The following is a 144,179-nucleotide window of genomic DNA, read 5'->3' on the forward strand; positions in this document are numbered from 1 at the left end:
GAAGCAAGCTTAAACTGGACACGGGCACGGACAGGAAGCCAATGTAAGGACTTGAGGAGGGGAGTGATGTGGTGAGATTTTGGAAGTTTGAACACCAGGCGCGCCGCCTGGTTCTGGATCTGCTGCAGACGCCTTAAACTATATGCAGGTATACCTGCATATAAGGCGTTGCCGTAGTCCAGGCGGGAGATGACCATAGCCAGGGTGATCAATTTCAGGGCGTCAAAAGAAAAGAAACGGGACACCTTGCGTATAGTGCGCAGTGAAAGAAAGGAAGAAGAAACCACAACTAACCTGGGAGTGAAGGGTAAGTTGAGAATTGAGTTTAATGCCCAATGTTTTTACTGCGGTAGAGGGGACAGGTGGAGGGCCTAGGGAAGGGGGCCAAAATAAAGACGACCAGGGGCTGGATGAACCACCCATCAACACCAGCTCAGTCTTGTCTGGGTTGAGTTTCAGATGGTTGTGGTTCATCCAGTCCCGGATATGGATCATGACAGATTGAAAGTTAAGAACAGAAGTAGGGGAAGAAGACAGATTAAAGACAAGCTGGAGGTCATCCGCATAATTAAATACGGCGACCTCCATTTGTTGTAGTGAGAAAATAAGAGGGGCAATATAAAGATTAAACAAAAGGGGTGAAAGGGAGAGCCTTGGGGGACCCCGCACTGAACTTTCCGAAAGTCCGCAGTGAAATCACCCAGGCGGACTGCCTGGGTGCGGTCGCTCAGGAAGGAAGATAACCAAACCAGCGCGGTGCCCCCGATCCCCGCCGCCCTGACACGGGAAAGCAAGATGGTATGGTCAACCGGGTCAAAAGCGGCTGAGAGATGGAGGAGAACCAAGGCCTGGGTCTGGTTAGTGTCCATTCCCTCCCTGAGGTTGTCTAGGACCGAAAGGACTACGGACTCCGTAGAGTGTGCGGGGCGGAACCCGGCCTGGCGGGGGGCAAGGGCCCCGTTCTTCTCCACAAAAGAGCTCAGAGCGCAGGTGACATGGTGCTCGAGCACTTTCTACCAGGAAAGGCAGGAGAGAGATGGGGCGAAAATTGGCGGGGACTGAGGGGTCTGCGCCCGGCTTTTTCAAGATGGGGACAATGACTGCTGTTTTGAGTGGTTTAGGTACCACGCCCTGGGAGAGAGAGCTATTGAGGAGGTGAAGGGGGGGGTCTGGACAAGTAGTAAAGATGTGACGGAGGATGTGGGCAGGGCAGGGATCTAACGGGGAGCCGGATTTGACGAGTGGAATTATGGAGGTCAGGGATTCCTTGGTCAGAGAAGGGAGGGAAGTGAGTTGCCCCTTGGGGGGGGACACACTGGGGATCCGTAAAAGTAGGAGAGGGGGGGGATATTGGCTTTGATGGTGGCTATTTTCTGAATGAAGAAATTGTTGTGCACAATCGAGAAGATTTCCTTCGATTGGTTCTCAGCTGCGAGGATTTTCGAGGAAAAGTAAGTTGTTTTAGCCGCCAGGATGTCCTTCTTATATTGAGTCAGAATGTTGATAAACTCCAGTCGCAGTGAGGGGCAGTAGTTTCTCCTCCAGGCCCGCTCCGCTCGACGTACCGCTAGTTTAGTGGCCTTAAGATCCTCATTAAACCATAGGTTGGCGTCCTTCTCCCGCTTAGAGGTGATCCGTTTCAGAGGGGCAATAGAGTCGCAGCCTGAGGAGAGCCACTGTTCAATGGCCGTGACCTGGGAAACACTGTATGTTGTAACTATCCCGGATGTTGTCTCTGGGAATATCTTGGGTCTCACCTGGTCAGTTTGAACCTCTGTCTTTTGTTCAGGAATCTATCTTGACAGTTATTTGTGTCTGTGGGCCAGATCAACCATTTTTTCCAATCAGGATTTGTTCTGTTTTGGTCAAAAATATGGGATATGTCTATTTCCACATCCGTAGTACTATTACTATCAGGTATGGGCTTCGGAATAGACGGTTTATTTAAGTCTTTTATCTTAGCTAAACCAAGACAAGTAGTTTGTTGAATGGTATCATTTAGGAATATTCTGGGATCATGTAGGCTCTAAATAATGATTCTAAACCTTGTACCTGCCAGTCTTTTGTTCCCCAGATGATTTTTGTTTCAATGGTACTTATCCAAAATTCAAAACCAAATGAAGACATTCTGTCATAAAACTTTTCAGAATAAATTAATTTAGTATTTGTCAACATTGTTTTCATTCCTGTCTTATTTAACATTTTAAAATAAAACATTTCTGGATCACTGTTGTTAAACCCTGAGAAGTATGGAAATTTCTCAAAAAATGTCTTCGATCTTCCTTTTGGTGGAGTTGGACAATGTTCCCATTGATTATAAGTAAAAACATTTCTAGGTTGCGCAGATTTATGCAAATAGTGATGACCGTAGTGATTGTAACAGTATAATTCTTCATAATTTGAGGAACCTTGTAAATAATCATGTTCTATAAATTTAGCTAACATTACTAAATCTGACATCATATTATTAATATTTTCAAAGTCCCAATCATCAGAAAAAGAACTTGGTATCACAAAATCACTTAAGGAAACCTAAAACTGGTGTGGATACTTCAAGAGCTCAATCGGGCCATAAATTTCATATTCAGTTCTGTCCCATGCTATACCCCCAGGTATTGGATTGGCTGTGATGTTCACTGATGATAGTTCTCTTTTCTCGATGTGAGAGGATCTGTGAGTCTTTAGGACCAAATTGATGTTCTGACTTGCTGTGTCCATTGTACTATATTTTCCATCAATGAATTTACCCAAGTATAAAACCATGATAAGCCAAAGCAGGAGGAAAAGTACACCTAACACAGTCCAAAATTCAATCCATGGTGAACTCAGATATGTTTCTTTTAGTTGGTGAAAAAGCTCGGTTATTTTTTCTTTGAAAGTTTTTGTTGCTGGCTTGTCTCCATGTTCACTTGGATCATCAGAAAAGTCATCAAAGTTGATAAAATAGCCAGATGCAGTTCTGTCAATTGGTGGGGTTGCTTCCGGATTTCCATTGATCTTTGCATTTTCTTTTTTTACATTTGTACAGTCTGAGGCTACATCGTTGTAGGTTGGTGTATCATCAGGAATTGTTGCAATTTGGGTTCCAAGAGGCACCAGTTCCATGGCTTTGTTGCATAGTCCTTTTTCTATTTACTGCAGGTTTATCGAATGTGATTAGTCTCTCAGTTTGAACCTCTTGGATTGTAGCAAAGTTTGGTCTTCTGCTATTTCTTGGTAATCCACTGGGCCTGCTATTTATTATAGGCCACATGTTTGTGGTTTCACCAGCTTGATGGAAACAATTCTGTTTTCCTTTTTACCAGCAAGTGGAGGTAGTACTACTGATCCTGTTCCGCTGATAGCTAAGACAGGTACTGCTTTTCTTTAAGAAGGCCCAAATTCCTTCTTCACCGCAATCTTTTCTCTGACCAGATCCCCAATATTTGGAATCCCGTCAGGTCTTGCTGGGACAGGTCATTCTTCAGTGGTTGTTGGCTTAAACTTTATGTTACTTAGACTTTTTCCTGTTTCATTCAAGTCCTGCAAAACAGCCAAACGATCTTTGATATCAAAAGTTTTTTCTTCTACCACTGAAGTTTGATGATCCAGATCCTGGATAATCATTCTAGTACCAAACAAAAGTTTGTACGGACTGATACCTCCTGGAGAATTTCTTGGCATGTTATTAAGACTACGTTGGACACTTATTAGATACTTGACCCACCCATCACCCAAACCTAATACCCTCGCTGTTATAGATTGCTTTATGTCACTTTTTTTTCTTTCCACTACCGCATTTCCCTCAGGATGGAAGGGGGAAGAGTACTGCAATGCAATGCCCATGCTGGTCATGGCCTCTTCGTAAGCTCGAGACCTAAACGCCGGACCCTGGTCAGAATATAGCATGCCAATTGCGTATGTGCCGATAAAGACTCGCAAATCTTTTATAACAGTTCTGGCGTCAGCCGCGCGCTGGGTCCATATTTTTAAGTGAATTCAGTCTTAATAATTATGGGGACGCATTTCTCCAGCTGGATTTCTGCGTATAGATCGCCTGATGCTTTCTAATAAAGGTGTCCTGGCAATAATCTGGTCTGGTTCACAACTGCGATCTCTGTTGCAGTCCGGACAATCCATTGCAAATGTGTAAATCTGCAAGCTCATCCCCAGCCACCAGTATTCTGATTGTAATTCTTTTAGATATTTCAAGATCTCTTGGTGCCTCGGACCCAGTTCCATGTGTGCGTCTTCAATCAAGTAAACTCTCCGGTTCGTGTTTGGAATTACTCTATCCCCCACTCCAGGGATTTGAGCAAAAGGAACGGAGTTTGCATCAATTATGTATGTATTACTGAGTGGATAGTTGAGAGGTAATGCTGCATAATCGCCTTTTAATGACGCTTTTACCGCCAGCAGGGTTTCTCCATCTATTTTTTTTTTTTAACGCTTTTTTGTGGCTACGGAAGCCGGTTGAACCGCTGCCGCTGTGGCTCTGTTATCCAATGATTTCCCTGCAACGTGAACGCCATCACGTTGATGACTCAGTGTATGTATCACGTGAGTCTTTTGTAGTTCTTTCTGCAAAAGAACTACTTGTTCCCAAAGCGTTTTATGCTTTATTGTGGCACCTGTGTCATCTTTGTAACCGTTTTTCCTCCATGTCTGCATGTCACTGTTGTATGACTTGACGCAGTAATGCGAATCGCACACTATTAGTGTGGGGAATTCGCGATCGGCATTTTAAAGCGCCATATTTAAAGATCTTATTTCAGCTCGCTGAGCTGAACAGTTTCTGAGTGATTCAGTTTTGGTAATCATCGGTTTGAATTTACCAGAGCGCCAGCGACCTTTAACAATTGCGCACGCTGCATTGTAGGATTTTTTCTCGACATCGTAATGGTGTGCAAATCTGTCCATATAGATTACACAGGTATATTGTTCGAGAGGCAGAATTTCGATTGGCAGAGGATATTCTTGTTCGTATTCTAGATCATCTAGTTTTTTCATTTTCAGGTCAAAATAGTATTTCACGTCTTCTGTAGCAAGAGAATTTTCCCATTGTATCCATTTTGGATCTAATGCCACTGCATTCAGATTGCGTGGACTTGTGATATCCAAAATAACAAATCTAAAAGAGCAATTAAAATAATAAAACGTACTATGGCTAAAACAGGTAGCCCAATTAGATTACAAGGAAAGACCCATCATACAATCTTTGCATCAAAAATGTATCAATATACAGGGTTAACAAGGACATAAAATTATTGATTTGGAAAATAGACTAAAGGATTGAGAAAATGATGTAGCAGTGCGCGCCATTGGTCTTAGATGCATATCTTCTAATAATCCACATTTTGCCAAGAAATTTGGTAGCTACGCAGGTGACTGAGAGCCAACTTTCGGATTTCAAGATGCACAGTTTTTCTTGGTGTCATCGGGTTCCCAACAGTCTGCCAACAGGGGCTAGCCATTTGTTTCTTGGGAAAGTATAGAGAGGGCAGACCGAGAAAATCTGACTAATTGTCTCAACAATTATTTGACAAAATATCGAAATACAGAAAATCGACTTACAAAAATATCGACACAGAAATATCAATGTCAAAAGTATCGAAATCCTATCTACATAAAGGTAAGTACAAAAATATCGTTGTAAAAAATATTTGTTAAAAATATCGTTTTTTAAATGTTTTAATAATAATGTAAAAATAAGTCAAAAATACATATAATTTACACAATTATGGATACAAACATTGAAACATATTTAAGAATTAATAACTAATACATATCCTTTTAAAATTAATGAAACTTCTACACATAAAGTAATATATATACTTACTCCACATATTGCAACAGTAGGGAAAGCGTGGGATAGTGTACAGGTAAAAATAACTATTCCCACTCCAGAGAGTGCAGAAGTAGGGAAAGCGCTGAATAGCGTAGGGGTAAAAACTACTATTACCACACCAGAGAGTGCAACAGTAGGGAAAGCGCTGGATAGCGTAGGGGTAATAATAACTATTCCCACTTCAGTGAGTGCAAAAGTAGGGAAAGCATTGGGTAGCGTAGGGGTTAAAATTACTATTCCCACTCCTGAGAGTGCAACAGTAGGGAAAGCGCTGGATAGCGTAGGGGTAAAAATTACTGTTCCCACTCCAGTGAACGCAACAGTAGGGAAAGCATTGGATAGTGTAGGGGTAAAAATTACTATTCCCTCTCCAGACAGTGCAGAAGTAGGGAAAGTGCTGGATAGCTTATAAGTAAAAATTACTATTCCCACTCCAGAGAATGCAACAGCATGGAAAGCGCTGTATATGGTAGGGGTAAAAATAACTGTTCCCACTCCAGTGGAGTGCAACCGTAGGGAAAGTGTTGGATAGCATGGGGGTAAAAATTACTATTCCAACAACAGAGAGTGCAACAGTAGGGAAAACGCTGGATAGCGTAGGCCTTAAATTAACATACTTATCAATTACATAATTTTTTATAAAAAAAAATAACATAATAATTAATTTACCAAAAAAGTATCAATAAATACCAAAACATAAAAATTTATATTTTCTTAATTAACATTAAACTACATCCCACACTGGTCCCCCTTAAACACACAATTAATCTATTATTAACAAATAATAATACATTAATATAATTATAAATTAACTAATCAATAAATATTAATTACCAATTAATAATTAATCACCAATTACTAATTGATTACCAATACATTAATTAACAATAAATGAAACTATCAATACAATATTATAATTAATATAGTTAACTAATTAATACAAATGTATTAACAATTAATAATTAACAATGAATTAATAATAAATACCAAAACATAAAAACAATCTCATTAATTATTTTAATTTAATTATTTACCACCCTATTCACCTATAACTCCACAACCCACTTCACATAAAAAATCACCTAATAATGTAATTATCAATTAATCACTTAATACAAGTTAATCACCAATTAGTTAGCAATAAATTAATTAACAATGACAATAAATAAAAATTATTAATACATTCATTCTAATTAATATGATTAACAAATTAATCAAAATTATCAATGAATAACTAACAATTAATCATCAATACCAACTAATAAAAAAAAATCAATAATTAATTAATTAATTATAATTACATTACTTCCCATCCTATTCCCCTATAAACCCACAACCCGCTCTGATACTAAAACGCAAAATTTACTTTAACAAAATTACTAATTTCTAAACATTTATTTTAAAATATATAAAAATACATGTGCAATACATACTAAAATACATAACACAAAAAAAAATAATTATATTATTAACAACTATATTTTTGCTGACAATATTACTTACTTCGATATTACTCAATTTGATATTTAAAAAAAACAATATTACTTACCTTGGGGTCGATATTCTGGTCAACAATATTCTTGACTTCAATATTCTGTCCCTACGATATTAAAAACGCAATATTAATGTAGGTAGATATTTAAAATTCGATATTTTGACTGCCCACCGTCACAACCGCTAGAGGACAGCCTGGGCAGTACTATAATGTGGAGGAGGACCAATGTCAAGCTGCTGTTAAAGAGTTCACAGGAAGGGAGCCAAATCTAAATTGGATATAGAGCTTCCTATCCTGTAGAATCGTTATGTTCTCCATATATTGTTTGAAGGCACTTTGTAGTTTTTGTTCCATGAATTCTAGTGTACAACAGCTCACAGACTGTTGAGTAAAGGAGGTCTGCACTACCCAGTTCCAGTATTTAGTTTTAACCAACCTTTTACTGCGCAATAAGCTGAGATCCTTAGCATTCCACAAGCTTTCCAAGACTATTGCTGTTAGCAATAATTTGGCTGTAGTGAACCGCACAATTTTCTAATAACTGTCAAGCATACAAATGTCGTCAAATGTAGTGGCATAGTGGGAGAACTCCGAAGTTAGCTTCAAGCGCAGCCAAAAGAGCAGGGGGTGAAGCCTTGCTTTATCCACGATTATCGATTTGTCCATATCTATTGTTAATGGTTGAAGTAGAGTGCTCTTGGAAAGGGAACAAAGGGACCTAAAAAATGTATTCTCATGGCCAAGAGACCTTCCAAATTACCAAATCTCCAGAGTTCAGCCCGATCCAAGGCAGAACCCACTATTTTATGATCACAAATCTGGAGTGGGGCAGCTATTGGTTTAATCTGGGAGGTCCTGTGCTCCTTAATAAAAGCCGCAGAGCTCTGCTGGAGGGTTCATTTCATATTATGATGTTTCCATGCAGTTTTCTCTGAAAGGGTTAAACCCAGATAATCAAAAGTGACGGAGGATTCCCCCCAACAGCATTTTACCATTGAACATTTTGTGGAGATCCATCAGCAAAAGCTTGGTTATGGAGGTGCTAACCTTCAAGCCTCTTATGCCAGAAAAGGTCTAAAAGAGGTCCAGGAACAATTGCAGAACAATAGGGGTTTTAAAAACATTTAGTGTGTCATACGCAAACAATAGTTGTTACTTTGACACCCATCAAAGCGGGGTCATCAGCAGGAACTTCCACTATGTGTTGGATGACTCAGTTGATGAATAGAGAAAACAGTGTGGGGGCCAACACACAGCCCTGGCAAAGCCCCCTATCAAACTAATCTAGTCTGTCAGCTGCCTCTGGTACCCCAGCGAAGCATTACATAGTTGTATTTGTGAAGACGGCAACCGAAGCAAGGATCTCAGAAGGACAGATCAAAGCTTATGAACAGGAATAAGGTTGAAAGCTGATTTCAAGTTAATAAATGCTATATAGAGGCTTCCTCGTTCAATGGTCACAGTTTTCCAGGCCAGTAGAGTAAAACAAAATAACTGATTGATGGTGCTGATTTTCTGTCCAAACCCTGCTTGGAAAGAGGATAGGATAATGTTCTCCTCCATCCAGATCGTAATCAGGAGGTGAAAAGGAGAGCACGGCAAAAGACCTTTCGAGCACCATCAATCAGGTTGATAGACCTGTAGTTCAAGAGAAGTGAGCGATCGTCCTTCTTAAAAACTGTGATAAGCTCAGCGCCCCTGCTATGAGGGCAGTGTAGGTGCCCCTACAGCAATTCCATTGCCCTAGGCCCAGATGTATATAGACCAGTTGCCGATCCAGTTGCCGATGTCATTTAAGAAGGCATCGCCAGGGATTCTGTCAGGTCCCTGGCTTTATTCCTAACAACTGAGTTTATGCTTAGTATGACTCAAACGTGTGAGAACAGCCTGCGAGTCTTGGCACTAGTATGGTTAATGAAAGGAGCTTCAGTAGCTGGATCCCTTGATCCGGTATATACTGTTGTGAAGTGTTCGTGCCGGGTGGAGATGACAATATTGTTAGTATGTGGCCTTGGTCTTTACGCATCTCCCCTCGCAACTGGAAGCCAGAGCTGTTGCGAGTCTTTCCTCTGCCAAGCATCGCTAATCTGAAGCCATCTGTTCTTTCCCAGTCCCTTTTGGCTTTGACCATGGCTCCCTATAAGTTATCTTTGCTTCTCTCAATTCCACCTGATTATGTGCTCTAATGGCAATAGCAAGTTTTGATCCTAATATTTCACTCTTGATTGAACCAGGAGTGTGGTCTGGCGGATTTAGGCTTGCCCTGAAGCTGTTGGGGCATACCACAATAGGATGCTAATTGATTAAATAAATGTCTCTGGCTAGCCGTGAACTTTTAGAGCACATCTTGCTGCTCGCGTAGGCTGTATAACTCATGAGTACTATTTTGGAGGTTGGACTTCATATCCTCAAGTTTTGATTTATCGGTAGCTACTCTGGCCCATTTGAGTCGCCTATTATAATGAGATGGACAAACTTCCCTTGTTATAAGGGGCTTACTTGAAAAACTAGGATTTTTGGACCAAAGTGATGTTGTGGTAAACTCAAGGGGGTTATGGTTGATATTGATGGTCGTTCCGACTACCATGTCCATCACTCCATGCCACAGTCTGGCATCTATTAGAATATCTTCGATACAGCTTATATTTAGAGACCTATTTTATGTATTAACCCCCATATTATCTGACTTGGTTCGACCATTTGCTGCCCTAAGCACATGCCTTAGAACCTTGGGCCTAGACATTAAAACGATCTAGCCCTATGCCGTTCCTACCCCTAATGTAAATGGTTAAGATATCTAAGCTGTTGGTCTTAAGCTCTTGTGTGGTACAGTGAAGCTCAATTTTAGTAATCAGCGTTCAATCGGGAAGCCTTTGGCTATTACGCTTTGAAGTTGATAAAAATTGAACCCTAGCTTTGTTTTCTGGGTGTTCAGCCCTACTTAGATTTAAAGGTATCGTATTGGGTGGGCACGATTTGCGTGTCAGTCAATTGTTGTTAGCCAAAGGGGAATGTGGACCCAATGAGGTACTGTGTTGATTGATAGTTTGTAACTGAGATGTGGCAAAGGGTCTGTATTTTAGTTGAATGAGCATGATCTTGCATCTAGTGCTATAAGGTTATGGGCTAGATCCCCCATCTCTTAGATGTAATTTGATACAGTCAGTTGGGAAGGTATGATTAGTTAACATTTGTGGCCAATAAAATGTCTTCCCTGATAACTGATCTACACCCCCTAACTTTACGGATCCAATGAATAGATTTGTAATCAGGGAGTCTTTATTTCACTTGTGAAGGAATTTTGGGCACATTCGGCATAGTAAAACTCCTACGGGGACCCGGTACCTGATCTCGCCTTTAGTTAGTGTATTGTCTACTTGCAGCTAATGTTCTGTCACAGCTTTGCATTAGTTCCATAACATTCTTGCTATGGGTGTTAGCAGGAGGCTGGGTGGAACAGACAATCAAGGGGACTTTGCTAAGTTCTTGCGGGCGCCCAGTTTTCGGCTTGCGTTGTTGTTCCATAGAGGGACCTCTCTCTAGCGGAAATTTGACCTGATCTGTAAGAGCTATGATTAGTAACTTGAGTGAAGTGACTTCAGACCTTAGATTTGAAACAATAGTAGATATATCCTATCCCATCATAACTGCCTCTACTGGGATGCCCTCAGTACAAGGATGAGCCTCATAGGAGAGCGGGCCCCCACTAGCTCAGACGCTTCTCCCTGCTTATCACAGGCCAGATTCTGTAGGGAGAAATCTGTTAGAGTAAACAATGTTAGTGTCAATGTTGGTACCAGTACCCCGCTATGGTTTTGTCCGTAGCAACAATAGAAATTGTGGAAACCCCTGACTCACATATATCAGTTGTGGCTTTATGTTCAATTGCATTATGGTGGCTTGGTGGGGGGGGATATTTAGTACAAACTGTGTTTCGTTTGGTAAAAATCGCGGAAATACGTTTCACAGGATTGGCATTAGGAATAAAATTTGGGTTAAAAGGGTGCGATAGATCAACATAGAGGGTGCAAGATGTCAAGTGAGGCTGGAGGAGGGGGGGGGGGCTAAGATTTCTTCACATACCACTATTAGATTGCCAATGCAATTCAAAACACAGTTGATGGCTGCTGATTTATGAACCAATTTTCTTCTACTGGATTAAGAGTGGGGCACCTCAGTCTCACCCCACTCACAGGTTGCAAGTTTTCTCTTCCCTATAGAGTTAGATGGAGTATAATACAAGTCAAATAACATATACATTTATTAGGGTACAAATCCATACAGTATTGTGACTCTTAGCAAAGGGATATCTGGTTGGCTGGGGTATGTGCCTAAGCCAGACAGAAACCACCACTCTTGTCAGGGCAAGGGAGTTACACATCAAAGATAGTCCCAGCTCAACCCTTGGGAGCTTGGCAGAGCAGTTAGGCTTATTCCATGGGGCAATGTGTAAAGCGTTTGCACAACACACTCACACAGCAGCGACACACAGGGCACACCACAAAAGAAACAATTTCACAAGGTTATGTAAAAATAGCCCTTTGTATTATTCATAAAAGACATTAGAACTCAATTATATGTATATATACATTGTGCCACCAGGCACTAGGTACTACTTTACAGGGATTATATGCACTACAGGGCCATTCAGGCGACTATCATCCTAACAGAACTCACAAGTAGTGAAAATAACCAGTAACTACTGGTAACATTGCACTTAGCACTAATGCATTAGGAATGAACATCATAGAATGACCTAGTGTAGCATATTATGCAAAACATAATCCGGAGTAGTGCAGTGTATCAGACCCATTGCTCATCATGCCCCTCTTAGGCATAAACATCACTGCACAGTATGCCACATATTTTAGCCACACAAGCCTAGCAAATTATGTATTTATCTCCTCGGTACCATGCACTACAGTAATCCAGGCACCACACATGTGCATCAGGCAACTGCCAGTGCTTACAGGCACTTCTGAGCTGACTTGTGACAGCCAGGCCGCCTTTCCCACATAGATGGTTGGAAGTGGCAGGTCCAACCACTGGGGGCCTCCGCCGAGGCCTCACCCCATTCTGACCCCAACCAAGAATGCCTGAACAGGCAACTGCCCGTAATTGTGCGGCCTGTCTGCTAAACCAAAACCAGTGTTTCCCTTAAGGCCACATGGGAATATGGTGCTGCCACAAGAACTGGTTCCTCCCGGTCAGACCAGCCTGCCTAAACCGTTCTGGTGCACTTGTGCTCATCGGTGCACAGGGGCAGCTGGCTTGTACCTGAATCTGCTCTGCTGTCGCTTCCTTACTGTGATGCACAACCCTCCCGTGGCTGGTGCCTCAACTCAGCTGCCTCAGTAGGTTGGAAACCAAAAGAGAAATGATGGCAGCACCACACAGAGCGGAGTCTCCGTTGACTGCACACCCTACGGACCTCCAGTGGCCCCCAGCTGGTGGCAGGCTCTGCCTCCTCAGTCTCGTCTTCTCCCGGCAGTGGGCCCTGCCCACAATCAGGCTCGGCCTCAGCCTTGTGTCCGGTTTCCGTTTTTCCACTGGTGACCTGCCTCTCCTTCTACCCAGCGAAGGGGTAGGCGGGAAGTGGCAGAATAGAGCCCACAATGCTCTGGCTCAAGCTTACCACCGGCCCTGCCCACAGCTCAGTGCAGAAAGCATGCGGGGATCTTCCTCTCCATATGGCTGTCCGGTCCAAAGTCAGGCTAGCTTTGCCTGACTTCCAATTCTAGCGGCAACGAGTCATGACTTTCAACACAGTGCGGGGTATGGTTCCCGCCCTAATGTTTTATCCGCTCCATCTTCTGCCGCCCACTAAACTGGTGAGCCTGCGCCTCGGACTCGCCAATTCAGCATCCACCACATGTCTGCTCAAAGAGGAGAACCAGCAAGTGCTCTTCTTTCCAGGGCCAGTAAAAGTACCCACCACACAAGTCTCAAAGAGAAGAGCCAGAAAAACGCTCTTCTCTCTAGGGCCAGGGAAATCACTCATCACACGCTATATCTCTCCATTCCAGGGGAGGGAGGAAGCAAGGCACAAGCAGGCCAGCACACTGGGTCCCTCAGCAGAGGGGAAGTCCTTTGAAGTACCTCTCAAGCAGACAGGAGGTTGGACCCCAGCTGGGGTTCCTCCTTGCAATCCAGTAGCCTGCCGGCTGCAAGTTCCCATTAATCACCAACAGCCAGTTCCGGTGGGCAACTACACATTTCCTTACATGTGTTCAACAACCTCCTTTGTCAGTGAAGTTCCTGGCCACAGAAATACCACAGGGGTTCAAAGCCAGCTTTGTGTAAGGCAGGCACAGTCCTATTCAGGTCCAGGCGTAACTCCTCCCACTACTCTAAATGCAGATTAGCCTATTCAGCTAGCGCTGACTCACCCAGCCCCTCTGGAGCCACTGCACCTACCCAGCCCCTGTCACTCCAGAGCCAGACATGCAATGTACAACAGGCAAGCATAAAGTCACATAGCACACAGAAATGCCCAATTCTAACAGTGGCATTTCTAAAATAGCGATAATAAATCTGCAAACACCATTACGCAGCAGGTATTACCACTATTCCAAATATACTAAACTTGGCCATGCTGCTCCGCTCATGTCAGGAATTACCACTGAAACATATATCAGACAATTCCCTAATGCATTCATATGAGAGGGTAGCCTCACAGTAGAGAGAAACCAAAATGGCTGCTTGTCACTATAAGTACATGCCACACAGTTAAAGCACATGCCCTATCTTTTACCTACAGCGCACCCTGACCATAGGACCAGCTAGGGCCTACCTTAGGGGTGACTGATATGTAGTTAAACGGGAGTCACAGATGTGGCACCTACCTTTTGTGCCACATCACAGCAGCAGTAAACAGACTGGGCTGAAAGGCTACTTTGGTGGGTGGCGCAAGCAGCGCTGCAAGCCCATCAGTAGCATTTTATTTAGTGGATCCAGGTATATGAGATACCACTTCAGGGACTGATAGGTAAATTAAATATGCCAAACAGGTGTAGACCAAGCTTACCACATTTACCAAAGAGAGCACATGCACTTTACACTGAGCAGCAGTGATAATGTGCCTATTGTCCTAAAAACACCAACACCAGGTCAGAAAAAATATCAGGAGGAAGGCAAATAGTTCTATGATGACCCTGCAAAAAGGGCCAAGTCCCACAATGACACTGTCCACGTGGCACTGCGAGTGTCTTGTGTCTGCTGTGATAATACATTAAAGAAAAGCTAGGTACCCAGGTCAACTATTCAGGCTTCGCAGGATGGATTTAATAGACAGTGTTTAAAAATGTGAACAACTCATGGATGTCACCACAGTCCACAAAGCCAAGGAAAGTTGCCCTGCCCTCCCTCTTCCTGGCAATGACAGGCAAAAAAGGCCACACCCTTGGCCCTGGCTTTGCTAGGCCGTGCCCCATGCAGCAGGGCCTCGTGGATGAAGATAAGCACCTCCGGGTGCCGGAAGCGGAGTCTGGTGGGGCAACGGCTCTTGTGGGCTGTAGTTCTGTGCCCCAACACAGCAGTTCAAGGGTCCCACGCAGCACGGCCTCCCGACTAAAGATAAGTGCCTCCAGGTGCAGGAAGCAGCATCAGGTGGAGCAAGGGCTCTTGGGGGCTGTAGTTCTGTGCCCCAGCAGAGCGATTAATTTTCTCTATCACACTACATGCCCCAGATCAAAGTTCCATTTTCATGTTGAGTAACAATTGCCAATCCTCTACCTGTGATTTGAATGTGAATTATAACTGGCTCATGTACTTTACCTTGTTTGTGTTTCAATCTTAGATGCATTGTATATTGTACTACATAGCTATGTTCATATATGTACAAAATCATCACTTGTTGTATTTGTGTGTACTTAATTTCAACATGCAGTCAGAGTGAATCCTTCTATTGAGGCAGAGGTCCATGCCCCTGCAGGCGATCGGTGTCAAGGGCCAGATCAACCACCACCACCTGCACAAACTTGTATGCAAATATGCTAAAAGGAAGTGTGTTCCAGCTTGTACTCTAATTTTACACAATCATTAGATATGTTGCTTGGTCTTTACATGTAAACTTAGCTAGTATATGTTGTCTTGAAATGCTAAATATTTAATTTCATTATAAATGCACCCATGTTCTTAAAGGCCCAGTGATGTTGGCTGGAATCCCGTCCCAGCCAAGCAGGAATTCTACTCCTGGTACTGATCTCACAACTGGTCAAGCACCACACAGCCTGCAGATGGTAGACATTGGTAATGTCACTTACATGTAACCTCACAGAAGACCTAAGGCCACATGTACAAAGCTATTTTCCTTTTGCTGCAAATTGGGCAGTTTGCGAAAGGAAAAAATGCTTTTTAGGATGTACAAAGCCCAAATTGAGACTCAGGAACTTGTTACGAATCACAATTTGGGTTTTGCCAGACAGTATTAGGAGGGGGCGTGTTAAGGGCATCCCTCCCTAATACCGAAATATAAGGGTATGAATAAAAGTTGTGCAATTGGAATGAGGTTGCAAAACATTTTCTTTTAAACACCATTTTCACTTTGGTACTAACACATTCAAAAACAGGTTCAGTGACTAAATATCGAGGGGCATAATAAAGAATGCCCCAAATATCGACTCCAAAATATTGAAGTACAGAATATAGAATCCCTATCTACAAATAAGTAAGATCTAAAATATTGAGTACAAAATATTGATAGTTAAAATATAGTTAACTAAAATATTGAATTTTTTAAATGTATTAAAAATAATATTAAAGTAATAACATATTAAACACAAGTAAATAAAACATACTTAAAATAATGTAAAAAAGCTTAAAATGTAAAAACAATAAATGTAATGTTTATAAACCTCTATATTTACTTAATAATAATATAAAATAATTACTAATCTTAATTATACATTTTTTAAACAATTATTAAAAATATATTTACGTTTATATATATATATATATATATATATATATATATATATATATATATATATATATATATATAAACCTATTATATAAATTTAAAAATAAATAATACATAATAATTACAATAAATAAAGTCATACTTTTTATATTAGGTAATAATTTAGACAACATTAAATATAACAAGATTAAAAACATTACAAAGCTAAAGAAATAAAATTAGTATTCACACTCCAACAAATGCAAAAATATAGAAATTGTTGGATAGTGAGTGGGTAAAAATTACTATTCCCACTCCAGTGTGTGCAACAGTAGGGAAAGCGTTGGATAGCGTAGGGGTAAAAATGACTATTCCCACTCCAAAGAGTGCAACAGTAGGGAGAGCATTGGATAGCGTGGGGGTAAACATTATTATTCCCACTCCAGAGGGTGCAACAGTAGGGAAAGCGTTCTATAGCGGGTGGGGAAAAAAAAAAGATTCCCACTCCAGTGAGTGCAACAGTAGGGAAAGCGTTGGATAGCGCAGGGGTAAAAATTACCATTCCCACTCCAGAGAGTGGAACAGTAGGAAAAGCATTCTATAGCAGGTGGGTAAAAATTACCATTCCCACTCCAGTGTAGGGGTGGGCGGAAGTCGCGGAAGGGACTATCGCGGAGAGGCATGGAGATTGAAGCAATTTCCGTTCCTCTCCGCGATATTTCCGTTTTGCGAGCTGCCGCCCACCTGCCAGCTACCCGCCCACCGCCCGCTTCCCCCCCTCCTTCTTAAATTAAATGTAAAGGCTAAATACACAACTTAAATCAAACTTACCTTATTGCGCCGCAATCTTCCCCATCGCGGCTTCAACTTTGGAAACTGCGTATGCACTGGAGCCTGCGCAGGTGATTTTAGGTTGGGCAGGCTCATCTAGAGTGAACCTAATTAAATGGTGATCCAACCATATAAGCTGAGTTATGGAGAGATAGAACATGGTGAAATAGATGGACAAAATCTGGACGAGGGTGTGGCCTTTACTGTGAGCCATATCAAATATTTATTGGGTATGGTTAAGATTGAGTAGCATGCTTGTCCGATCCCAGGAGTGTTGCAACCCTTCTCCTTATTTGCCCTATAATTCGGGTCTCAGAGAGGCAGGATTTTTGCATGGTCAATAATCAGTGAGGATATGTTGTTAGCCAGGCATTGAGAAATTCCAGCATGTGATCTGGCAGTCTACATAAGGACACACGCCATTGAGGAGGTAAAAGAGTCTAGTTTAATTATAACGTTATCAACTGACACATTTCATAATAGGGTACGTTTAGTGAACATCAGATAACTTTTGATTACTGCAACGACTCCTCCCCCTTATTCTCCAATGGTCTATTTGTATTTAAAACAGTAGTTTTCTGGCAAAGCTGCTAATATGTCTGGTATTGCTTTGCCCGCTAACCGTGTCTCAGGCATTAGCAGAATATACTGTGATTCTGTGCTTAATAGATGGAATATCTCTAACTGATGTTTGGGCACGTATCACGTGTTAAGATATATAATGGTGAGACTGTTTGTTAAATGTATGATGGTAGTGGAGGCTATGCTATTGGTTGTGGCTGTAATATTGTCTGGGTTCTGATTTGTTATGGTCATGTTCAAGGATGCATTATAAAGACCTAACAATTTAAGTCTATGCTCCACTTAGGATTCCAATGACTTATTTCGTGAAGGGAGGAGTTTTAATTCATGAGATGTATAAACCAGGTTCTGACATAGTAACAGGCCCCTGGCCCCGGACGCCCGCTTCTCGTCCACACTGCCATCAGTGTTTTAAAGGCTCCAGAGCTCTTGCTAGCTCTGCCCTTCTGTGTTCCGCTAATCCAATCAGAATAAGACTCAGCGCATCCTAATGTGATGAGCATTCAGCATGAAATTTGATTCAAGTTCACAGTACTTTAGTTTTAAAAAGACAGGTTTTTAAAGGTCAAATTCAAAGTCACAGTGCTTCAGTTTACAAACAAACCATTTTAGTAGGCAGAGATGTATATTCAAATGTTTATTCATGTTTCTAGAGAAAGGGTCCTCATATTTCTAAATAAACACAACAATTTCAAAGACAGCATTTTTAATATGTTTATAAGTGATCATATTTTAGAGTCAGTTCACTTTGATTAGGCAATTGTCTTTTTGTAAATTAATCATACAAATCACGCTTTTTTGAAGATGACGGTTAAGATATCTCCTTATCTCTGAGAGACACTAATTTTGGTTGGATGTTTGTTTTCATGTTTATGCCATTGACATCAAGATTCATATATGTTTCAGAGGACTTAATCAGTGCCACACAGCCTGAAAAAGACAAAAATACATTAATTAACAATGATAGGGCTCTTTAAATATGTTGCCCCAATCACCAATAGTATAGTGTTACACCTCTCCCTGTATTCGATTTGTGCACCCTTGTCCTTTATGAGTATACCTCAGCGCAAATTCAAATCTATTGAAACATGAAGGGTGAAAGTCATCAATCACTGAGATTTGGTGTGTGCATTATGCCTCAATCCTGCAGCCAAGGGGTTGCATTCAATGTTTGCGGAGAAGAAAATGTCATGTTGTCCCCATAGCTGCGACTAAGCATTCATTGAAGAAGTTGCAAGTATTTCTGAGTGTTTGAGGGGATGCGGAAAAGGAATTTCCAATGTCTTTTGAAATAATTAGCTCTATTAGTCACACGTTTCTGAATACAGTCATATTTGCTATTGTTGGCCTAAATATCAAGGAGCTTATTTATGAGAGGATTACAGCACCAGGGTGTGAGTTTGTTTAAGGCTCCAATGGCACAAACCTCTCAATCATATCTATGAGGTGATGCAAAGACCCTCTGTGAGGCTTTGCATGGCCTTATTGATATGGAGTAAGACAAAGCAGCACAGGTTGCCACCTTGCCTTACTCAAGTAGACATTCCATAGGTGTTGCAGTGTATTTGCCTATGCAGCACCAATGAACTTTGACGCTGCCCCGGATTTACTTTGATACGTAAACCTGGGGCCCGGGACAGCACAAAATCGTACACCACCCGAGAGCAGACATTACATATTTGTCCTCAGTTTTTCCAATTTCCATGTGGGCTGCATTTTGAAGCACACATCGAACGAGGTAAATGCCTCTCTGGTTTGTTTTTGGTGCGTAATCCTTCCTGCATTGGAGGCACCTTTGCACCACTAGACCTAGCGCCAACATATGCAGCTTTGCATCTTGGTTCAAGGGTGCCTCAGTTGCCGGCAGGATTGTTTTTGTGTAGTAAGGGGCACAAAAACTATCCTGAGAGGCATTCCCCTCTTTCCAGCAGAAAGCAGCACGCATGGAAAGAAAAAAAAAAAAAAAAAATTCTCCTCATAATGTCTGCTCTGGGGAGGCGTTATGTTTTGGTGATGTCCAGGTTTCCCTAATGACGTAAATCGAGGGTAGCGTCAAAATCCTTGGGTACTGCATGGGAAAACCCACTGCAACACTCATAGATTACCTCCTGGACGCAGAGTAAGGCAAGGCAGTGACTTGCGCTGCTTTGTCTTACTCCATATCTATGAGGCCATGCAAAGCCACGCAGAATGGATTTGGGTCAACTCATTGATATGATTGCGAGGCTTGCACTATCAGAATGTAAAAAAAAAGTGATGCTCCAGTGGTGCCCCCAATATGCCCCCAAATGTTGGACAATATTTGGTAAATATGTTTTTCTGTTTTGGTAAGTTGAGTTTATACTATGTAGCGGTGGACCAACATAAACCACCCCAAATATATTTAGCCATATTGAGACAAACTGAAAAATCTGTTTAATGGCCATCTGAAGTGCGCTTGTTGATCTTGTTAGTGTTTATGAGCTCCTAATTATTTCCTTTCTGATGTAGGCAATGTGACTATTGGAGACAATTGGAGATGGATTTGAATATCTACTGGCAACTAATCGAAAATCTCCAGCATTTCAGAGAGGTTCTGGAAGCACTTATGTTCGCAAAGGGACAATAAAAGTTGGCATCCTGCCCGTTGTGTCTAAGGCGTAGCCATCCCAGCAAATTGTTCACAGGACTTGGATGGTGGCATTCCTTATATTGTTTTGGGGTTCAGTATGTGCACACTGGGAGGATGCCTGCAACTTCAAGTAACCCTGACAAATAGATTAACTTAATATGTATGATGTTTTTTAAACAATGTGAATGCTCCTGAGTTAAATGTGCATCGGTTTTTAAAATAGCAGCCGTGGAATTTCTGCATCCATAGGGCAGTTATTGATCCCTTTTAGTGCAACTATCTTTAGGGCTCTCTCAGGTGATTATAAATGTCTTTAGTTGAAAACCAATTAGTGCAAGACAAAGGATGACTGCTGACCTTTGAGAGAGTGCAATGACAGCCCAGTGCCTCACTTCTACCTTCTATCAAGGTCTAGTTTGAGGCAAATACGCACCATTTCCTACAAGACCCCAGGGCCTACATAGGCAGTTGCAGGCTTGGGCAGAATTTTGATTATACCGGAGTAATTAGAGTAATTTCTATTTTGGTATTACTCTCTGTTGTCGAATTACCAATAATTATGTGATTACTCCTGCTTGCATAGCTAAGACTAATTTAGCAGAAACACATCCTACTGCAAGAGCACGTTTAGAGAGTAGCCGCCTGTGCTCACTATTTGTGTTTCTTTGGGCAAAATATATACATATCTTATCCCTATGAGATGTTTGATTGGAGATATTGCCATTTGTAGTGTAAATCATCATGATCACTGTTAGGAAAGATTTGTCAAGAGGAATGTGTCACTTTATAAACTTTTTGTGAACCACGTTTGATGGCATGTTATAAAATCAGGAGAAAGGAATAACAAGTTAGGGTATGCTAGATATAAAGATGTGATTGTGAGTGAAAGTTGTAGAAAAGATTTATATGGTGGACACAAAGAAAAGCTGTTCGCTTTTCAAGAAACAGGAAAGAATAACTGTGTGTAAAATCAGGGAAAAAAACATAAATTTGATAACTTATTATGTTCTTATTGCCAACCTTGTCCTGTGCAGGTGAACTTGTCCTGAATGTAAAAATGATCTTCTTGCATAAGCAGCAGAAATAGAGCCAAATTCAGGGGTCGAATATGATGGCGGACGGACCTGCGTTCGTCCGCCACCCCTGAGGTGGAGGGACCGTCTGCAGGGGCAGCGGCGTTCCCTCCATTGCAATTAGGATGTGACCGCCACCCTGGCGGTCACATCCTGTATATTTAACATTGTGGTGGGTGCTGCTTGATGCAGAGTTAAAAGTGCATGCTGTGCATTTGCCTGCACAAAGCGGCGGGCAGCGCAAGGGGGGCGGGCACCGCAAGGGGCCGCCAGATGCAAAGGTCCACATGCTTCTCCACGGCGGGAAAGCCGCCGCGGAAAAGCATGTTTCTGCACCCATCGTAATGTGGCTGGCGTTGTCTTGCAGACACCGCCACCACATTGCGGTCCACACCCCGCGGATCAGCGGCGGACGGACCTGCTGTCCGCCGCTGATCCCACCGCCATCATAATCTGGCGGTGGGTGTTTTCTTTGCCACGGCGGTGTATCCGCATCCTCGGGCCGGCGGTGGCTTCCACCGGCCCGGAGGATGCTGATTCCCTGCCATCGTAATCGACCCCTCAGTGTTGTAGGTTTAGTGAGTTGTTCAGCAGGAAGTACTTAAGGAGGCACAGTGTATCCAGGTTAAAAATATTTGGATGCACACAAAGAGTTCTCCAGTTCAATGGCTCCAGCTTTCTCAGTCCAAGCTATCCTTGGGGAACTCCTTTTAAAAAACTGTAAGCATGAAAAATGTTGCTAAGACTTCACCACCTCACCTCATATTTAAAAAAATGCAATACCATAGATTATTTGGCAGGCGGAGGTGGTTGAGGTGCTGCAACTAGACCAAGCTGCTGATGAAGACAGCACACAGTATTGAAGTGGATTGTTTTGTTAGTTTTACTATTGTTTAAATGTTTATTTACAGAGTTGTTGGAGTTTTGTTATGTCATTCAATTATGTTGGTGTGATAAAAAAGTTTTAAAGTTACTACTGAGGGGGCGTGGCCAAGATGGCGGGGTGAGCGGACGCTTCCTCCCGTAGCTCCTCCTGCCCAGCTCCGCCTGAGCCCTGATTTTTGCGCTTCTCTCCCCCCGCGGCTGCTTCGCGGGTGAGAGGACTGTGCCGGAGTTCGTGGGGCACATTTCGGTGCCACTTTGACTTCTGTGGCCCCGGGGGAAGTTCCCGAGAAGTTTATTCTGAGATCGCTCCGAGGAGTAGAGCCCGGGTCGCCCCGAGAAGAAGAGCCTGGAGGCGGAGCGTAGTGCGGCGCTGTCCGCGCGCCTCGGCTGGCCCGAGTGCTGAACAGCGGAAAGCCTGTGATCCCGAGGGAGCGGACTAGACGGACTCCGCGGAGTGAGGTGGCTTCCTGGCCGGGGCCCTGGTGGCGGGCACCATTGCTGGACGACGGACCTTAGCCCTGCACCAGCGGTCTCCCCCCTACCCGGGGTCTCGAAGGGTGACGACTTGCGAACTCCGCGCCTGGAGGCGCTGGATGGCGGAGTTCGAGCAGTGCCCGAGCCGGGCAAATCAACTGGTGGTGGAGGGAGGCATTGGTTTCATGCTCTCCGGACCCGTTACCATTTGAGAGTCGTCCACGGACTTGCCGGCCCGGGCTGCCTTCTTGGGTCCCACCCTCCCGCCATCTTGTCTTTGTGTGGCTGAGCCCAGTGATCCCTGCCCGCGCCCTTCTCACACGGGAGCCTCGGCTGGTCCTGGCACCGACTCATCTGCTGCCCTCCCTGGGAGCACGAAGCAGGAGGCCTACACTTCGGACGTTGCTGCCTGCCTTACTGGCCCAGGGGCCGTCTTGCCCAGGCCCGGCCATTTTGTCGCCTGTGACGCACTACCCTTGTCTTCGGCGAGGGCCTCACATCTGGTGCCCGCGAGCGGCGGCGCTCGCCTACAGCAACTGACCCTGGGCTTTGCCGGGCCCCAAGATGACTGGAAGACGTGGCGCGGCGCGAGGAGACCGCACTTTGCCGGAAATGCTCGCCAGGTCCCAGCAACTACGCGACAGGACGCAGCCGTCCCCAGGGGCCTCCCGGGCATCAACGGACGCAACTGTGGGCGAGCCGCCGGTCACGCGGTCCTTCATGGAGGACTTAGTCAGCTCCCTCAAGGAGGAATTTCAGACTCTTAAGACCGAAGTGGCTGGAGAGGTCCGGGAGGTGCGCAGGGAAGTCGAGGGCCTGGGCGAGCGGGTCGATACTGTGGAGACGGCGGCTCAACGCCGCGATGAGGAGATAACCCATCTCGAGCAGGACGTCCTCCGCCTCCGGGAGCAATGTGTTGAGCTCCAGGCCCACTCGGAGGACCTCGAGAACAGGTCCAGGCGGAACAACATCCGGGTGCGGGGTGTTCCATCCGCGGATGAAGGTGCGGACCTAGTGGCTTATCTGCAGGACCTGTTCCGCGACATCTTGGAGGAAGGAGCGGATTTCCCAATCCGCATTGACAGAGCACATAGGGTGGGCCGCCAACGCCAGTCATCGGCACCCCCGCCTGATATCCTGGCATTCTTGCCGGATTTCCCCCTAAAGGAGCGCATCATGACGGAGGCCCGCAGGAAGCAGCCACTGACCTTCCGAGATAGACCTGTGGCGCTCTATCAGGACCTGTCCGCCATCACACTGCAGAAGCGCAGGTCCTTCCGCATCGCTACGGACTTTCTGCGAGAGCACAAGACAGCCTATTCCTGGGGTCACCCCTTCCGTCTTATCTTTCGATGGAATGGGGTGCTGCATCAGCTGCGCTCCTTACAGGATGTCTGCGGAGTGCTGGGTCTTACTGCTACGGAGGAGGAAGGGGCTACACCCGCATGGCGGCGCCCCGAGCGGCGGGGCCGACGGAGGTCGAGAAGGCGCCCATCGTCAGCGCCAGCGAGTCGTCCAGACTCGCCCACCATCAGAGCTGACATGGCGGAGGCCCTGAGGACTGCGGCCAGGAACTTGCCTGCATCTACTGGTGTGGCCTTAACGGCCTAACTTTTCTCCGGGGGGAGAGGCTCTTAGCTTTAACGATGCTGGGCTAGGGGCTGGGGGGGCGAGGGGGGTGGTGTGTGGCTGGACGTCCACTTGACTGTTTTCTGCAGACTCGCCCATTTGGGCTAGACTGAGACTATGGGGTGTTGTTTTCTGCTTTCTGTTTTGGCAGGTTGCCATAAGGGGGTTTTGGGGGGGTTTCACTGTTGGTTTGTTGTGGGGGGGGTCCCGTTCGAAATTGTCCGAACGTGTACGATGCCGCTTTTGGCCTTCCCTGCACCCCTACCCCGCGCGCCCCCTCCGCTGATCCCCCGCCTGCTGCATAGCGCGTTGTTTCCCTGGAGGCGATGCCACCCCTGAAAGTTGTGACCCTTAATGTTAAGGGTCTGAATAACCCCGTGAAGCGTAGGGCGATCCTTTCCCTGTTGGAGGGGTCGCAGGCGGATATCTGCCTCCTGCAGGAGACCCATTTACTTTCCGGGGATTGCCATAGGTTGCGCTCTGCTAAGTTCCCCACGCAACTCTTTTCCTCTGCTGCGACTAAGACCGCTGGGGTGGCCATTCTTCTAGCCAGCTCCTTTAGGGGGGAGGTGTTGTATAAACATGCTGAGCAGAAGGGGAGGCTTTTAGTGTATCGCATGCGCTTGGGAGGTGTTGCCTTTACGGTTGGTTCGGTTTACAGCCCAAACGACCACCAGGATCGTTTCCTGGAATCAGTGTTGGTGGACGTTACTGCCTCGCCCGATCGCCATATCATCTTGGGGGGAGACCTGAATATGGTCTTCGACTCCACTCTAGATAGGTCTGCCCAGCGCTTTCCGCAGACAGGGGAGCTTTCTAAGGCGGTACAGGACCAGATTGCGGAGATGGACCTGCATGACCTCTGGCGCACCATGCACCCCACCGATAGGGACTACTCATATTTCTCCCACGCACACCGCACTTATTCGCGGTTGGATTATCTTTTGGTGAGCGGCCCGCTTCGCTCGGCCGCCATGGCGGCGGACATGGGGGTCTTGTCCCTGTCCGATCATGCGCCGGTTTCCGGAGTCTTTGCGTGGCCGGCGGCCCCCCCCTCTAGAGGGATGTGGCGGCTCCGGGACACGCTTCTCCATAAGAAATCGGTGGTGAAGCGGGTGGGGGAGGTCATCCAGGACTACCTGACCCACAATAACAACTCTGACACGTCCCTGGCTACGCAGTGGGCGGCTTTGAAAACAGTCGTCAGGGGAGAGTTTATTTCCATTTCCTCGGCGGAAAACAAGGAACGCCAGAGGGAGGAACTGACAGCGCAGGTTAGGGAGCTTGAGCAGGTCCACCGCCGAACGGGGGCTCCTCGTGTTTGGAAGCAACTGAAGGCGGCACGGAAACTCCTCTCTGCGTTGGATCTAGATCGGGCGGAGTACGCAGCGCTGCGCCTGAAACATGCCTTTTACACCGGCGGGGACAGGTGCGGTAAGCTCCTGGCCCATAGGCTCAGGGCTGCGCAGCAACGCAATGTGGTGAAGGAGCTGGTGGGAGTGGGTGGGATCCCGGTTTCCGGTGACGCGGAGGTGGCAGATACCTTTCGTTCCTTTTACGAGGCACTGTACGCTTCAGAACCTTCCCCACCGGGAGAGGCTGAGGCCTATTTGGATTCTGTGACCCTCCCGGCCTTGGACCCCTCCCAGGCGGAACACCTAGAGAGGGACATTTACGTGGAGGAGGTCATCTCCGCGATCGCACGGCTGAAGCATGGTAAAGCCCCGGGCCCGGACGGCTACACGGCCTTGTTCTACAAGACCTTCTGTCCCACTGTTGCTCCTCTCCTGGCTCGCTTGTTCAATTCCTTCTCCGAGCCGGGTGCCATCCCACCGGACCTCCTCTCGGCGACTGTGTCGGTTATCCCCAAGCCGGAGAAGGACCGGACCTTGTGCGGCTCGTACTGGCCCATTTCGCTCCTAAATGTGGACCTCAAGCTTTATACCGGAATCTTGGCGGCCAGATTGGGTCTACACCTACCAGGTTTGGTGGAGGCGGATCAGGCCGGTTTTGTACCCGGTAGACAGACGGTCGACAACACGAAGAGGGTGACGCACGTGCTGGAAAAGGCCTCACGCGTCCCGGGGGAGCGGATGCTACTATCGGTCGACGCGGAGAAGGCCTTTGATAGGGTTCATTGGCCATATCTTGAGCTGGTTCTTGGGAAACTGGGGATCGGCGAGAAGTTCCGCACTATGGTCTTTAACTGCTATAGGCGACCGTCGGCGTCAGTGCGTGTCAATGGACACAGCTCCAGCAGCTTCGCCATTGAGCGCGGCACGAGACAGGGTTGCCCCCTCTCGCCGCTCCTCTTTGCCCTTTATATGGAGCCGTTTGTGCAGAGGATCCGCGACAACCCGGACGCTATTGGGGTGAAGATGGGGCAATACACACATACTGTCAGCTTATACGCGGACGATGTCTTGCTGACCCTAGATGACCCCAGGCGGTCACTCCCTGCCTGCGTCCAGGAGCTGAACGCTTTTGGCCGCGTCGCGGGCTTTAAAGTGAACATGGCCAAATCGGCTGCGCTGTATGTGTCGCTCTCTGCCGACTCCAGGCGGGACCTTCAAAGTCTCTTCCCTATGCAGTGGTCCTCCTCCACGGTGTCTTACCTGGGCATTTTGCTTGCTCCCTCCCTGCCTGCTATGGTCGCGGCTAACTATTCCTCTCTGGGCAAAAAGATCAAAGAGGAACTCGGCCGATGGAACAAGGGCCTACTCTCGTGGCTGGGCCGTATTGCGGCGGTGAAGATGACAATACTGCCCCAGATCCTGTATCTTTTTCGCGCTCTGCCGCTTCAGCCCCCCGTGGGTTGGATACGGCAGACGCAGGCAGACATCTCCCGCTTTGTGTGGCAGGGCCGTAAGCCTCGGATGAAGCGGGTCCTCTCCATGCTTGCCCCGGAGGCGGGAGGTCTCGGAGTCCCGGACCTCCGGAAGTACTTTCAGGCGGCGCAGCTCCGGTACTTGGTGGAGTGGAGCCGGTGGGAATCGGACAAACACTGGCTCTTTCAAGACCAGGCAGTTGCAGGCCGTACCCTCCAGGAGGTCCCGTTCCTGCGGCGCATTCATCGCCCACCTAATCTCTACGCCTCCTTTATCACCCGGGTCCCGCTAAGAGTATGGGACGCGGTGTGTGAGCTTCGGGAGCTCACCACTTTTCCATCGCCGTTCACTCCCATTGCTGGCAACCCGGACTTCACTCCGGGTCTGGAGCCGGGGGCCTTTTCCCACTGGGTGAGTGCGGGATGCAGGGCGCTTTTCCAGATCTACGGGCCGGAGGGCGTGCTCCCCTTCCAGCAGCTCCGACAGGAGTTTGGTCTGACGGAGGGGGACAGACTGCGTTACATGCAAGTCCGCCACTGGGCTCTTCAACCCCCAGTGCGTGACGTCGCCGCCCGTTCGATTACGCCCTTTGAGCGGTGGTTGGTAACCCGGGCCTCGGATGCCAAACTCATCACTGATTTGTATAAGTTTCTCCAACCCCCGCCGTTTCATTACCATAACCCAGGGAGGGAGCGCTGGCACAGGGAACTGGGCAGGACCCTGAGCCACAAGGAGTGGGACAAGATTGCATATCGGGCGAGGCACTCTGCGTACCACACTGGACTGACGGAAACCTTCACTAAAGTGTCCACCTATTGGTACTACACCCCGGAGCGGCTCTACGAGATGCGCAAAATAGGCGATAAGGGTTGCTGGCGCGGATGCGGACAGGAGGGCACCCTCACGCACATTCTCTGGGAGTGCCCGGTGCTGTCGGCCTACTGGAAGGAAGTCTTAGATGAGGTGGATAGGCATTTTGAGATCGAGCTTCCGCGCTTCCCCGCGTATGTCTTGCTTGGCCTCCCCAATGACTTGATGTACCCGCTGAAATCCCGCAGGGGCAGGCAGATTGCGATTGCGCTAGGCTCTGCCGTCCAGAACATACTTGTACTTTGGCGCACCCCCACTGCCCCCTCTATCACTGGTTGGTTGCATAGGCTCTGGCAGGTACTGGGCATGGAGAAGATATCGCTAACGGTGGCTGGGAATGTTGACCAGTTTGAGGAGCTCTGGCATCCCTTTTTGGCACTGCTGTCCACGGAATTTCGCAAGCTTACGTGTCCACGGTACTTGCGCCTCCTTAGGCTGACGCCGCCGGCGCCAGCGGCGGAGTGAATGTGCGGATTGGGGGCCGAGGGTCGGGGGTGGGAAGTGGAGTTATATGCTTCTAATGCTGACTTTCGGACGGGGATGTTGGGGTATTGTTTTCTTTTCTTTCCTTCTTTGCTTTTCTTTCTCCTTCCTTTCTGGGGTCGAGGGGCTGGTGGAACGGTATACTTCTCTTTTACTGTGTCGCGGAGTGTTATTTTGGCTTGCCCTTGCCTAGGGAGTGGGGGCCTACAGGGGGGTCGTACACAATGCCTTATTGCCTTATGTCTTTGCCTTGTTACCCTCTGGGGCATCCTGCCTCCCTCTTTTCCTTCTGACTCGCTGCAACATTTAGCTTCTTGTATTGTATGTTTACCTGACTTCCTGCTCCCCTCCCCGTGGTTTTTTATGCCTTAATAAAATACTTTAAACCTAAAGTTACTACTGATTTGTTTACTTAATAGTTGTCATTGAATTAATATTATTACAGTATTGCAATGTTGCTCTAAACTACCAGTTCCATCTTCAGATCCTCCTGCATGTATACATCTCTACTGTACTATGCACAGCATTTATGCCACGGAGAGATGGTAATGGAGAAGTCCTTTTTTTGAATATCCTTGTATGTTGTCTTACATCAGTGAATCTCACTATAGAGAACAGTTTGTGTCTGTACTGTCATAAAGAGACCCCTCATACAAGAGAGGGCTTGGCACAAAGGCTTCAACACAGTGCTATACGCTATTTCAGATGTGATAGTGGAGTTCCTCTGCAGTGTGACAATATGTGCTTGTGTGGGTTGCAACATTGGAGAGAGGTTTTAGCGGAAAGGTATATCTCTGGCTACGCCATACTATAAATTCCTGTCCTCATGGGGAGATGTTGGGGGAGAGCTGAGTGTGCAACTCATTCAAACATGCACACCAGTTATCCAAGAGACAGTTCTCAGTAGAGAGGCAACTAGATTTTTATTCTCTACTATGGACATTCATCACCAAGAAAGGCATGAGCAGAGAGAGCAGTATCTAACCACAGTCAGCTTTGCACAGGTTTAAGTCTGAGGAGATATCTGACTTAACAGGGCAGTATGTGTCCATACCCCAGTGTTTTTTAAATTCAAAAAGTTAATGTTGTCATTGAATGTTTGTCCTAACTATTAATGGATACATCCATGACTGTAGCACACAGCAAAAAGTTTCAAATTAATTTATAATATTTTAAATACTGTATGAATAATGGAGTCTTACCGATTACTGAGGCAATATTTACAGACGTAACGGAGAAAATTTCCTGTCAGACCGTAATCATTCCACTTAATGTGTCCTATAGCAGAGAGAAAATAGTGTTGTCTTATTTTTTCTGTTATATTTTCATCATCATCCTTAACTAAAGTACTGTCTTTAAACATTTTCCATATTTATTTCCACTATATATGAAGAGCCTTCAACAGATAGAGATACACAATAAGGATTTAATGGATGAGATCAGTCAAATATGGTATAGTTTTTTGGATTGTGTAGGTTGGGGAGGTATCAGTCTTCTACACTATAAGGTTAGTGAGAAAATCATCTTTTTCTCCTTGTACTATTCCGAAGCTTTCAGGAGATATTACAAAGTTCAGCAATCTTCCCATTGGTGCATCATAATATTATACTGAACACATGCCTATATTTTTATTTAATACTATTTGTTTACAGCATGAAAAGGTCACTATAACATGCAATTATAGCAATATGATAAGAAACATATACATATTATATTGTTTGGTAATTAAATATCAATGAAAAAAATGTTTTCATGTTCGGCAATTGCTAAAATACGACATTTTGTTTTCACTTGTTTGGGGCATAACCCTCCCATAGGTTATATTTTTGGGGATTCCCCATTATCTTTAATAAGCTGTAATTTCTAATTAGGTAAAGATATTTAATGATACACCCTCTTTAATGGTAAAGTTGGATTGTTCTTTACAATTATGAAAACCTATCAAGGGTTTGGCCTGTAATCAATAGGGCAGAACAAATGCCAATACTAATAATCTTTCAATCAATCGTTCATCTTAAAGAGCACACACTCAAAGAACTATTATCCTTTAAATGTATTCAGACAATATTTTACAATTTTCAAGTTGTTTTGTGAAACAATATTTTCATCAATACTCATCTACTTTTACACATTTCATCAAAAATCAATGACCTTAAAATACACAGAGATAGACTCACTTACAAAACATGCAACACTGAACAAATCACAATTTCAATAAACATTGCAATAAGAACGAAAAACCAATCATGTCTTTGTTTGTCTCTTTGGTTCCCTACAGTTAAAGATTTAGGGGCCTATTATGATTGCGGTTTTTCTGCATCCTCCGGGCCGGCGGAAGCCACCGCCGGCCCGGAGGATGCGGAAAAACCGCAGCGGACCCACCAAAGACCCACCACCACATTAGGATGGCTGGTGCGTTCTCTTTTCTGTCCGCAACTTTTCCGCAACGGTTGGCTTACAACTGCGGCGGAAAAGCTCTAATATGGTGGCGGTGTCTCTCAGACACCGCCAGCCATATTAGGATGGGCTTTAAAAAATGTTTTTCCGCGGCGGGTTTTCCGCCGTGAAAAAGCATGTGGAACTTCACTGCGGGGGCCCGTTGCGGGCCCCCTGGGTGAAGGGGGGTGCACATGGGGGTTACCTATGGTACCCCCCTGCATTTGTATGCAGAAATCGACAGGCACCGCACAATGCCTGCCGCTTTCTGCATACAAATGCAATGTATGCATTTTTACCATTGCGGCGGGTGCAGCTTGAAGCCGCACCCGCCGCAATGGTAAAAATAGAGGATGTGACCGCCAGGGTGGCGGTCACATCCTAATTGGACAGAAGGGAACCCCACAGGCCATGCGGAGGTTCCTCATCCTCTATGGTCACAGAAGGACTCAAGTCCGTCCGCGATCATAATGGGCCCCTATGAGTAAACAATGCAGGAATAATATGTGTAAACCTTGTAAAGTGGCATCCACAAAAAATATTAGACTTTTTCTTTCTTGTACATGGACATACCATCAAGCAGTGATGCTACCGAGCTCAAAATGGATTAATTCATATACTGTGGTGGTATATTTTGCACAAAACACTTGTTTGGCAAACAAAAACTGTCAACACATTTTGAACCCGTCCAGGTGTCCTTAAGGGTTCTCCTCAGGACACAGAACAAAAAGAGCTGCAAAAATAGTAAAATCACATTCTTTGTTAACACACTTGCTGTTCTTCACATTCATTCCATCTACTTTCATTCACACTAAACCTTAGTATCTCTTTTTTCCTTTTTTTCTCCAACGGTATTAACAGTCTCCTACTTCACACAAACACTTCACTCCTGTGTTAAGTTGACATAAGCTTATTACAAGTTTAAACACCATTTTTCCTTTCTGTTACCTTTTGCACACAGCACACTTGAATAAATGTTTAGAGTCTAGCAGAATGTTTTGCTTCACACGAGAATAATATGTTTTTCTATATTAGCTGCCTTGCTTGGTAAGCTTTGTCTGAACAGTGAGTGCCGAGGCCTTCAAGGTTATTTCAACACAGTGGTGGTTGTTCAGACTGATCAGTGCACGTTCTAGACATAACATATGTGCAGCTGTGGCCACCTCTGATTTTGGCGCGTTTAATAATGCACTGTGTAGGCATGATCACACACTTGGAGAACATTCGGATGCTGAGAGCTGGTGCAGAATCTGATGTGATCCATTTCTGCTAAGTACCAGAGGTATGGGGCCGCCCTTGTGATCCCAAGAGACCTTCTGTAGATATAAAATAACCTACTAGCAAGGGAGGGTGAAATATAGGTATATTTTAAACCTGATTCCATTTAGCATTATGACATGCTTTCTGCCTTTGTATTTTATGGAATAGTAACTATGCTGATAATCTTGTTGCTTATAATATGTCTGTTTGTATTAGCTAAGATACTGTGCATGAGAACACAGCATTAGAAATAAATATTTCAAACTTGCAAGTGTCTCCTTTTACTCCCTGTTTTGGACTGGTATGAGAGTATAACGAAAGAGTGTTCATGTGTTCCAAATTGCCTGAGGTAATCTAAGTTCCATGTTCTGGGTTGTCTAATCATTGGTGTTATGGAAGAGCCAATGAGATACTGATGCTAGTCTGGTAGGGGATATTGGGTACTAAGGTGAGTTTTGGTACACCCTAATTCACTGAAGTTCCAAGTCTCTAGGCCCAGTTCTGTGTAGGATCAGAATCCCTGCTACACTACAGGATTATTTCTAATACGATTCACAAAAGGTTTATTACCCAGAACAAACTAAAGAAGGGAAGATGGACAAACTTGCATGGTTTTGCTTTGTTCGCCCTAAGTTGGCAGGGTATGCCCAGACATGGGTCCCCTGCTCACTTTGCCATTGGATTTAAGTTAGCCTGGCTGATGATGGCTGATTAGCCAGAAACCGGTCCCAGGGTGCTTCTTTCCGGTCCAGGAAAGACATGGCTTGGCAGTTCGGGCTGTACTGTTCCCATGAGGCACAGGGTCAGAATGAAGGATGATGGATTAAACCCAGATCAGTTGACTGGTTTTATTTCACACTTGCATGGTGCCAGGTTGCTATGAGGAAAATGAACCAACATTATAATACAAGCTTTAGGATTAGTGTGAAGAACATATACAATGTTAATGAATTTAGGTCTGAATCGGCAGCACTTCAATGTCAAGTGATAGGAGTTATATGGCGGTTAAGTGTTTAAACAAAAGTGCTTTCAGTATAACTTTTGAGCAAGCATTGTCTGAAGACAACTGCCCTTAGTATAGCCCATATAGCATATATGACACTTTAAATTGGGAATTTCTTGTTTGTCTTGTGTTAATGGAGAGAGGTGTGTGGCTTTCCTTCTTGCTGCTGCAAACAGTCGAATTATGTCAAGAGATTTATGACTGGGCACTGTTGTGTACAATCCATTTTCTAAGCAGATTTTTAACATCTGTCATATGGAAAACTGCAAGTGTAAATTGGTCTTTCATCCTACCAATCTTTCACTGAGTTACTAAACTATTGTGCAAAAATACGCCATAGAACTTTCTAAAGCATTGTTGCAGAAGAGTAGTCTTTGTATCATACCACCTTTTGACCTATGTTATACAGCTGATTTTATCTACATTTATTAGTAGCTCCATGGGAAGAACTCTTCACCCTTTTGACCAATATTGCTGGCACAATATGTTCTAAAAGTATCATATGCAATTAAGGTTCTCTTTATGAGTAGCAAGGAACAGGTTGCACTATGTATTGCACCCAATGAAATCCACCACTACAGAGCTTGGGATCCATCTGGTGCAGTCAACATCCTCTTATAATAGATTTTGGGAAATTCACTGCAGATGTAAGTGTTTATTGTATCAAAATACGTACCTTCTATTAACTAATGTTTCTTTGCTCACATTATATTCCAGCTGATTTGAAATACCAAAGTTTCATAGGGTATGAAAACTTTATTGGGGGGGTTGCTATATTCATATCAATAGCAATTCTGATCCTTAACAAACAGGGATTTTACAAGGGTCATCTTAAATATCTAAAACGTTTGAAGTGGTAAAGTTCCCCAAACCCTCTTTTCCAATCATATTTAAATGCCAAATTTTTGTACCAATGTTACTGGCCAAATGTACTGCAAAATACACTAATATATCAAAGATGTTAGAGGGAAAGGACTAGTTACCTTCCAGCATAATTGTTAAATCTTTCCAGCATTGATTGGGTTTTCCTTGTACAACTGTTTTCCTGGAAAAATCAATATCTTTGTAAATCGGTCTTTTGATACAAGCAATTTGTAGTCATGATGACTGGATATTATTTTTGTGGTGCCGCTCGCAGGCTTGGACACAGGGCGTGAATCAATTTCTTCCACCACGGACCAGAGGAAGCAGTGAAAGGAGCATTGAGAGCTAGAGGGGCAGAGCGCCTTAGAGACAAACAGCCGGGTCGGGACTGCGAGGTGTAGAAGGCCTTGCGGAAACATAATTGGCCGCATGCGAGGGCCTCTTCTCGTACTCTCCCCCTACAGCACTTAAAGCCTCGCGCCCCCGCTCCGCGGGAGCCCCTCGCAGGCTTGGACACAGGGCGTTAATCGGATTTCTTCCACCACGGACCAGAGGAAGCAGTGAAAGGAGCATTGAGCACTAGAGGGGCAGAGCGCCTTAGAGACAAACAGCCGGGTCGGGACTGCGAGGTCCAGCGGGCCTTGCGGAAACCTCATTGGCCGCAGCTGGGGCCTCTTCCCGTACCCTCCCCTATTGCACTTAATGCCTCGCGGACCCCGCTCCGCGGGAGCTGCTCGCAGGCTTGGACACAGGGAGTGAATCGGATTTCTTCCACCACAGACCAGAGGAACAGTGAAAGGAGCATTGAGCGCTAGAGGGGCAGGGCGCCTTAGAGACAAACAGCCGGGTCGGGACTGCGAGGTCCAGCGGGCCATCGGAAACATCATTGGCCGCAGCTGGGGCCTCTTCCTGCATCCCTCCCATTAGCTATTTCAGGCACGCCCACCTACGCGCTAGCGGGACGTGGGCAAGACGAGCCCGGGCGAAGCCCGGGCCCGTTCTAGCCCGTTCCAGACCGTGCAGGACCGGACCGGGCCAACCCTCTTGGCCCTGATTTCTACGATTTGTACGAGGGACTTACTTTCAATTCGCCATTGACGACTGCTGTGTTTATAAACCTTGGCGGGCCGAGAGACAAGGAGTAAGGCCATTGCTTCAAGTTCTTTGATTGCAGGTACATTGGAAAGTTTTTTGTCTAGAGCAAACTCGGTTCTTTCCAAAGAGATTGCCATGGTTGAGAGTCGTCTTTCACAAGGCATTGACAGTCTCAGGAGATCTTCTAAAATGCCTGAAAGGGGGGAGAGATCTCCCACACCCCTATTGGACAGCATAGACCAGACTATTACGTCTGTCCTACATGATCTTGGTAATAGTCCAGGAGCTGCTGGGGCACCTTTACCAATCACTCCTGAAGTGAAAATATTATCATCATCTGTGGCTTTTACTAACATGGGGATATAAGATGGTGGGCTGTCACCCACATGTAGTCAATCACAGGGAGTGAGGGAAGGGGCTGTCCCAAAGAGGAAACGCTGCGCCTAGGTGAGGGGTGGGACAAAGGCGAAACTCGACAAGGGTTCCGAAGTAATTCATACCATGGCCCAAGCTGAAAGCAGGGAAGTCCCACCCTTAACCATTATTGACACCAATGTATCCCCCCAGGACCCGGTGCCAACCCAGCACACTACATTTATATTTGGGGATAAGACGCAGGCAGGGACAGACAATCTGATCCCTGCACTGTGCTCTACCCTGAAATCCTTGCTTAATCCTCTAGTGGACAGATTAAATTCCACTGAGTGTAGACTTTTAAATATTGAACTGGCCACTGGGGAGATAATGAACCACCTTAAATCAGTTCCAACCATACAGCAGGGTCAGGAGGCTAGTGGGGGGGGGTAGCTCTAGCTGTTGTGCCTGCTCCCACCTTAAACGCGGCCCCATCAACAAATTCTGTGATAGCCCAGGCCCCACTAGGCGTGTCTAGCGCTAATCCCCCCAGATCTACCGGCTCGGGCCGAGCGGAGGCTGAGCGCCCCATAGCAGTCGGGGGCCATGTAAGGTGGAGCAAGGTAGTTAACCTGCCCCCGGAAGCGGCCCCCCTGGTAGTTGTATTAACTGGTGTCCCTGAGCTCAGTGGCCCTCTGCCCGAAACTTTTTCATCCCTAAAAAACAAGGTGGTCAGCTGGCTGAATACTCACAGACCGGCCCCACCACTTCATGCAACTGAAATTGTTATGGTTAGAAGGGTCCCATGGGTGGGCCCATTAAACAAACATATAAAGGGGGGTTGCGTCCTGGCATAGTCTCATACATCTGCTACTGGGTGGGCGACACAGCTGGTTCCATAATACAGACCCGCCCACTGTCCTTCTTTTATTCACCCCCAAGTAATCCAGTTCCAAGTTGGGGGGAAGAAGGGTGGACTAGGGTGAGTGCTAGGAGCTTCACTGGAGGGCATAGGTCTAATCACTCTTCTACACTCATGTACCCCAACTATTTCCATGCCAACAGGTTCAGCTCTCTGGACCAGGTGGACTGACTTAGTATGGGAATAAGTTTGGGAAGACGAGCTGGCCCAGTAAGCCATAAAAATTTTCAGCCCACTCGGGGAAACAGGAATGGGTCAAATAGTGTCCAGGGGGAACAGCAGGTGGAATTGGAGAGGCTGGTTTCTGTATCCCCAGAAAGGGGGGACGGTACCAACAACTCAGTGCTCTCGCCAAATTGGAAGAGAGACCCCACTATGTCATTCTCTAAAGCTATTGCTGGTAAAAAATCTCTTAAAATCTTGTCATGGAACATTGCAGGGGTTCATAACAAATTGGCTTGCCCAGAGGGGGGCACTTTTATAGACTTAAGTGATGTTTGTTTCTTTCAAGAAACTTGGGCAAGAGGGGAGCAACTCGGGAGTGGTTTTGCTTCCTTCTATATACCCGCAAAGTGGGGGGGAATGGGAAGGCCCTCGGGGGGGGCTGACAATCTGGGTGAAGACTCAACTGGGGTGCAGCGCGAGGATCCTAGAGACAACCTCGGAGGATGTACAAAGCATCCTACTGACATGGCCTGATGCCTCCAAACTGGTTCTGGTGAATGTTTACTCCAGACCTGTCAACCCCACAGCAGAGTCTAAAACCATCAATGAACTTTCCACGTTTCTAACTAGGATCCCCCAGGGGGCCACTCTGGTGATAGGGGGTGACCTTAACTCCCACTTTGAGCCATTGAGTGACATCATGGATGGCGTTATTTCCTCCGCCCAAGTCATGGGCACCTCTGGCAGTCCAAATTCTAGCCTTAACATTAAACCACTCAATTAGGGCTTGCAATGGTCATGCTGGCTCGGACATACCAGCAAAACACACCTTTAACAAATCGGGCCAAGAGGCTCGATTGGAATATATATTCGTTGAAACCTGTGCTTGGCACAAAGTCATTGATTTTAAGGTGGTATCCAGGGCCGAAAGTGATCATAATCCTCTGATTCTGTATTTTCTTTGCCCTGGCCGCTCCAAAGACAGCCCCAAGGGACGGAGAACACCCAATTATCGGGCACTCCTCTCCAGTAATAGACGAAGAATCAGATGGGATAGGGCAGTAACTCGTCCTGAGTTAGTGGCTGATATATACGTAGAAGTAGCTACAGCACTGGAAACTGTGATTGCCTTGACCCCGGAGTTCATTTCTGATCCAGCATTTGCCAAACTTGGTGTTGTTCATCAGGTTCTGACTAAAAGCATAGCCGAGATCCTAAACCCTGTGGGAAATGTGAAAAAAACAGTCAAAAACCATACATGGTTCAACCCAGCATGTAGAAGGGCGAAATCCGAGCTCATCAAAGCATTGAAATTAAGCCTTAATAGTGCTCTGATCAAGGAAAAAAGAGCTGCCTACAGGAATTTAATTCGCCATGCTAAAGCAGAATGGGAGGTGGATCACTGGGCCAACCTAACATCGAGTCTTGCCGGAAGAAATGCCCGGCAATTCTGGCAAATTGGTAACACCGGGTCAATAGAACAAGATGAGGCTGTGGCCCCTAATCTAGCCGCCGAGGTATGGGAAGAGCACTTTAGAACTCTCTACTGGGCGGACGTCCATGCGGGCGCACCAAACTCATTGAGGCAAGATCCTAATATCCAGAGTGGAACATCTGACTACGAGTTTACTGTGGGGGAGGTGGAGACTGCTATTCTCAACCGTCCCTCAAGTAAAGCTCCGGGCCTGGATAAATGACCAGGCGACCTTCTCAAACATGAACCGGTGGTATGGGCTCCCTATCTGATGGCTATTTTCAATGCTATTTTGGGGGGCATGGAAGTTCAAAAAGGGCTCACCTCTGCTCCCTGCCAACTACAGGCCAATCAGCCTCATTGATGTGCCCTAAAAACTTTTTGCACGCCTGATCCTAAATCGTCTTTTAGACTGGATCGAGGAGTATTCCATTTTAAGCCCCTTCCAGGCTAGGTTCCGGAAGAATGTTTCCACTACGGACCAGATCTTCCGTTTATATATACTCCATTTAAAAACTGTCAAGATCGGGGGTGGGTCACTATACACCATCTTTGAAGACCTACGCGCGGCATTCGACCTGGTCCCGCGCCAGACGCTGTGGACTGTACTCCGGGAGCTTGGTATTCCACCTCCACTCCTGAATATGTTAATACAACTCGACCCAGAACTATGCGCAGGTCAGGTGTGGTAGCAGCGGTTCACTGACAGCACGATTCCCCATTGACAGGGGGGTAAGGCAGGGGTGTGTCTTGGCACCTACCCTGTTTTGCCTCTTTGTCAACGGGGTAATCGCACATCCGAACGCAGTACAAGACAGTGACGCCCCAAAGTTTGCAGGGTCCAGGATTGCAGCGATCATGTTCGCGGATGACACGTTACTTCTCTCTAAAACCCCTATGGGTATCCAAGGTGTCCTGGACGGGTTTGTCTCTTTTTGTAAAGAGCGCGGTTTGGAAATGAACACCTTAAAAACCAAATACATGATTTTTAATCCCCCCGCAAAAACACGTCCAAACCCTATGATAGATGGTCTTAGATTAGAAAGGTTTATTAGGGAGAACAATGGTCCTCAGGAGTTGCAATAGACAAATGAATAAAGCTATAGACCACAATAAGTACTATAGTTCAGCTTCCATGCCCAGCCGGGCAAGGAATATTTTATTTAGGAATAACAAGAATTTGGTTGACCTAAGAAGGGTCATATAAAAACATTTAGATAGGGCACAATCCTGTACCTATCCCAAAAAATGGAAAAAGCATAAATAAAGAAAAGAAAGTAAGTCAGAGAAGAAGTTTAACAGGCAAGAAAAGATTTTTGGAGCCAATTATCGCTTGCAAATTAATATTCAATCAAAGCAAGTCTCGACATACAGTGTATACAGAATAATGTGTAAAATGAATTTCATGCAACACTGTTTTTTAAGCGTCAACGTTTCGATCCCTAGGCTCCAAATGAACCGGGATCATCATCAGGACCATTATAAAAACACTGCCTGTTTACAATACGAACGCCTGTAAATATAAAAAGGGGGAGAAATGAAAGAACAACATAAGGCATCCGCCTAAAATAGTAGATTAAACAACATTTAATTGTGTCAGCATGCGGTTCAATCTTGGAACCCTTAGGGGCATTTGTTGACTTCTTTATAAAAGAATTTGTCCCTCCCACAGCTTGCTATGTACGAGACTCCATGTTCATGATCAATCTGATCGAGCACCACCCATTCAACCCTACAACCGATATGTCCTAGGGCAGTAGTTATTGACTTTTATTAATTTCAATAAAGTCTGCATGATGATTAAAAATTGATTTTAACAGTATCACATAGCAATTGAATGGCAAAGGTAGGGGTATAAGGAAATTCTCATTTAAGTGACAGTTAGTGACAGTTAGGGTACATCTTGCTGGCTGGCTTGCTGCTTCAGCAAACAAATGATGAATGGAATGCTGGCAATGCAAACATTTGCCCCCAGTCAAAAGATCTGGGTTAAACCCATTGTTTTTTTGCCTTCTACGCCACCCCAGTTTGGACCCAGCCATATGCAAATCAGTCTTAACCCTGGGCCCCATGGGAGCAGTCCAGACCCAACTGCCAACCCAGGTCCTCCCTGGACCTGAAACAAGCATCCTGGGACCGGTTGCAGGGTATGTCACCCTTCTTGAACCAGGCTAGCTTGAATACAATTGCACAGTGAGCAAGGGACCCACGTCTGGGCATACCCATCCCACTTGGGGTGAAAAGTGTTACAACAAACAAATGATGGACAGAATGCTGACAATGCAAACAGTCTCTACCAAGTCAAAAGATCTGGTTCCAATCCATTGTTCTTTTGCACACTACGCCACCCCAGTTTGGACCCAACCATATGCAATTTAGTCTTGACCCTGTGCCCCATGGGAACAGTCCAGACCGAACTGCCAGGCCAGGCCCTCCCTGCACTGGAAACAAGCATCCTGGGGCCGGTGTCAGGGCATGTCACTCTTCTTCAGCCAGGCTAGCATGAATCAAGTGGCACAGTAAACAAAGGACCCATTTCTGGGCAAACCCATCCCACTTAGGGTGAATAGTGTTACAACAAACAAATGATGGACAGAATGCTGACAAATGATGGATGGAATGCTGACAATGCAAACATTCTCCCCAGTCAAAAGATCTGGGTTAAATTCATTGTTCTTTTGCCCACTATGCCACCCCAGTTTGGACCCAGCCATATGCAAATCAGTCTTGACCCTGTGCTTCACTCCACAGCGCCACTCAGCTGAACTCAATCAGATTGTATCAGGAGTATCACAAAGAGAGTCAGCCCTTGTTTCTCAAATCCAGTTATACAATAAAGTACATTCAGTTGCTGCGCAAATTCAAAACTTGAACAAGAGAAGCACAACAAAGAATGAAGGTAAAAGAGGTATTGAAAATAAAAGAAGAAGGAAATAAGGACTAGTGAGTGCATTTGTCGGTCTGTTGCAATATTAAGGGGTCGATTAGGATCGCGGACGGACTTGAGTCCGTCCGCGACCCCAGAGTATGAGGGAACGTCCGCATGGGCTGCGGCGTTCCCTCATGTGCGATTAGGATGTGACCGCCACCCTGGCGGTCACATCCTGGATATTTAACATTGCGGCGGGTGCTGCTTGAAGCAGCACCCGCCGCAATGTTAAAAGTGCATGTGTAACATTTACATGCACAAAGCGGCAGGCACCGCGCGGTGCCTGCCGCATTGTGCATGTAAATGCTGGGGGGTACCATAGGTACCCCCCATGTGCACCCCCCACCCACCAACACCCTGGGGGCCCGCAACGGGCCCCCAAAATCAAAAGTACACATGCTTTTCCACGGCGGAAAAACCGCCGCGGAAAAGCATGTTTTCAAATGCTTCCTAATTTGGCCGGCGGTGTCTGATAGACACTGCCAGCCAAATGAGAGCTTTTCCGCCGCGGTTGTAATCCGACCGCGGCGGAAAAGCAGCGGACAGAAACCAAGACCCACCAGCCATCGTAATGTGGCGGTGGGTCTTTGGTGAGCCCGCAATGGATTTTCCGCCTCCGGAGGAGGCGGAAAATCCTCCATCCTAATCGGCCCCTAAGTGTGGTATTTAGAATCATGAGGGTGCAATGGGCCTTGTAATGAAATGAAATTAAATATAATTTATAAAGTGCATGGTTACCCAAGGGCATCCCAGCGCTTGGGCAAAAAAACGCACTAAGCTGTGGGAATCAGATAGGGAAAAGCCAGGTTTTGAGCCTCTTGTGGAAGATGGTGTGGTCTGGCTCTTTCCGTAGCTGAAGTGGCAAGGAGTTCCAGAGTTTAGCAGCGTTGTGAAAGAAGAGCCTGCTGCCACTTCTGGACCTCTTGATTCTTGGAACAGAGGCTAGGTGGAGATCATTTGAACGTAAACGTTGGTTGGCTTGATAGGGCTGGACAAAGGAAGAAATGAAAGCCGGTCCCACACCCCCTAGCATCTTATGGGTGGTGCAGAAGGCTTTAAAGTGGACTCTTTCCTGAATAGGAAGCCAATGTAAAGACCCAAGGGCAGATTCAGCTGACTGGCGGCAAGAATCCTTGCAGCACAATTTTGAATGGTTTGAAGTTTCTTGAAGACCGCACAGGGCACAACGAGATAAAGAGCATTGCCATAGTCCAGGCGGGAAAAAACAAGTGCCTGGACCATGAATTTTCTTGCTTGAGGGGGTAGCTGAGGCAACACTATACGCAGCATTCTTAGAATGCTGAAGCAAGAGGCTACAACTTTCCTTGCTTGGGTTTTAAAGCTAAGCTCAGAATCAAGCCAGAAACCCAAACTCTTCATTTCTGATTTGGGGACAGGCACAGGGCCCATACATGTTGGCCAGATAGAGGAAACCTTGAGGTGGGATGGATTACCGAGCAACATAAGCTTGGTCTTGTCACCATTCAGTTTTAGTTGGGAATGGCACATCCACCTTATCACCTCCTCGAGGCATGGGCCAAGGCAAGTAGGGGAACTACTTTTATAGTTAAATGCCACCACTAATTGAGTGTCATCGGCATATGTAATTATATGCACCCCAATGGGTAGGATGATGTCCGCAAGAGGGGCCATATAAACATTAAAGAGAGGGGGGCTCCGGGACAACCCCATAGGCACTCCACAATAAAGGGGCCTAGGGCTTGAAATGACCTTTCCTTCGAAGACCTGGAAAGATCTACCCTCCAGGAAAGAGCATAACCAATTGAGGGTTGTACCTGTCACACCCAGATCTTTGAGACGATGAATTAGGATACAGAGATTAACAGTATCAAATGCAGAACTGAGATCCAACAATATCATGGCTAGAGAACCACCTGCCTCAAGGATCCTCCTAGAGTCTTCCACGACTGCCAGCAAGGCTGTTTCGGTCCCTTGAGAGGGGCAAAACCCAGTTTGGGGTGGATGCAGAAGTCTTCCAGGTTCAGGGTGCCAAGAGAGAGCCATATTAGCATGTTTCCATGTGATTTTGCCTACCCAGGGCAAGTGCGAAATTTGTCGGTAATTTGCAAGGCAGTCGGAATCTAGGCCAGGCTTCTTCAACAAAGCCTTTACCAGCGCAGACCATCCCAGAAGACAATGAAGAATTAATCACATCTGTAAGGAAAGGACCCACAGAGCCAGCTACTGATTTCAAAATTTTATGGCTGACAGGATCTCTAGGATATCCACTCTCAACAAGGGTGGAGATGGTTAGGAATGCCTCTTTGCCAAGAGGAGGAAATGCTGCCAGCAAATATACCTCACTCCTGACAATTGCTTCTTCAATAGAAAACCTTGTCAGGTTCGGAAAACAAAATTTGAATAGGTTGGATTTTGTTGTGAAAGTATTCTGCAAGTTTGTTGCAGCGCCCATCTGTTGGCTCGAGGACATCAGGGGCCGATGTAGCTTGCAAGAGTTTTTCAACAATACAGAAAGTTTCACGAGGTGAATTAGCTGCACAGGAGATTTTTTCATTATAGTGGCATGCTTCGGCCCTTTTTATTTCAGTTTTGCAAGTTATGATAGTATCCATATATTCCTTTTTTCTTAGAGGGGGAGAAATGTTTCCTCAGGGCACTCTCTGATTTTTTTACAAATCTGCTCTAGTTTACGGAGTAAGGGAGTATACAATACTGATTTTTTTGGGCCCTAAATTCACTTGGTGGGTCTTTTTTGGAAAAATTCAATCTAAGGTCTCTTCCATCCACCTATTAAATTGGTTGTTGGGTACTCCAGGATCTGGATTTATAGAAGATATGCTACCTTCTAAGGAGAGGGCCCATCCATCTAACAGATGTTTTCACCAGCAGCGAGCTGTTTTTGGTCGAACGGAAGGGATGACCACCTTAGGGGGCCAGTAAAGAGAGATCAAATGATGGTCTGACCAGGGGATGGGTGTAGGCTCCAAGCAGCGCAGCTCCTGAAGATTTGAAAAAACAGGGTCAAGAAGGTGCCCTTTCACATGAGTAGGCTGGGCTACCTTCTGCAAAAGTTGGAGGGCTGCGAGATCATAGTCTATAATTACGCCGACGACTTGCAACTCATCCTTTCACTTAACTCACCACATGCCATCAATACGTTCCACGCAGTCATGATTCATATCCAACTCTGGATGAACCAGAATCAATTCAAGCTGAACCCCGGTAAAACCGAGCTCCTTCTCCCTGGACTCAGTCACGCCCACTGGGGCCCGCAGTTATGGCCTCCGGAGCTCGGCTCTCCCCCTATCCCAGCAAAAACAGTAAAAAGCTTGGGCGTAATCATTGACCCCGAACTCTCCCTCAAAGCCCAAGTTGGAGTGGTAGTCTCATCTTGCATGCACCAACGTTGGAGGATCCGCAAAGTCCGTCACCTTCTCCCCCCCGCGGCACTCCCTCAAACTGTCATCTCACTTGTGCTCTCCTGCTTGGACTTTTCTAACTCCATTTATCACGGTCTTCCACAATTTCTGTTACACCGCCTCCAAGTCGTCCAGAACCAAGCGGCCCGCTTGATCCATGGAACCCCCAGATGGCAATCAGCCAAGCTTCTGCTCCATAGCCTCCATTGGCTTCCAATAGACCAATGGGCTTCCTTCAAGGTGGCATGTCTCACCTTTAAAGCCCTTCACTGCTCTGGCCCTGGGTTCCTTAAATCCCTCATCCATCCTCACTGTCCAATACCCAACCTCCGATTAGCTCACCGTGACTTGTTAGTCACTCCTAAAAACAAAACTAAGAAATTTGGCGGTCTCCGTTCCTCCTACCTTGCTCCTGTGCTCTGGAACCTCATTCCTCTCTCAATTAAATCTTCTTCCTCCCTCCTTAACTTCAGAAAAGTATTAAAAACCCACCTTCCCCCCCCTTAGCTAGGTTTCGCTTCCTGCGCTTCCTCCTCACTCACTCTGTCTATCAGCGCCAGGAAGCTTCAGCGTCAGTGCGCTCTACAAATGGCACCTAAGATAAGATAAGATAAGAGATCAGAGGAGAGTTCTAAAGCACTTTTTGATGCAGTCATTAAAGTGAATGTTTAGATCCCCTAGGATAATAAAGTTGGAAGCAGTACTAGCTAATTTTGTGATTGCTTCCGGTAGGGAGGATAGAAACTAAAGGTCCAGGAGGACGATATATAAGAATACCTGAAAGGGAGAGCAGGGGTGTAAGACCTATGGAGAAATGAATGTTCTCACATTCAGAGGACTTCCAAAGGTTCAACAGCTCTGATGGCTTTTATAAATAATAGTCAACCCCCTCTTACTCCAGTCGACCTATCCAGCCTTTGTAACAGATAATCAGACTAGAGGGTTTGGACAATATCAGGTTCAGACTTCGAGTTAGCCCATGTTTAAGTAAGAAACAGAATATCTATCTGGGTTATCGTCGGTCAATAATATGTGCCACTCAGTGGAATGTTTAGGTAGAGATCTACAATTAAGTGAAAGAATTTTAAATGTTTTAACAGGCAATTCCGCAAAGGATAGAGGAGGGAGGAGTGTCCGTAACCTAAAAGGACAGTGCTGGCAGATTGAAGCAGAGTTATAGGGATCGAGGCAATGAAGACATTTCAACTCAGGAGTGAGGTTTAGATGTAATAGCTGAGCCGAACTGTAACAGTACCTTACTGGAGAGGAAGTACCAGAGGTCCTGGCCCCTGGTCCTGGGGGGTACGGATGGGCGTAGACAAGCTTGCCCTAGGCGCGCTTTTGGCACGCCGGCGGCGCGCCTGCTGCGCGGTCGCATCATCGGGCTTTAAATCACTTGAGCAGGGTCCAGCGTCTAGAGCGCTGACCCAAAATGGCCGCCAATGCGGGTCCAACTATAAAACAAAAATCCCCCCCACAAGCATTAAACACAGCTTGCTGTTGCAGAGGTGAGTGCAGTATGATTGTGTGACAATGATGAATTCAATTTTAAACAGTTATACACACATTCAATTTTAAAAGGGCGAAGGCAGGAGCCAACTAACAATTCAATTTTAAAATATGAAGCACACACTCGATTATTAAATGAGGTGGGAGCAGGAGTCAAGTGAATTCATACACCAGCAAGCTTTTAGCGGTATTGTATAGGTATGTGTATCACGGGTGAGGAGGGTGCAGGTGTGACCGGGAAAGGCGAAAAGGAGAAAAAGCCATGGGCTACAGCAGGAGCAAACAAATTTGTTAACGTATCAGCAGAGAGTTTAAAAAAAATGTTTTCTCAAGCTATGGAATTTACCACTACACCTCTCTGGTTGAATTAATTATATTACTATGATTATACTTCCTAAACTTTTTTTTTCTATTTCGGCAGTTGCCAATTTATGTTCTACATTCCTTAAAACGGAGGCCAAAATTTGTAATTTAAACTGGCAGAATAACATTACCAGAATTTTCTGGGAAGTAATTATATAATGACAGAAGACGTCAACTTAGACACCTGAACCAGGCAATAATCATGGGCTGTGTTCAGGATTTAGCACATTTTGTGGGACTTTAAGAAGCATTTAAACAGTCTAAAATACACATTGTATTGCACTTTGGAATAAAAGGGATTTCTCTTTCCTATAAGGCTTGTAAGATCAAAGAACCTATATATAAGAGTTGTAGATACTTTCAGGAGGGTAAATCCGCTTGGACATTTAATTACTTTCAATAAGGTGTTTTACATTTTTTATGAGATAAATACAACTTCGCCTTTGCATGAAAAGTCAAACTTGCCAGACCATTTTTAGAAAAAGCAATATGCAGCTCTGAATATCACTTTCATACCATATTGCAAATCTACCAAAAACTACAGACCAAGACTGATATTTGTTTCAAAGGAGCTATGAAAGCATTGGGTTTCTGAGATTACTGCTACAGATCATCAACTTTGGACCACTGCTACCGCAGATGGCGTGCAGTTTTATTCCTGTTGAATATTATTATTTCAGTCATGAATAGCAGAATATTTAGCCTCCACTGTAGGCGAAGAGATACATTTTGATCTCAGTTTAATGATGTTCAGGATAGGCACAAAATATATTCCTTACCAACATTTTTTTAAATATGGCAAAGCCTGCATCTGAAAATACAATACCCAGCAGAAACAAAATTCTGTGGAAACGACCAAAAGAGAGAAGTAAGTTCAATTTAAACAGATGGCAAAGAAATATGAGTTGTTGAGGCCCATCTTCCTTCAAGCAAAAAAAAATATGATACATCTTAAATCAGTAGCTCAGCTTACATTTTCGCTACTATTTAAACAAGCAGGCAAACATTTCAATACAATGTGCAACCCCATCACACTTACCAATTGGTTATTTGTTTTTGAGGTACCTAATTCTTCCTTGTCTGTGTATTTGGTGGGGTTCTTACCTCGTTTCACTACCTGGTATCATAATGAAATACTAGGAGTGCATCCAGAGGGGTGCTAAGCTGAGGTCTCATGATCAGCAAAGGAGCTTTTTTTGTTTGGTGTCTTTGCTTCAAATCAGATCCACCACTATTTCCACTTTTCTTTTCTCAAAGAAATGAAAAAAATGGACATAGCGCTTGACAGCTTGGCACTTTGAGAGATACAACCACAATTCTTGAGAATTAACAAAAGCGCTTTATTCAGGCTTGGCGCTACACAGTAGAAACCATTTCAGAGCAAGGCAGATAAATTAAAGTGAAACACAACCATAAACCATATTTCTATAGTATATTTTTAAGGAATTATTATAAATACTACTGTTCAAAGTAGAATAGATTACAGAGAAAACAATTATCAGCATTTAACCGATATGCAAACAAAAGAAAAGGAGGAATCCTTGATGAATGATTTTTTGCAGATGACGCTGTTTTAATGACACGTACAGGAATTGGTTTACAATGGCTTTTGGACAGTTTTAATACTTTTATGCTTGACTTGGGTCTAAATATTAATTTTTCCAAGACATTCATAATGAGATGTGGCACAGGGACTTGCAGGGATATGGGCAGGGATATCTGCCTGGATGGTAGCAAGCCAGTATCTACGAGTACTTTTTCATATCTCAGTGTCCTGTTCACTCAGAACGATACATGGTCCCGGGCAATTGTGCAGAAAAAATTGGGCTTCAGTAGATCTACTAGCGCCCTGGCCGTTTTTGCAAAGAAACAGAGCAGGAAGCCACCAGGCGAACTTCTGCAAATATATAAGGCCCAGTGTACCTCAGCAGCGACATATGCGGCAGGAGTGTGGGGCATTGCCAATTCCCTCCCTTTACAAACCGTAGAAAATGCCTTCCTAGGATACATCCGTTCTGTCCCCCCTTGCACGTCTTCCTTTGTGTGCCATGAGGAGCTAGGTCTCCTGTACTTAGCAGACCTAATCAAACTTGAGCCAATACACCTCTGCCTCAGGATATGGGTTAGCGATCAGACTCATCTACATAGAGATATCCTGCTCGACAGCACTAGGCTGGATGGGGCAATGAAGATTCCCTGGCTCAGGTTAGTTTGTAGGTTAATGAATGATCTGGGACACCCTGATATTTATTTAAACCCCAGCTCGATGGCTCGAGTCTCGAGGGAAACCCTGAAAAAAGAGGGCCTTGGAATAGCAGATAAAGCCTCTAAACCCAGTTTTTCAACATCAGTTAAGGCTTACTTCTTTTGGTATGGAGCCCTATTTATATTTTGTCCCAAGTGGCTACAACAGAATTCTCTTGACGGGGTTCAGTACATAGACTAGGGTCAAGATTGTTACCCTTGTGTCTTTGTGACTCCCACTCAGAGCAGTCCACCATTCACCTATTTTTCTTTTGCAAGTTGTTCTCAGAACTAAGAAAAATGTGGCTACTTCCCATCCTAAGACAGCAGGGCCTTAGGCACTGCCATCCAGTGCTCGTACGTTTACAACTCTTAGAGAATGAACATGTGGCCTGGAGGGTATCCAAATACTTGAAAAAGGTCCTGTGGCAGAGGAAAAGTACGTCTTTCAAGCCTTGGGAGGCCGCTCCTGAGGAGATGTAACAGGATTTCATATGTTCTTGGATTTTAAATGATCAACATTTTTAATGTTATGTGTTTTTGGTATTTTACCTCTCCTTTTAACAAGTATTTTTTAACCAATAACTTTCATTCTAATATTTATTGAATGCGTACTGTGCTTTCATGACTGTTACTTTCATGGTCGAATAAAGCTAACTATTGATTGATTAAATGATTTTTCTATTATAAAGCCGTCAAATTATCCAACATTAGGAAGCAAATAAACACATACACAGATAATGTTCAGTATATATTCATATAGATAGGTCAGCAGCAACAAAGTATTTGGAGTTTAGAAGGGAAATGTATAACTTGAGGTTGTTTGGTCTCTGATAGTCCCACTTTAAGCAAATGTAGTGGTCTTTCTGTAGCTGTGAAGGCAAAAATAAACGAATGAACGGTTATTTTCATGAAAATCTACTCACCATTGTTGAAGCGCCAAGTACCAACGTAGTGTTCAATGTTTTTATAGTTGTCAGGCTGGCCAGCATCAAACATGTTATCCTTAATTTTAGATCCATCCGTAAATATGAAATTCCCTTCCTTTACATAAAAATAGCAAATGAATGTGATGCATAAACAACACGTCATCGATTAACATAGTATCAATGCATGAGCTTGCAATGAAAGAAAATGCCACTGGAACCAGCAAACCGGCCTGGATACTGATAAGTGTTAAATCGGTAAAGGGTTGCATGTGTTGCCGTTCAGGGAGGACCTTGTCTGATAGTAGGGGCTGGACCTTTCCCATTAGAGGAGGGTCAAGACTGATTTGATTATGGGTGGGCCAAGCTGAGGTGACATACTGGGAGAAAAACGCTGGATTGGGGTGCGGCCTGAGAGATTACCAGTGGCTGAGATTAATTCAAGCATTCCATCCATTACCTTATTTTTGATGAGCTTATGGAGGTAGCGTACATCGTGTGACAGATGGTGGCACAGTATGAGTTGTCAGGTGCATGTGAATCAGAGAATCCACAAAAATTCCTCTGCAGTATTTGACCCTGGTCTGCATTTGGCATGCACATTTCAACAGGATTTTGTGTCGAAATATACTCAGCAAAGAAAATAGCAGAGCAATTCACACACATCATGTCAAGTCCAACTTTATTCACAATGTTCCCATCTCATAAAAGTCACACAGTAACATTTATAAAAACATAACACATTAAGCTAAAACAGTACATCTACTGTTTCAAACACATACCAGGACAAGTTCAAAGTTAAACGCGCTTCATCATATCTAGCACATAAGTACCAACAATTTCAAAGTGCTAATTAATGTACCCACTAGCAGCAAAATCAATAAACATGTACACAATCATCACGAATATTAACAGGGCAAAGGGATCACATAAAAAGATAATATACCATAGGAATAATGATGGAGTACATTAATATTTCCTAATTTAGTTAACTCATACCTGATTACATAGACTAATTGAATCCACACATTTCCCTCATCAAGCCAATAAAGTTATTTCCTACGTAGCGAGGCTACCCAAAGAACTGAGGCCTTCATGTAATACACTGGGTTTATCAAGCCTTTGTAAAAGTGCAGTTCACCCCTACAGCATAAGACAGGAACTAAAATACGGTGGGCCCGATTCACAGAATGAATTTAAGACTCAATCTAAACTTACTACTGTTTTGGTATTCACAGAATGCACTTACTACTTTTGGCATTCACAGAATGAACCTACTAATTTTGGTATTCACAGAAGTTAGGATTTTGTCCTAAGTCTGTCTTAAGTCTGTCTTAAGTTTGTCTTAAGACAAACTTAAGACAAAATCCTAACTTCTGTGAATACCAAAAGTAGTAAGTTCATTCTGTGAATGCCAAAAGTAGTTAGTGCATTCTGTGAATACCAAAATAGTAGTAAGTTTAGGATTAAGTCTTAAGTTCATTCTGTGAATCGGGCCCGGTGTCTCTGCTGCTTATAAAAATGTAAAAAAACTGAATATGGTTGGTAGATTGATTGGAGACTCCAACACATGGACAACGTGAAAGAATATTATAAGAATAGGAATTCGCTGGAAAACCCATCATCAAAGAATTGAGGTTAAACGCATAATTTGTAATATGTGGACATTTTTATATGCATCCGAATTGCATTTCAGCCTGTAATCAGGGCACAAGTGTAAATTGTGTCAGAAAGTAGAGATGGAAAATATGTCAGAAATGCATACTGCTTGACCCACCTGGAATGTGTCATGTGCGCCGATCCAGTAAAGTGCTTCAGAAGTCAGGTTGCCTGGTTTACCCATCAAAGTATATACAAAATCATTTTCCTCACAGGAATGGATAGAGGCCAGGTGAGAATTGCTGGCAAGGCATGCTGTCTTAAATTGAAAATAAACAAAGTTGTAATTATATATTAACTGGTTTCTTTTCAGTTTAATTGAGTATGAGCCAGGCCCCAGATAATGTAACAATGATTTACAAAGATTAGTGAAATGACAATACAAATATATTTAATTATCTATCTATCTATCTATCTATCTATCTATCTATCTATCTATCTATCTATCTATCTATCTATCTATCTGTCTCTGTCATTCTATCTATCTTGAGATTTATTTTTATTGTAAGATAGATAGATAGATAGATAGATAGATAGATAGATAGATAGATAGATAGAGAGATAAATAGATAGATAGATAGATAGATAGATAGATAGATAGATAGATAGATAGATAGATAGATAGATAGATAGATAGATAGATAGATAGATAGATAGATAGATAGATAGATAGATAGATAGATAGATAGATAGATAGAGTTACTTAACTGGACCTAAACACAATTGTACTATGCAGGTTAAAGTTGAGTGCACTGACCCTAATTTGAGCCAATGATATGTTAAATAGCATATTTATTGACGTCATTGATGATATGATGACACCAATAGCTTTTTAATTTCTTCCTAAAATAGTTGCTTTAAAGAACAACATTATTTGCTAATTTTCTCAAAGTTTTGCAATTGATGTAACTAATGCTAGCAAATTTACAGAGCTATTCATACATATAATCGGATTATTAATATGTCATGTGTCGGGACAGAAAAATCCAGCAGCAGAAATTCCGAATCCTTGGTACCAGTTCTTAGTCATGGGTCAACATAGATTCTGTGCTATAACCTAAGGCTGTCTTAAAGAGTGTATTGTTACACCGAGAGGGGTAATTAACATGTTACCCTTTAAATGGTATAGGGCTACTTCCCTTACTAAGAGTTAAGTAGCACAGTTATCTTCTGGCCACTACAGCAAACAGCATAGGGCAAATGAGTCAGAAAACATCAGCCATTGTCTAACTTCACTGTGAGTGAAGGCATTGAGCTCTTTCACAAGGAAGCCCATCCACAAAAAATGTAGCTCAGTTTAGTTCATGATGCTTCTGTAAGAAATTGGGTTGTTGGTTGACTAGGGTGTGAGTCCTTGTCAAGCAAGAGCCACAATCCCTTGCAGGGTGAACTACAAAAAGTCACTAAATTAACCTGTGCTTCGTCCAAGAAGCAATCAGGCTTAACGTATGGGCAATCCAATCTCTATGCAGCACACAAACAGTGATAGTGTGAAAACACAACACAAGAAAAATTCAACACAAATTGAGAAAAGGCGAGTACATTTTAATAAATTATTTGACACTAAAACAACAAAAATCTAATCAGTATAGCAAAAGATTGGGCTCAATCAGCTTACCTACGTACTTAGACTCAGTTTTAAAAGTTTGTTCAGAGAAGGTAAAGTGCAGCAGGGCAAGGCTGTAGGAGGTGCTTGATGAAAAAGTTTCATTGTTGGGGGCCTTGGATTGAACCTGTTGTGAAATTGTATATGTTTAGACTTAGTCTCTTTTTGGAAGTCATCCTCAGCTGGATGATGCAGAGGGCTATAGCTGAAGGCAGCTCCATTAGGCGAAATACCCCTTTGGCAAGGCGATCTAAAGAGGGTTTGCTGCTGTGGGGAAGAACATATCTGGAGAAGCTGCTATGTCAATCTGGATGTCAATACACCTATGACACATAGGAGAGCAGGTTGGACCCAGTCTTCCAGTACTCAGTGAAGTTTTGGGCGAAAATGTTTTGGGTACCTTTAGCAGTGCAATTAAGGGTCCAGAACTGGGGGTTAAGGACTCACTCTGGGTCAGCCTGGGTACATGTTAAAGATAGTGGGAGCCTTTTGTGTCCCTGGTGCTTTAAACAGGAGGCCAGCAAACTAGTAAGTGGAGGCACTCTTGTAGTTCTGGGTTACGGTGAAGATGCAGCGCTCAACAGGACAGCTGGCATTGGAGGGTTCAAGGCAGGCTCTAAGCAGCAAACCAGTCCTTCCAGTTACACCAGTCTTGCAGAGTGCAGAGCAGGTCACAGCAGCAGGCAGTCCTCTGAGAGTTCTTCCGCGGGTCCAGGAGTGAAATGAAGAGTGGGTTTGAAGGTCATATTTTTATACCATGGTGACTTTCCTCTGGAATTTGGGATATGCTCCTGACTCCCCTGCCCTGACTTCAAGCTGGCTGCAGTCATAATTTGTATGTGACAGGTCCTTTTTGTGAATGTAGAACACACCCAATTCAGTTGCAAGAGTGACTTTTCTCAGCTCTGCCCCCATCCAGCCAGGAGGTGGCCCCTTCTAGCACACCTAATCACTCTATTGTAAGGCTGTTTGGGAGGAACTCACAAAGTCTAACTGTCAGTGACACCCAGTCCTGTGACCCAAGACAGGCTGCATGCACAAAAGAGATGAGATCAAATCACAAATAACCCTGGGCTCTAACCATGGTAGGTAACCAGAGGCTATGGTGCCTCAAGGGTGAACTGGCTGCCTGCCAAAAATGTTTTAAACACAACTAAGCCACCCGAAAATGCTTTTGAATGAATGAAAAGGGTTTTATATAGTGCATGGCTACGCGGGAGCATCCAAGCGCTGTCGTGGTTACTAGAGTTGAACTGGACCTCTACAGAAAGAGCCAGGTCTTTAGCTGTTTCTGGAATGAGAGATCACTGGATTCCATACAAAAATGCAGCGGAAGGTTGTTCCAAAGTTTCTCTGCATTGTATAAAAAAGGCCGTCTGCCACTTCTGGCCTTCTTAATCCTGGGTAGCATTGCTAGTTAAAGCGTGTCTGAAAGAAGTCTCCTGTTGGCCTCATGAGGGCAAATCAAGGTTTTAATGATAGGAGATCTATTCACTCCCAGAGACTTATAGGCAATGCAAAGGGCTTTAAAGTTAATTCTCTCTTGCACTGGTAAACAATTAAGATCGTGTAGTGCCGACTTTGCTTAACAGTGATTATGGGTTACCGTGAGCAGTCTTGCAGCGGAGTTTTGTACGATCTGCAGTTTCGTGGTCACTTCGCTTGGGGCGCCCAGAAAAAGGGCATTGCCATAGTCAATCTGGGAGAGGATGAGCGCTTGGACCAGTGTTGTTTCAGCTTGGTCCAGCAGGAGTGACAACACTTTGCGAATCCTCCTTAACCTCATGCGCGCGCGCCGTTTTCCCGCTGTGCGCTGAGTTTTAAAAAAACCCGCGTTACATGACGAGCTCAGCTCGTCATGAGCGTACGACAGGCATAACTCATGACGAGCAGAGCTCGTCATGAGCGTCGAAGGGGTTAACATGCCATAACATGAAGGAGCGGTCTTCCTTTGTAAGGTTTTGATCTAACCATTTGACTAGTCTTTTTATCTCAGCTGTTGGGGTCGGTATATGTTACTATATGAATCCCAAAGGGGAAATTATATCCGCCAATGGGGACACACAAAACATTAAAAAGGGCCGGGCTCAAGGATGGGCCCTGGGGGACTCCACACTGAAGGGGGATATGTTTTTAAAAGGTGTCACCCTCAAAAACCTGGAAGCACCTATCTTCCAGGGAGAATTGGAGCCATGATAGGGCCTTGTCGGAAATTCCTATGTTCCTGAGCCGATGAGTCATGATACAGTGATTCACCCTATCGAAGGCTGCGCTTAGATCAAGGACTAATATGGCAGATGAACCTCCTGATTCAAAGATTTCCCTTGCTTCCTCCACCACAGCTAATAAGGCAGCCTCAGTGCCTTGACAAGGGCGAATGCCCGTTTGTGAGGAATGGTGCAGGTTATAGGACTCAAGGAATGCGGAGGGTGTGTGGTTAAGATGTTTCTCCATGATTTTCCTAATTGCAGGAAGGAGGGAGATGGGAAGGTAATTGTCCAGGTAGGCAGGGTCCAAATGAGTTTTTTCTAGCAATTAGCTTTTTTTAGCAATTTAGCTTTTACTATTGCACTTTTCCAACTGGGGGTGACTATACCTGATGCGAGGGAGGTATTAATCAGGCTGATAATGATCGGATCAGCTGTAGGAGCTACCAGTTTCAGAATGTTAGGTGGTGCAGAGTCCAGTGGTGACCCAGATTTGACTGAAGCTAGAGTGGCTAAAAATTACTCCTGAGCCAACAGGATATAGGTCGGGTGCCGCTTGAGGACGAGGGGCTTCGAGTAGCTTTTTGGCAATGAGAAAGGTCTCTCTATAGGAATTAGCTGATGCTGTAATATTTTCCTCATAGTAGGTGGCATGTGCTCATTTTATTTCTGCCTCGTATGTTCCAATGGCCACCCTGTATTCCTGTTTCTTAATGTGTGGAAAGTCTTTCCTCCATATCCTTTCCAATCTTTTGCATTGTAGTTTTAGGATACCTAGCTTAGGGGAGCACGATACGGACTTGTTTGGTCCAGATTTCTTCTGGATTGATTTATTTGGGAGCACCGTGTTTAGTGACCCATCAATCCAGTGAGTAAAGTTTTGATAATCCGTGACTGGATTGAAATCCAGATTAGGTTTAGTGCTATTCAGTTCCTGAGTCCACCCCTCCAAGGGGAGTTTGGGCCAGTGTCAGATTTCTATTTGTGTTGACTGGGTATGTGAAAAGGGGGTAGGTGGGGCCCAGACAAACGGTATTAGAGAATGGTCCGACCATGGTATGGGGACGGGGTCTACATATTTTAGTATGGAACACTGTAGAGCTTGTATGTGGGTGTGTGAAGGAGCCACAATGTATGCATGTTTGTTTGTGCTATAGTATATGGAGGACTGTGGGTTCCATTTTGGAATTCCGGGGTCTTTGAAAATCAAGTGAAAGTCATTGGTCACTGGGGCCAGCGCAAAGCTCGGAAAGGAGATTGAACTGACATAGAGTCATAAAGAACAAGATTAATAGGCATATGGCAGTGAGGCTGATACTCAGGTGTGATCCGATAGTCACTCCTTTGGACCGTGTTGTGGGGCTATCATGCTTGAAGTCACTCCTGTATCAGACAGACTGCTTCCTGGACAAAGACAGGACAGAGGACTGGGCACTGCAAAGTGGACAATCTGCACAGCATGAACTTCAAATACTAGGACAATAAATCACATCTGTATCTGGAAATGTATTATGAAATGACAAGTTTGAGCCTCCAAAATTTGTCAAATGAGAGCTGTAGATTAGAGTGGGGAACGCCGCACAACTTCTGCCTGCTGTGATCAGGACTGAGGACTTAGATCTGCTAGTCTCCCTGGTGGGTGAGGGGATGTCACCCAATGAAAATCAAGGCCACTTGCCCTGAAGCACCAGCATCTGCCGGTCTGCTGATACCAGAGTGCTTTGTGAGCAGGAGGTTAGTGCACTTGGAGGGTGCAAGGTCTACTGAATATCCTGTCAAATTGATCCTTGAAGCAGAGTGCGAGATCCTGGTCCATATCTGCACAATTGCATATGTTTTTAGTGAATGTAACAGCAAAGAATAGTTAACCAGAGAGGAGAAAGGAAGCTAATGAAAGCAAAAAAAATATACAGAAGTATCATAACAAGCATACAGTAATAATCAAGACGAGGAATGGAAATTTTGAATGCAAGGTAACAACAAGGAAAAAATTAACTGAGCTGGAATTCCAACATAGTGTAACCCTGCAGTATCAGTGGAGTGCTCATCTATCAAAACAAGGAAGTGGTGGTGTACTTTTTACGGCTTTGCCTTTACAGTGTTTGATTCAAGTTTTTATGTTCACTGACCTGGTCTCTTGTGGGCAGTTGTTTGCTGCAGCCAACTTTGCACGAGCACTTTAAACTTCAGAATCGTCATTTCAACGCCGCCCGGTTAGGCCATGCGTTGGCAGCCATATTCCGACGGTTAGCAGTCCATCTTCTGGATTGCTCCCAAGTAGTTGTGCCTACTTAATGTATTCCGCTTTGCTATCATGCAGCAGATGTGGGCAATGGTCGCACCACCGGCGCTATGAAGGCGCTCCAAAAGGCAAGCCTGAGTGACCCTCTCTGCGCATGGCCAGCACCTAGTGCCATGGTGATTGCTGGGAGAATTTTAATTCCAGCTTCCATTGCAACATCTGTAATTTTAAGCAGGGAAGACCGGGAAGGATATCTAGTGGCCGGGTAAAGCCCTCCAAGACACAGAGTGTATTGAGCAGTGGGATAAGAGCAGTTCGGATCAACTGTATATCACTTCTCAAGCACACTGAGGACATCTGGCTTTTACTAATGGATAATGATTGGGATTTGGTGTTCCTTACGGAACCTTGGCTGAAAGAGGACACCCTCCCGTCACTAGCAATGGCAATTCCCCATGGTTCCAGGATAGTTTGTGTCAATAGGACAAGAGAGAAATGAGAGGGTGGGGTGGCATTTATCTTACGGGAATCATGGGAGCGGGTGATGTATAGGATGGACGGCTGAACATAATTATATAGGCTTTGACCTGCGTGTTGTTCAGCTCCTTTACATCCCTTCCCCGCATTGCCTCACTACCGTAAGCAATTGAGAGACGTTTTTTGCCTGAACTACCTTCAAAAGCGGAGTCGGGGTAGGTTCCATCAGTGTGTTAGGGAGACTTTTCATTGTTAGGCCAATCAGCAAGCCTTTCCTTCTAACTTCCTCATTCTGGTGCCAGAATGACCCTTCCTTGTCGAATATAACTCCAAGGTACTTGCGTTCCTAAACTGGATTGAGCTTTGTGCCACCAAGGAACCAAGTTCTATGGAGGTTCTTTTTGTTGTTTATTGACACTTTCCGTGTCTTACTCAAGTTTATTTTTAAATTGTTTTCTGTGGCATAGTTCTGCATTTCTGTCAGTAAATGTTGGAGCCCAAAGTAAGTATGACTGAGCAGAACTAAGTTTTCTGATTACATGAGGTTGGACAATGTATTCCCTCGTAAGTCTGAATTGCAGGCGTCAAGCGCCTTTGGAAGGTCGCCATATATAATTTGAACAGGGTTGGTGCAAGCATGCAACCCTGTTTCAGTCCCTTTGTTGTGGAAACTTTCAAGGAGATGTGGTTCCAGCCGCCTAATTTTACCTGTTCCCAACTGCCTGTAAGTAGGAGTTTCAGCATGTTTAGAGTAGGCTGTTGTATGCCCATTGTGCCAGTTTACCCCACAGTCTGCCCCTGTCTACATTATCAAAAGCAGCGCTTAAGTCAATGTAGCATAAATGTAAAGGTAATTTTGAGGCTTTAGCTGCATCGATTATTATTGAGATTGTGAGGATGTTTGTGGATGTGCTGGCCATTTTGCGGATATTAAATAAGGGGGGGGGGTTTACCCAATGAAGTCATTGGGGACCTGGGTGCTATATGGTACAGAATAGGGGGTTCCAGTGAAGGTATCAAAAGTACACAGAAAAAACCCTCTTATCGCACAATATAAAAATCACAAACTAATAATTTAACACACTATTATTTATTCACAATGTGCTTGATCATATTACTCTATAACAAATTCAGGACACAATTGTTGTCATGCCCCAGGAAAAGGGAGGGTTAGGGATAGTGATTGTGTAGGGAGGGAATGTGCAAGGTTGGTAATTCATGACAAAAACATCAATATATGCTTATTGAACAGTCAATATAGCTGGCTTCAGAGCCCTGAGCCAGTACAATAAATGAGCTAATAATGCTCAACGTTTAAAAGGGAAACCATGATAACGATGCTACTAATAAATGAGTGAGATACTGGGTGTATCGACTAGTAGATGGTAATAGCTGTCGACGTTTCAACCCCAAATATACTGGTAGGTTTACGTCACACCTTAAAGGGGGGTCTTCATCAGGACAAAAAGGGCCCTGGGGAGCACTTGTTTCTCTGAAAAAATAATAAAAAGGTGTATAATATTGACAGTGAAGATAAATTCAGATTAAAAACACAGAGGCGCACAAGGGCGCCTAACATGAACCAATAAAAGAGAAAAACTCAAAAATCATTCACCATGGAAGTTGGGCTGAGTAGCGCACAACTTGAACAGGAGAAAATGGAGCATCAATAGATCCAGTTGTGATTATTAGGATCAGAATGTATTCAGTGTGTTCTCTTAAGTAGAACTGCTTCCAAAAGGGGATGTCAAATTTATCAACTGGTTTCTATTAGAAGAGAATGGGCATGACAAACCAATTAATACTATGTCCCTTAGAATTTCATACAACAAGTTCATCTACAAACATCACCGACTGGATAACCGTATTCATGTTCCATTACTGAGTAATTTCATTAAATAATTTCATATGTACATCATTTAGGAACCTCATGAGAATTGTTGGCTCCCTCATTACATTTTTTTTAAATTATCCGAGCAGAGGAACCATTTATGAAAGCTACTAGTATACAGGACTGGACTAAAAACATATTCGGGGAAAGATATAACCCCCTCATATTCAAAGGGTGTATGAGAGGGCAGATGCAAACGAAAACTAAGAGGGGTGCATACCGCAACAGTATAGTTTCCACAGGTGTATCTCAGCTGGTTATGTGATATACCAAATTGTAAAAGGCTCCACTTTGATTTTCTAAAAGAGGAATGAATAACTGAAGAGTTATGACATATATATTTAGGAATTCACAATCTCTATTAAATCAAAGTACGGGTCACTTCATACCTAACGGCGTTAACTGACACCTTCTTCCAATACTCACGGAAGTTTCAATGTAAAGAAATGCCTCACTCGCTGCTAAAAGAACGAGAAACAGTGGGAGAAGTAATTACGCCACCGTCAGCATATTAACACAATACCGAATCAAATTCTATGTTAACCAATAGTGCGGGTCGCTCCATACCTAATGGAGTAGGCTAGCACCTTCTTCTGATACTCGCGGAAGGTTCAATGTAAAGACATGCCGCACTCGCTTCTGAAAAAACGAGAATGGAAGAGGTCGAAGCGCCACCTTAAATATATATTCCGCTACAACACTCATCTAATAGGCCGAAGTCCTCACCTTGAATACAGCAAAACGTGGCGCATAAGTGGCGAGCCTTCGTTCCCCGAACCTTGTTTACATGCCTCTAAACAGCCACAAACAGAGTGAGGATATGTTTGTCAGAGTACCCAGCTACATACATCTGCAGTCCGATGGCTCTTCCTGGGCAGTTTGGGGGAAGGGCTTACAATTCAATAGGTAGTGGGCAGACCCCACATAAAGGGCTGATTACCCTTCACTGAGAGTCTGAAGCTCAATCTGGGAAGAGAGAAAAGTCACCTCCACTTCAATGGCACATTTGGGTATAAGTACTGGGTGTCATACCCAACCAAAGTAGTACACTTGAGAACCAGTGACTTCTCTGCCAGGAAGATGATGAACCACTGTGCTGCTAAAAGGTTGCCAACCTACTGGATCTGCTGGTTGCTGACCTCTTCCCTTGCTGTGTTGCGCTGCTGCTGCCACTCCCCCTCTGACTGGTTGAGAAGTACTGGACCTGCATCACTTGAACCCAAAGTGACTTTAAGGGTTTGCTGGCTTGCCTCATGTTGCTTAAGTCTCTGGGACACAAAAGACTTAGACCTCTCCTTTTCCAACCCTTCGGCTCATCTGCTGATGAATCTGTCTTGCCACGAGGTGCTAGAAACTTGGACTTGGACTTAGGAGCCTGCTGCAGTGTTATCTAAGTGTCATCTGCTGCCGCTGTAATCAGGTTGGCACATTACACCTGGAGTTGTCGCATCACACTCAATCTCGCTGCAATGCATGACTGATGCTTTGTTCCCAGGCCTCATTGCATCGCACATGCTGCATCAGAGAACGCAGAAGCATCACTTGGCTGCACCCCTTCTCTGTCCATGCATACCTATTATCTAGGTACCTGAACTTTTGACTTAATACCGGTCCGGCACAACCAGTTATCCCTTTAAGAGCTATTTGCTTCTAAGTATACATTTATTACTTCAAAATCCATATCTCAACTTCTACATAGTGGATTTTCTTTGTTTTTGTCTTGTATTATTTATAAAGTTTTACTTTATGTTTCTAAGCTGTATTGGCTTATTTTTCATTTTTCCCACTGTTTTACTGTTTAAGTGGTGCATACATGCTTTACACATTACCTCTTAAAATAAGTCTAATTGCTCTGGCTAAGCTACCAAAGGGTGAGCAGAGGATAATTTAAATTGTGTTATGACTTATCCTGACTACCATTGTGGTTCCTACTTGGACAGGGTGCATGCTCTGCCATTAACACACCTAATTTCCAACAAATTGTAATACTTAATTTGAGTTCACTATTATAACTACTCCCTTCCGGTACTACTCCTAGTGATTCTAATGGTCCTGTGTTGTTACCTTATAACAAGTGACTGGTATTACTCAAGTGGTGACACCATTAAAAATCAGCGGGCCTGGCTTCTATGTAATTACACTCCCTTATAGTGTGCGTCTACATCCCGTATAGGTGGATGGAATTCTCAATTATTGGGTTCAGGGACCACTATTGCTGCACAGAGATATGGAAGTGTCACCAAATATATTTCCAACTGCCTGTATGTATATGTTTGTAATTTATTGTTTGTATTCAGTAGTGTAATTTAATGTATTGTATTCAGTAGTGTAATAAAAGTATGTTCCTTTTTAAAAGAAAAATCACTGACCTTGGACTGCTGTGTTTCACTACTCTGAGAGATACAAGTACTACAATGACATGCTTGGTTTCCAATAAGAGGTCGTTTGGGGACTATACCTTGTGAACGACTCACATGCTTTGCAACTAATCACACAATTTCTTACAGTTAATCTTTTTTTTGAACAAGTTTCGATTCTGTCATATAGAACTCACTGAAACCACATGGTTCAATAGCATGCTGTAAGAGATGTTGAGCACATTTTTGGTTCGGTCTTACATGAGTCACCTACTTAAGGTTTGACATGTTTACCATCGCTTCATAGTGAGATTTCCAGTTACTATTATTATAAATTCGCTGGCATAATATTATGCATGAACTTAATAGCTTTAAATCTACTGAGCTAGTGACATTTTCTGTAAGCCAGAGCACAAGCTGAAAGTGTTAGAGTACATGGTATAATACTGTATGGATATTTCTGAAACACCAACGATTAAACTAACACTGGTCAAACACGCTTCCACCACAATGTGTAGAAAGGCTTCCAGAAACTATACTGTGCATACTGAAATGTTAATGTTTTTTACCTGCATATCTTCATGAGCTACACAGTAGCTCTTGATTAAATTTTGTTTATATGAATGTATTCATCGAAGCTTTAATGTTAACACCATTCTCAAATGTAGAGGCTTCTGTTAAGCCTCATGGGATATTTGACCCACCAAGTATCAGATCACAGACTCCAGCCTCTTGTGTTTACATCAGGGTTGATGCATTGATTCACATTAGTTGTTATGCATGTGGAGATGTAATGTGGCAGCAATGCATTGATGGGAGTCAATTAGGGGTCATCAGGGCATGAACCACTACCCCTGCTTTTGCTCCTTCGTACCCCAATACCGCCCATGTTATCCCTGCTCAAAAAGGGGGAATAAAGTCGTCAGACAGAGAATAGAAATTAAACAGGACTCCAGTTATTCTGCTTATGTTCTGGACTTCACCACTTTCCTTTTTCCTGTCTCCTAAGCAACCAGGAGCAGGTATTACAGAAGAGGCTGTAAAAACATTTGTTCCACTTCCATAGTGGCTCAATAATACTGGAGTAAAGGAAGCTGCACATGTGTGGAACCATAATGTGGGGTACTAGAAACAGATATCCATCCAGTGCTGCTGAGAATGATAGTGATATGGATCCATCCAACTGTTATGAGGGTGTATAATGTTTTATGTGAATCACTCAAAATTGCAGGTTTATAACAAACAGGGGAAGTCCATCATGGGAGACAAGTGACCTTAGAGGTGATTCTGCAGAGTGAAATTACCATGACATTATATTGTTAAACTCTAAATCACAAATCAAACAGACAAAAAACCTGGACAAAGTTATTTGCAACATATGAGGACTGGACTGCATTTAATGAGGTTTAGGGTTAGAAAGCTATGTATGTGTATGTAGTCTGCAACAGAAACATGGAATTCAATTCATATTTGCTTGAAGGGTCTGGAGGAGTGGGGAGGTTCCCTATGGTTTATCATATCTTGAAAAGGTGTTGGACTTAAGGTCCAGTTGTTATGGTTATGTGAATGTCCTGAATATATTATGTGCCTCCTAATCTATGCAGAAAGGACTTACCTCTGCTTCAAGCCAAGAAACCTTTGAATCAAATCTCCTGTAACACGCATTTTTATACTGAACCCAGCCGGCTTCACAGTCACCTTGAGCACACAAACAAGTTTCCTGGGCACCTGCAATAACTGGCGGACAATGCCATGTAGGAAAAAAACAAGAAATATAAATAATTGGCAGAAAGATAGACTTATTATTATAAAAATGTGGACAGTTTTCACAATTTTGAAATTTATAAAGCCATTGGGTATTCATACATACACGAAGGAGCAACATTTCTACAAGAATCTACCTGCTTAGTGAAATAAACAAGGAAAGAACGATTACATCTGGGAAAGGGGTGGGAGAGAGAGTGATGTGCAGGCAAGGGGGGTAGTTGAAACCAACAAGGGTGAAGGAGACATACAGATGTCAGTGATCCAAAACCTTTATGGTACTGCACAGTACTGTAATAATAGATGAGCATAGTGATGCAATGTTAAAGTGGTGCATACGTATAATCGCACAATCCACATTGTTCGAAATGTGCCGTTTCTCTAGGTTCAGCCCAGGATTTTGCCTTCTGTTGCTGAACCTGTTTTTGTTGGCCATAGGCATTTATACATTAACCAGTGGCAAAGCGCCTCTGCTCCTCTCTCTAAACATGATAAAATTGCTATACCTGATTGACACATTTGGTTTACCTGTATGACCCGAATATATAGCAACCAGACCCTGCAAGTTAAATGTTATCAAGGGGCTTCAGCATTCATTGGGTCAGTCTCCAAGCTGCCCCTGCAGCCTGGGTATAATGTTTTAAACTGCCATTTCAGCCTCGCAAAATAAACCTTTTGAGCACTAAACAGTCCTTTTCAGTAGTTAGAAGTCACCACTAAGGTAGGCCTTAAATGGCCGTTGGGTGAGGCACATTGCATTAACAAGGTAGTACATGTATATTTAATGTTTTACATTTCTTAGCAGTGAAAAAGCTGTTTTTTACTGTAGCAAAGCTGGCTCTGCCATATCAAAGCAATGAGTTACATTATAACACTCTATAACCCTTAACTTCAGTTAAATTCAAGGTCTAATTTTAATATTAATGCAAAATACAATTACATGGTAGTCTTATTTTATATTACCATTTTGGAAAAGGCACTTTAGAAAGTTTTCCTGCCTAAACAAATGTGCCTTTCTGTCAGGGACCAGTGCCACCTGACTCTTGTGGCTCCCCTGGGGTTATATGTATTGCCATATGAGTGGACAAATGGCCTTTTCCTCTCCTTGACAGTATGGACTGGGGGGATTGTACTCAGTCCATCCCTGATTTCAAAGAAAGCCCAAACTCTCACTGGCTATGCAGCCCACACATGGGCCTGCCTGTACTTTGTCTCACAAGTTAGGCTGGCACTTAAACACCTTGGGTGCTAGAGATATTCCGCTCCTGCGCTGAAATATGCAAAAACCCATTGTTCATGACAAAGCCAGCTCGTCATAAGCACAGCGCAGGTAAAGCCCATGACGAGCTGGCTTTGTCATCAGCACTGAAGGGACCCAGTAGAGGGGAAAGAAACTGACCAACACTAACTTACAGGATGGGAAAAGGCTTACCCCTTTTCACAGGCTTGCATCAAAGTTGAACCCGCAGACCTCTCCTCAGAACATTTCTAGACCTGTGTGGATCAGAAGTACTACACTGATGTCTGAATAATTTCTAGGATGACATGTTGTGCATGCCTCAAACCCGGGATATCAGCAGTGAATCTAAGGATCAGTTGGCTAACCTTCAATTTGAGATTCAGGTTCTAGAGAGCTCTCCCTCTGCAACTGCCTAGCTGACCAGCACCAACTAGACTTGCCCTTGACCCTGCTGCTGGCTGTGGCTGGAGTGAGCTCTAACCCCAAAGTGGTACCCATCGGGTCCTGGACCTTTGGCTGGAGCACAAGCTGGGACTTGAAAACTTTTGACAGTTTTCTTCTTCAGAGAACTGGCAGGAGACTGAGACTGCTGTGGAGCAAATCACCAGTCAAATTTGACACCATATACCTACAAAGTGATGCTAAGCCACTTATTGTGTGGTGTAATATTGCTTTCTAAAAATACGACTCTTTCATGCAGGAACCTGAGTGAAATGGGCATGCAATGGGTATTCTGCAGCACACAAAGAAAGAGCAAAAAGTAATTGGTTGTTGTTTATGTGCATCCCTCCCTGCACATAAACAATCATCAAATAATGACAATTTGCTACATCTATGTATGCTGAAGAATGCAGCAAACACGGAAGTAACAAATAGCCATTAAGGATTGTTTATGTGCAGGAAGGTACACATACAATTTGGAAAGTGTTACTATACTTACAACACCACCAAAAGGATAGACCTATACTCCCCCCAAAAATGTGGCCCCTCACACAGGACTACTATTTCAATGGAGGATGAAGGGGGAATGTCTTCCAGCGGGGTTCACGTCACACTCTATTGGGGCACTGGTGTGGGCTCAATGTGGCTCTGGCATCTGACTAAGGAAGATACACTCAGATTTGTAGGGGGAGCTATGTGATCGCCCACAGTAGTAAGGGACACTTTGAGACATTATTTATAGGCTTTTATGGGCCCAACGTTGATGAACTGCAATTCTATTATGCACCACAAAACAAAATTTAACTGTATACTATCCTCTGAACTAGACAGATCTAAATGTAAATGTAAATGTATAGGCATTTATATAGCGCAATACTTACCCGGAGGGTCCCAAGGCGCTTCGACCGCTGCGAAACCCTTCCTGGCTTCCCTGAGAGATGGTCCCTTAATGGGTATCTCCAGGGTGAGACCAGGTATCCCCGGCGGTCTGGTGGGGCTGTTAGTGAAGATGAGGCAAGCTAATGCCCAGAGTTGCCGAGTGTGAACGCTGATCAGAGTGGGCACCGAGGCAAGAGAATTATCGAGTCCGCTGACCCTGGTCCAGAAACCTGCCGCGCCGGGAATCGAACCCTTGTCCCGGGCCGTCTTCCTACCCTATCATCGCAATAGTTGATGCCGTTTTGATAGTTGACCCCTGGCGGTATAGTAGCCCACAGGGTAAGGAATACTCGCACTAATCCCCTGTGCACGACATTCCTACATGTATAGACTACTGGTTAATATCCCACAGCATACTGCCTTACATGGCTCACTGTGAACACCTACCCGTGACCTATTCAGATCATTCCCCTGTGATGCTTATCTAGCGGATAAATAAATTGCAACCAAAAGCTTTTGCTTGGTGCTAGCCACAATATTTACCTGTCCTTATGGTTTTGACAGTGGCCCGATTGGAGCTGACCAGTATATAATCCTCTGTGAAGTATTGCCTAGTGCCAGGTGGCACAGTGTACATTCGTGATTATGATTCTAATGTGTTCATGATAATACAAAGGCTATTTTTATCTAACTTTGTGATATGCCAAGTGTGTTGCTGCTGTGTTTGTGTTGCGCAAACGCTTTACACATTGCCTCTGGGTTAAGCCAGACTGCCAGTTCTAAGCCACCAAGGTGGTGAGCAGGGGTTATCTTCAGTGTGTAAATCCCTTGCCCTGACTAGAGTGGTGGTTTCTGCTTGGCTTAGGCGCTTGCCCTAGCCAACTAGAAATCCCATTTCTAACAGGTATCATTATGTGACACTTAATAGGAGCAAGCCTCAGAAGGTGCACAGGTCTCTTGGCCTCTAAGGGAACTTGAACTGGCTGTACTTTTGCTGTGACTACAAGGCTTTGAACAATGAACAAGTCACATTGTTCGTGACAAGCTATTGCTATGCTTCACTAGCTGATTTAATAAATCAATGCCCATACATCTAATAACTCTATTCTGATTAATGACTGCATACATTAGCAGAAAACCCATAATGTTTCACTGAGGAACTGGATCTCAATAGCTTTGTATCATTTGTGCAATTTGTGTTGTCATCTATAAAAACCCGTGTTAACTTCTGTATTTTGAGCGGGTTCACATTGGCACTTGGTTCCTTTGCAGCTGCTGAATAACAGATAAATTGGAATTTACCTGTGTTGTTTATTTAAATTAATTTCAACTTCCACATATTAACAAATTAATGGAAACTCTTCTGATGATTAAACAGTATTCTTCTAATAATTGATGTACCATTGGTGAAAAGAATAAAAATCCTACTAAGAAGTGCCATTCTTACAGCAAGTTGTTTCTACATCTACCAGAACGGGAAAATATTTGTTCAGAAGTCTGCAATTATTTGCAGTTGTTCAGATACCTTTTTGAGTACCACCATGTAAATATAGTCTTGCAGAGAACTTGTTGGATGGATTTGGCCCTTGTTATCATCTACTGGGCATATCTCAAGATCTCTAGAGCCAACTATAGGATCTTACAGCATCCTTTTCTACCATATGACATGCATTCTTTAGTCATTTTTTAAAATTGTCAGAAATCTTCAGTGTTCTGTGATGTTAGGATGCTGACAGAGACACCACTGGTACCGAGTCTCCAGCTAACAAACAACAGCAGATCTCCATAGGGAGCTAATCCTAATGGCTTCAGTTTAGCCCCTGGCTGTTAGGATATGATAAAGTATAAGTATAATATGTGACATTTGATAGTAACAATAGCAGATTATAACATTCTATATTGCACATAGATTATTCACAAAAAATGGATAAACTCTAATCGAATTTGATCATTTAAAAGGACTATCTCATACCCACCATTTAGACACTTTGTACACAAAGAATTTACAATCCAAAACACCTAAAATTGTTCACAAATTCATCCATGTCCATGAACTACAGAAATTGGATAGTAGTGTTCCCTAAGGAAATGTCTGCACAATTCAACAACTACAATTATATTTCATACAATTAGTAAAGCGTGGCACAATTATTGTGAAGCAATATATAAATGTCGGGTGCTAAATCTGCCTCAAGCACCTACTACCCAAAAGTGCTGTTGGAACCCACAAACTGTGAAAACCATATAGCAACAAAAACAAAATTGAGGCTACCCAAGCACACCTTAATAGTCTCTTTTAAATTCACAAAAAGTTATCCTTCATTCAGGTTAATAAACCCTCTACTGGACAATAGGACAACGTGTAGCAGACATAGTCCTTAGATTCAAAGATTCAGATGATTCGGAAATAGGTTCTTCGTCAATCTTCTTAAGATTTCATCAATTCTTTATTGGAAAAAATATTCACATAAAATCTCCCAGCACGTGTTTCGCCAACACGCGTTTCGTCTTGCACTAAGACTTTTTACTATGGTAGAGGGTGTAAGTACAATTCCCACGGTGGTCTGCTTAGAATCACACAGACCGTCACACTATGGTCAAGCAGGGGAGGAGCCCGCCCCAACTATGTGGTACTCGAGCAAAAGGTAACCTCTTTGTTTCAACTCAGAGATTAGTTTGTTTGTATTTTAGCAATGGGCAAGAGAAACACTTTCTAAACAATCGTTGTTGTTTCAATAGGGCCCGTTTTGATCTTGAAACACACAAGGTTAAAGAAATCTGCAAAGCGATACAGGTATGCCCTTTGATGTTTTCACAAGTGGCTGGGTAAGAGTATAGCTCGTGCTTGAAAAAAGGTACAATTGTCTCCCTGCATTTTTCTGAAACAGTTCCGCGATGCAGAACGCCGGGTGAAGTAGATAGTTGCCAAGTACAAATGAAAAATGACTCGCATTCACTACAAGTACTAAATGAAAGGTATGTCATGAATGCGGTCAGTTTTTCTAAATAAGTCCACTTTACGACTCTTAAATGACTAATGATCGTCATTTTCCCTAATAGATTTGTGTGTGGAATATAAACTGGAGAGTCAGTATATGATCCGAAAAGCACATTTACGTATTTGGAGCGAATTCAAATTCATGAATCATCGCTTTTTGAAATAAAGGGAGCATTTCCTACAGCCCCTGATTTCTTGTAGGTTGATTTGTATAGAATCAGATAGACTTTAAACTGAATTAGTGTAACTAAAATGGAGAAGAGCCCTTAACGTTGTAAATAAAACTTTATTGTTTTCTTTGCATCTCATGTAGATAAATGACAAAGCCCTGATGAGATTTCCTGGTTTCCTGGTCTTGAAACGCATCAGCAAATTCGAAGGAGTAAATGGTCATCTACAATATAAACTAGCAATAGCTGGTCGAAAGATTGTTTGCATTTATTGACTGCACTCCTTGTTCTTTGACTTTGTCCCTCATTCTCTGAAATCAAGTATATATGAATATATAATGTCTTGTATTGTCTGAAGGTTTCTTTTGGGATGGATGATGTTAAAAATGTATTTGATTTAGTGTATATATGTATTGTTCTGCTTATGTTTGTAAATTGCATTGTATATTAGAGTAAATATATGAATTTACAGTTGTCTCATTTGTTTGCATTAATGAGCTTATATGAAAAAAGTCTTAAAAGGAAAATATAAAAACGAATGGTATAAATACACTAAAGAAGCTGTTGTTCGACCGTTATAATTAAGATTGTGTATAAATAAGGGTGGTGTAGGCACACTGTGTGGTTCTTGTTATAAAAGGGTCCAGCCTACCCCATGCCCCTATGGGCCTAACTCCTTAGTTTTACTAGAAGAAGCAGTTTATGGCATTGCACTTGTGTGCTTTACGGTAGAATAAGATGGCCAACCATAATCCTGATATGGAGCTTGATTGTCTTGAGTTCTGCTCCTACTGGCAGCTTCATTGATAGTGTTGATATTGTAATTTGCTTTGGCAGATACAATGGGTTACAAGATATGAGAAGCAACGTCATAAGCATGAGGCCATAACGGGTTCTGTTGAGTTGGAAGCAATGCAGCAGGCAGTACCTCCTTCATGCCAAACTGAACATTGATCATTATTTCCCTTGTAGATGATCAATGGTGATTCAAATGTTGAAGTAAATTTCACAGGTTAGCCAAACGTTTATGTATTTCAAAACTACAAAATACACTTTGAAACACTTAAGCAAGCACTACTGGATTAAAGGAGAAGTACCTCTTTCTTTGTTGTTAACATTTTGCATTTCCAATGAGGAAGTCAATGCAAAGAGGAAGCAACACAAAGAGCATTTTTATTGGAAGATTCTGTTCAAAAACATCGTTGTGCATATGGATTCCAGTTGAAACCAGATTATAAAACTTAGAATGTGTTTGTTAAAAAAGATCATATTATGAACTTGGGACAGCATTCTGCAGTCCCAAAAAACGTTTAGATGAAATACTACGTTTGAGCAGGGTAAGAAATAATAATAATATTGATGCTTATTTCAACATGTAGTAGTTGCTGTTACCCTGAGACTGATGACTAGTATCAAAGGAAAAGTACATCTATTGTGTAATGTTTCCCTGAATTTATACGATCTCTGTTTTGCTGCCCTTAGACCTGTCATTTTACCTCTTTCAACGAGTACTAAAGCGCTTGTGCCCCCCTGTAAACATGGTCAAACTGGTACACTCACTATTGCTATATTGACCTCACCATTACCCTCCTAGTATATGGCACAATATGTGCTCAGGGCATGAAGTTACATTTCATTTGTAGACTGCACACATATTGTGAAATCTACTACAGCAGCAATACAATCCTCGCTCCAGGCTGGCCTGCCACTGTATCCTGACTTGCAGTTTAAAATCTGCAGTTGTATCTGTCAAAATAAGTCCTTTTGGCAGGTCCAAAATGCCCTTTACACAATGCAGAAAATGTAATGAGAAAATGTCTTTACAGTGACTTGTTCTTAAATGCTATTCCCCCTGGGGAGCAACATTAAATATTAATTCTGCTATCCTAGGTAAAGGACTAGATGGAAAATGATTCAGAAGCTATGTTTATTTTTATTAAAAGCCCAACTCAATGGTAAAGTTGGATTCTTAATAAATATTGAGGATAAATAGCTATTAAAATGTTCCCCTTTGCTTGCCTAAAACTCCCAAGCTGGTCAATGTCTATCAATGAGTTGTAAAAATTATTTTAAGGTCAGAGAAAAGAAGCCTGGCTGTGCAGAGTGTTTTTTTCCCCTGGCAGGATGGCCAGTTGGGCTTAGAAATGTTACATTATATCAAAGAGGCCTCCCATGTGACTGACAGATCGTAGCTCACACCCGGGCATACCCCTTCATTTGTTACCCCAGTTAGACAAGCATCCAACTCAGTGGCAGTAGAGCTTACCCCATTATTGGTTTGGGGTGACCACAGAGGTGGGGCCGCTCATCAGCCTGACTAAACCTCTTCTTTGCCATACAGTCTTGTCACAAGGGATGAAGAGTTTCACTATTTGGATTTTAGAAGTGAGAGCACTGTGGAATTGTTTGCAGTGAGTCAGAAAAGATTTGCTGCAAAATTGGTCTGCTCACCCCTAGGAACTTGTATCCGATTGGTTAGGGAGATGGCAATAGTTTCCCAACCCAAATGCTAATTCCTGGCATACATGTGGCATTCCCTGGCACCTTCCTCGGGCCTCTACTGGACAAGAGGAAGATCAAAAGGACTCAACATGCTGTGTGTGATCTGAGAGGAGCACTAAAGGACTGGACGAAGAAGTAAACTCCAAGGGACATAGAGCTGACTTCTGCTCGAACTACATGTCCACATCCAGCTTCAAGAGGCCTTTTGCTGAGGTTTCCATCTGACCATTTACAACTGGACATTATCTCAACCCTGCTACTGGCTTCTGCTAGAATGAGTTGTCACCCCCAACTGAGGCCGTGGAACACTTCCCTATGCTTGGCTGAATCTTTGTTACCACTCCCACCTTACCAGTGTCAGGATTCTCTTCCAGGGGAGTTGTGTGTTATACAGAGACAAATACTATAACCCTACACAACTAAATAACATAATCTAATCTAATATAATATAACATAACAACACCGCTGTAAACCTGGGGCTTGGAAACCTGGGGCTTGGAAACCTTTTCAAATTCAGGACCTCTGGAGGACCAGGACCAACCTGTCAAGCTGATCACACAGATGCGCTGCCACTGGGGTAAAGATTCAGTTTTCCCATGCTAATGATTCAGCTGGACTCTGTGGAAAAGCTATCCAAACTTGTGGTACCCTCTTCAGCTTCAGCCTGCATTCTTGCCCTGCTGAAAGATTCCAAGCTCTAAAACTGTGACAACTTGCAAATGTGAAAATCTTGACTGGGAACATCTATCAAAAGTACTAGGACAGGGAGTGGAAATCTTGGATGGAAAATTCAAATTTCTAGAACCAATAGGTTCACTTAGACCACTTCCAATTGCTGTACAACTCATGGAGCCATCTGGGGTAACACATTGCTGCCTTTCCCCCACTGTAGATTTTCGACTTTCTTTCTGGAGAGTTGCAAGACAAAATCTCCAACCGGGTAAAACCTAGGGCCCGATTCACAGAATGAATTTAAGACTCAATCCTAAACTTACTACTATTTTGGTATTCACAAAATGCACTTACTACTTTTGGCATTCACAGAATGAACTTACTACTTTTGGTATTCACAGAATGAACTTACTACTTTTGGTATTCACAGAAGTTAGGATTTTGTCTTAAGTTTGTCTTAAGACAAACTTAATACAGACTTAAGACAAACTTAAGACAGACTTAAGTTAGGATTTTGTCTTAAGTCTGTCTTAAGTCTGTCTTAAGTTTGTCTTAAGACAAACTTAAGGCAAAATCCTAACTTCTGTGAATGCCAAAAGTAGTAAGTGCATTCTGTGAATACCAAAATAGTAGAAAGTTTAGGAATGAGTTTTAAATTCATTCTGTGAATCGGGCTCCTAGTTGCTATGATCTACCTATGCTCAATCACAGTCAGCCTAAAATTACATCTAGGTCCTGTCTACTCTGACCATTTGATGGCAGTTTGTTCTTGAAGCTTTATGACAATCTATTTCAAATCTGACATTGGGGCCATAACTTTGTGCTGTGCTCCTTACCCCCGTTACCGGACTCGCCTTTCCTGCCACCCGAGTCCTCCCACTGCCTGCCTGCATCATCCCCAGCGTCCGCCGAGCGGAGGACTCAGTTACCCAGTGACCCCTGCAGCTGCGCCTGTAGAAGTCGTCATCCTATGCGCCTGGAGGCGCTTTAAAGGTCGGGCTCTCCCGATATTGGGTGTAATCTATTTCAAATCTGACATTGGGGCCATAACTTTGTGCTGTGCTGCTTACCCCCGTCACCGTTCTCACCTTTCCTGCCACCCCGAGTCCTCCCGCTGCCGCGTGCATCATCCCCAGCGGCTGCCGACCAGAGGACTCGGTTACCCAGTGACCCCTGCGGCGGCGCCTGTAGAAGTCGTCATCCTAGGCGCCTGGAGGCGCTTTAAAGGTCGGGCTCTCCCTCAACGCAGGACGCGAGCGGGACGCCGGGCTAAGCCCGGGCAAAGGGCGGGCCCTCCTAGGCCCTCAGAGGCCTGCAGAGACTGGACTGGCCCAGGAACCCTGGTAAATTGACTACAAATCATTTGACCAATGCTCTTATGCTGATATTCTCCTTTCCATCGTTTTATTGGACATTTCCTTTGTAACCTTCAATATCAGCATCCTTAAACTATGACTCAGTAGGGTGTTGAATTTTGCTACTGCTATTTTATTGCTACAGTATAGATTTTTGGTTACTTTCCTTTATTGTTCATGTCCTGCCACCAGCTATGGGGAAAAGGAAACATGTAAGTCCTAAACCTTCTAAAGGCCATGAAGTTAACGCCACCTCTTCCCAGCAGTCCCTCCTATAATATTTAACGGGGGCTGTCGGGGTAATAGAAAAACAGATTCTCTCTGTCGGGGAGTCTAAAGAGGGCACTTCTACCAGACTAAGTCAAAACTTGTCAACACAAGTCACCGACAAAGATGTTCCCACCCCATTACCAACAGTACTTCCCCAGTTGAATGGTTGTATTTCCTTAGACGTGGGCAAAATATTAACTTTGGACAATGAACCTGATTCCCAACCTCTGAATAAAAAATCTAAAAAAACGCATTTATCCATCACTGCAGTTCAGGAGGCAGCTCCTGTACATAGCAAAGCTCACAACCGTCCCCACTTAAAATTAACAAAAGCTGTAACTCAATCGCCCAGGTATGTCCCTAAAACTCTTGGTCCTCAGCGGAAACAACAATCGATCCCTACCGTTAATCTTCAGAAAGAGTTCCAGGTTTAGTTGCATGTGTAGAGCGGCTGGACCTTTTTGTAAGGCTAAGATTCGATCAATTAACCAACAGATTAACCCAAATCGAAGACCTCATAAAAGTAAGTGGTGTCAACAAGCCAAGGGACGGTCCAGCCCCCACCGGGGCACTTCCATCTGGTCCTACCTTGGCTCCGCTGGCCCCCCAAAATCGGTCAGATCTGCACGTTAACACGCAAACTGTGTGTCCTCAAACCCTGCCAACCAACTTTGCTCCCGCTTCTAACCAAGCGTGGTCAGCAGATTCTATAGGGAAGCTCCATTCAGCACTCTTCAACGACCACCTAAACTTGCCACCTGATGCCACGCCATACACGATAGTTTTGGCTAACGTTTCCCAACTTCTAAACCCTATGGGAGAAAACAAGACCTCGCTAAAAAACAAATCCTTACACTGGCTAGCCTCTAGGGTGGGCCTAAACAAGTTCCTCTTTCAGGAATTTAAAATGGCAAGGCGAGTAAAAAGCCTAGGTTTTAGATATTCTCCCCTTGCAGGGGACAACATAGTATTGTCCTTTGCGTCGCCCCTACTGGTAAAGGAGATCCTAAGAGCAGGCGCTAACGATTTCATTGATCATCATGGGATCAATATTTTACCCTTAGATTTTTTTCTACTCCCCACAACGGTACAACCAAAATTATCATGATAATAGGCCTAACTTAAGAACATTTGCTTATCCACCACTGATCCCTACTTATAACAGATTCAGGCCCTTATCGGGGCTGGAAGACATCGAATGACTACCCAATGCAAATAAAATTCAAGATGCTCACGGGACTTACGAGTCAAAGAAGGTTCTATCTCTGTGTCCTATTTTGCCCGCTGAAGGAGGCGTATTCACCACAGGGGTTGATAACCAGGTTTTAGATCGGATTCAGGAAAGTTCCCATTACGTTGACGGATCGGATTCATTGGTTTGCAATTCCCTGTTAACAAATGAGCCTACCCTAACAGAAACTTGGACATGCCAAGAAACCAGAATTCCTTTACTTAACCAATTTTCTTTTTCGATTCTATTTTGGAACGTAGCAGGTCTACGCTCGAAAATCAATCAGCAATTATGGTGAGACACGATTAACATGCATCATATAGTCTGCCTACAGGAAACCTGGTCAACTGAGCCCATCCATTTATTAGGTTATACAACTTTTTTGTCTTCGCTTGTCCAGCTGTTTTTGGCAGACCTAAGGGAGGATTAGCAGTTTATGTTGCAAATAACTTGCCACCTATAAATATAATGGAATTAAAGGAAGAGGAGAGTTATCAAATCTTCCTAGTGTCATTTAACAAATGTATAACCTATTTATTGGTTAATTTTTATAATCATTTTCAGTCATCTGATTGTGTTAAGATTTTAAATGAAATAACAGTTTTTTAATTGCGCAGCGGAACAAGCACTCGCCTCTTCCTGTGTATGTGATTTGGGGTGGAGATTTTAATATTCCACTCTGCAATAACAGTAAAAATGGTAACTGTGGGTTGATGGATGAAAACAGTTTTCCTTTGTCCCATTTCGCCCACACTATGAGTGGTAGCAGTTTAAATGATGGTATTTTTTCTTTAGAGATGGAATTTGTAAATTAATTGAAAGACCCCCCTGCTGATTTATCGCCAACCTTCCATGGTAGGGGGTTGTCTAGCACGATTGATTACATTTTGTCCTTCCAGAGCATGAAGGGCCAACTGGCAAACTTCAAAACAGGCTCAGACATTAGCAGCGACCATTTTCCTAATAGTGTTGCAGTGTTAAAAACGTTTCGCTTACATCCAATATTACAAGCCTACTTAATCAACAATCCTTGTCTATGGATAAAGTAAATGGCTTTTCAGTAGAATGGGCTAAAATCAACCCGATAGAAATCACAGGGAAAGTATTAAATAAAGCACTCCCATGGGTGCATAATGTTTAGCATTAGATTCTTCCCCCCACTTGATTATAAATAGCTTCCCTGAAATTATTAGAACTATCAGAGAGGAGCTGTTTTGCAAGCAAAAAATCAAAAAGTCACTATCAAAGGTTTGGTTCAATTCACATTGCCGCAAGGCTCTTTCCAACCTGAAGGCGGATCTATGGAACCCAGTGAGAGACAAAACTGAAATTAGTTATCTCAGAAAGCTTTACAACCTAGCACAAGTAAATTGTATGAAAGAAATCAAGAATATGCTGTGGACTCAATTGCATGAGAGCTGTTCAAGTAAAGACAGTGCTATGTTTTGGCGAGTGGTAAAATCTAAATTTTTGGCGGACGTTTCTGCCTCGCGTCACCTTGACGTTGCAGTGACGGCGGATGAGTGGGTCACACATTTTTCCAAAATATTTGGTGGCCATCGAACAGAGACTAGTAATGAGGGACAGGCCATGGGAGGTTTGCCGAGGGACAAAATCTATCCAAGCAAACTCCTTTTCGATCATAATGAAGTCACCAAAGCTCTGTTAGCATCTAAAACTGGTAAGGCCTCAGGCCCAGATGGGGTACCACTGGACATTTTTGTTCACAATCTTGAACTTTGGTCTCCTCTAATCACCCAGGTCTAAGCGGCAGTCACAACAACTGGCTTAATCGATTCTTGGTCTACCTCTATATTGCTCCCAATCTTCAAGAAGGGCGACCGCAACAATCCTGCCTGCTACAGGCCATTTTCCATCCTGGATTCCCTGGGTAAAGTTGCGGGTCGGTTGGTATTGGAGCGACTCCAAGATTGGGCGACCACAAATAACATCATGACCGACCTGCAATATGGGTTCCAGGAGGGTCTTGGAACTGTGCAGCAGGCATCGAACCTCACCCTCCTGATCGGGAAATATGTCGGAGCAAAAAAGGGTAATTTGTACCTTGTGACCTCAGCGCAGCATTTGACTGCGTCCTGCATTCCAGTCTCTGGGCTATCCTTGGGGAATTGGGGGTTGATCCCCCTCTCATCAAATTTCTCTGTGAACTCTATTTAGACGCTACTGCATGCGTCAGATATGGGGTGAACGGTGAGCTATCGCCCTCATTTGCCATCACAAAGGGAGTTAGACAGGGTTGTGTACTGGCTCCCTTCTTCTTCAATCTATATACAAATGGCCTAGAGGTGGCCATGCTTGAAGGGAGCCAGGACCTCCCTTCGATCAAACGTCGCCCTATCCCCGCGCTATTATACGCAGACGACTCGGTGATTTTAGCCAGAACTTTGAATCAGCTGCAAATCCAACTTAACAAATACTGTCACTTTATGGGTTCATTGGGCCTAAAAGTGAATACAAAATAGACGTATGTTATGCATTTTGGCCCCAGGGCGAAGAAATCTAAAACAATTTACATCAATAATGCTAGGCTAGAGCGTACCAAGGTCTATCCCTACTTAAGCATCCTGGTGGACGACACTCTAAGCTGGAGACAGGCCATGGTTAGCAAAAAACTACTTTTCCAGAGAGCGACCTCAGGTTTAGTCTCATTTTCTAGGAAACTGGGTAAGCCAGCACCAACAGAACTGTTAAAAATGTATTATGCAAAGTGCCATAGTGTGGCGGCCTATGGTGCAGGGGTCTGGGGCTATGCTCCCACTGACTCGCTTCAAAGTGTCGAGAACGGGTTTGTAAAATACTAGTTGGCAGTTCCTCAAAGTGCTCCAACTTATGCCTGCCACATTGAACTGGGTATGGTCTACCTTATAGACAACATTAGGTCCCAACCCATCCTCCTGTGGCACTGCATTTGGACAAAGACCCAGTGCCATCTGACTCATTCACTGATAACACATTGTTTGGGCTTAGCTAGCTGGAACAAAATTCCCTGGCTCACATATGTGAGAAATTTTTTCAGAGACCTGGACCGTACTACCTTCTTTCTGGATCCCTCTAGTCTGACGGATATCACCAGGAAAGACCTAAAAAAGTTGTGCCTAAGTCATTTAAGAGAACTGCGCAGTGCGCGAGAAATTAATAAACTAACAAATATTCAAATTCTATCAGTCCAGAACGCTCCGGGTATCCAAGCATACTTAACCTATCATCTGAGCTCCTACGAAAAGTACCTTTTGACAAGGTTTCAATTTAACACCTTCTTTCGTATAGTTTAATTTCCAAAACAACAGGACTGGTCACCTGACATAATGAAATGCCCTTGTGATGGGTTATCTACCCAGTCAACAATGCATACCATTTTGTTTTGCAGTTACTATAAGTTCTCATGTAAGCGTTGGATTGTCCCACTCTTGCGTAAGATGGGTTTGAGATCCTGTCGCCCGCCTATTTGTCACTGCAATTTTTGGACTCTGAATATATTGCAAAGTGTATTGCTAGTTTTTTAAAGTCATGTATTAATTATCGTCACAATCTTGAATGATTTGTCCCTTTTAAGGTTAATTTTTCCAAATAATTATTGTGTAATTAATTGTTTATTATTATGTTTTTCTTCTTTCACTGTGTTCTTAATTGTACTGAAATGTTTTAAATTTTTTTTCTTCTGCTTCATGTACTTTTTATGGCTCCAAGAAAATGGTAACCGAATAAAAGTTTTATGACTGACTGACTGACAGCATTTTTTGTTTAAACATCAAGGGTTTGGCTTGGCTGCAAGGGTTATGGTAGCTCTCTAGCTAGATACATTGAGCTTTTGCCCAGTAATGCCACATAAATAGGGGCTATTAATCAATAAACAAATAGGGAAGTACACCATTTGCCCTCTGTGATGCAGTAGATGTGAGAGATACGCTGTTGCATCCCTAAATCTAATAGGGGCCCGTTCTTTTTTCTCTGATACTTGCCTGCCTTGCCCAGTGGCCTTAAGCTTTGAGTAGATCCCTCATTCTGAAGTGCGCCATTAAGGAGGATCTGGAAAAGGAAACAGGCTGACATGTAGCGGCAGGGAATGATTGTGCTGCCATAGGTCATGGTAAGCTGCATCCCATCACAATGGAAGACACAGTGTACTCCAGCCTAGCCAGACCTGCACTCTGCAAAACATGTGATCTACCTCTCTCGCATCTTGTTGTTTTGGTAAATATCTGAGATACCCCACTGTTTGCCGATCCACCCGCCGTGCATCGTCAATCTGCCTGACTTTAAGATAGCTCCTCCTACAACCTTCTCTACAGCAGCAAATTCTGTTCAATGGTCCTTCTCAGAGAAGGTATCCTGTACTTTGGAGCCCTTATCTGCCACAGTTTGCACCATTGTCCCGCTGGAAATTTTAAAACAGTGAACCTAGGATTCTTCACCTCGACTTCTTCCAATGGATCCCTGATTTATTTCTCCAATAATACCTGCTGCCTTGCCCTCACTAAAGTGTACCTTCTCAGACATTTTTTCTTCCAAGTCAAATGGTAAGCCGAGAGCGGGCCCAACCCACTGCTTATAGAAAAAACTTGCTCCACCACAGTAGGCCCTAACATTTGACTTTTCCTTTCCTTTAATTTATTAAAATGTACTCTATTTTTCTAAACAAGTTTGGGATTTTTCTTGTTTTGTGTTTTTATACTGTTTATGATCTGCATACATACTTAACACAGGGATGCTATGTTAAGCCTGACTACTTTTGTTCCAAGCTTTCAGAGGGTTAAGCACGGGTCAATTTATTGACTTCTGTGATCCACCTTGATTAGGATTGTGGATTTTGTTTGACAAGGGTTAACATCTCCTGAAACTAAAACCCAATTTCTAACAACTACTCATTTGACAGCTCAAGCTGATAATTATCCGACTACAATATCACTTGATATAAATATCTAGCTACTTGTCAACTTTTCCTTCTCTACAATATATAGTAAAGATTTTAAAAAATCATATCTTTTGTTCCACATATTCTATGTAGATGTATTAATGTCATTTTATTTATTAACATTACTCTATTTTTCTAAATCAGTTTGGAATTTTCATTCTGTTTGCTCGATTAAGTGTTCTAGACAGTTGACTGTGAACAATTCTAGACAAAATACATCCTTGTGAGTCAAAAGAAAGCAAACATAAATTGCACATTCATTCTTCCTTGAGCTCAAGTTTTATGCCAGTGGTAGGATTGAATGTAAATATTGGGTGAGTCAATGCTGGGCGGTGACCCTCGACCTTGGAGGGGCATTAAGAAGGGGCCAATCCCAACAGGGGCCAAAAAGATTTTTTTTTAAAATGTACTTAACCACGCTCTCCTCCGTGTTTCGCTCTCCTCTGTGTTTTCTTCTTCCTTCTTGGCCATCAGCGCGACAGCATCTCATGGAACCTCGGACAATGCTCTTTTGCAATTCCGATGCTGTTCTCATGCTGCAGATGAGCATCATGAGAGCAGCACCAGGATTGGCTGCAGCGGGCTGTCTTGTTGCCCCAGCAGGCACAGGAGACCTAAACCTGCTCTCCATCCAGCAGCCTGAGACAGCTTGTGGAGAAGTTACCACTGCGCATGTCAGGCTGTCCCTCACAAGACAGACGGCCAAAGTAACATGCGCTGTGTAAACTGGAGTGAGCACCACTTCCTTGATGCCAGTCCGCTGCAATGCTCCACCCCTAAACACTGCTGTGGCTGGGACTAGTGAAAAATTAAACAGTAGTGAATTTTATTACCATTTAAGTTTTTCAATTTTACTGCACTGACAGCAGAGGGCCGATGCTCCTACGCCCTTATGGAGAGGCCGCCACTGGTGGGAAAACTAAAATCAATACAGATCTCACAAGCAGAAGACACCTGAACTAGATAAATCCTGTAGATGTACAAATAGCAATAATACTACTTAAACACATAGGCATTTTAAAGAATCTAATAAACATCCTCATCATAGATGACAAAATGTCTCTATGTAACTCATGAGAAACTTCAGTACCAAGCAACTGAAAGCAGAAATGTCTGTTCAGAATTGAGTTTGAAGTATCTCGCAAACATCAGCTTTACTTTATAAATGCAATAATTTTGTCTCAATGCATTTCAATGATTCTTCTTTTATAGTTCTGCGGTGCTTCTGGTCTCTGCTTTCTATTCTTCTCGCTACATACACTATCTCTCATTGCATGGAACGCCCCTCTTTTCCAGCGGTGTAAAACGACACTCCATCCCCATGCTAAGTGAATAAAGAGCATCTATCCCAGAGTTTCTCAATTTGATGTTATTTATATATTTTTAATTATTATTCAGTTTATGGACCTCAACCGTTCTTTAAATGTTGTGAATAGTGCGGGCAGTTTGATCACCAACATTTAGAATGAGCATGAATTTGAAATGTCCAGTTCCAAAATGGTAGAATGGTGCTGAATACTTTGCACTAGTATTAATTTGACTGTTGGTCTGTTCTTGGAACAAGCGGGTATTTCCCATTGAAGGTGGCTAATCTGCTCTGACATATTTTCCTTTGAATAAATATATATGTTGTATATTTTTTTGGGGTGATTTGGCCTTGGTTCACAATCAGAGTCAGCATCTAAATATGTGTGTACTTTGAATGCTCTTTTCTATACATTTGCTGTTGAAATGGCTAATTTTAATAATGAACATTTGACTATCCTCTGTGTCACATCACCTGCTGCAGTATTGATAGCTGCACCCCTGCCATTTCTACTATCCTCCTACACTGCACTAGATAATCTTTCCCAAGGCAAGCTATCACACTGTGCTGCTAATCTTTCTTTGTAGAGTCTCTCTCTATTGCCTACTAACCTTCCACTGTACAATGTGTCTTGTGGAATCAATTCTGTTACCATTCCCCTCTGCTGTTGCAGTGTGTCTCTCTGGACTGCTCTGCTAATGTTTTTCCCAGCTTTTCATTTTTCTCTCTTATCCTATCTCTCTCCTAATTCCTTGAAAATAATGTTTTCAGTAGTTTGATCTTTACTATCTGATTCCCAAGTAGCATTTCACACCAGTGGTGCTGAAAGAGTTTTTAGAGAGAGGGTGCTGCCATTAACGTTATATTAATATAATATCAGGAAGTCATTAGACTCAGCAGGAGAGTTGTAAGGGTGTGTATTTAGCCAGCAGTGCATTTTGTAGCACTGGGACCACATTATATATTGTGTCTCAGGGGTGCAACAATCAGGTGCTTTCTGTGTCCCCTTCTGCAATATTGATATAGCTGGCACACATTTAGAGGGAGGGCATTCCCTCATTTGTATGGGGGCTTAATCCGGCTTGGACGCATGCAAAATAGCTAATTGCTTTTGCTCTGCACAGTATCATTTCTTTGGACATGGGTCCCAATTCAAATAATGCCCTTAAGAGGTACACTGAAAGTAACCCATTAAAAGATGCTGTACTTTCAGTCCGCCTCATAAAATCAGCCCTTTTGCGGGGAAAAAGGGGGCCCTATGGACCCACCAAAAATATGTGTATAGGCGGGTGGGTGCAGTCATTCATTGGTTGTCGTCTGCACTGTGAAACATGGAGTGTCATTAAAGCAGCAGTTCGGCATTTCACTTGAATGTGCTGCCCTCAGAACAGTGCGAGTTTGTGGCAGTGCATTCTTTCCAATATGGTCTTCCATGTTTGCACCTTGCACACTTTTAGAGAGGTGTGCCATGGCTCAAATAGGGAAAGTGTACAGGGTACAGAATACGGTTCTATTGTGGTAATGCATTGTCATTTACAGACAGCACATTTTCCATTAAAATGCCTACTTAAGCCATACACGGGAAAAACTATATAATGCGCAAACAATAATATATGGAAATTGGGTTTCAGCAAACATTTAATATTATAACATTGTGATTTGTTTTGATCCTATTAAAATCTGTGTTTCCATCACACTCCAGGATTAATTCATGCTTGACTAATTTCTAGTATCTATAATTTATGAATGTCTGACTAAATATCGAAATCAAAAATATCGACCTACAAAAATATCGGGACAAAAATATCGAAGTCAAAAATATCGGAATCCTATCCCTAACAAGGTAAGTACAAAAATATCGAAAAAATAATATCGTAGTACAAAAATATCGGAATTAAAAATATCGTTTTTTTAAATGTATTAATAATAATGTTAAAATAATTATAAAATACATATAATTTTACAAATATTAAATAAAAATATTAAAACATAATAAAAAAATTAAAACTAATACATATACATTTAAAATAAATTAAAAACGTAATAATTTAATGTAATTTTATATTTTATAATTTCATTTAATTGATTTAATTTAAATTTATTTAATTTTTACCCTGTACGACTGTACCCTAAAAACCCAAAACTGACCCAGAACCCTAAAAATACCCCTTAACCCAAATACTGAAAACTGACACTGAACCCTAAAAATACCCCTTTACCCATGAACTGAAAACTGACCCTGAACCCTAAAAATACCCCTTTACCCATGAACTGAAAACTGACCCTGAACCCTAAAAATACCCCTTTACCCACAAACTGAAAACTGACCCTGAACCCTAAAAATACCCCTTTACCCACAAACTGAAAACTGACCCTGAACCCTAAAAATACCCCTTTACCCATGAACTGAAAACTGACCCAGAACCCTAAAAATACCCCTTTACCCATGAACTGAAAACTGACCCTGAACCCTAAAAATACTCCTTTACCCATGAACTGAAAACTGACCCTGAATATATATAAAAATTACTTTAATTAATTTAATTAAATAATTAATAATAATTAATTACCAACTAATTAATAATTATAAATATGATAAAAAATTATAATAATTAATTAACTAATTAATAGGAATTAATTACCAATTAATTATTTAAAATATGTACAAACATATATCAATTAATTAATTATTATTAAATTACTTCCCACCCTATTCCCCTATAAACCCATAACCCGCTACAGAACATATTTATCAATTAATAAATTAATTAAAATAATTTAAAATTAATTCTCAATTAATTAATTAATAATTCCTAATAATTAATAATTAATTTAACATAATTAAATTACTTCCCACCCTATTCCCCTATAAACCCACAACCCGCTACAGTAGTAAAACACAATATTTAATAAAATAACATTAAAAAAAATATTAAAACATAATTAATACAATATAATATACACTAAATTTATTTAAAAATAGATATTAGTAACATCAAAGTTATTAATTTCGATATTATTAACATCGATATTTACAACTTCGATATTACTGATATCATACCAATATCGATATTTAGACTGTCGATATTACTTACCTTCGATATTTCTGTATATCGATATTAAAACTTCGATATTTTTGCTTATCGTTATTAAAAAATCGATATTTTGTCTGTGTACCATAATTTATAATAGGTACTTAGATGTTGTTGCATGTTAGAAAAAAAGCAGATGTCTCACAGCCTTTACTTTGAGTAAGATACTCATCTAGGCCACTTTTAGAAAATCCTCCCACTTTGCAGTCAGAGAAGTACAAATAAACACCGGTTTCTGACTAATCAATGATTTATCAGAAGTCATAGCCCGAAATTTGACCTTTGTCACTAAATTCACAGCGAAAGTGACAATAAAAACACAAAATGTAAAGGCATCGGTATTGCTCATCCACCTTTTGAACTCCAGCATGGTTACTTGAGGGGGTGCTACAGCCCCCCCCCCAGTCCTCTACTTCCAGCGCCTATGCTCAAGACTTCACTCCACCATTCTCTCCTAAGCCTCCTTCATTTATAAAGTCTCTCTTGCTTATCGTTATAACTGTCAATAGTGCAGCAGGTGCATTGGCACCACGGCTCAGAGGATATGAGTGCCCCTGTACTCAAAGTATACCTGTTTTCCACTAACAAACGAAGAGATGGGAGGCCACTTTCCCTGCTTGCATTAGGGCACTTGTTGCAATTGCTATGCCACTGCACCTCTTGTCTCCATTTTGGTAGCCACCCTTTGTTGGCCCTAAGTTCAAGTTGCACAGGAATTGGACTTACGCGCTTTCTGGTATTTACCATATGTCTCAATATTTTACAGACGAAAGTTTTGGCAGGTAAAACCTGTCAAGATTTACCTGAGAAAAGTCCTAGTTAACAGGGGAGGGAGCATCGCCCCATTAATTAAAATACTCCCGGGAAATCCCTGAGGGGTTAAAAAAATTGATTATAGTTAATGTATTACTATTTTATTTTTCACTAACCTGCGTCCCAAGATGAGAGTCAGGAAGAGGCAGGGCTATTGCTGCTGAGTGGCAGCAGCATGGAGGAGTGGTGAGCTGGACACTTAAGTATAAAGTGGACATGCCACTTTGGCAGGCTGTCTTGTGACGACCAGACAGACACATGCACTGTAAACCTTTCTTACCCACTGTCTTATACAGCTGGGTTGGGAGCAAGCACCTCCAGTGCCCTTGGGAACGTGGACAGAGCCCTCTCCACCCAACCCTGGCTCTTCTCTCATGCTGGTTAACAGTATGAGAACAGATCCAGGATTGATTAGGGGATCTGTCTGGGCGCTTTGCTGGAGGAGAGAACAACTGGACTGGACGAGCAGGATGTGCAGCAAGGTTAGTGGCTATTTTATTTCCTTTGTTTGAATGTATTTAATGTCCATGTGCTAATGTGCTCTACATCTCTCAATCAAAGTGTTTAATGGGACACCCTTATATTTTGTACTTGGACCCCTTCTGGCAAAACATGAAAATGCAACCATTTCCATTCTCACTTTCAAGTCAATCCAGAATTAAAACCAAACATATGCAATGTCCCCACAGGCTTAATACAATTTGGAAATGTGATTGTGAATTATAACACTATTAAATAAATAAAATAGCTACATGAGTAGACAATTCGATACCTACGGGAACATGCAACTAGTGACACTCATTTTATGAAAAACATAAATCACAAACCTTCTACAATCAAGAAGAGAAGCAGAATGCCAAACATTTTCATGGTTTCTGAAAATAAAAGAGAAAAAGAGGCGTTTTTTAGTGATTTTCTTATGATGTGCTCAGGAAGATTCATAAAGTAGTTTAATATATTTTAGTCAGCCTTCCCCACACATTAACAAAGGAAAAACATGCAAAGCCATTGAATCAACAATATTTCTACTCTGAAATCTCAACTCAAGCAGATTCCTACCCAAGAAGTTAGGAGGCCATAAACAACCCAAATGAAGCTAAAGCAAGGATTATTGAGAAGTATCCAAGAGCCTGAAAGGATGGGTTTGTTTATCTCGTCAAGTGCCTAAAGCTTACCGAATGATGAACAGACAGGTAACCCAATCTCCTTACGTAGTTTAGAAGATGATGTGGACAGGAATTGAGAGATGGATAGGAGGAAACACTTCCCTAGGAGGCAGAATGTCTATTGCTCCATAGGGATAGGTGTGGAATGGCTAGTGTTTGTGGAACTGGATTGTCTAAAGTACGTGAGAGGGTATCTGCGGGCTGTCCAGCAAGAAGATTGCCATAAGTGACTACTTGAAAACAGTTGTGGTCTTTAGATTGACATAGACTTCTGCCTGTGCATTGTAAGTCGGTAAAGGTATCATTGATTGAACAAAGAGATTGTAAGCTACACTGCCCCTTCAACTAGAGACCCTGCACGCCAGATCAACCATCGGATTTCAATTGTACAACTTGCGAAGCTTGTAAATTGGGCATAAATAAAACAAACTTTTCCAAGCAGGATCACAAAATAAGACATTTTATAAACTGTTTGGCCATATATGTAATTAGTGTGTTTGTTTTTATTACTCGTCTGTTATGTCCTGATCTTACAATTGCAGTAAAAGTGATTTTAACATGTGTCATAGTTTACTTATGTTTATCAGCCCTGAAGATGTCCCATTGTTTTCAGAATGAAACATGTTGGCTGTGTAGTCACTCACATATCGAGAGAAATAAAGAATAATACTCTGAAACAAGTATCCTCATACTTGATTACCTGTACAATTATGTTAGAACAGATATGTAATCTTAATTTTTCTTTTGGCTAAGAACATGGAATACTCTAACTTCTCACACAGTGCTTATCCCACATCTGTGAATAGCAATTTTATGATATAGGGTTTTTTGAATGGTTGACCCCAGAAATGGAGCCTCTGTGCCTTGGAACTATCTTGGTTATTTAGATTATTGATTGAATAGGCGTGGAATTGTAAATACCATGGGTCTCTGGCAAAAGCTCACTTAAGTGAGTTAAATTTGCAATGAACCATACCCAGTTTCTTGCAAAGCGTGGAAAGCAGGGTGCATTGCTCACAACGTAATCAATAATGATTCAATAAATATGGAATGTATTCATTCATAAAAATATAACACAATTTAAATATTGGCAAATTAGCTTCAGACTCATAAAAATATGGATGAATATTAAACCTTTGAGTCACCAAGCATGCAGTAAGGAAACACTAGATCTGCAGTTTGAAGACATGTTGATTTAAGTACCCTTCAATACATCACATTAGGGTCACAACCCAGGTTAAAACACAATGTTGAACTTCATGATCAAGAGGGTTAGACTATTGCCATAAAGATTATCTAAATCTGATGGAAGACACGTGCTATTTATGGATTAGTCGTAGAGAAATGTTTATAGTTTTTCATGGGGATTGAGTGATGGTGATGCAAGGAAAGGGGAATAAGGGAGGCGTTTATACAGAATAGGGGTCTCTTGGAGAAGGGAGGTTATGCAAGTCATGACACTACCTGTGTTAGGTGGTCTATAATTTCACTGGGGCTACATGATACATCAACATTATTCTAGAAATTCTATATTTGGTTATCTTTAATTTGCCACCACATAATTATGTAACTGTCCACAAATTATGAAAATGTTGTGTCATGTTAGCCCAGCCTTATAATTAGTCATGTTAACCAATTCACTTTTTGCAATTGTTCAAGCATTCCCTGAACTGATAACAACTGACCAAATGCTTGAATTTCTTAAAAGATATTTTGTCAGAATCGCCAATCGGATTTGCAAATACTAAACTGACCTTTTTCTATGGTAATGGTTGATAAAGTATAACATTTTAAATCAAAGTGTGCAATATGGAGTGGTGAGATCATATTCAGGTGAGCAGCGCATCATTACATGTTTGCATTATGGAATGGTGAGTTCGTATAAAGGTGAGCAGAAGCAGAACAGGAGAAGGAGTGTAAATGTAACTGCTAATTTATGCTGTGCATATACATGGTGTGCTTATTGGAAATGTGTGGAAGCGTTTTGTATGGCACCATAGTGTAGCAGAGTTATTGCCAGTGTAGCACATGGAGTCTTTAATATATATGACGAAAGAGAGCAGCTTCTGTAAATTAAATGTTTAGGGAATAAGGGGCATATTATCAAGACAGGCGATACATTTATCGCCGTTTTTTGCGGCAAAAAACTGCCACTAAAACGGCGATAATGGGCTTGATAATATGCTCTATGGAATTCCAATTGAAGCCCATGTTAGATGTCCTTCACATGCAGTGGCTGTTATTGGCATTAGGTTGCTGAGTGCATATGATGAAAAAAAATATTAATACCATCATGCACAGTAAGAGCAGCAGTGAAAGTTTCCGATATACTGACCGACGAGCTACAACAGTGGCAAAGAAGACATGCTTTGCTCACACAGAACTGTTATAATACAAGTATGTGTAGTACAAGCTACCGTCTCAGACAAAGCGTAAACCCTTCAAACACCTGTAGTGCAATCTTTCCTCACATACAACAGGTACAGTATAGTACAGTACCAGTCAGGGGTGCACATTTCAGACTTCTCTCATGAGCTAGAACAGTACAATCATCTGCGGTGTAAAGTTACCTAAGACACAGAGCAGGTACCATTCTGGCTTCCTTCATGAACAGAGCAGCTACTGGACAGGCCTCCTCAGTACATGGTACACTCATACACATAGCAGGTAAGGTTGCAAGAGTTTCTTACACTCAACCAACACTAACCGTGTCAAATATCCACAGTACATGTTCTCTGACACAGGTATGAAGCAAGTATGGTACATGGTAGAAGCCTCTACAAAGTTAGTGAATGCGTTTCATGAGGAAAAACATTTACAGTGCAAGTACTTAACAGCCCACAAACACTATTTGGATGTAAAAGTGTTTTATAGAAGCAGTTAAATAATAGTGATTTCCCTTGTGGTCTGTTTTTGCCAAACCAAGGACATACTGCATAGTAGGTCCCTAATATTTATCTGGCAATTCTCCACGTTCTAGATTTGAAGCCTACATTTACCAAAGGATTGCGTTGCTCTGTGTGGCTTGATAAATCTAGAGTAATGCAAGGCAACATCGCTGCCTTGCATTACTCTGTACCAAGAAGGCGTTACAAAGTTGGAGCATGGGTGTTCTCATCGACCTCTGTTTCAGAATTTATCAAGACTGGTAAACCTGGCATTGTGTATAACATGTATGTGCAACAAGGAGAAATATGTTTATTTCTCCATATTGTTTCCTCTTTCTTAGTGTGCTGCATTCTGCATTCTGCAGCACAATTAGAAAGAGGAAAACACCTCTACGGATTGTATTTGTGCAGGAGTTATTCCTCCATGCACCAACACTTTCCTTCATGCAACCCAGGCACCCTTGCACCAGGATTTAGTACCAACAAGGGCACATGCATTGGCGCTAAGCAGCTCATAGTGCGGCAGCAGAAGTAGAGAGCAGATATGTCCCATTTCTTGGTAGATATAGCGCATTGCTGGCCTCTCCATTTCGCACAGCATAGCAAGCTGTCTCGCTAAAGTTGTGCTGTGTCAAATGTTGAAAAAACTGCCCTGAAATTTCCAGCACCATAGTAAAGTTCCTGATTAAGACTTACACTTTTGTACATTATGGGTGTTCAAAATTACAACATTTGTCACCTCACAACTTTGTGCAAGTGAAACGAAATAAAAAGCCAGCTAAGGCAGCATCTTGTTGCAATGGAAAAACATCCCTCGCTATAATCTACCTCCAACTCTCTAGTCTCCCCCTCATGAAAACGAGCCTTATCCTGAGCTGCCCCGCAATGTAACCTCTTCCTACACACAGCTGCACCCTCCTTGCCACACACTGTCCCCTTTCTCTATACAGTGCCCTTGTTGCAGAACGCAAGGGTTAGTAACAGTTTAACTCCCTGCTCGATGAGCAAAGACTTACCTGGCAAAGCAGGGTCAGCAAGCTTTACTGTTAATAACTGACTGTGTGTCAAAAACAGCAGTTGAATTTCAGTGATCTTCTGGTCTCCTTATATTAGCAGGCATATGCAAATAGTTAAACACACTTTTTGGTCCCCCAAATATTTCCTGTATGTAAACCTACTAGACTGGTTATCTCTTCTTGGTTCATGCAAAGATATAGGTGCATTTCCTGCTTGATGGCTTTTCTCCTGTCTATCAAGGTTATCTCAGGAATGTTCCCACTGTGTCATTGCCATCACACAGCTGGCACAAAATGGCCTACTCCCCTGAATAATAAGAATAGCTTTCTTCTTTTTTACAGGACCAATGGTGTCATTCTGCAGTGATGCTTCTCACCACGTCTTAGGAATCACAACGTTATCACTTGCGCTTAGTTTTGTGTATCAAGTACTTTTTAAACAAACTTTCTCACAAATAGTAACATCTTCAATCGCCTTATTATTTGATTACACTGAACATAATATATAGACCCGATGGTATTAATATATAGAGTAGGTCATTTGTATTAAAGAAGCAGCATGAACATGGGGAATTTGGAGATTTTGTCAAAGGCCTTGATAGTTATCCATTATAATCCTGTGTCTTCAACAGCATCACTGCTCAAAGCCCTGTTGATAGCAAGGATAAGGCATTGTGATCTCATATTCGGTTGTGCTTTGGTGTATCTGAGTTTTTCCCTCCAAGCCTTCCTGCACAGTCAGCAAGGGTCAACTAATCTTATTGCCAATACTCAGACCCAAACATTACATAAATGACTTAAATATATGTCTGTCCACTGCAGCACTACTTTTCTTAAACATATAAAGAGCTGGAAAATAAAATGAGTTCTTGTACTGTATACACATCAATGTTAAGCTTTACTTGATCTGACCATGCAACACAACCCGATGGCCTGTGCTAACAGTTATTTTACATTTTATTTTCATTTTGATTAATTTAACAGTCAGGCAATGGAGAATGACATCCTTGGCACAGATGAGGAACATTGAACAAATAGAAAAGCAGTACTGGTGATTTGACAAAATGAATACATAGTGCATTCATCGATGTTTGTATCAATCGATGCAGATGATCCTACACAAATATTTATGCTTACGCAACAGTTTTCCACAGGGTTTGGAATTAGGTGTTTATTTGCAAAGCAGCATATGTTATATGAAACGGGAGCCAGTACCCTAATAATAATAATAATCCACATTTGTAAAGCGCGAACCATCACCCGTTAGGGTCTCTAGGCCCTGGGGGCCGTTGGGAAGATTAAGCAAGCTATTGCCCAGAGTCACATGGAGCTGGGCTAATCTGCCGCCGGCCCCGGGGATCAAACCGTGATCCGCAGATTCCGGAGTCAGTCACCCTGGCCGTGGCGCCACAGCTTTGTCACCTGCTTACACAAGGTCTATCATTTCCAGACAATTATCAAACAAGCAAGGCTGGTACATGGGCCCAATCAGACAACAACATCCATAACCTTGTGTTCATACATATCATTCTGTACATGCACTAGGTATTCCTGATATGGGCCTTATTTATCTTTGGGGCAGTTTCATGCTGGCCTAAGGTCATGGTATACGTCTGATTGGGTCTTACAATGGTCATATCACTGTGCCACTCTGACACATTAGGTAGAGGGTGCTTCATCCAGCGCATCCCTAATCTGAATCATGCCAGTAGAAAACCTATAGCCACAAGCCATCAGTAACCCTTCCGGATGTCTCCATCATAGCCCAGAGGGACTATTAGTTGTGTATGGGGCACTGGCTCTCCTGTGATATCCTCCAGGATTTAAACTATCTTTAGCCAAACGTGTTGCACTCTGGGGCAGTGCTATGCTATGTGAGCAAAATCAGCCTCGTCTGTACTGCACAAAAGCAGTGTGGGGTCACCATGTAAGCCATAGCAGCACAATTGGGCCAGGTGTAATATATATAGTTGAGGTAATTGAAGTGCACTAGAGGATGGCAACCTTTCCAAGATGCAGTGCAAATTACGAAGCAATGGTAGGCCCTAATGTTTATTCCTTCTTGCCAATTGCTGTGAGTCTTGGTGCAACCAGCCGCTGGGCCTCCTGAGAGAAGGCATACAGTGTTGCTATCACCTATATTGACAATGAGGCCTGTAAGTTGTATGTGAGAGCTGATAGCTCCATGGTTCAGCCAATGTATCAACTAACAAGGTAATCAATAAATGATGAGCTCAATAGAAATGAAGCTCACACGTGTAGTAGAATCAGTGCACTGGGTGCTGACCTGGGCATGGAACGTTGCTATCAACAACATCTCCAATGCACTCTATCCCAAGGCCACATAGTGCTGCTGCAGCTGCTTACTCCTGAGCCAATGAGAAGCCAGTGCACCACTCCAATGGGAGCCTAGGGGAGTCAAATGAGGATCCGGGGTAAAGGTCCAACATTTTCTTCAAGAGGGATTGAGCAGTGCCTAGGAGGTCAAGAACATGGAAACAAAGTAATGGCCTTCTGAACAAAAATTGGGCTAGTGACAAGGGAGAGGCAGTACCTCTTTCCTGCCATAGATAGGTCAGGTCCACCAGACCATTGCACCAATATAACGCTAACAATCATTGTGCCACTCTACAATAATCCTCAAGATCTTGAGCATTAAGTCTCCCCATTTCATATGGAAGAGTGAGTGTGTCCCTGTTGTGACATGTATGAACCCCCATACAGAGCTGACTGCGAGGTGCACAGGTAAGCCACTGAGTCACACAGACCCTCAAAGAAACACTTAGGGGCCGATTAGGATTGCAGTGAATCCGCATCCTCCGGGCCGGCCGCGTGTCAAGATAAGAGGATAGGTCTAGTGATTCTCTCCTGTGTGAGGAGTAGAGTGTATGGTAGTGCTCTTGAAGGATGCAAAGTTGGTCTGGGAGATTGCTATATGTATTCCCCTGTGTGTCTTGTAGTTCCGTGATATAATTGGCAAATTTAGGGGGTTTGATCGCGCTTGCCAGCGCCCTCCCCAGGTGGTCCCCCTCTCCATAAACGCACGCTGTGTGTGGTTTCCTGTCAAATTTGCATTCCCTTTCCCCCACCATCTCATATTCAGACAGTTTGTCGCGCATGAGGGCCTTGGTTGCACTATCGCTCGGGCCATGGTTGAGAGTATTTTCTATTTTGCGCAAGTCCATTTCCAGCTTATAAAGGTCATTTCGGAGGGTTTTGAGAATTTCACCCCCCTTTGCCATGAACCAGCCTCGTACCGTAACCTTAAAGGCCTCCCACACTTTTGTGACACTTGCCACAGATGTCAAGTTGCGATCAAAAAAGTCCTGAATGTCTTGCTCCAATTCTGTCCTAAACGCAGTGTCACTGAGGTGAGAGGGATTAAGTCGCCAGCCTAGGTGTGGGGAGCAGTCGAGGGGGACTCGGAGGTCTATAGTGACAGGGGAGTGGTCCGAAAAAGTGCCGGCTAAGTGGACCGCATGGGTCAACCATTGTACCATCCCCACCAATATAAAGACATAATCCAACCGAGCCCAATATGCATGGATAGAGGAGTGGTGCGTGCCTTCTCTTAGTGTGGGGTGTGCGTGTCTCCATGCGTCTATCAGGCTATTGCTATCCAATATATCGCACAGCGTTCTCTGCGTGATCATGTAGTGGGCTGGGAGAGGTCTGGATCGATCCATCTGGGGTCGCAGCGCAGTATTAAAATTTCCCCCCAGGATAACATATGTGATATCTAGCGCCTGAATCCTCCCCCACATCAAAAGTAGAGCTTTAGGACTGTCGACATTAGGCCCAGAGTAGTTAGCAAAGAGCACCTCATGAGAGTGCAAACGCCCCCATAACAAGCAGAACCTGCCATCCGTGTCAGAGTCCATTCCTTTAGGGACAAAAGCTACCCCTTGTTTAACCAAAATAGTGACGCCCCTGGCATACCTATAATAGGACGAGATATTTCGACATGAGGCCCATCTAGATGCAAAATGCAAAGTAATGCTGGGTGCTAAATGCGTCTCCTGTAGGAGGGCAACGGCTATTCTACGTCTGTCGAGGTATCCCAATATTTGTCTGCACTTCCTTGGGTCATTAGCGCCCCTAACTTTCCATGATGTCACCCTAATAGTTTGAAGTGCCTGTGAGTCACCTATGGAACCCATGACTGTGTATGCCTTACAAACATGTGCCAGGCGTTCTCAACAATGCAGCTGATGCCCTTTCTCGCTTTAAAATGCAGGTGTTCAGGGAGCAGCTTCCAGCAGCAGACCCATCGCCAGCACCTTTTCCGGTTGCTCTCTGGCGTATTGGTGCCACGTATTACTATTCTCTCTTTGGCGTGGAACTATATGTATGCAGTAGCATAGATTCCCCCCACCCACATCGGCGCCCCCAACTTGCCGTGTACAAAGTTCCCACCCCCCAAAACCCCTCACCATTGAAACCCAAAAACTTGGCTCCATGACATGGTCAGTGACGGCTACCGCCCCTCTCCCTGTATGCCCACATCAACCCAGAACACAACGACACAGAACAGGATTTGTCTTTGGAAGGCGGGGGTCGCAAGACCCCCCCGGCCGTATTTATTAAGATACAAAATAATAAAATTCTTAAACAAAATATACAATTTTTATGCAAAAATATTCAGGAACATTTAGATACATTCATATCGACAATTGTGATTGGCTAGCCTTAACAAGATTCTACTACAGCTTGTTTCCTAACCGAATCTAACATCCTCATCTGAAAATGTTTGCATACTAACATTTATGGCCATATGGCAAGGTCGCTAACCGGTGTCAGGTCTTACAAGCTGCGCCCTTACGCAGATGCCCATGCGCAGCCGGGCCCGTTAATTACCCGGTCCACCCCTGCAGCCGAGCCCGTTAATTACTCAGTCCACCCATGCAGCCGAGCCCGTTAATTACTCGGTCCACCCATGCAGCCGAGCCCGTTAATTACTCGGTCCACCCCGTGAACTCCATTTAACCAGTGAAGGAGGGCCCTAACTTGTGTTACCAGCTGCCCCTTAAGTTCTAGGAGGGGCCAGTGACCCCTCCTCCCCCTGGGCGGACACCTCCAAAGGATGATGCCGCCCCCTCAGACCTTAAAATAGCTGCTCACCGGTCATGACCTTACCGCCACAGGCCAGCATTGTTACCCGACGATCTGGCCTCCCCCCTTCCTACTCCTCAGAAAGGTCATGTTCACCTCGCAAATCCCTCTAGCCATGCTAATATGTTGTTCGACCACAGAACATTCCCAGCCTCAGTCAAGTGCACCCCGTCCCGCAGGTAGAAATGCTCCCCCCAAATACACCTGTGAGGAATCGTCTGCAACCGGGGAGCTGGAAACAATTTGTCCAGCTGTGTGTTGATTCTCTTTACCGAGTAATTCAATGCCTTGACCGAGTCCCCCCTCACCACTGCCAACGAGGAATAAGTTGCGACCAGACTACCTTGCAACCCGCGCATGTTCTAGACACCCACCCCGCAGTGGATATGATTTCGTCTATCAGGATGCGTCTCCCTAGTTTGGTCAAATCGTTCTCCCCAAGGTGAAGTATCACCACTGATGGGCGAGCGGGTTGCTGAGATAATATTTCCACAAAGTAGTCCTTGAACTGCCTAATGCCCAAGCCTCCCCTCCTAAAGAAGGAAACGGAGCACCCCTTTTCCTCAGCCCTTCTCATCCTGTCACCTGAAAAAAATTAATTTTTTGCGCGCCAAACATAAGAGTGGTCCACGATCCAAGTCACCACTGTCCGTCGATCTTCTTGTTGCTTGTGTTGCGAAGCTGATGTTTCTTGCCGACATTCAGCGAGTGCCTCTCCCGCGTGACAGGTTCGAGAAACTGCAAAACCAACAGATACCAAGCATGAGTCATCTGGCTATGTCACAACATGTCAATACGTACATAACGTTTGTAACACTCAGAAGACCACCTTCCAACCCTTTTAACCTTTTCTACTGGGAGTCCCCTTACAACTGCCTCAGTTGCTGCCCCCCATTCTGAAAGAATGGGAGCCAAATTCCGTGGGATCCAGGCCTGCTTTTGCGACCGCCAGCTCCAGGACTCTCCTAAACTGATACCTGGTCAAAGGTGTACCATCCGTGTGACACAATAGTGCCCCCCCCAGCGTACCCTCCCGCTGCCTTCTAAAAGCCTCTACATGCGAGACTGGGCAACAAGGGTTGGTCTGAGCCCGGTGAAGCACTATGGTATCCCCCTTCCCTCCTGGTCGGTTTTCGATCTTTGGATTGTTACCCACATTCTATCATTCTGGATCACCACACAGCCCACTTGAAGGCCGCCTATTTTGTCACCCTTTGATGCAGATACTAGCTCACCTATTCTTAGAGCCCCATAGAACGCTAGTGTGAACGCCGCTTTGAAAAGCAGCACCTCCCATGTTGAGCTACAGACGCCCTGGAGTGCTAACAACAGGGCTGTGAGCCTTACCAGCCCAATCGGCTTTCTCAAATCTGTTGAGTGTCCCTGTATGCGACGCCAGCCCCTCAAAGCCTTGCACACTACAAACATGTTCGTAGGGTGCCTTACGCCTCTGGCTTGTGCGAAGAAGGAAACTGCCACCCTTTGTCTGTTTGCGGCGGCCATCGAGCGCCCTTCCTTGTGCATAAACTCTAGGTATGCAACAAAACTGTCCTCCTGTGCCCAGCTAGCCTCCCAATTGTGCCCTAAGAAAGTACAGTAAGACAAGAATGCCCCTTCGTATGCTGTCTTGGTCCTGGGGGCTAAGCTAGATGCCACGAGGTACGGTAGTCTGGGGCACCAATACGCCAGAGAGCAACCGGAAAAGGTGCTGGCGATGGGTCTGCTGCAGGAAGCTGCTCCCTGAACACCTGCATTTTAAAGCGAGAAAGGGCATCAGCTGCATTGTTGAGAACGCCTGGCACATGTTTGGCCCTGAAAGTCACGTTCCATTTCAAACATTGTAGCACAATCTCCTTTACCAAGCGCAGTATGAATGGACACTGTGCCGCTTGCTGGTTAATGCATTTACCACGCTCATGTTATCCGACCAGAACACCACCGACTGATTGCTAAGGTGCTCCGGCCAGACCATCAGCGCTACCCATATCAGGAAAAATTCCAGGAATCCGATGTTGGTGGTCAATCCCCATGACCCCCATTCCTCAGGCCATTTCTGTGCGACCCACTTGGTTCCCAGGATGGCGCCGAAGTCCACGTTACCAGCAGCGTCCGTCCATAAACTCAACTCTGCTGATGTCGTGGGGGGCCCGGCCACACTACCCTGCCATTGAAATCCTCCAGGAATGCCGTCCATATCAGCATATCCTGGCGAACCTCAGCTGACAGCCTAGTGCGGTGATGTTTCGCTCTCAAACCCTTCATAGCTTGGGTAATTGACCAAGAGAAGGGGCGTGCCATTGGGATGACTCGCAATGCAAAGTTCAATTGACCCACCATCTCCTGTAGCTGCTGCAAGGTAACCTTCTCCTTGAGGAGGCACTTGCGCAAGGCCGCCCTGAACTTACACACTTTGTTGTTGGGTAACCTGAAGCACCCTTCCAATGAATCAATTTCGATACCCAAAAATTCTAGGTAGGTGGACGGGCCAACCGTCTTCCCAGGCGCTAGCGGAACCCCGAAAGCCCACATGAGCACGCAAAATTCCTGCAATGCCCAGGCACACTCCTGAGTCCCCGCCGCTCCCAGGAAAAGGAAATCGTCCAAATAATGCATGACCTGTTTGTGGCCCGTGGACTGTCTCATGACCCACTCTAAAAAAGAGCTAAAAGTCTCAAGTATGCACAAGAAATCGAACAATCCATAGGCATGCATTTGTCCATGTAAAATTTTTCCCTCAAAAGCGAAACCAAGTAAGTGGTGGTCCAAAGGATGCACCGGCAACAGACGAAAGGCAGATGCAATATCCGATTTTACCATGATAGTGCCCTGCCCCAACTCCCGCAATAGCTCTACTGCTTGGTCAAAGGAAGCATACTTCACAGTACAAATTCCTTCGTCTATCGCATCATTCAAGCACACCCCACTCGGTGCCGATAAGTTGTGGATCAGTCTAAACTCACCCTTCTCTTTCTTGGGGACTACGCCCAATGGTGAGCACACAAAATCGGGCACTGGGACTTTCAGGAATGGCCCAGCTATCCTGCCCAAGGACAGTTCCTTTTGGATCTTAGCCATAACTACTGCAGGATTATGTTGTACTGATAACTGATTCCTACAGTGCGCACTGCCTGTGTATCCCCCAGCCGGGATCTGGAAACCTTGGGAGAAACCTTCCTGTAGTAAGGCAGCTGCAGCGTGGTCTGGGTATCTATTCAACCATGGGATCATTGCCAGGACATTAACGGGGGAGGGGCTAACCGCGCATCCTATGCTATTCTGGTTTCTTTCCCCCTCTCTGACTCTGATTACCACTTCTTGATCTGCATGTCGTCTCGGGATGGGAGGTGTGACCACAGATTGCGCATGCATGTCTGAATCTACATGTGCCGGCCGGCCTCGTACAGGAGCGCTTATTAAAGTCCCAACACACACCTTTCCTTTCCTCGCTGCCTCCCCTATTCTTCCCCGGGAACTCATTCCACGGCGCTGCACGAAAGGGGTGCTGGGTTTTAGCGGGGAACCCACTGGCTACGCTAGTGGGCTGGGCAGGGGCCGTGCTCCCTGAGAACTGTTTATGCCACGACAGCGAGTCAACCTTGTCCCATGATAATGACAAATCAAATCCCTTCACTTTCCTGAAATTAATATCATATTCCTTCCATGCCTCCCCAGGATACTGCTCGCTCCACCCTACGATCCTGCTCTGATAGCAAGCCATTGCCGCATGTACATTTGGAGGGCGTTCAACAGTGATAGCCGTAAGGATGGAGAAGGCCCTGATCCAATTGCGCAGAGTTTCCTCCACCCTAAACTTCGCACACTGTACTCTCCATTCACTAGGGTGCATCCATTCTTTAAGCATTTTGGCATTTTCCATTTCCCTATTGTCTAATAGCAAAGAGAAAATATATATGTACTTTCCCACCCAAATCATCTCTTTCACCGCCCGAGAAACATGTTGCCTTAAATCTTCGCTCCTAGACGGGATCGTACCGTCCCCTAAGAGAGGCAGGGCTACCTCCTTACCATTATCAGACACCGGGGCCGGTCCCGCGTCGCTTCTGTTCGGTCGAGCGGCATCCAAACCTGCAGAAGAAGGAGAAACAGAGGCCACAGCCGTACTCGCCCTAATCTTTTCCACCATCTTGGCTGCCTCAGTGGCATGGTCTAGTGTTGAGGGCATCATACCCCCCTTCTGCATCCAAGGAAGTATAGCCGCTATCTGCGCAGTTAGCCCATGGGTGCCGGCACGGGAGGCAACGGAAGTGGGCAAACTGGGGCAGGTGGCGCAGGCGGCGCAGGCCCGACAGGAGGGGCCCCTGATGGCAAGGCAGGAGCCGGTGCCATGGGAGCCGGGACTACCGGCTCCGGGGTAGTGGGCACCGCCACAGGTGCATGAGTGGGTGCACTGCGCCTCTATCTCTTGGACTTGCTCCTTTTAGGCGAGGAATCGGAATCCCCCTCCAGCAAAGGCGCAGCAATCTGCCGCTTGGGTCTACCGCGTGGGCCTGCGATATCATCAATCCTTTCCATCACACAAGCCTCTAGGCTGTCAACCTTATTCAATCTCTTATCCATGGCGTTCATTTTACACATCATGGCCTGCAACATCAACTCCATTTTTGTCCCCTTAGCACCCTTGGCTCCCGGCATTTTGTCTATTGATCGATTCGCTTACTGCTCGGATTCACAACCCTTGCACCCTGTACCTTCACGAGACGGAGGATGTGCAGGGGGCTATGAGCACCACGCAACTCCGACCGCACGCCGGCTATTCCGAATGTTAGGGGTGGCCAAACTCTAACATAGACCCACCCGGTGGCCACACGAAGCAATGAAATGCAAGCCCCCCGCTCTCCTCTTACTGTCGATGTCTTGCGTGTCCTACGTCCAGTACTCTACAGATCCACTGTACACCGGTATACCACCTGAAGGCTTCGACCTGTACGATCCACGCTCCGTCTGTCTGCTTCTAATGTCGTGCCACCACACACTCCTAGCAGCAATCCTTGACCTGAAGGATAAAACAGAAAATTAAGAGGCCCCGAGCGAGGTGCACGACCAGTGTGGGGGAGCGTCAGGCGACAAGAAGGGCCAACTGAGCGCTGCCCCCTCCTTTATTCCCGGGGACGCGGGGAGAGGGCGGGCCGCCCCCTCCCCTCGACGCCCGCCCCTTTTACCCGGAAGACTGCACCACGCCTCCCGGATCAGGGATTGGGCGCCGGCCGACCGGTGGTGTGGCGCACACCTCCCGCGTAATCATTGGATACCAGGAGATCACGCCCCCACACCACCGGGAGGCAAGGGGAGAGGGGATCGCCGCACCGCCATGCGGGCGGGGGGGCCAATGGCCCCCCTTTTCATTATCGCTACTGGGGGATCGCCCTCTCGGGTACACACTAGGGGCTCAAGACCTGCCCACTTTCCTCCATACTTTCACCCACCCAGTGCTCCTCCTTCAGACGGGCAATCATGGGGGGACGGAGGCCAAGTCGCCGAGCCAGATAGTTGACATCGAAAAAACAAATATGTATACATCACAAGTTTGTCTGTCTTTCCTGCCATACAGCAAGAGGTATAGTTCCAGCTCATTTTTGCAAGGTCCGTATAGTTCAACTCGGGTCTGATCCAAGCGACTGGGACCGGTGTTCTCTCGTGCCAGAGTCTGTGGTATCCGATCGACGGTGCCGGCGCAAATAGTCCTCCACTTGCTGAGGATTAGAAAAGAAGTGTTGTGATCCGTGGTGGGTGATCTTCAATTTCGCCGGGTACAGGATAGCTTATTGGATCTTCAGAGTTTGTAATTTCTTCTTGACCGCCGCAAACTTCCGCCGGGCATCTTGTACCATTTGCGTGAAATCGGGGTAAAATGATAGTGTCGTATTTTCATATTGCACCTGCCCTTTTTCACGGGCCAGCCGCAATAACGCATCCCGATCCCGGTAGTTCAAGAAGCGAGCTATCACCTGGAGCGGTGCAGCTCCAGGGCGTGGGCAAGCGGGAAGGGATCGGTGCGCTCTCTCATCAATTAGGTGGGCCGAGAAAGCGTCTCTGCCAAACAGGTCTATGACCAACTGCTCAACGAAGTCTTCCATGCGTCCCGTGGCAGTTGTCTCGGCCAGGCCAAGAATTCTCACTTTATTTCGTCGAGAACGCGCCTCCAAATCCTCATTTTTTTCCGCAATCACTCTTAGCAGTTTGTCCATCTGTGTCACCTGCTTTTTGTTCGTGGAGGCCCCATCTTCCAGGTCTGACACCCTGGTTTCTGCCTCCTAAAGACGCTGTTCATGTTGGCCCAGCTTGGCGACAACAGAATCCATACGGGCATTCATTGTGACAATCTTGGCGTCTTTCGAGGAGAGACTTTGCCATATACCAAGCAGGATCCCTTTCCAGTCTTCCTCGGGTGTGTCTGCAGTGTCAGTGGTCTCTTGTTCCTCCGAGCGAGACCTGGGGGTCTTGCGAGCCTCAAACAGAATTTTGGTATGCTTGGTTTCCATCCGCCCCATAGCGCCAGTCGAGTTTTGTCGCACTAACGGAGGCGTGTTCAATAGCTGAAGGTAGGATCAATTTTGCACTGCAGGGATGTGAAAGAACGTACAGTGGCCTGCAGGTGTAGTGTACCCAAGGGGAAAGGAGGCCTGGACAATCATGCGTCGCGCCTCACAAAATGGCACGCAGGAAGTGTCCTCCGGCTGTCGTCATGCTGCTGAATTTTAAGGGGCCAGACCTGGGAGCCAGCAGTGTAAACTTGTAGGGCTTAGGTGAGGCGGGCACTGTTGTACGGCCCACAAGTTGTCGCCCTCCGCCGTGGACTTCACACAGCCATCAGCTCCTACTGCAGCACCTCACCCGTTGTGTGAAATGGCGGCCACACAATATGCTGACTCCCTCACAGGCGCCAATTTCTGGGTCTCCCTGGTAGCAATGTGTTAGGGCCCTCCACGCAACAACTGCACTCCAGATGGCAGGTAACACTGCGTCTCGATGCGCTCAGCCAGTGTTATGTCGCCGCGATATGGGGCCCGTCTTCCAGCCTTTCCGTGGCCCTATTAACCTGCCAGTCCCAGCGCTGCATATATCAGGCTCCCCTGCTGTAACATCCATCTCGAGAATCAACGACTGCCGTCTCAGTGCGCCCCTTGTTCAGACCGCTGACTGCCACCTTCAGGGCGAGTCAAGGTCCTACACAGCTGCGGCCCATCCTGGGCGTTGTGGCCGCACCACAGCTGCAAGGGCAGCAGCTAGCCGGGTGACGCTGGGTTAGCTGGTTCCGAATATTCCCTTTGGTATGGGAATTGGTGATGTAGGATGGCGTTTAAAAGCTTTTTCCGGCTCGGCAGGGCTGGAGCCTTACATGTGAGAGGCCATCTTGGTTGTGCGCCATCTAGCGCCCCCAAGTCTTAAGTCTGTCTTAAGTTTGTCTTAAGACAAAGTTAAGACAAAATCCTAACTTCTGTGAATACCAAAAGTAGTGAGTTCATTCTGTGAATGCCAAAAGTAGTAAGTGCATTCTGTGAATACCATAATAGCAGTAAGTTTAGGATTGAGTCTTAAGTTCATTCTGTGTATCGGGCCCTTTGTCTTCTTTATTATTTTATCCATTCCCAATTCCCCCTCTGGGAGAAACTCCTAGGTATTTATCAATGGTACTAGGGGTTCTCCTGGGCGGGGCATTGGAAAAAAGCATCTCTGCTTCTGCGTAAGTATAGGAAGCACCACATGACACCCAGCTTAAACAACTACAAAACGACACGGGCAGGGGTGAACAGGCCTAGGGAACGGCATCCTGACTACCTCTGCTTTCATGAAAAATAAGACAACAGAACACTATGGATCAATGAAGGAGCTTAAAAGACCAACAAAAATAAGCCCAAATAAGCCCAAACTAGTCCTAAAGAAAACTCCAGAAAAACAGTGTAGCCAAGACACCTGGTGCCACGGGGTCACGTTGCACGCTGCATGGTAGGGACTAGAGGGGTACACAAGTGACTACAAGACACATTGCAACCGCCAACAATGCTCAAATAAGCGGAATGTCCCCTAGTTTAATATTGTCCTGCACACATGTAGGCTAAAGGACACCACCCACACCGACAGCACCCAATGCACATCCTAGGAGAGAAGGATTAGCAATGCCCATGGAACCCTAACTGAATTGACATTATCCTAAGATCACTTCATGAAAGTTCTTTAGCAGTCTAAACTCCAAGTCAGTTAGAAGGAAGGGAAGGCCTAACTGTTATAATAAGCTGACATATTCCATAAACAGTACTCTCTCCTTAAAGTAAACCATCAAAAATAGATACCTGACTGGGGCCACCTACTGGTGTCTCACAAAAGTCACATGAATTGAGTGTGAAGAACAAATCCTTAAAGAAAAGCACAGGAACTCAGACGGAAATGATTTAATATGAAAAATGCAATAATACACTGTTTTCTTAACTAAACAATGAATGCAGCTCTTATTCAACAGGTCAACTTTCGAATATCCAAGTGACCACCTTTTCAGAATCCACATCAGCACCAAGACAAGATCTTCAGTATGCAAATTATAAATTACGAACTTTACCGTCAAATTGTTAACTAAAGACAGGTATCTCCCTTGGATTCATCCCAATAAGATATGTATTGTTATACACCAATTTACTTTGTGAATTTACTATGGGGACTGCTGCATTGATTCATTGTCAACAAACTACCTAGTCAGATGGAGTCCACCCAGTAATTGTCACTGCGCTTGCATAAAGACCTCTCCCATATCACTTATAAGTAGATCAAACCCAACACTAGCATCCCACATTATCTGCACAGTGCTCTCTTACACAACACATGGTATCAGCACATGATCGCTGTGGGCTCCAAGACATCAGCCAGGTCATGTTACGTCTATTCACTGATACTGCATGCAGCAGGTGCAGATAGGCTTTACTTGTCCTAAGCGATAAACCCAGAAAAAAGAAAAATGCCTTCTCCACCTATACCTGAGTAGAATCAGGGCCAAAATACAACCCAGTAGAGTAAAACCCCATAGAGTAGCAGTGGATCTGACCCAATGGGAGACCATTCCCACAGCACTATACCTTTTTACTGATCAAGGGAATCAATATTTACACCAGTGCCAAGAACACATCACTTCAGATAATCACCAAACCACAATTCAGAAGTAATGGACCTTTCTTCCTCTTAGAGGAACACATCATCCACCAATAATGTGTCAGAGAAACCACCACATATATGGCCCAATATATCTTGTCAGCTGGTACAACACCATCCCATCATTCATGCACCAGCAAGACCTCAAATGACTTTCTGAAACCTAAGTTGCTGAGATGCCATGAAAGATTCCAAATGGTTTTATTCTGAAGAGGGAAGGAAACATTGTGTCATTGTTCTTTATGACATGGTTTCATATTATATAAGAGAAGATGTCATGTTGTGGGGATACTAAAGTGCTTAATGTTGGCTTGACAGGATAAATTGGCTATTGTTGCCTTGCCTGTAATATAGAGAGAAATTACACTTTTGGACCTGGAACATTTGCATTGTTGAACCTTGCTATCTGTGCCGGGAGACTAAGATAAAAATTAAACTCAAATGCAAACCCCAAAAACTACTATAAAGATCACAATGTCTGATTCTTGCTGACTGGCAATCAACAGGGTTGTGAATATTTACAATACTGTACAGTCTATGTAACCAAAAAGAATAGCATTGATTTGGACACAGAATTCGAATGAATAACTGAGAAAGTCTTCGACCAGATCTCCAGATTCCCCCTTTTCAGGCTGCTTTGTAATTACAGATGACCTACTTTGTAAATCTTGTCTATATATTAGGTTCAGAGTCAAAGATATAATCACGTGATTGAAAATGTTACTATTTGTGGAAAAGTGTAATTTAAAAAGTACCTAATGCGCAAGGTGGAACAAACTATGTGCATGTGATCAAGCTGCTGTTCCTAAGAAGTGGTGAGAAGGATCACTTCAAAATGACACTATTAGTCCTACAAAAAAACTGTTTGTCTTCTTCTGGGTAGAAGATCATATTTGTGACTGATAGGTGATGACAATGGCAGGAAGGAAACCTTCCTGAAGTAACCTAGCTAGATAGGAGAAACTAGTAAAGCAGGAAATGCATACCTATCATTGCCTGCAAAGAAAGACGGGTAACCTTTCTAATAAGGGCAGATATGGGAACTATTAGGAGGACCAGGATGTACTTTCAATTATTTGCATGAGACTGCTAATGTTATCTAATGTTATGTTAGGAAAATGTTTAGAGCGCACATGCACCATAGGAATTCTTGGTGCTGTGACAACCAGGAGGGGGGAGGAGATAGGGCTTAGGCTAATCAAAACATTGTTTAAACAGCAAGGGCTTCAAAAACTTCCTAAACCTCAGTGAGTTAGGTTCCAGCCTGATCAAGGAGCAGAGAGAGTTCCATAAGGTGGAGCACAGAACAGGGAAGGTCATACCCCTTGCTTTCTGTTGCTTGAAACAAGGGTTCCTCAACTATTTGGCAAAACATGATCTGTGAAGTCAAAGAGGAAATTGCCTCCTTATTCCCCCTGCTACAAAGATTGAAGCATGGTAATACATTGACCATGCATATAAGCCATTTTAAAAAAGGGTCTCTATTTCACAGGGAGCCAGGAAAGCTCGATTTAGACAGAGGAGATGTACCCAGAGCGGGGCTATACAATTTACAGATTATACTCGCAGCAGTATTTTGAATCATTTGTAATGTGTGCAAAAAGTTGCAGGGAGACTTAACTGCATGGAGTTTGCATAGTTGTAGTGGGATACATTTACCAATGCAATAGCCACTTGCAGAGTCATGGTGACAGAAAAGGAGTGACCTTCCTGATGTATTTCAATAGGCCAAAGTTCTTTGCCGTGACTGCCTTGTTGTGGGGGATCCTGGAAAATTTATTGTCTGCTAGAACAGGATGGGAACTGAGCTCAGAGGGCCAGTAAATGTTGGACCACAGATGTGTTCTGCGATTGAGAATACCCACCTCAATCTTATCAGTGTCTAGGTTAAGGAAGTTAATGACTATCCAGTTCCAATTCAGGGTAAATTGAAATTCTTTTTGGATCTGGGCAGTATAATCTAGCTGAAAGATGAGTTAAGAACCATCAGTGTAGCTGTAGATTCTGCAACCACAACTCGCCAGGGTCAAGATCAATGGGCAAATATAAACAGCAAAGAAGATAATGCTGAGCCTGCGAGACCCTACAGGTAACCTGGGTCTTAGAAGAAAAAAACGGGGCCAAGCTGGACTCCCTCTGCACAGTCTCCAAAAAAGGAGGATATCCAATTTAAAGCCTGACTTGATAGACAGGCCACATTCGGACAATTCAGCAGAAACGCATGGTCAACAGTATCAAAGGCAGACAGTAAATCAAGGAGAACTAGCACAAACACATATCCTGAGTCCAACTTCCATCATAGATCATCAAGCCCTGCAATCATCACTGCTTCTGCACTGTGGACTTGACGTAAAATAACATGCAATGGAGGAAGACATTGGATGAATAAAGGATTCTGCTTAGGGCCTGAGTAACAAACATTTCTAAGATTTAATATAGTAAAAGAAGACCAAAAGTGCACTAAAATTCAATTGCTAGTTAGGTCTTATGCAGCGTGCATGTGCGACATAGGAGAGAGACCTTTAGCTATAGGCACAGCTTTGGGGGCAAAAACATGCACGCCTTGCATTGCTTGCATTGGCAATGCGTGCACATCTGGCGATTGCCTTGCTGGAGCACACATCGCAAGATGGATGCAATTATCGCGCCTTGCTGCACGCTCCCACAAGGAAATCTTGCAGGCCCCCTCCCCCTGCTGCAGCGCGAGGCGCGCTTGTGCTGGTTGCTAGAACTGCAGACCCTGCTGTCCATATTCTTCCTTTATCAAGTGGTACCTCACAAGCATGCCAATGTGTGCTCTAATCTCAAGCATAAGGGCATATGAATTTATTTTCCCAATTAGATCTTTCTCAATATTGTTGAAATCACTGTGTGGCTTTTTGAACCACCAACTTCCAAGGTCTTTTGGTAGTACCACTTGCAGCAGCGTTGTTAGCAACAGTGCAATAGGTGCAGTGGCACCAGGTAGCAGAGTCATAAGGGGCCCCCTCCACTCCATTTATGGGCTGCCTTTTAGAATCCAACTACAAGGTTGGGAGCCCATTTTCCTTGCTTTCATTAGGGCTCTTTTAACATCTGCTACCTCTCTGCCTTCAGAATAGAATGGAAACGTTTGCTGTTGTGATAACCGGCTGCTCATAACATGTGTGTTGCCGACTTTAGCATTATTGAACCTGGTTCAAGCCCCGGCTTTGACTCAACATCCTGAGCTTCTGGGTAAATCACTTAACCTTCCAGCGATAAACACAGGTCTTGTGTAACGTAACCTGCAGCTGATGTAAATCGCGTTTATGCCTTCGGAACAAGTTTGACCTATATTGGTAAAAAAGAAAAACAGTGTGGTGCCAATGGCACTTCCTACCTATGTTGTGGGCGCGTGAAGCTATCAGCAGCATGCTTCCCCACGTAACCTTACGTGGTTGTTCGTGAGCATTCACAGAGTCTGTCTGCTGTCAAAAGGGGCTAAGGTAATAGCCTGTCTTGCCCCAGAGACTAAGAACCGCAGTTCTAAGACGCTTCTGAGTGACAAGGCATGAAGGGGACAGTTGTTTAATTGGTCACCGCATTCTACAGCCCTTGTTCTTCAGGTCACAGGAGATAGTACTTAACTCTGCCTCCTGCTCTGCATTCAGAAAAAAAATCCTCCTGGTAATAACAAACAAAAATAATAGGAGTGGGACACGCAGTGCAGCGACTTCCTGTTGCTGCGATCTTATCTACATTGTTTTACATTAGCTGTAAAAGCCGAAGAATTCACAAGCATTTGACCCCAAACAATTACACGCGGAACTATTTATTGTGCCAGCTATCTCCAAGGAGAGGAAGAGCTGCTGCCAGTGCGGGCAGTTCACAGATCACTAACCCCGGGGCATGCACTCTACGTATATCTTCTGCTCTCTATCAAGTCACAAGGGCTTCACGTTAAGGCTCCTGAGGAAACTACTGGAGTATTTACTCGAGGGTGTAAATAATTCAATTTCTCTTGGGTAGGAATACAGCCAGCGGTAAATTGTGCGTCTTTCTACTTTCATAAAAGATTTTCTATTATTAACTCCATTAAAGGGAGGATTATTTTTGTAAATGATACTTAGCATAATATTTATGTCGGACTATGGAGCATATTACCAACAAGTAGCGATATTTACCGCGAAATAGGCTTAGCGGCGATTTTTTTTGGATATGTTAGCGGAGAAAACATGCTATTAACAACGTTTTTCTCCATTGTGCTAAAATATCCAGCGATAGTGGCGAAATCCGTGAATATTGCTGAGAATACAGTGATATTCACGCATTAGCGACGAAATGCTCTTAGCCATGTTATCCACCTCCCTTTGGATAACATGGCTAAGAACTGGTCTGGGCAGGTGTTAGTATTTGGAAATATTCGCGCTTACCGCAAATATTTCCAACGCTACGCCTGCCTTGCTAATAGGCAATAGCGACGTTAGTGACTGCTTTCAGTCGCTAACTGGTTGGGTGCGCCCACTTTGCATGTCATTAGCGATAAACATCGCTGACATGCAAAGCGGGCCCCAAACCGCTTGCTATCGCCTCATATCTGTCGCTAACATCAGTTAGCGACAGTTTGCTAATAGGGCGATAGAATTATCGCCGCTTAGCGGCCGAAAATGGCCGCTAAATCCGGGATAATTGCCTATCACCCCCCCTTGGTAATATGCCCTCATATACTTGTCCATAGCACCGAGAACCTGGACATTCCTCTGAAATAGGGGTGTGTAAAATGTGCACCATTTGCGTGTTTACGCACGCTTTTAGGTAAATAATGCAAATACGCGTTATTGTTTGAAATGCAAAACCGGCTTTTGGTGCTATATTTTATGGTGAAATGATTCTTCGTGTCCATTTTGAAAGTAAATACTCAATGTGGCATAACAGCATAATTTCAGGAAGTTCCTGAAGCACACGCAAAAAAGAAGTACTAAAATTATGCAAGATTATTCTGGCGCAACGGAAATTTTGCCTGGACCTACCACTGAGGAAAATGTAGGATTACAACATTGGAGCAACCGTGGGACACAGCATGATTTAACTGGCAGCAATAATGAACATAACAAGCACTTGCCAAGCCAATATGTTTCACCTATGGACGATCTATTGGCTTTGTCAGTTGGGTTGGGGTGGTGAATGAGAAGGAGGTTAGGGGTTGTGAACTGGTGGAGAGTGTTACTGTGAAAAAATGTGCCATGACGCAGTCGAATTACCCGCATCATAGCACTTTGTTTTAGGCAAAATGAGCTTGGGTGGAGGGCAGGAGTAAGGGGCACCAGATGCTCCATTGCCCTCGGGTGAAGTTCATGCTTTATAAAATAACAAAAATAAAGTGTTGTACATTAGTTGCATGGCCTAGATACCAAAACCCCTTTAAACATGCTGTGTTAATACTACAGTCGGCCTGCTGTACAAAATACGTAATCGGATCAAGACTCTACTGCAGAAGGACCATTATTGCGACATCTTTGCTTTCCCTTCTAGGTATCAAAAGAAAAACAAGCATTGGCATAGCCAATAGGTCTCGCTTTTGGGACCTTATAAGTATTTAGTTATGCAGCACAATATCCTTGGTGGAACAACATCAACCGTTGCACAGCTAACCACTTATAAGGTCCCCAAGGCAAGACATATTGGCTATGCCATGCTTGTTTTTTACATGCTGTCAGATATAAACAGTGCAGCTTGATTACCCTATGTTGCTAGGTAAGACACACAATCATTCAGCAGAGAATTCAACTGTTACAACAGTGGTATTTTCCAGCAAGGACATTGTATGGGGAAATATAACAGTGTGTGGCAAAGAGGATCAGCAGTGTGTTGGAAGGGGTGGTGCATTGCAAGGAAGCTGAACGTAAGGGACTTTTTCATGAGGATAGACTAGAGAGCAGGTGGAATTTTAATTTTCCATTGTCAAAACTGGCTGCCTTAACTGACTTTTTAATTTATTTTTAAAATGTTAAAGTTGCCAGGTGACAGATGTTGCAATTTTGTACACACCAAATTACAAATGTTTAATTCTTAATTTCAGATTTCACTACAGTGCTGAAACCTAAATGTTTGGCACATCATACCAAAGTTTGTTTACGCTAGTGTCGAGAATTGCCTGATAAATATTAGTGACCTGCTATACATTATCTCCTAGAAACCAAACAACAAGTGAATTTGTTGTTATTTAACTTCTTTTCTAGAGCACTTGTTCATCCAAATAGGGTTCCTTAGCTCTAGTGAGGAGTGGAGATGTGAATCCAGGCCTGCTACAAACAGCAACTGATATTTGTCCACAAAGAGCCAGGTTTTGAAAGATTTTCTAAACAGGTGGGATTTTGCTATCTTGCACCTTGGTAACATTTGGTGACTGAAAATTGTGGATTTGGAAAATGCTTGCCGTGTATTGCCTTGGTAGGGAGATGATTTCTCTGGAGACATCACTCCTACTGTGGTCCTTAATGTGGAGGAGAAAAGGTACGATGCCAAGGCAGTCCAGCATTGTCCCTGCTGCAGGTAGTTGGGTGATGTTTAAACATTTGCAACAAAAGATCTTTCAATGTTTGTGAAGAATGCTAGTAATGCTGCTCCCAATTAATATTAATGATGCACCCAATCTGTTTGTGTAACGGAAGCTTGTCCTTCTACCTGTATTGTGTGTCTGAGCAGTGTCTAATCTTTAAAATAATAAGTGCTAGTGCCCATATTTTCCTCTGAATCTCACAGACTGTCTTTTTTTAAATGTATTGTTTATTAAAAGTTTAATTTAGCGTTTAACAAATGTAAATGTAGTGCTTTTATATAGCACACGAATCACCCCCGAAGGGGTATCAAAGCGCTGTGCACATACCACTGTGAAACCCTTCCTGGCCTTTCCCTGTGTGTGAAGTGGCCAGTCCTGGTCACCCCCAAGATGAAACCAGGCATCCTAGCGCTGTTGTGGAGATTGAGCAAGCTATTTCCCAGAGTTGCAGAGTGGGACCCATGATTAGAATAGGCATTGAGGCGAGAATTATCAGGTCCGGGGAAATTGAGCCCAAGACCCGCCGAGGTGGGAATTGAACCCTGGTCCAGGCCATACCTCTGCATCAGGGTCTGCCGCTCTAACCATTGAGCCACACTTCTCCATATACACACATTAAGGATAATGGGGCAGCCTGGTGTCCCTCAGAACCTGGGTATTGGTAATAAAGAAAACAATTGGTTCTGTTGGGTAATAAAATTGCTGTGATAATTATATGCAATACAAGGGAAAAGGTATTTAACACTTCCTTTCACACAATAATTGAAACAGCGATGTCAAATGAGAACACACCAAGAAAACACAGGGAGAGTTGATTTACTCTTATATTTTTCAAGAAGTATTGAGTAATAAATGGCTGTCACTAATACAAGTAAATTGCGAAAATCCAAAGGTGACTATTGTAAAAAGGTGACATGTAGTGACTGGTGAAGTGAACAGTACAGTATATACAAAACATACATATTTGACATAATTAAAATAATTGTTGAATTTCTGTCCTGTCTCGTTATTTAACACATGAAATGCAAAGCCAACACTATTGGGCAAGAGAACTGTATAGACATGTGTGATGAGAAAGACACCAATATTGGATTCCCAAAACGTCTTGACTTTTTGGTAAGGCCGTGCACCATATATTAATTTTGAGCATTTTGGTTTTCTTTAAATGTGGGTATTCAAGACGTGTTTCCCTTATATATACTTTTTTTAAACCGCTGTTTTGCACAAGTTCATTGATTGAAGTCTCTGACTTTGTAGAACACACCTGATAACCACCAGTCTATAATTAATATTATAGGCTATCCGCCCCTCCCCCCATATTCCTGCAGTGAGGCGTACCATTTTGAGGCTGTGGGTGAATTTGGCCACAAGCTTGGGGCCCATACAATAAGATGTCTTACCAGAGTGGAAGACTCGCAATTTCGCCTGGAAGAGTAATGAGTATTTATTGTCCTGTTGCTGCAGCATTCTCTTTACCTATGTAAATTCTCTGCGGGCAGCCTGAAAAGACAGGGCAAAATCTGGAAAAAAGGAAACATCATTGCCTTGGTATCTGGTTTCTTGTAGGTTCCAGGCCTTGTGCAGCACTGTGTCCCAATACCTGTAATTTAAGAGCCTTGCAATGATGGGTTGAGCCGGGTCACCCAGGGAGGTCTCGGTCCCAGGGATCTATGGGCACGCTCCACGGCGCACACTGATGAGAGAGCATTGCCAAAGAGAGACCGAAACCTGTCTTCGATCTAATCCCCCACGCGGGTCATTCCGGTGGTTTCAGGGATTCCAAGGATCCGCAAATTGTTGTGCCTCGATCTGACTTCCAAGTCTTCATTTTTGTTCCTAATGATCTCTAGCACCTTCTCCATTCACAGCATTTTCTCATGAGCCGTCACACCTTCATCTTCTAAACTGACATTAAGTAAATTTTCAATTTCTGACAGGGAGTGTTTCAGGTCCGCAAATATGGCACGGATACTGGGCTCAGTGGTAGATGCAGCAGCCATGCTCATGTCAGCCTGGTCCTCCTCTAGAATGGTGCCTCCCAGGGTGGTTTTTTGCTGTTCAAATGAGAGCTTTTGCTGTTTCGCGTCCACCTTGCCCATCGCGCACTTCGCAATCACTTCACCAGGGATGAATCTCCCTTAAACTGATCAGCCAGTTCAGACTTAGTTGGGGCCACGAGGATATACTCCAGACCTTCTGCCCCTCGGAATCAAGAGTGGGCATGACTTGACCAGCACTGGCGGCCTCCAGCACTGTTGTTCCATGCACTAAGTCAGCGCCACTATTGGTGCAAACCAAGACACCGGGCTTCCAGCCTGTTGCACACCAGCGTAGTTCTGCTTTAAACACTCATGCACCTCAGGGTCAGTATCAAGAGGGCGAAAGGCTCAGTGCTTCCTAGCTCACCACACCACAAGTGTCTTGTCACCACATGTCTGAATGGCCGGAGCCGCCCTGGCCAAGTGTTCTAGCAGAGTTGAATCAAGTGCCTAAATGCTGACAGCCGGAAGCATGGCCCACCACAGGGCAGGCCTGCCTTGCTGCACCTAGGCGCTACTTAGGTAGTCTAGGAGGTCAGCAGCTTGTACCTCTGATTGCCCCCCGGATGCTGCACTCAAGGCTCTTCAGCCTCCTGGGAGGTTAGCACTGATGTTCTCTCGCTGTCTGCAAGTCAGGCTCCCCGTGGACTCACCCTCCAGCCCAGCAGCCCAGTGCGGCATGGACACGTCCTTGCAGATCTCAGGGCTGACCTGCCTCACCATGTCAGTATGTTACTGGTTCACCACAAATCACTGACATCCTAGGTCTCTGTGCACAGTTATGTGTGTGAGCAGGATCCTTGCTTCTAATAAGCCATGCTAACATACCATGCATGCAAAGCAGGCCTCTAGCATCATTAGAGGACAACTCGGGCTTTTTTCAATGCAACTGCGCACCAGAAAGTCATTTGCAGCAGTCCAAATGTTCCAATTGCCCAGGACCCCATGAGCCGCTGCTCAGTACATAATCCCAAAACTAGAACAATCTATTTCATGAGCAACTAAGGGACTCATTAGTAGATTAAAATCCAGGCCAGGAGACACGGTGTTGCAGAGACACAAATCCAGGGCCCATTCAAATCCACAATCCAGGCAAAGGAAAACAGGCTGCAGCAAGTGAAGAATAAGAACCAGAAAGATAAACCATAAGCCACACTCAGAGTCCCCAGAGGCAGCGATCCATAGTATTTTAGCATCCGGTTACGAAGCTGGAGCAGCCAGCGCAGATCGTCGTGGGGCACAGATTTTGCATCCATTCTGGAGTAAACAAATTAACAGCAGTATGCCCACTCCCAATGCGAGAACTAATGGCAAACCGCCGAATACACTCGAAAAAATTTAATGAAAAAATGCAGGGATCACACCAAATATAGTTTAAAATGAGGTCACAAGGCCAGAGCATAGTACTTTAAAAAAGTGTGCCAGGCCAGTGGTCGACGAGGCATTAAAGATTGTGTGAATCAAAGCACCAAAATGCAGGGGCAGGTCTGGGTTTAATAAGGTATTCACCTCAGTACGAGTATTCGCAATGTGAAGGATGAATGCCTCACATGCAGATGTAAGGGGGACATCCTTCTGGGACAAAAGAGCTCTTAGTCGACTCATCTTGTTGAACTCTGCTTTCAAGGTCGGAATAGAAGGCCAGATGGAAACATTGAGCCTTCCATGTGGAGGAGGAAACAAGACATTGTTACAGCAAACCACACGCTGGGAAACTGTAACAATCTAAGAATACCGGCAAACAGACCACAACAATCTTCATAATTTAATAATAAATGACTACCGTTTGCAAGCCATGTGAAAGCACCCAAAGCACCTACAGGCGAACGGGAGATTCCAAACTTCTTGAAGATAAGCACTACCTAAAGGTTCAAATCTACCTATGGCATAGACTCAAATTGAACTAGGGGAAAAGGGAGAGTTATTAACCCATGGATGAGCCAAACTGCAGAATTTTATTTGGCCACTGAAAATGGTAACAGCTCCAGTTTTTCAATATGCAACAGTGAAAATGTGGCATCCTTCATTGACATAAATTGTTGTTTAACAGTCAAATTAAATGGCAAGAATAACAAACTTGTGTTCATGTAATCCAATGGCATTTTGCCATTTTTCAACGTCTGAAGAGTCCAAGCAAACGGCATAACAGAACGTAATTGATTCTGCCCATGGTACAGTACTGCAACATCTTCTTGCACAATATCAACAACAGATAAAACAATATTGTCCAATGTGCACATGTGGGAGGAAAGGGTGTTAATGCTATTATCTACAACGGCAAGCACTTTTTATAAATTGCAGCTTCAATCTGGGACAGTTTCCAAACCTCGTGTAAGGAGCATATATCCATCTTTTTGATCTGCCTGCAGCAGGACCTTTAACAAAGTCATTTACGTCAACAGTGTCAGTCAGCTTGGACAAATGTAGCTTAACGGACGCTAAGGTCGAGTGTCTGAGCCAACTCTGACATACTTTGCTTACAGAATAGGTTGTGACTGAACGTTGAGTCTGAAAACGGGGATCTACGCTAACCTCTGTATAGCCAGGGGTCAGACCCAGAAAACGGTGCTGGCAGGAATCTGCACTTTTTTTGCCATAGCAACCAGCCTTCGGGATTAATGCTGGAGTCATTAAAAGTGGACTTTTTCAACAGGGCTTGTAAATAACTTAGGGAAGTACTGGTGTAATTATTCCAAGGTGGAAATTTACCCAAATCAGGAAAAGAGGGAGCATTCAATTTCTTAGAAGTAGCCAATCCAAAGCATGTGGTTTGTGAAATAGTAGCATTCAGAAACAACATATGGTTTGGGATGAGACATGCATGATGCAAAGCCTCAGTGCCTTGCACTTGCCAACTTTTTGAACCCCAAACAGATTTAAGATCAATTGTATTTTTCCAAAATTCATAGCCCCCAACAGCCAACTGGTGAATAAAGGACTTTGAATACAGTAGTTTAGTGTGGGTAAGTCTAACCTTGGAAGAGGAATTCTCAGTCAATTTAAAATAAAATGCATCAGGGTTGGATTGATTAAAATCAGAAACATAAAAAAACTTTTTCAAAAGTGTCTTTGAGCTGCCCTCCACCATTGCGGGACAATGTTCCCACTGTGTGTAGTTAACCACAGTTCTAAATGAATTTGTTTTATGCAGAAAGTGATTACCAACATGCTGGTTACAGTACAAATCACCATAGTTTGCAGACTCTAAATATAAATCTCCAGCATCAAAGGCAGCATAATATTTCAAATCAGAAAACAAAGCCTCTACGGCCTGGATGTCCCAATCATCAGAGCGAATATTTTAGTTTAACCACATCCCCAATAGAAACAGGGAGTACATTGGGAACATTAATAACCTCTGTGGGACCATATATCTGGAACTTTACAGCATCCCATACATTCCCATCTAAAAAGGGCCACGCAGTCATATTCACAAATGTCTGGTCCCTCTTCATTTTGTGCGAAGAGGAGTGGGGGGCCAAAGTTCCATCAATTAGTCTAATTGAAGTTATTTCTTGAACGTAGTGTCCATTAATAAAACAAAAAAAATACACCACAAATCCAATGGACATGAATAAAAAAAATGCAAAAAGCAACAGCCAAATGTTGTTTAAACCAGGAAGAAAAAATCAAAACATTTGAAGGGGCCTTAGATGTTGTAGAGCCAGTGTTAAATGAAAAATGGGATTGATTAGCCACACGGGTCTCCCATTCAGGCATAGACAAGTCAGTGGGGTAAGTATGTTCAGTATCATTAAGAGGATCACCAGCAGATGAATTCAATAAAGGATTCGTAACTGTATTCATTTCAATGACAACATCAGGGCCGATGACAGGATCCAGAACCAAAACAGAGTGTTGAACCATTGCTGGGCACGAAATGGCAGGAGTCATGCTATGACGAATCAGCCACCCTGTGTAGTTTGACATTGTCAATTGAGATGTACCTGTTCCCCTTTCGCCCAAGAAGAGGAGGTAAAATGACTTGTACCCTGCACGCCAAGCACGGCAACTGGAGCTCGATAGGAAGGTCCAAATTCTTTCTTCTTATCGATCAGACCAGTTCTCCAACTTGGGGTAGCCTGCTGACTACTGGAATCTGCAACGCAGCATCAGATGTGGAGGGCAAGTGTTCCTTTGCAAGACTGTCTCTGGTCTTTTGTAGGTTCTGCAAAACAATAGAATGTTCATCTACGTCAAAGGATGCGGCTGCCACCGCCATGTCTAGATCATAAAGGTCCGGGACAAACATTTTGATGCCAAAGAGCATTTTTTATGGGGTCCACCCACCCAGAGACCTTCTAGGGAGATTATTTAGTGCACGTTGTACACTATTGAGGTGGTTAAGCCAGTCTCTGCCAGTACCTAATACCTTCGCTGTCAAGGATTTCTTTAGGTCACGGTTCATCCGCTCCAAAACAATATTACCATCAGGCCAGTATGGAGACGAAAATTTGACCTCCAATGAAGCTATGGCATCATTGTACCCCTTAGAGGCGAACGCTGGACTTTGGTTCGAATGGAAAGTACCACACGCACAAATTCCCACAAAGACACGAAAATCCCTTATGACAGTCCTGGAATCAGCACTTCTTTGAGGCCATAGCCACACAAAGCGCGTGCAAGAGTCAACTGTTACTAAGATGTACTTATACGCAGTATCAGATGAGAAAGGACTGCAGTGATCTAAATACACACATGCAAGTCCATGTTCACACCAGAACAAGGGAATTCACAAGGGCATATTATCAAGCGCATTATCGCCTCTTCAGAAGCAGTTTCCTTCCGCTAAAGCGACAATAATTTTAAAGCCATTTCTTGATAATATGCCCCTTCCTTTCTTTATCGCCTCCAAGTCATATGATTGTAACTTCTTCTCTTCCTGTCTAGCTGCTAAAACAAAGACATTATTTTGCCTAAAGAATGTTTCTCCACCAGCAAATCAAAACATGAGAAAGAACAGCTCCCACAGTTCACATGGAACTCAGAACATTAATCCTAAAGTGAGAGTTGTCACCGGTTTGTATTGCTGGCCTACAGCTTTAGCTAACTTAAGAACATAACATTTAAACATTACAACCGTCTCAAACCTAAAACCAATTCAATGACTTTAGACAATGGATCCACATCCCCTATTTGGAAAAAGAGTATGCAGTGGACCCAAACAAAAACCTTCCTCCCAATTTCAATAGAATTGTCCTAGAGCTCATCTGAGAGCAGGGCGGTTTCTTTGTGGGTGACAATCTCTCAGAGAGGAGGTAACATTATACGTGTAACTTTCTGAAAAATCTTTGGGCCTGCCAAGGGCCTAGAGCCTGACTGTGCAAAAATGAAGTTTGACTAGGAGGAGTAGTTCATCTGTGTTTCTGGCATGTGGAAACTCAGAAGAATTAAATCAAAGTGCTACATGGAGCTATGTTTGGGCTGAGTTGTGAGAAATTGGTTCATATGGTGAGCTTTATGAGAAAATTAAATAAAGCCTCCAATTTGCCTGAAAAACTCAAGCTGTTGCTGCCAGATGAACAGTGTATCTTGCAAGTAGACATCATTGTCACAGATGATGAAGATATTTCCCCAGCTGCATCGACCAAAAACGAGTATTTATCAGTCAGGCCTGTCGTGCTTATCACCTCAGCAGTCTCAGTGAGAAGCAAGACTGCTGCCTGTCATTCTACTACCCTGAAGAACATTCCACCGTGCTTAGCATTAGGTTTTCAAGTACTTGTGTGTTTTTTGCCTCGATAAACTTCTACATAAGATACATATATTTTTTCAGCCCATTCAGAGTTATGTATTAACCAAGCATTAATATCTGTTTTCATCCTGGAAATATAATACAAAATGTGGAGATATTGTCATTGAAGAACCGGGATAACCCACTTACTGGGTCTCAGCGGCGGGGGAACCGTCCAACTCTTCCATACCTTCCATACTTAGTAAAAGGAGACACTTGAGCCTTCATCTGCAGGAGGAACCGACATTTAATTCAATAGCCCGGGCTATGGAACTGAGTCCCAAGCTAGTCAGAGACAAAACCCATGAGGCTGCAACTTCACTCTGTAGCTTACAAGCCTTTTATACATTTTTCATCCCAGTTTTTTGGCTGTCAGACTATTGTTTAATCAGGGCAGTGTTTACAGTTGATAACCAGATCCAGACGATGTTTGTAGTTAGTGACCTGGTCAAGGCTTGATACATAGATCATTGTCCACTCGGCTTTGATCAAGGCTCAGTCTTTCAGGTCAGAGTTCAATTTCCTTGATCAAAGCATGTTCTTATAAGTCATTGTTTATTCACCCTGATTAGAGTCCAACAGTCAGACCATTGTCTAGATAACCTGATCACGGTGTCAAGGTTGTTTACAAGGCTTAGAGCAGGAGATGGAAAACAAGCTTGTTTAGAAAGGGCATGGGTGTCTCATGGCTTTCTGTTGAAGTGCAAATAACAGGGGGGTTGGGTGTGCGACAGTTCCTGGGCAAAAATGCAGGCTGCAAGATGTTTTTTTTCGGGTCAGTTTAGATTTTCCTCAGGCATCAGCAGAAATGCCCAGGTGGGTCGTGTGGAAGTGCTTGACATGAGATGGCAATGAAAAAACAATGGAGTCTTGGTACAAATAATGCTGATCAGAAAAAACACTTAATTTACAGATTCATCAATATTGTTTGCACTTCTTAAATAGGTAAAGATAATTCCTCAATGCCGTCCAAGGTAACATAAAAACAACAGTTGATGGACATAATGCAGAACAATGTCTGGGCCTAAATCCATCGGTTTTTTTCTCACCATGCCATTCCAGTTTAAACCCAGCCTTATGCAAATCAGTCTTGACCCTGTGCCCCTTGGGAACAGTCCAGCCCGAACTGCCAAGCAAGTTCCTCCCTGGACTGGAAACAAGCCTCCTAGGACCGGTTTTGGTTTTTCAGCCCATATCAACCAGGATAGCTTGATTCCAGTGGCATGGATAGCACAAGACTCACTTCTGAGCATACCAGTCCCACTCGCGGTGACAAATGCAAAAACAACACTTGATGGACAGAATGCAGAACTGTGGACCCGATTCACAGAATGAACTTAAGACTCAATCCTAAACTTACTACTATTTTGGTACTCACAGAATGCACTTACTACTTTTGGCATTCACAGAATGAACTTATTACTTTTGGTATTCACAGAAGTTAGGATTTTGTCTTAAGTCTGTCTTAAGTTTGTCTTAAGACAAACTCCTAACTTCTGTGAATACCAAAAGTATTAAGTTCATTCTGTGAATGCCAAAAGTAGTAGGTGCATTCTGTGAATACCAAAATAATAGTAAGTTTAGGATTGAGTATTAAGTTCATTCTGTGAATCGGGCCTAAAGTCATACATTCATCCAAGTACAGAGATATGGGCCTAAATCCATCGTTTTTTTACTCAACATGCCATTCCAGTTTGTACCCAGCCATATGCAAATCAGTCTTGACCCTGTGCCCCATAGGAACAGTACAGGCCGAACTGCCAAGCCAGTTCCTCCCTGGACTGGAAACTAGCACCCTAGGATTGGTTTCGGGCTTTCAGCCCTCATCAGCCAGAGTAGCTTGATTCCAGTGGCATGGAGAGCACAGAACTCACGCCTGAGCATACCCGTCCCACTCTGGGTGACAAATGTAAAAACAACAGTTGATGGACATAATGCAGAACAATGTTTCGGGCTTTCAGGTCAGTTGACTAGGGATGAGTGTTTGATTTGCTCAAACGCTCTGTCCATCATCCCCTTTGGTATCGCTTTGTTCGCCCTAAGTTGGCAGAGTATGCCCAGACGTGGGTGCCTTGCTCACTCTACCACTGGATTCAATATAGCCTGGCAAATGATGATTATGAATCCGAAACCAGGATGCTTGTTTCCGGTACAGGGAAGACATGGCTTGGCAGTTCGGGCTGGACTGTTCTCATGAGGCACAGGGTCAGACTGATTTGCATATGGCCATTTCTGAACTGGGGTGGTGGAGTGAGCTAAAGAATGGTGATGGATTAAACCCAGATCAGTTGACTGGGGGTGAGTGTTTGATTTGCTCAAACGCTCCGTCATTCATCCCCTTTGGTATCGCTTTATCCAAGGTAATATAGGCCTGAGTATCTGGCGCCCGCCGACACAAAATATATATGTGGGCTCTACTTTATAATAAAGCCTGGACAATCAATTATGTAATTTTTCAATAGTCACATTTTTTAATTTTAATACAGAAAATACTGCTACATGATAGCATGATGAAGTACATCTCGACCCAGTGCATGGATTGTGCTATTCGAATCACATCAGTTACAGTGAAAAGTGTATTTGCATTTCCACCAGTGTACACCATTAACACGCTTGCATTCAGTTTATTCCGCCTGACCCAGCAACTTGCTCCATACCCTTTCAAGCTTCCCTGGGTAGCCCTTTTCCACATTAATCTGTTTTTACCTGGATAACATACCATTCAAAACCCATGTGTCACAGTGTCACTGCGGGGGTGAGGGGTGTTTCCATTTGCTAGCAATGTCACTTTCAGGCATCACAAGAGCTGGGCCCAGGAATGTTTCATCTGGCCAAGATCCTCCCAAACCCTCCGGAACCCCCAGGAGGGTGGCCAAAGGTGTGTGGGATACCTCTCAGCCCAGAACCCCAGTGAGCTTTGTGACAATAGTGGTCTGGTGCCTATTTATTGCCAGGCATGCCCAAACCATATGGTAAAAGTCTGCAGGAGTTGTCATAAAGCAAAGACGGCCAGGGCTTGACAAAAGGCCAGCCCTGTGAAGTCTGGTCAGGGTGAGATAGGCACAATGTGGATAATATGTTTGGATTAGTCTCAGTCTAAATGAAATGGTTATGACCCGTGGGTCATGAGAGCATCCTGTCAGGCATCATCGTCCAAGGGGCCAAAAACAATGCCGATGAGCTAATACTATATGGAGGAATTGGAGGCAGTGACTTGTGCTAATTACTATGTGGAAGAGTGGGAGGCAATCACTTGTGCTTCTATGAGGCATAAAGCTACATTGGTCTGGTTGGATAAAGGTACTAAGCACTGGCCTAAGGCAGGTGGCCAATATTTTTGCCTAGATCTTTACTTCTGTATTAATAATGGAGATTGGCCCAAAGTCTGAACAGGAGGTTAATGGAGGCTGCTTCTTGGGGATTACTAGAATCATGGTCATGTTGATGACTGAGGTGTAGGTACCATTATTTGCTGCCAGGGTGTCACTTCCCCTCAGAATGTGGAGTAGAATTCCACAGAAATAGCTGTTTTTCCCTCCTCATTGGAAATCAACTGGTCAAGCAGCTGACACTCCATTTGGGAGAGTCACTGGAGAAGTATCTCTTGTAGTGGATAGGGCTGTGGCTTAGGTTCAGCCAGTGGGAGCGCTTTGTGTTGAGGTTATGATAATACTCCGTAAAAGTCTGTGCAGTACTACCGAGGGTACGGTGGGTGAACCTTTGGCTATCAGTCAACTCTGCTATGATCTTGTTGGCTAGGGGACAGGAGGCAAGCTACTAGAGAAAGCCTACCTTTTTTGTTTACCTAGCCCTAGGCTCTATCTGTTGAAGCCATCCACATCTGCTTCACCATCTCAAGTGAAATGTGGACAATTTCTTCCTGCACAAGGCTGAATTGTCGAGAAACCCTTCCCTAACAGTTCTGAGTGGTGAGTTCTCCCTCTAAGCAGAGGGTCTGAGCCTCCAACTGGGAAAGATGCTGGTCCAAGGTACCCTTTGGCATAGCCTTTATTGGTTGCTTTTCTTGCCACCCACCGCATTCCCGGTTACTGACCGTGCCGTCATTCAGTTGAAAGTACCCATTGATTTCTGTTGTACGTGCTTATGGGTAGCTGTGTCTTGGTAGGGGTACCCAGGCAAAGGAGCAGGAGGACATGATCCGAGTTGCCCCAGAAGAAAATGTTATTATGAGTGACATTCCAGGGCCAGCATAAATATGTTGTCTATGTGGGATTGACTTTGATGTGCCTCCAATTACCGTCAGGCCCTCTGGAAGCTTAGTTGGCACATTAGATGGATCCTGAAAGAATTTTTCTAGACTTCGGGGGGCAAATAAGCAGAAAAAAGGTTAATTATGCCTCCTCCCTTAGTTCTCGTTAGAGCTAAGAAGCTTCCTTGGGGGTCACTCACCCTCTCTGCAACCATCAGGAGAATGGAGCGGTGCAGGAGTATTGCCACTCTACAGGAGCCTACTCAGGCTTTTCAAACTATCCTCAGGAAAATACTGGATCATGCTTTACAGATGGAATGGATCAATGACAATTTTCTAAATTTCTAGACACCAAATATCCTCGAAGACCTCGACTTTATATGCTCCCTAAGGTGCATAAAAACATCAACACACCACCTTTCAAACTCATAGTTTCAGCCTGTGGCTCTATCTCAGAACCTATAGGAAAATATGTGTATTGGTTCCTGCGGCCTCTGGTTCAACAATGGGTAACCTATTTCAAAGATACCACATCCTTCTTGAATATCCTATCGACAATAGACACAGATATTGAGGACTGGCGGCTATGCACAGTTGATGTCTTAGCCCTATATACATCAATACCCTGAAACTCGAACCATCTCTGTTAAAATTCCACAAAGACCTTAAAACCTGGCTCTTCTCTCAATAACAACTGCGATGCGTAATCATTACTCTATTGGTGCCGGGAGACCACTTGTGGGTAGCTACGCGCCCTATAAATTCAATTACAAATACAAATACAAATACAAATACAAATACAAATACAATGAATGCCTAGAAGCCTTAGAATGGTGGTTGTTGAGCAACGTCCTGAAAGATGTGAATAAGGTATTCATTTTAGAACCTATGCATTTTGCATTGTACCATAGCTACTTTCAGTGGCAAGATAGATTTTACAGTCAATGTAACGGTACATAAATGGACTTTGCAGGGGCACCGTCCTATGCAAATAGGGCCAAATTTGAGTCTCAACATATCCTTCATAACCCAGAATGGACCAAAGATCTTGTCTTATTTAAAAGGTACATAGATGATATATTCATCATCTGGAGAGGAAATCTAGCACATTGAAAAAGAACATCGTAGAGTTGAAATTACACCAGGAACGCATCAAGTTCACCTATTCACCAGATAAACAAAAATATAGTTTCTTGATGTACTCATAATGTTTGAGAACAACACCATCAAAACCAGGGTACCCAATAAATCAACTGATTGGAATACCTGTTTGCACTTTCAAAGCTTCCACCAAGAATCCTTGAAGACCCACCTACCACTGTCACAATTCATTAGACTAAAGCGCGTTACTTCAGATCCCACTGAGGTGACACCGACGATCGAAAATCAAGCATCTAAGTACATATGGTAAGGTTACCCAAAAGACATAATAGAGAAATCAATAAAAAAAAGTGAGCCAACTGGACAGAGAATCCTTGTTAACATCAAAATTTCCCAATGAGAAATCACCTCCTGTTTGTGTTCAGAAATATTCCACACAAGACAACAAAATCAAAAGCATAATCAAGAAACAGTGGGCATTGATTTATTCATAACCAGATTTGAAGCATTTATTTGACAAAAAATCACCTTCGCATTTCAACGTTCTAAGAACCTTAAAGAATTTTTTATCACAAAGAAATTGAAGCAAACCATTCAGAAAGGAATGCAGAGATGTGAGAACTGTGTCCATTGCAATAACGTCATAGTAGGCAATGTATTCATGCATCCAATGAAAGGCAATAAAATACCTCTTTATTATTCTAGCATGTGTTATACAAAGAATGTGATATATGCCATTAAATGCCCGTGTGGCAAGATTTATGTGGGTCAAACAAAGAGGAAAATCAAAATCAGGATGACTGAACATAAAAGTAGTATAAGAACAAATAATATGAAATCGACAGTAGCAGCACATTGGCTGGAATCGGCTCATCAAATATCACAAATCAGATTTATCGTGCCAGAAGCCGTGCAACAGCAATGTGACATAAATCCACATAAACAATTGTTCAGAGCAAATTTTTTTGGGATAAAAAACATGTAATTCTCTACAACCAAATGGAATGAACGATCGTGTAGAATTTGCCTGTTTTCTGTAAATACATGCGAGATGAAAAATATGCACTTTAGTGGTCTCTGCACAACCCGTGTAATCACTGAACTAATCTCACTGTGTTATGTACATCCACGCAAGGTTTTTTTTGTTGTTAGAACATAAGACTTGATACTAAGACGTAGCAAGCATTTTTTGATAACTATTACACATTTCTGTTTTTATCTATTCACACATTTTTATAATTGTGTATTGTATTTATTTGTTATTGTGTAAAACAGGGACCCCCTGAACAAAGTCAGATTCCTGGATCAGGGAACAACAGGTAATTGAGAACAACAATATCCAGGCAATAAGGAATAATATTAAACTGGCAACAAACACACAATGTAGTGCAAAAATATATAAACACAAGTAAAAGAAAGCAAGATAACCATTAATTATAATCACATATAAAATGTAATACCATGGATACAAATTGATAAAAAATATTACATTATTGATATTAAAATAAAAGATAACATTAAGAGAAGACAGATAGACTAATCTCTTTATCGTAAAAGAAGAAGTGGGAACTGTAATGGCTCCCACGGCTGATAGTTCGGGTCGATGTCAACGCGTTTTGACACAGAGTGTCTTCATCAGGACCTTAACAGCACCTTATCAGCACATATCTAGAATTATAGAAGGATAACAAATAAACTTTTACTTGTGTTTAAAATTATATATTTCATTAGATCTGATAGATTGCACTTACATTTACTGCCAGAAAGTATTTATAGTACATTTCACCGCACAAAAAGGACATTGACGAGAAACCAAATAGCAAAATATGTATGACACAGGTCAAGTTTTAGCATTCTTTTGCAATACATATTTAACATTTCCTAAAGATCACTAATTTCTTACATGATCTTGGAATTTTTTTACAATACATATTTACCATTTCCTAGAGATCACTAATTTCTTACATGATCTTGGAATTAGCTAACAATGAAGAAGAAGTATATACACACATCATTATACAAAAAATAAGTCACATAGAAACATACATAAATAATATGTATTCAATATATATTCTGGTCCTTAGAAGGTAAGAGGAAAAAGGGCCATTCCCAAATAATGATCCTATCTAAAGGGAAAGATAGCCTTCATATACGGTTTTATTTGAAAAGAATAAGAAGCCAAAATAAGAATGGCTTGCATTCTAATCAAGGGACTCCATTTAATATGGCCATTTAGCTATTCGCAATATTTAAATGTATTCAAGTATGTGTCATTGGCGCCAACACCATCGCAATATCAATATAACTATGTTATTAGCGTCAATATCACTGCTATAAATTAAACTCCATCTAAATTAATCTGGGTATCGAGTTTTATAGTTCATTTTTAGATCACACACGCTATATAAATTCCAGACGGGCCAACTTATGCCTCAATTTTAGTTCCCATTCATTACCTGATCATATCTGAAGATATTTCTCAATTGAATTCTTCTGGATAAATGGGTTCAAACGATTAAAAGGCAAAGCCACGAAGTATTAGTCAAACCACTATTATACAAGGGAAAATAAGAACAAGGAATGTCTCAGTTAAGGATTATATTTTGGCCAAAGTTCGTCTCATATTTGACGTGGTTGCTGACATATCTAAAACATCTTTAATAATTACCTTCATAAATAGGAATATTAAGTTCCCGCTGATGTGTCAGGAATCTTCAATATTCAGTATTGTCCTTGCAGTAAACGAACAACTCTGTAGGGGAACCAATACAATGTCCAGTATTAGACTTTCCCTATGTTGTCCCTCTAGTAACTAGATGCTTTTCTGAAGCAAAAACGCTTACCTCCAAGCCTTCGTATGAGCGTGCTCTTGTAGGCTCCCGGGCATACAAGAAAGAGGAATGCGACGCACGTTTCTTTTCCCCAATATATTTGCCTTTATATAGAGAGAGAAGGCGGGTGTTTATTATAAAACGAGCATCTATTAAATTTCCATGTCAATGAATGGCGTAGATAACAACATACGTAGTGTGTATCCGCTGTCCGCCGGAATCTGAAAGTTCTATGTTCAGTTTGAAAAGCGGCCGGAATGTCACGCGAGACGGACGGGTTCGAAAACGTGGTGCTGCATTCAAAACAAAGACGGCAGCGTGATAGAAACATTTAGACCGTTCAAATTGTGTTCAAAGACACAAAGTTGCTTAAGTATCTTTATTGGATACTAGTTATAATTAAATGCGAGCTAGTTCGTAAAAAACAAACAAAGTCATTACTTTTTAGCGGTCCCTTGAGACTACAAAAATGTTATTGTTCGCTCAATTAAGGGGCATATTTTCGCAGTGTGGAGTTAAGCTCGCACAAAGAATTCTAACTAAATATATATAAGCGGCATGATGAAATAGACCGCACGACGCATACCTGTTCAGCAACAGCAGTCCGGCGTGATTAACGGCGGTGAGAGTGTCCGTGGCACGGATGAAAGAAGTAAGTAGGTAGCTGATAGGAGAATATATAGCGCAGTTCTCATTCGCTGTCTGGGCTGATTCCTCCCCCTTCTTAAAGGGCTATACTGTCAAGTTGCAATCAGCGGATGGTCAGCATAGGCACAAAGAGCTACATTTAAAGGGCTATACTGTTAGCTTGTAATCAGCGGATGGTGATCGTGGGCACAGGCACAGACATAGGGCCACTTAATCAAAGCGATTAGAGGGTAATCTTTAAAGACATATAGCCAGTTAAGAAGGCCTAAACGTTTATAAACCTGATATTAATATATAGAAACTTGACTGTCACTTAATTAAAGTGATTAGAGGGTAATTTTTAAAAACATATAACCAGTTAAGAAGGCCTAAACGTTTATAAACCTGATATTAATGTATAGAAACTTGACTGTTACATTAACAATCAGGTTATTAATATATTCATAATATTTGGTTTAAATTCCAATCAGAATCATATACGGACCAAATATATACGGAAAAGTCTGAATTCTATAAACCAAAAAACAACCAGTTATTGCCTGCCTATGGTAGATATTCTTATATAATAGCATTCTCCCACGGAAGTTCAAGGTTCAAACCCTTGTTGAAAGTATTGACGGTGAAAATCCAGTAAACCTCCTTCTTTTTGCGAATTTTGCAGCCTCCTTTGAGTTCTGGTATATGTATTCTTTCCAGAACACACCATTTCATTTCTGTAGGTAGATGTTTATATTCCAGGTAATGGTTAACCAGTGGTGCCATTGTTTTCTTTGTTTTGACTGCAGATCTGTGCTCAGTTAAACGTATTTTTATAGACCGAGAGGTCTCGCCCACGTAGCCAAGCTCACAAGGGCACACAATTAGGTAGACTACATTCTGGGTGTTGCAGGTACATAATTCCTTTGCATTGATGCTCACTCCATTAAATATTATGCTTTCACCAGTAATAATGGAGTCACAAGATTGACATGACCCACAACGTGAAGTGCCTCTAACTCCGTTCCTTCCGTCAATCGTCTTTTGTATGAACGGGGTATTCGTGGGTTTTGAAAACCGTGATCTAACAATCTGGTCCTTCAGATTTTTGTTTCGCCAATGGGCAAACAAAGGTTTGGCCAGTTTGTTTTTGTTTTGGTCTACATTTAACAGATGCCAATTTGAGTTGATAATTTGTTTAATAGTTAAATTCAGAGTAGAGTGCCTCGTAATACAGACCAGTTTGTCTTCCTGTTTGTGTCTCTGAGTATTTAATAATGAGTCACGATCATAGAATCGTGCCCTTTTGTAGGCTTCTCTGACTAGGCGATGTGGGTACCCTCGCTCTATGAATTTTCTCTTCATGGCTACAGACTGGATGTCATAGTCTTTGAGATTGGTACAATTACGTCTCACCCTGAGAAATTGTGAAAAGGGGATACTGTCTTTTTGACATCTCGGGTGGTAACTTTTGAAGTGTAGCAAGGTGTTTCTTGCAGATGGTTTCGTATATAAATCCACTTCAAGATGTATTTATTTGTTGCAATTATTGCCTTGTCAGCACTAAAAAATGAATACATTTTCCCGTTGATGACAAACTAATAGATCGGGTTGCCCCGTCAGTACTCAAACAATTGAATACATTATCCCACTGATGCTACATCAATAGATCGGGTCACACTAAATCTATCTAGATCCGTGACTCTGATGCTTCCCATTAAGATTTGTTTCCAACTCAAGCACTGTAGTTGGCCAACATATACATGTGACTTGAAGCCGTTGTGCAGTAGCTTATTCTGATCACGTGCGTAGGGAACGTTTAAAACCGCTCTGCGATTGCGCAAATGCTCGATTCATATGCTTCAGTGTATCCGAAACAAGAAGTGAGAGCCGGTATGTTTATATGTGATACACGCCACTATTCACTTTCAGCACAAACATGTAAGTAAACACCAGGGGCCAGATGTAGGAGCCCTAAAACCGGTCGGAAACGGCCGATTTCGGCCGTTTCCGACCGGTATTAGGGTTTTCAGATGTAGGGGGCTGAAAAATACAGAATCGGTATATTTACTGAATCAGTAAAATTACCGAATCGGTAAATTACCGAATCGGTAAATACACCGATTCTGTAATTATAAATGTAGGTGGCACAGTTTACAGTGCCACAGGCCCTTAAGAGTCGGTATTTTACCACACAATTCTATTGTGTGGTAAAATACCGAATTCAGGTGTGCATGCACATCTGTGCATGCACACCTGTGCAATGTGACACACAGACATGCCCTTAGGGCATGTATGTGTGCCACATTGCACACAAGCCTGTACTTGGGGTGCTAGAGGGTGTCAAAGTGACACCCTCTGTAGCCTTGCAGGATTCGGTATTTACCGATTCTGTAAATACAGAATCGATATATCCCATTGATTCCTATGGGCTTCAAAGCCCATAGGAATCAATGGGAAATACCGATTCTGTATTTACAGAATCGGTAAATACCGAAATTTACAGATTCGGTCATTCAGATTTTAAAATTACCTAAATCTGCCCCCTTCCCATTTACAGACTCTTAAATACCGAATCGGTAAAATTCGGTATTTAAGAGTCTGTAAATGGGAATTACCTACATCTAGCCCCAGGTCTTTTTCTAATTAGGATATATTATCTGGCAACTTAATTTGTGTTCAAATGAATCTGCGTTAGGCTGTTAGTATACACTAACTGAGTAATGTAAGCTGGAATTAACTTCTGCATTGAGCGTAGCGTTCTCATGATACCATACAAGAATGCTCCCTTGAGTCTTCCGTAGTAACTCATATTCTACGTCAGGTTTATAGTTGTCTAATAGGACCCGAAATGCATTGGGTTATGTGAAATGGTCTGTTTGAGCAGCTCGTTCATGTCATAAGAAATGAACTCTCACCATGAGGTAATGGATGACTCACTAATTAATCCAATGAATTACTCAAAGAAGTGAATGAAGTTTATGTTTTAAGAAACCCACACACATGTTGTGGCCCAGACCAGCAATTAGAACACATATGAAAGGCACACACAAAACACATGTCAGAGACCAGGCATAGTGCAAAGAATAGACCCACCCACGATGCACACATCAGAGTCCCAGTCACATATGTTGTGGAGGACCCTCAGCATAGCTGATTGAAGGGACACAGTGCCCAAGTGAAAAAAGTCATACACTGTAGGGGTCACAACTGTGGATTGAATGAAGAGTGTGACTTACACAATTGAGGGCCATGAGTCCTGGACTCCAAGACCAACGTAATGTGGGAGTATGACCAGGCCAAAAGACTGCAAATAGCATGTCACAAATGGTCACAGATCAGGCATGGACTTACCCCCTCCTTCCTGCTGTCTGGCCTTCAGTTGCCCATCCAGGTCCAGGAAGACCACCGCCAGAATCCTGAGCATCAATCAATCAATCAATCAATCAATCAATCACAGCATTTGTAAAGGGCGCTACTCACCCGGGACGGTCTCAAGGCGCTGGGGGAGAGGGGTATGTTACTGCTCGAACAGCCAGGTCTTGAGCTGCTTCCTGAAGGAGAGATGGTCTTGGGTTCGCCGAAGGTGGGTGGGGAGGGAGTTCCAAGTCTTGCCTGCCAGGTAGGAGAAGGATCTTCCTCCGGCGGTGGCTCTGCGGATGCGTGGTACGGTGGCGAGGGCGTGGCTGGTCGATCGTAGCAGGCGGGTGGGCGTGTAGAAGGTCATGCGGTCGTTGAGGTACTTGGGGCCCAGGTCGTGAAGAGATTTGTGTGCGTGGGTGAGGAGTCTGAACGTGATTCTTTTGCTGACGGGGAGCCAGTGCAGGTCTCTCAGGTGTCCGGTGATGTGGCTTTCGTTCATGTCATAAGAAATGAACTCTCACCATGAGGTAATGGATGACTCACTAATTAATCCAATGAATTACTCAAAGAAGTGAATGAAGTTTATGTTTTAAGAAACCCACACACATGTTGTGGCCCAGACCAGCAATTAGAACACATATGAAAGGCACACACAAAACACATGTCAGATACCAGGCATTGTGCAAAGAATAGACCCACCCACGATGCACACATCAGAGTCCCAGTCACATATGTTGTGCAGGACCCTCAGCATAGCTGATTGAAGGGACACAGTGCCCAAGTGAAAAAAGTCATACACTGTAGGGGTCACAACTGTGGATTGAATGAAGAGTGTGACTTACACAATTGAGGGCCATGAGTCCTGGACTCCAAGACCAACGTAATGTGGGAGTATGACCAGGCCAAAAGACTGCAAATAGCATGTCACAAATGGTCACAGATCAGGCATGGACTTACCCCCTCCTTCCTGCTGTCTGGCCTTCAGTTGCCCATCCAGGTCCAGGAAGACCACCGCCAGAATCCTGAGCATCAATCAATCAATCAATCAATCAATCAATCAATCAATCAATCAATCACAGCATTTGTAAAGCGCGCTACTCACCCGGGACGGTCTCAAGGCGCTGGGGGAGAGGGGTATGTTACTGCTCGAACAGCCAGGTCTTGAGCTGCTTCCTGAAGGAGAGATGGTCTTGGGTTCGCCGAAGGTGGGTGGGGAGGGAGTTCCAAGTCTTGCCTGCCAGGTAGGAGAAGGATCTTCCTCCGGCGGTGGCTCTGCGGATGCGTGGTACGGTGGCGAGGGCGTGGATGGTCGATCGTAGCAGGCGGGTGGGCGTGTAGAAGGTCATGCGGTCGTTGTGGTACTTGGGGCCCAGGTCGTGAAGAGATTTGTGTGCGTGGGTGAGGAGTCTGAACGTGATTCTTTTGCTGACAGGGAGCCAGTGCAGGTCTCTCAGGTGTCCGGTGATGTGGCTTTGTTGGGGGATGTCCAGAATGAGTCGTGCGGAGGCGTTCTGGATGCGTTGGAGTCTTTTTTGAAGTTTGGCTGTGGTTTCGGCGTAGAGGGGGTTCCCGTAGTCCAGTCGGCTGGTGACGAGTGCCTGGGTAACGGTCTTCCTGGTTTCTGTGGGGATCCATCTGAAGATCTTGCTGAGCATGCGCAGGGTGTTGAAGCATGATGAGGAAATGGCGTTGACTTGTCTAGTCATCGAGAGGGAGTAGTCCAGGATGAAGCCCAGGTTGCGTGCGTGGTCCGTTGGCTTGGGAGCAGTGCCCAGGGCAGGGGGCCACCAGGAGTCGTCCCAGGCAGAGGGTGATGATCCCAGGATGAGGACTTCCATCTTCTCTGAGTTCAGTTTCAGGCGGCTGTTCTTCATCCAGTCGGTGACGTCTTTAATCCCTTTGTGTAGGCTGTCTCTGGCGGTGGCGGGGTCGTTGGTGAGGGAGAGGATCAGTTGGGTGTCGTCGGGCTAGGAGATGATGTTGAGGTTTTGTTGGCGTGCGATGGCTGCGAGTGGGCTCATGTAGACGTTGAAAAGGGTTGGGCTGAGTGAAGATCCTTGTGGTACGCCGCAGATGACTTTGGTGGCCTCAGATCTGAATGGGGGAGGCTGACTCTCTGGGTTCTTCCGGCGAGGAACAAGATGATCCACTCCAGTGCTTTCTCTTGGATTCTGATGTTGCTGAGGCGCTGCACTAGGGTGCGGTGGCAGACAGTGTTGAACGCCGCAGAGAGGTCCAGGAGGATGAGGGCCGCTGTTTCCCCGTTGTCGATCAGGGCTCTGATGTCGTCGGTGGCTGCGATCAGGGCGGTCTCGGTGCTGTGGTTGGCCTGAAACCCGGACTGCGAGGGGTTGAGGGATCCGTTTGTCTCGAGGAAGGCGGCGAGCTGTCTGTTGACGATCTTCTCGATGACTTTGGCAGGAAAAGGAAGGAGCGAGATGGGACGGTAGTTCTTGAGGTCGGTGGGGTCCGCCGTTGGTTTCTTCAGGAGGGCGGTAAGCTCGGCGTGCTTCTAGCTCTCCGGGAAGGTGACAGTGTGGAAGGAGGTGTTGATGATGTCCCGGAGATGGGGTGCGATGATGGCGTCGGCTTTGTTGAAGACGTGGTGTGGGCAGGGGTCGGTTGGTGATCCGGAGTGGATGGAGTTCATCATGCTGGTGGTATCCTCCGTGCTGATCGGGGACCAGTTGCAGAGGGTGGTGGTGGCGGGCGCTGGTTCGGTGGTAGGGTGCGTGGTCTGTGCGTCGAAGCTGTTGTGTATGTCGGCGATCTTGCGTTGGAAGAACGAGGCGAGTGAGTTGCAGAGGTCTTGCGAGGGAGTGATGTTGTTGTTTCTGGTGCTGGGGTTGAAGAACTCTTTGACGATGCTGAAGAGTTCCTTGCTGTCGTGGGCGTTGTTGTCCAGTCGTTCTTTGAGTGCCGTCTTCTTGGTGGCGCGGATCAGCTGATGGTGTTTGTGGGTGGCGTGCTTGAGGGCGGTCCTGTTGTCTGTGGTCTGGTCGAGCCGCCAGGCTTTCTCAAGGGTGCGGCAGTTCTTCTTGGAGTCCTTGAGTTCGTCGGTGAACCAGGGGGTTTTCTTGCTGCCGGGTCTGCTGGGAGGGTTCTTTAGTGGTGCGAGGTCATCGGCGCAGGCGGTCTGCCACTTGGAGAGGTTGCTGGCTGCTTCATTGGGGTCCGTTGTGCTGGTGGGAGTGTTCTGGCTGAGGGAGGCTGTGAGCTGCTCGGCAGTGATCTTGCTCCAGCTCCGGCGGGGACCCTGTTGCGGGTGGTGGTGGGTCGTAGTTCTTCTGAAGCTGAAGTGGATGCAGCTGTGGTCGGTCCAGTGGAGTCCGGTGGAGTGGCTGAAGGAGATGTGCTTGTTGGATGAGAAGACGGGGTCAAGCGTGTGGCCAGCGTAGTGGGTGGGGGTGTTCACCAGTTGCTTGAGTCTGAGGTTGGCGAGGTTGTCCAGCAGGGTGGTGGTGTTTCTGTCTGTTTCTGCATGTGGGGGGGTCAGGGTCAGGTATCCGCCCCTACAGCGAGGATGCAACAGCTTCAGCTGGACCCTCGCTATCCTCCGGGTCCAGCCATGTAGGTCCTGCCTCATCTTCTGGCAGTTGCAGATCCGGTGCTTATAGACCCCCACTGATCTCACTGCCCCGGCGATGGTCAGCCAGATTTCTTGCTTCTGGTGGGCATTAACCTGTGAGTATGACAAAGTGAAGAGGACATTACCACACATGCCACATAATTGTGCTGCATACAGTTGAAAACATGTAGTCATCACAAAGCTAAAAGAGGTACACAGGTAGTGCACTCATATAAATGTGCATTTGTGCTGCAGTTCTGACATGTACCTTTGGCTAGGAATTTAAGGCTAGCACTACTGCACTACTGCAGCTGGACACCTGTTCATCACATGTACCCACATAGCTGAAAGTACTCAGGGCCCGATTCACAGAATGAACTTAAGACTAAATCCTAAACTTACTACTATTTGGTATTCACAGAATGAATTTACTACTTTCGGGATTCACAGAGTGAACTTACTACTTTCGTGATTCACAGAAAGAACTTACTACTTTCTGTATTCACAGAATAGATTTAAGACTACTAACTTTACGTCCGCACTCGGGCCGGAAATTCCGGCCCGGAGAAGGAATTTCTGGCCCGGAGGCGGAGCTTCTGGCTTGGGGTGGAGCTTGCAGCCCGGAGGCGGAGCTTCCGGCCCAGAGGTGGAGATTTCAGCCATGGCTGAATCCCCACCTCCGAGCAGGAAGCTCCGCCTCAAAGCCGCAAGCTCCGCCTCCGGGCCGGAAAGTCTGCCTCCGGGCCAGAAATTCCAGCCCGAGTGCAGACGTAAAGTTAGCAGTCTTAAATCTATTCTGTGAATACCGAAAGTAGTAAGTTCACTCTGTGAATCCCGAAAGTAGTAAGTGCATTCTGTGAATACCAAATAGTAGTAAGTTTAGGATTTAGTCTTAAGTTCATTCTGTGAATCGGGCCCTCAGTGCATATGCCTCACACTGCTGTGCACACTTCTATTACTTGCAGAAAATGATAGGCAGTGGACTGCACAATCACCTGCTCCCCTGGTTTCCCATACAGCTTGCTGTACTGTGGGGGAACACCATCAAGCAGGGCCTGGTTCTCCTCCTCTGTGAATGCTGGGGCCCTCTCTAGAGTACGTGCCATTGCAGGATCCAGAGGAAGCATACACAGCAGCACCAGTGGATTCAGACAAGTGGTCCTGTAGCATGTAGTGCAGGCAAGTGAGCTCCCTGGGGGCCTGCGAGCCTTAATTCACCGCTGCAGAGGCAGATTCTGTGACATTGCCCCTTACTGATAGGCCAGACACGGTTGCATTCAATTAATCTGTCCAATCCATGGAAATGTAGGACTCCTACACGTCTTCCACATCATTCAAAACGCTCACCTTCAGGACACCCTAGAATTGCAACATTTTTGTAGGCATCCAACTGAATTTCCACAGCACAACTCGAACGATTTTAAATTTGCGTCCGTCTCCATGGCAGCCCATTGCCAATGAGTGCACATGGCCATACAAACCCACTGTCTTGTAGTTAAAGGGCAAACTTTAATATCTGCCAAGTGGCTGACACAATTGCACCTCTTTACTAATTAAAGGAAGTCGTAACAAGTAAAGAAAACAAGGGCACAGCAAAATCAGGGAAAATATCAGAAAACAATTTTCCTCAGGTGGTGCTCCAGGAAGAAACATGGTCGGTTACCACGACCCCACACAAACCCCCCAACTAGGAGAGATTGCCAATATACACAAATGACATAAGTAGCTTCTGATACACTATATGGATACCCCTATGGTACTAACATGGCGATATAGGGACTCTCAGATGATTCTGATTACGGGTATTTTCGGTGGTGAGTGACGTATTTGACCAGGATCGGATGGTGCTGATACGTGACTTGCATGCGTATGATGGTCGATAGAGACGTTGAGCTAGATATAACAGTCGCAAATGCTACATTTTTTAATACTAGGTTCTAAACTCTAACTAGTAAACAATGAACGATTGGGTTTGTCTAACGTGTTAAATTAGAGAAATGATGGAAGCAGTTGCATTGGAATTACCATTACAAGATGGCGCCTGCGGTTTAAGAGTAGAAATAGCAACACGTGACCCGTATGTATAGGACGTTTGATAAAGATGTTACGTTAGATATAACAGTTATAACTGCTATACTTTTTGAATACTAGTTTTTAAACTATAACTAGTAACTAATGAAAGATAGGATTAGCTTAATGTGTTAAAATAGTAACTTATGGAAGTATGTTCGATACGGCATGCAGGTGAGCAAGGTGTTTGGTTGATACCTAGATATAGTAGCTCTGATGGGTAGCGATTAACCTTACCAACCATACGTTTCTCGTATTCCAGAACACGTACTCGTAGTTGGATTCTAACCGGGAAGCGGGAAGCTTTGACTGAGGATTTTCAATTGGATAGTGAGAAGTTCTGACATTGGACGTCTTGCTTATTGCTGAGGTGAGAACGCGGTGCCGGGGCATGATATAGGTATGACAGCTTAGTAGAGAAGCGGTTAGTTTCTTAAATTAATTTTGAATTTCAGACTACGTTCATGTGACTGGATATATATTGTGAATGTGGGAATTTACAGGAGAATTACCTTGAGGATCTACGGAATTTAGTAAGGTGAGAGAGAACAAGTGGTGTGTTATTTGAGACACAGGATATGATGAACATGAATGAGACACCCGAATGAGTCTTTTCTTAAACGTGATGAGTCCGTAATGGGGATTTTTTGAATTCGACTAACTTGTGGCTAGAGACCCGATCGGGGGGTGGTGGGTAATCTTAGGATATGGGTGATGGTGATGAGGCAGGCAGATGGATAGCTATTTTCACATGATTTGTGCATACAATGGTACTACCGATATTGAAATAAATGATATGTCTTTTAGATTTATTGGAGAACATGGATTAAGATGGTTTATCGTGTATATGCAATGTGAAGGAACATTGCTTATTTAAACTAAACAAGGTTGGTAGTTGCCTCTCTAATCTAAATACCGTTACTTAGTATACTGCATGGACTATCATGTGACACGCACTTTGGTGATATCGTGTTGGGAACTTGGTTCGGCCTATTTTCCTTCTTATTTTCTATATAATTCTATTGAGTACAAGGGTTGGTTGAAGGGTGTAGCCCTTTCTTACTATTTCTAGACTTTAAGGTACTACAGAATACTGTAGATAAAAATTGTACATATTACTTGATCTTATACATTGTTATTTTGGGTTGCAGACCTGAAGAAGTATAATGCCACGCACTGGCTAGACGAAACACGTGTTGGATGTGCTTTTCTTTGATTTGGAACTTTGATTACTATGGAATAATAAACTTTGGATACTATCAAAAGGAACTTTGACTTTTGGAGGACTCTTAACCGCTCTAATATGGACTTTGCTTATGAGTGCTTGGAAGAGCAATTTGTGCACCTCTTTAGTAGTTTTATATTCTTTTAATCATGCCAACTTATTCTTAAGTCACTAATTTTCCCCTTATCACAAACGGCATGCTGAACCTAAATCCACTAGGGACAAGGGGTATTTTGTTGTTGGAGTTGTAGAAATATACATATATTATTGATATATTAAATATGATCTCATATAAGTTGCAACCACAGGATTTCAGCATTCAATCCCTTTTCCCATGATCTCCATTGGTATACTCATCTTTGTTCTAGGATCAAAGGTATTTTCCGGGTGTCTGGAGTATTAATGTGTACTTTCTCTAAGTACACCCACGTCATATCAACATCTCTGTGATTTTGTTCAAAATAGTGGTGTGTTGGTTTGATGTTGTTCTGTTTGAAGCGTATTGTGCTTCTGTATTCATTAATGTGCCCTTTTATTTTTGGAGTGGCCATTCCCACATACAATAAACTACATGGGCAAGTAATCAGTTGGGCAAGTGCTTAAGGACCCACTGTGTCTCTGTTTTTATGTCCGCCTCTTTTGTTACTTTTGTGAGCTGGCACGGTGTACTATTGCCACATGGGTAGAGGCAGACAGGTGGTTGTTTGTCACATAATGGTAACAAAGCAAACACAAGGAGATGATGGACGGAGCACTGAAACTTTTCAGGCACTCACCCCCAGCCTCAGATCTGGGTTTAATACATCATCATTCTGTAGCTCACTTCGCCACCTCAGTTCAGACCCAGCTATATGCAAATCAGTCTTGACCCTGTGCCTCATGGGAACAGTCCAGCCCGGATTGCCAAGCCAGGTCTTCCCTGAACTGGAAACAAGCATCCTGTGACCGGTTCCTGAGAAACACCCTTCATCAGACAGGCTAGCTCGAAACCAATGGCAACGTGAGCAAGGGACCCACGTCTGGGCATACCATGCCAACTTAGGGTGAACAAAGCAAACACAAGGAGAAGGTGGACAGATTTGGGTTTAATTCATCACTGGAGTTAAGCTATCCTGGCTGATGAGGGCTGAAAGCCCAAAACCGGTCCTAGAATGCTTGTTTCCAATCCAGGGAGGACCTGGTCTGGCAATTCGGGCTGGACTGTTTCCGTTTGGTGCAGGGTCAGGACTGATTTGCATATGGCTGGGTCCAAACTGGACTGGCATGGTGAGTAAAAAAATGATGGATTCAGGCACATATCTCTGTATTGGGGTGAATGTATGACATTGTTCTGCATTCTGTCCATCAATTGTTCTTTTTGCATTTGTAAACCTGAGTGGGACGAGTGTACCCGTACGTGGGTCCCGTACTCTCCATGCCACTGGAGTAAAGCTATCATGGCTGATGAGGGCTGAAAGCCCAAAAGCAGTCCTAGGTTCCTTGTTTTCAGTCCAGTGCGGACCTTGCCTGGCAGTTTGGGCTGGACTGTTCCCATTGGGCATAGGGTCAAGAGATATTTGCATAAGGCTGGGTTCAATTTGGAATGGCATGGTGAGCAAAAAAACACAGGATTCAGGCCCATATATCTGTACTGTGGTGAATGTATGACATTGTTCTGCATTCTGTCCAATGATTGTTCTTGTTGTCACCCTGAGTGGGACGGGTATGCCAAGAGATGGGTGCCGTGCTCTCCATGCCACTGGACTCAAGTTATCCTGGCTGATGAAGGCTGAAAGCCCGAAACCGGTCCTAGGATGCTTGTTTCTAGTCAAGGGAGGACCTGGCCTGGCAGTTCGGGCTGGACTGTTCGCATTGGGCACCGGGTAAAGAATGATTTGCATATGGCTGGGTTCAAACTGGAATGGCGTGGTAAGCAAAAAAACAACAGATTTAGACTCAGATCTCTGTACTGGGGTTAATGTATGACATTGTTCTGATTCTGTCCATCAATTGTTCTTTTTGCATTTGCCCCATAGTGTTGTCTGTGTTGGACCGTGCAAAGGTGATGTTTCAGTGTGGACCAGTTTGTTGCAGAGATTGGTATTCCGCTAGATTGCAAAGAGTAGGGGAGACCATTGTTTAGTTCCTCCATTTAGGATCCTCCATTTAAAAAAAAAAAATTCTGGGTTATCATGAGTTTTCAATAGCACTTCTCTGTTGTAATTTCTCGCTCTCTTCTTAGCCGTTTTCACAGCTTTTATTAAATAGTGGTGGGACACCTATTTCAGTTCTAATGCACTGGCCTGTGTCGCAAATGTCTCCAATGAGGAGCTATTTTGCCTGACCCGTAGTTCTGGAGGAATTATTTCATAATGAGCTTGTGTGGAAATTCTCTTACAAGAGTAGAATGTTGTTATTGGTTGCCTTATTTTGAACCTTAGTGCTGATGCATCCCCAATCAATAGTGATATGTAGGTCCAAGAACGCTGCTTCTTATTTGCACACAGTGGGGCCGATTAGGATGGCGGACGGAAATGGGTACTGTCCGCCATGGTGGGGGAAATTTTACTCCCGGCTGCGCCGCGGAGATACCGCGTTTGGGATTAGGATATTCATGTGACGAAACTCCGACCGCGGCGGACGGTTCACAACCAACACCGTCCGCGGTGGACAGAACACAACCAAGTCCGTCCGCAGCGGACGGAGTTCAATGAACAACCACTGCCGCGGACGGAAATGACCGCGGAAAATAAAACATGTACCGCCATACCTGAGAATACTCCGTGGCCGCAATTAGGATAAATCCGCCCGTACCACGGAACGCACAGCCATCCACGTCCGCGGCGGAAACAATGCTACGAGAACCACAGCATCACCGCGGAAGGCCAACACGCACAACATCCCTAGCGCCGAACAAATGTCAGAAACTGCACCGCAAGTCCTAAGCAAACATACGAACATTGACAAGGCCCCCCCCCAACACCAATCACAAGCCACCATGATACGTCCCAATCATCCAATAATGCACACACGTCAACACGCCCACCTACCACCTGACTCGCAACAACCATTGAGACACGACTACAAAATGACACCCACACACAACCACAATCCTTTGCACCACAGCATTGCTGCCAGCAAGAGGGCAAATCGAGAAACTGCTAACTCACATAAAATCACATAGAAGACACCCACCCACCACCCTACCACACCCACCACACAAACACCCACCACACAAATCCGACACATCACACACCACACACCTGCACCTCCCAACTCACTCAACTCACACACTGAGCACCACACACCATGGCACCCAAAAAAAAACCGAAATTCTCAGAGACAGAGTTGAGGGTAATGGTAGATGAAATAATCCATGTTGAGCCCCACATCTTCGGGGCCCAAGTCCAGCAGACGACCGTGGCGCAAAAGAACCACATGTGGGACAGGATCGTCACTCGGGTGAATGCGTCGGGGACTGTGCCGAGGACGAAGCATGACATTCAGAGGCGGTGGCATGACCTGAAGACCAGGATCAAGGGCATCCGAGCGAAAAACGTCGCTAGAGCCAATCATACTGGCGGTGGCACACCCCCGGAGCCATTACCCTACACCGATTGGGAGGAGAAGGTGCTGGGGATACTACACCGAGAGAGCCTAGACAGACTTGACGAAGGAGAAGAGACTAGTGAGTACAAACCAAGCACCACGATCAGCACGACATGGTCAGGCTCACACAACTGAGAAGAAACATCCCCTACGCCCCAAACCATGCACGTTCGACACCAACTCACTAACATGTCCATGGCTCCCAACAGGCCCCCATGTTCACGGGGAGGGTGGTGGTGGTGGTGGTGGAGGGTGGGGTGTGTGAGAGGCCCAAACTACAACTCCCAACAGGCCCCCATGTTCACGGGGAGGGTGGTGGTGGTGGTGGAGGGTGGGGTGTGTGAGAGGCCCAAACTACAACTCCCAACTGGCCCCCATGTTCACGGGGAGGGTGGTGGTGGTGGTGGAGGGTGGGGTGTGTGAGAGGCCCAAACTACAACTCCCAACAGGCCCCCATGTTCACGGGGAGGGTGGTGGTGGTGGAGGGTGGGGTGTGTGAGAGGCCCAAACTACAACTCCCAACTGGCCCCCATGTTCACGGGGAGGGTGGTGGTGGTGGTGGAGGGTGGGGTGTGTGAGAGGCCCAAACTACAACTCCCAACTGGCCCCCATGTTCACGGGGAGGGTGGTGGTGGTGGTGGTGGAGGGTGTGGTGTGTGCGACAGGAAACAGAAATGGCTACAAATCTATATAACCATGTAATGTCCAAATTACTGACCAGCTCGATCTTGTCCCTCAGGTGATCGTCAACTGACTGCGGAAACCAGTACCCGGCCGCCAGCCTCGCCTCCCACATCTACAGGACTCTCTGGTGACGAGGACACAGTCAGCTCCGGGGCGGAGGATGGAGCGGGACCAAGCACGCAGCCAGGGCCATCTGGCTCACAGGGACTCCCGGGACCGAACAACGTCGCATGTGTGACTCCAGCGGCACCTGTCTCTGTGATCTGCACAGTCCCCACAACCACCAGTACCACCAGTACCACCAGTACCACCACTACCACCAGCACCACGACTCCTGCCGCTGCCACCCAGCATAACCCACCGCGCAACGCTGGTCCAACGGCCCCACACACAAGCAGGGTGAGTGGGCCACAAACACAGGCAACGGGACAACATCCAATCGGGCGAGCCACACACCGCCGTGCAGAGGAGGAACAGCTACCCCAGCCAGTGGCACAGTCCCTACAAGCTCTTGCCAGGTGCCAGGCGTCATACGACCGGTCCCAGGCAAACGCTGATCGTGCACACCAGGACTCAGTGGACAACACCAACACCCAGCGCCAAATCGCTGGCATCCTTGGCCAGATGTTGCTGATCATGGGGCAGCAGGCAACGATGTGGAGTGAATGGGTTGACCGGAACAACCCCCCCCCCTCCACCAAGTGTGGTAGCGCCACCGTCACCTCCGCCTCCCCCGTCACCTCCGCCTCCCCCGCCACCTCCGCCTCCGCCGCCACCTCCGCCTCCGCCTCCACCGCCGCCACCACCACCTGAGCCCCTAGCGACGGATGTGGCCCATCAACAACCTGCCCTCCCAGCTGACTCTGTTCCAGGTCAGAGACGGAGGGGCCGGCCGAGGCAGAAAGAGGCTGAGAGCAGTGTTGGAGCGCCAGGCACACGCTCCAAGAGGGGACGACCATGACAATGTCACTGCCTGTGCCAGACATTCACCCAGCTAAGTAGCCTGTCCCACAGACAATCATTCCCACTGGTCTGCTGGACTACCCTGACACCCCCCAATGTGGTGTCAGCACGGACATTTCATCAGCCAATACCTTCAACTCCAACTCCCTCCACCCCACTGACTTGTAAATATTCACCAGCACAGAAGCACAACCTGTAAATAAATAGCATTAACTCACACAATGATGTTTTGCCTCCATGTTTATTCACATGATTGCCATCAGATACAGACGTAAACAGGTACAGGGATCATAGTCGTACATGATAATGGCGCTGCGGGAGTGACCTAGAGAAAACCAGAGACAGCAAACACACGTCAGTAAAGAGATTCACACACATCACAACACAATGCACAGCTACATTACACAAACGACAACCATCACACAAGCATGGGATGAGAGCACACACATCATGGACACTTCCATGTCCAAAGACATGAAGACACACATGTGCAACCATCACAAACAACACCCAGCTGATTGACCCCATATCCACACAACACCAGCAAACTTACATGAGGCATTGTCAGCCGCCACTAGAGGTAGATACTCACATTCAAGGGAAGTAGCGATCTATGAGCTGGCGCCTCTGGTCCACACCTTCCTCCTCACCACTATCCTCATCAGTCGACATGGGTGGGATGGGAGGCCGAGGCACTCCTTCGTCTTCAGGGTCCAACAGCAGTTCAATGTCATTGCGTACTGCCAGGTTGTGGAGCATGCAGCAGGCAATCACGATCTTGCAT

The 144,179-nt window shown here is 44.2% G+C and overlaps 1 protein-coding gene across 1 annotated transcript; it reads right to left on the reverse strand.

Annotated features, from left to right (window-relative positions):
• Positions 1 to 18,256: 18,256 nt before the first annotated feature.
• On the reverse strand, positions 18,257 to 99,863 carry LOC147734862 (alpha-N-acetylgalactosamine-specific lectin-like). Its single transcript, XM_086952515.1, has 8 exons — positions 99,746 to 99,863; positions 90,608 to 90,694; positions 86,365 to 86,412; positions 63,487 to 63,608; positions 51,210 to 51,350; positions 49,433 to 49,550; positions 29,690 to 29,765; positions 18,257 to 18,564 (listed from the first exon to the last, which is right to left on the reverse strand). Exons 1-8 carry the CDS (start codon positions 99,861 to 99,863, stop codon positions 18,546 to 18,548), a joined length of 729 nt encoding a protein of 242 aa, XP_086808641.1. The 3' UTR covers positions 18,257 to 18,545.
• Positions 99,864 to 144,179: the final 44,316 nt, after the last annotated feature.

This window comes from Lissotriton vulgaris, chromosome 1_2 (genome assembly GCF_964263255.1).
Source record: "Lissotriton vulgaris chromosome 1_2, aLisVul1.2, whole genome shotgun sequence".
NCBI classification, from domain to species: Eukaryota; Metazoa; Chordata; class Amphibia; order Caudata; family Salamandridae; genus Lissotriton; species Lissotriton vulgaris.

Coding starts and splice junctions, on each gene's coding strand:
- LOC147734862 (XM_086952515.1), bottom strand. CDS start 99,863: ATGGTGGAAAAGATTAGGGCGAGTACGGCTGTGGCCTCTGTTTCTCCT. Junction 51,351..63,486: donor TTTCTTGGCTTGAAGCAGAG/GTAAGTCCTTTC, acceptor TTTCAATTTAAG/ACAGCATGCCTTGCCAGCAA. Junction 29,766..49,432: donor TACTTGGCGCTTCAACAATG/GTGAGTAGATTT, acceptor TCTCTGCTATAG/GACACATTAAGTGGAATGAT.